Below are 125,222 nucleotides of genomic sequence, written 5' to 3'. Positions count from 1 at the left end.
CTGAGTCCCAGGGAAGGCATGCACAGGGCTGTGCGGGTCCCACTTCACCTCAGCTCACCTCTCCAGCCTGCAGAGAGATGGCCTCTGCCCTCACAGGGCCAGGAGGACCCCGTGTTTGTGATGACACACTCAGCTTCCATCAGCCCGATGGCTTGTCTGGGCCACAGGACAAGCAAAGCCTCCCCCATCAACCGAAGAGGGGGTGAGGTTGTAGGCCCTTCCCTGAGACCTGCCCACCCCACCAAAGCACCTCGCCACCCAGGCTCTGGCTGGAGACAGAACCCCCAAACTGCGGGCTCCTTCTGTCAGATGTTGCCTGTGGCAGGAAGGACGCATGGGCACCAGTTGCCAGCTGGGGGCCTGGCCAGGCCTGCAGTGACGCCCAGCGCTCAGCCGGCTGCTGGCCCCAGGGACCTAGGCCCCAGCATGGAAGAGCCTGGGCTTAGAGCTGTGGGTGTCCTCACTGGGCCCTGTGCAGCTGCCTGGGCTGGGCTTCCCACCGCGAGCCCAGGGGCGAGGGGAGCAGCAGGGCTGGGCTGGGGCCCCGACGGCCTTTGACGTGTGTGGCGGCAACAGACCTGTGGGAGCTGGGACAAGTCTGGGAGCACACCACCATGGTCATTTCCCTCTTGGCCTCCAGCTGCGCCTCAAGGCTCCCTCCTTCTCCAGGGGCCCCGGCTGCAGCTCCGCCTCCAGTCCGCCCCCCGCCCCACCCCACACACACCATGTGGTTTAGAGCAGCCCTGTTACAGTATTACAACGTGCTGTGGGCTGGAAAGGGCCAAGCCGAGCTGTCGACAGCGTGGTGGAGCCCTCCAGGCTGCGCTGGGCCAAACCGGGGGCCTTGAGGCTCCCAGGAGACCCCCAGTTCCCCAGCCTGATCTGCCACAAAAGGCCTCTGGTGTTCCCATCGGGACGACTGTTTCTCAGCATGGACGTGGGTACTCCATGCATACCAGAACACACTGGTGCCCTCTACACCCGATTCCCTTTCCTCTGCCTCCCAGGCACCCAGCTTTGCGTTCCAGGAACATTCCTTACCCCGGGCGAGGGGGAGGGAGGGGGCACTTCTGTTTTCCGGAGCTGAGCCGGGGAAGGTGCTGGCAGAAGGGAGGCCCGTCCTCCCTTCCCAGAACTGGGGTGAGCCGGTGGCTCTGGGTGGGCTTCTCAGGTCCGAGCAAGCGTCCTCGCCGGGGACCCGTCAGCTTCCTGGAAGGGCCTGAGCGCTCTCCCTGGCTGGTCTTACCCCAGCCACACTCTCGGCCACGTGTGAAGCCCTCGCTGCTTTCCACCCGCAGGTCCGCAGTCACCTGCTCCGTCTGGCCTGCTGCGTCGTGAGCTGGGGTCAGGGCTGCTTTCTTGTCCTGAGGCTGCTTGACGGCTGTCCCATGGGGGTGTCGCTGGGGCCACACTCTCTCCCACCACCACCACGGTCGGGGCCCCCGCCTGCCGCGGGGGTGCACGGGGTGCTGCGTTCTGCTCGGTAGCCTGCTCACAATGAGGACTCGCGCAGTGGCAGTGGGCTTGGACCCCCGTCCTCTCAGGGCATCAGGCCAGACGTCCCTGTAGAGCCAGTGCGATGACGGCTGTGCCCAGCACACCCAGACTCAGGTGGCTCACCCCAGGCCCGAACGCCAGACCTTGCCCTTCTGCCTTATGAACCATTTCTGTCATCCCCCCGCTGTCACCCTAGGGTCACCCGCTAGGACCCACGGCTGCCTTCCCAGGAGAGCCTTCCAGAAAGCGTCCCATCCTCCCCTTCCTCCCTTCCTCCTGCCGCGGTTCGGATCCTCCTCCACGTGAGTCTCTGTCTGCTGCACGGGCTCCAGCTGGCCCATCCCTCTGTCCTCGAGGCCAGAAACTAGGGATGTGAGCCAGGGATTAATGGCACAGAGTAAGCTTCCGAAAGCCACGGGGACTGTTGGAAGGCCTGAGCTTAGAGATAATTTCCCTTCTCTGTGAAGGCCAGGCATTTAGTCCAATGGGCAGAGTCAGGAGACAGTCAGCCTGCGGGGGACAGGCAGCAGCCACAGCCTGGATGGCCACCTGAAACAAGCGAGCAATGGTCCCCAGGCTGAGACGAGAGATGGCCACTGACCTCTCCTCCTAGAGGTAAGAGCTGGGCCCAGGGGGCCTCACACAGAGCCCCTGCGGACCCCGGGAAGGCTTGGGAGCCCCTCTCCATCCTTGCTGTGGAAATCTCCCATCAATGCCCAGCGACACGCCACGCTCTTTCCTGTCCTCTTCTCCTCAGTGGTAAGAACCCCTTCTTATTGCAGCATGCACTCCTGGCTTTTTAATGTGAAAATTTCGGAGGTTTATATGAGTGAAAGACGGGGCTGCTGCTTCTCACTACCACCCCTCACCAAACCAAAGCCCAGCCTGGTTTTGGTCAAATGAGGTATTAAAATTGACACAGGAAAAGCAAGCCCACTTTCTTCTCACCGTCAGTTGGCAGCGCCTGGGGGAAGGAGGATCTTTGCAGCACAAATTTTTCGTGGAGGAGAGCTTGCTGCCAGGAGAGCATTTCATTTCTGAGCATCTCAGGTTCTGTCTTCAGGCTGCGGGGAGGCTGTGACCCCCTCACTACCCTGCCCAGGTAGCCAGGGGTTCCAGGGAGGGGAACTGCTCTCTGGGGCCCCAGGGCAACTCAAAGGAGGATTTGGACTCAAAACTTCCTGTCTGCTCGGACCCCATCCTGTTGAAGATTTTTGTAGCTGGGGGACGTACAGATGGGCCTGCTGGTGGCCAGATCCTCAGTGTGTTTAATAAGCAAATGAAACATGGTGTGCCTAGAGGGTCCCCAAAAGTCAGTAGGGTCACTTTGGTCTTCCAGGTCCATGCCGGGGAGAGGGCTCCGTAACAGGGCTCCGCTGTGGGCCGTCCACAGCCAGGGACCTCCTGCCTCTCCAGGAATCTACCTGGTTCCTAGCGAGTAATTTGGCACCTGCAGCTGTGAAAAATAATTTTCAGTCTCTGGAGGAGGAAAGAGTCAGCACTGGTCAGGCACAGCGAACTAAAGGGGTCAAAGTGCCAGGTCTGAACCCGACATTCCAAGCCCAGCTGTACCACACACTAGCTGGGGATGCTGGAACTTACTCCACTCCTCTGCCTCGGTGTCCTTGTCTGTAAAATGGGGGTGAGGACTCCTGCCCTCTACCTCGTGTCGCTAAGTTGGTTCATTCGTGTCTGGCGAACTTTCACGACCATTCCTGATTAAGAGCTGCTGTTACCAGACGCTGGCCATGAGAAAGTGGCCGCAGTTTCACCCACATCAGTTCAGTGACATGGGTACTATTAGCCCATCTTTCAGGTGTGGGAACTGAAGCATAGAGAAGACGGGTGGCTTTCTCAAGGCTGCTCATTCACTCATTCATCATTTTTAATTCAGAGAGATTTTAATATGAAATATTTCAAGTATGTAAAAGTACGGAGAATCCTTTAACATGCTCTTACGTCCTACCGTTTGCTGTATTTGCTGAATCTTTTAACAGATAAGGTGTTGAGCTAACAGCCCCCTCTGTTATCCTCTCCTATTCCATTTTTTTCTCCCTGCTTCCCGAACCAACCACTCGTCTGAAGCTGGTGCCCCCCGCTAGATAGACGTACAGTGTTACTGTGTACATTTAGGGACGGCTTTCTCTTTTCCAAAACGCTACAGTCAACTTCACGTCATACAGTTTTGCTTTCTGCTACTCGGTATACTTTTGAGTGTTTCCATGCAGTCATGCGCAGACCCGGCTCACCCACAAGAGCTGCTGCACGGCCTCCAGCGGACGAACAGTTCATGATGACACCCCACAGCACATCTATGCCTTCTGACCGGCCATCAGAACCTTTCCAAGTTCGCTGTTTACACAAGATACTACAGGGAACACCCTCTCCACCACCACCACCCGCCCCCGGTGCTCCCTCATGCAGTCGTTCCAGGACCCTTTCGTAGGGTAGCTGGCTAGCTTGGGTGAGCTTCCCTGGATGCTGCCCAGCTGCCCTCCAGTCATCCCACTCCAAGCCCTGAGCAGCTGTCTGTCCAGGACCAGCACTTTTCAAGTGTTCAGTGGGTGTGGAGTGGCACCTCCTTGTGGTTAATTCACTAAGTACTCACCAACAGCTGGAGCTGGCCGGGCGTTGTGGTGCACGGCTACCAAGTGTCACCGCAGGGACCAGGAGCCCAGGGAGGGAACTCTAAACAGCGTCCCTGGTCTCGCGTCCTGTAGCTCTTACCAAGCTCTGATTCAGAGTCGGTCATTTGCAAGTGCACACCCCCTCCCCGTGAGCAGTGATCTCCTCCAGCCGAAGGTCTGGGTGTTCCTGTTTTGGCCTCTCTAGATCCCAGCTGTCCCATATGGCAGCGGGCAGCCGTGCATGGGTCCTGAGGACTTGAAACGGGCCTGCACCAAGTGGAGATGTGCTTCGAGTGTAAGATACACACTACCTTTGGGAGCATTAGCCCAGAAAGAAAGAGCCTGTCTTATTAATAATTTTTATATTGACTGTATGTCAAAGTGATATTTTTGGATAAATCAGGTTAAATGAAATATGCTACTGAAATGAAATTCACCTGTTTCTTTTTACTTTTTAAAAAAAAAACAAGGCCACTAGGCAATCATAAATGGCACCTGTGGCTTGAAGTAGATTTCTTTTGGATAGAAAGAGCCCTAGACTGTACCAGGCTGGAACCTTGTGGCAGGTGCCTGGGGAAGGATTGATGGGTGGATGAGTGAGCGACCCGGCACTGTGAGAACAGAACAACGGGGTGACTGGGCCCCTGTGGCCCAGTCCTGATGTTCTCCAGACGGTGCAGAGCAGCTGGTCCCCTGCTCCAGAGCCCTGACACCCTTCCTTCCTGCCTTCTTCTCCTGTCCCAGGGGAGTGAGCGAGAGGCCGCCTGCGGAGAGGCTGCCTGAGCAGGCCCTCCTGGAAATCCCCACACTAAGCAGGGAAACAGCCCTGCAGAGCAGCTCAGGCCACTTCAGGGTCAGCCCTCTCCCAGCCGCTGCCCCCACCCTGCTGGCACCATCCCCGAATGTTCCTCCAAAGCCCCCGGGAGGCCGGGACCACGCTGAGGGTTCCGGGCCAGCACTCTGGCTGCCCAAGGCCTCCTGGAAGAACACAGAGCTGCTCTTGGCCCCCAGGCATGCCGCCTGGGGCCCTGCTCACCACGGCGCCTGCTTTGATGCCTTGAGAAAGGTTAACTTTGAAGCTGCCTGTCTGGGCGGCCGAGCTGCCCAGGGCTTGATAAAAGAGCCCAAAGGCTCCGGCCCGCAGCCTTCTGTGGAGTTACCCCCAGCAGATGGGGAGCCTGGGCTGAACGGCTGGGGAATCCCACCCCCCTTTCCAAAGATGTGTGGAAACCTGACCGATTTGGAATCTCTGGGAAGAAGCAGAGTTGACTTAAGCTAAGGTTTGGGTAACCTAGTCTGACCCGCAGGCACAACGCTTGGACCTGCTTTAGTGGTTGTAGGTAGGAAATTTCTAACAACAGTGTTGATTCTTCTCTCTGTGACGAAAGGTGACCGTTAGGGCTGAGCCTGGACAGTGACCGGCAGTGCCCTCAGGCTCTGTTGGGCAGGGAGGACTGTTTGACCCTCCACCAGCCTCCCGTCCCCAGCAGCCATACCTCCTGGGCCTTCCTTCCCTTCCTAGTCCCAGGCTCCTTACCAGCTCGTGCTCTGGTGCCATCAGGGCACCGGCCTCGCGCATCCTTTCCCTGACTCACTTCCCCCAGCCCATCTACATCCCCTTCGGACTGCTTCTCCCAAGCTGAGCCAGGAAGGCCCAGCTCATTCAAGTAAGCAGAAGGGCAGCGCTTTGGGCCAGGTCTTGCCTCTGGCCTCTGGATGGACTTTGGCACAGGGCTGTGGGGTGTGCACAGTTGAGGTCCCCAGTGTGTGCATGGGCGTGCTTAGTCGCTCCGTCATGTTTGACTCTGCGACCCTGTGGACTGTAGCCTGCCAGGCTCCTCTGTCCATAGGGTTCTCCAGACAAGAATACTGCAGTGGGTTGAGACTGCCTCCTCCAGGAGCTCTTCCTGACCCAGGGTTCGAACCTTAGTCTCCTGCATTGCAGGTGGATTCTTTACCACTGTGCTACCTGGAAAGCCCAGTGTCCCCAGACATGGCCTCAAATAAATGGTGCTGTTGTTTTTATAAGGACAAATAGGTTTACGAACCGGAATATCTCCCAAAAGCCACAAATTCCCTACCGGTCACAAAGTACAAATCTTTTTTATCTTCAAGATGGTTCCTAGGTCTGCCATTTCCCTGACCTGGCAAGAAAAGAATTCATTCAACAAAGCAATTCATCCACAAGATTCCTTGACTCCTTCTGCCCTTACCACATCCCCCTGGTCTCAGATTGGTGCCTACTCCTCCCCTCTTAAAAACCACCCCATACCCATGACCCCATACCCATGACCTCAATCCCAGCCCAGGTTGCGACTCCACATCTGCCACGGGACGTCCCATCTCAGAGCCTGGAGGACTGATGAGAAATCCCACCCACACCCAACATAAAACACCTCTGGTTCGGAACATTTTTCAAATAATTCTTTCAGTTTGGCATTTGAAGTTGTTTGGCTATAACTAACATATTAAATTTAACAAGCACTGTCAAGCCCACTGAGGAATGCTCCCGAAGCTAAACTTCAGTCTGCCTTCAAAGCACCGGAACTTTTGTGAAGACCGGATTTAGCACCAAAGAACGTTTCCTTGTCTCAAACTTTCCTTAGGCTCTGTTTTGCAGATTTCCCTATACTTTAAAACCCATGGATTTTTTTCCCTTTAACTTTTGAACTGGGTAATCCATTCTCCTGATTCAGGTTTCAAAGGGGCTGAAGGGAAGGGAATAAAAAGCCCCTGGGCCTCTGGCCCCAGCCCACTCCCTCCCTCCAAGGCAGCCCAGCACTGGATTCTGCGGAACCCTCCAGAGTCAGTCCAGCACATGCATGCACCCGTGCTCAGTAAACGAAGTCGTGTCCGACTCTTTAAGACCCCAATAGCCCTCCAGGCTCCTGTGTCCACACAAACAAATCCAAGGCCGTATTCCCCTCCGCAAAGAGGACTAAATGTTTGTACACACTTCTGCCGCTTGCTGTCTTTCACTTGGGGATCTCTCCCCATCAGGACACGAAGGGTTTCGTCATTCTTGCCACTGCAGTCTTGTTTGTTTTCACTGATGGGTTTTTTTCTTCTCACTCTGGGACAATTTGGGGGATCATGGGAGCCCACCGGCCCCAGTACCCCCGCCCCATCCCTCTGATTGCACTCTCTCCCCCGCCCCATCCCCCAGCCACGCTCTCCCACCCCGCAGGAGGCTGGAGCCAGCCATGCAGCCTCTCTGATCCGCCCACTGCCCGGCCACGACGGCACCTCCATGACCAGCTGCTGCCAAACTCTGAGCCCTCCACAGCCCCTGGTCTAGCTGCCTCTAACCCCGCCTTGGCTCCCAGGCACTCACCCCCTGGGCTCCTCTGGCCGGCCTCCCAAGGCAGGGCTGCCCTGCTGTCAGTCCCACCCTGCCACACTGCCTCAGGGACAACTTGATACCTTGCCCCTGGACCCTGCCATCTGCCCCTGCACCCCTGAACTTTGCCCCTGACCCCCATCATGCTTGTCTCTGCACACATTCCCCCCCTCCCTGCCCCTGTGCTGCTGTGTGCTCCCCAAGCTGCTGGCCCCCTTGTGAGATGCTCCATACGTGAGGAGCTGAAGGAAGGAAGGACTGCCCTCCTTCCAGTCCTTCTCCATCGTGAGTGTGGGCTGGAAACCACAGGGGCTTGCTCCCTCACTGCCAGCCGCCTGCCTGCGAGGGCGAGGTGCTCTCCAAGGTGCCTCCCTCCTCCTCCACCTCCCTCTCCAGTAGCTCCTGATTTCTGTCTTCCCTCCTCTTCCCACAGCCTCCCGCCCTTCATTTTTAGGGCACACCCTTTGCTCCTGTGTGCAGGTGCTTCAGCTCCCCCAAGAGGGTCCCAGGCTCCCCTTTCTCTCTGCTGCAGACCCAGCCCCAGGCTGGTGGTGCGGCTTATCCACCTCCACTCTTTCCAAAAGCCCCAGAGCCCAAGAAACCTCTGCCCCTGCAGCAGGCTGTCATCCATCCAAGCATCTGCTCATTCCAGGGCCTGGCCCCTGGGGACACCTGCCTCTTCCTCCCTCGATCTTGTGGCCACGCCTCCCGGGAGGTATAGGAGGTGTTAACGGCAACTGGGGTTGTTGTCGTATTATAGCTTTCACGAGGTGTAACTCACATGCCATAAAACTCACCTGCTTTGCAGGCACAACTCCAGCAGTTTTAGTAAATTTATAGATCCTTGTGACTATTGCAGTCCCTCTTCAGCCCCAGCCCTTGCAACCCAATTTACTTTCTGTATCTGGACACTTCACATACATGGAATCATCCTCTGTGTGGCCTTCTGTGTCTGGCTTGCTGTGGATTGTTGCCACCTTTTGGTTTTGTGACTAGTGCTGCTGCTGTGCACAAATGTGCACAAGTCTTTGTGCACACTTTCATTTCTCTTAGGTTGTTGTTCAGTCACTCAGTTGTGTCCAACCCTTTGCGACCCCCATGGACTGCAGCACGCCAGGCTTCCTTGTCCTTCATCATCTCCTGGAGTTTGCTCAAACTCATGTTCATTGAGTCAGTGACGCCATCCAATCATCTCATCCTCTGTCGACCCCTTCTCCTGCCTTCAATCTTTCCCAGCATCAGGATCTTTCCTAATGAGTCAGCTCTTCGCATGAGGTGGCCAAAGTATTGGAGCTTCAGCTTCAGCATCAGTCCTTCCAGGGAATATTCAGGGTTGATTTCCTTCAGGATTGACTGGTTTTATCTCCTTGCAGTCCAAGGGACTCTCAAGAGTCTTCTCCAGCACCACAGTTTGAAAGCGTCAGTCCTTTGGCACTCAGCCTTCTTTATGATCCAACTCTCACATCCATACATGACTTCTGGAAAAAACATAGCTTTGACTAGACAAACCTTTGTAGGCTAAGTAATGTCCCTGCTTTTTAATCCCCTGTCTAGGTTTGTCATTGCTTCTCTTCTGAGGAGCAAGTGTCTTTTAATTTCATGGCTGCAATTCTCTTGGGTAGAGACCTCAAAGGGGAAGTGATGGGCTGGTGAATGAATGTTCGTCTTTCTAAGAATCTGCCAAGCTGGATTCCAAAGTGGCGGCATCACTTTATACTCCCGGCAATAACTTAAGAGTTTCTCCACATCCTCACCAACATTTGCTGTCTTCTCTTTACCTTATTTTGTTTGATTAGAGCCATCTGAGTACATGAGAAGTGGTATCTCATTGTGGTTTTGACTTGCATTTCCCTTAAGACTAATGAGATTGAGCTTCTCGTCATGTGTGTCTTGGCCATTTTTATATCTTCTTTGGTGAAATATCTATTCTAGTCTTTTTAAAACTTTTTAAAATTTCAATGTCAGTTGTTAATTAGGTTATTTGCCTTCTTGTTGATTTCTGAGAGTCCTTTGTGTATTCAGTCCCATGCAAATGCAAATATGTTCTCCTCACATTCCATTTCCTTGAAGGTGTCTTTTGAAGGTTTGGATTTTAATGAAGTGGCCATCGACTTTTGCGACTCTGCCTCTATTGGTAGACACTGCTCTGGCGCCCGGCACAGTGCAGAAACCAGGCTCTGTCACCAGCCCGAGACCTGGGCGGGCAACAGCACCTCTCTGGGCATCAGTCACCTCGTCTGCACAAAGGGGGCACTTTGGTACCTACCTCAGAAGGCCGCTCAAAGTTGTGCTTGAAACCGTGCCTGGTGCCCAATTACCTCAAAACCAAACTCACTCACAGACTGTGGGTCTTGCGGGGAATTTACATTCATCCTCACTTTGCATTCTTATTGCAGCCATCGGAGCAGGTGCTACTCACCCCATTTGAGGGTGAAAAACAGAGACTCAGGAAAGCTGAGTGGCTTGTTTAAGGTCCCACAGCCTGTGAGGGGCTCACAGAGGCATCGCCCCACTTGAGGGGTCCAGGATTGCTGCCTCGCCACCCGACGGCTGCTCCCAGAGGCAGGCTGAGGCTCCCTCCCCCAACCCAGCAAGTCTAGGCCAACGCTGTCCCCAGGGTCACCAAACCAGCACAGGCCAGGCACTGGCCAGCAGGATGAGGGACTCATCACACTGCCCCAAAGCCAAGCCCTCTGCCCTGGGGGGAATCGAAGCTGCTAAGACACAGTGTGGCCAGCGGGACACTGGGGGACCCCAGGCACTGGGAAGCCCCAAGGATGGCCAGGCTCAGCCTGGGGTGTGGACGGGGGTATCTCAGCCTCTTCCAGGTTGGGGTTAAGCCCCAGGCCCCTTCTGACGACCTCTGGAGCTACAAAGCAAGTCTGTGGGGCTGTGGTGATCTTCTTGGGCAGATAGGCCTGCAGACCAGAGTGACCCCGCCTGCATGGCCCATGTCCTCCTTACCTGGGAGCTGTCTCCCCAGGGCCTGTGTTTCTTTTGAGACTTAGGGAATTTTGAAACACACATGGAGAGAGAATAACACAACCAGTCCCCACTTACCTGTCACCCAGATCCAACAGTGGTCACTGCAGGGCCACTCTCATCTGTTCTCCCATCCATTGAGTACATTCCACATATCCTATCATGCCATTCCCAAATCCCACAGTACAAGTGTGGGCACACGCATGTGCACAGAAGTTTCCCCAGGAAGAAAGGAACCACCCGCTTTGCACTGGGGCTCCTGGTGGGTCCTGGTGAGGAAGGCCCCTTGGCAGCCAGACGTCCTCAGTCCAGGCCATTTCACCTCTCTGAGCCTCGGTTTCCTCATCTGTAAAATGGGACTGCAGTACTTACTACCTGGCAAGATGGCCTTGGAGATTAACCAAGACTGCAGACCGTCTGTGGGTGCACAGGGAGATAGCAGAACAGAAACAGCATGGTGGGGAGGGCCAACCCCAACATCAGGAGGTGGGGGAGAGAATGGGACGGAGGAGTTACATCCAGATCTTCCACTGTCTGAAACAACAAATTCTTAGGGCGGGGGGAGGGTGGTTAAAAACCTCAAGCAAATGTAGCAAGTTATATATGTACATTTCCTCGTGTTCTCTGCTTTTTTGGACACTTGGAGTAGTTTATAAATCTAATTCAGGAAATTAAAGTTGTAATCAGATCGCTTATCTGCTTGACACTTACTAGGAGCCTGGCTCAGTTACCTGCTGCTGCTACTGCTGCTAAGTTGCTTCAGTCGTGTCCGACTCTATGCGACCCCATAGACTGGACTATGCAGCCCCCAGGCTCCGCTGTCCCTGGGATTCTCCAGGCAAGAACACTGGAGTAGGTTGCCATTTCCTTCTCCAATACATGAAAGTGAAAAGTAAAAGTGAAGTCGCTCAGTTCAGTTCAGTTCAGTCGCTCAGTCCAGTTCAGTTCAGTCTCTCAGTCGTGTCCGACTCTTTGCGACCCCATGAATCGCAGCACGTCAGGCCTCCCTGTCCATCACCAACTCCCAGAGTTCACTCAGACTCACATCCATCGAGTCCGTGATGCCATCCAGCCATCTCATCCTCTGTCGTCCCCTTCTCCTCCTGCCCCCAATCCTTCCCAGCATCAGGGTCTTCTCCAATGAGTCAACTCTTCCCATGAGGTGGCCAAAGTACTGGAGTTTCCGCTTTAGCATCATTCCTTCCAAAGAAATCCCAGGGCTGATCTCCTTCAGAATGGACTGGTTGGATCTCCTTGCAGTCCAAGGGACTCTCAAGAGTCTTCTGCAACACCACAGTTCAAAAGCATCAATTCTTCGGCGCTCAGCCTTCTTCACAGTCCAACTCTCACATCCATACACGACCATAGGAAAAACCATAGCCTTGACTAGACGGACCTTAGTCGGCAAAGTAATGTCTCTGCTTTTGAATATACTATCTAGGTTGGTCATAACTTTTCTTCCAAGGAGTAAGCGTCTTTTAATTTCATGGCTGCAATCACCATCTGCAGTGCTTTTGGAGCCCCCAAAAATAAAGTCTGACACTGTTTCCACTGTTTCCCCATCTATTTCCCATGAAGTGATGGGACCGGATGCCATGATCTTTGTTTTCTGAATGTTGAGCTTTACCGTGTCCAACTCTTAGCGACCCCATGGACTGCAGCGCATTAGGCTCCTCTGTCCATGAGATTTTCCAGGCAGGAGTACTGGAGTGGGGTGCCATTGCCTTCTCCACAGTTACCTACTGCTATGTAACTGCCATGTAACAAACATCTCCAGACTTAAAACAGCAGTGGCTTAAGAGAGCCACCTTTGTATATTTTCTCCCAACTCTGTGGGCTGCCAGGGCTCGGCCAAGTGGTTCCTGGGCAGCTCATGACACCAGCTGGGGCTGCTGTGACCAGGTAGGGACTTGACTGGGTTGGATGTCTGGCCTGGCCCACATGGCAGGTATTGGGGGCTGGGCATTGTCTGGGAGCTCAGCTGGAGCTCTGCCAGATGGTCTACACCCAGGCAGTCTACACCAGGGCTGGCCCTGTGGCTTGGGTGTCTCAGCATGGTGGTAGGGTTCAGAGAGGGAGCCTTCCTGAGAGCAAGTCTTCCCAGATGAAGGAAGAAGCCACCCAGGCTGAGTGCCAGGACAGGTATCACGTCGCTTCTCTCGTCCTCCTCTGGCAGCGCAATCTCAGGGCCACAGAGTTAAGGAGGGGGAATCAATGTCACCCTTCAGTGTGTGTGGGGGGTGGGGGCAGGGGGGAGGAAGATCTTGCAGCCGTCTTTAACTTCCCATTGTGATCAACAAACGATTGTTGAATACAAAACTGAATTCCACAGACATGCTTCAAGCAGGGAATTAGCTCCTGGTGAGGACTGGGGGGTTGTGAATGGAACAGTCTCTCCCCTCCCAAAGCAGCACTGCTCCCCCGCCTCCTTGACAGCTTGTGGAGACCCTCTGGGCCCCAAACCCTCCAACACAGCATGTGACTAGTGGTGCTCTAGCAGTGAGGGGAGGTCACACCATGGTGACAAGGAAGGCCTGGCTTCTCAGACCCGCACATGGGCTGCTGGGAGGCCAGTCTGCAGGGTGCCCTCTCTCCCACCTGCTGCCCTGGCTGGAGCCTCCCAAGCACCCTGTCCACAGGTGTCCTGGGCTGAAGACCCCCGCTGAGCCCTGGGCTGCCCCATGTCCTTCCAGGCGTAGGAGGTATCCAGAGCAACCACTGTCGTCTCACCTTGCCTCCTCCTCTGGTCCCCTCCCTGGCGTGGGCCCCATGCCGCCTCCACCATCATTGTCCCCCACACCACCCTTTGCTGACAGCTAGAACGGGCATAGGCGGGTGAGGCTGTGCAGACAGAACCACCCCCACCCTGCTCTGGCAACCTCTCCGAGTCACTCCCTCCCCAGCAGCTCCACGGGCTTGGCATTTGGGCAGATGGCTCCCTTTAGGAATGCGTATGGTCGCCCTTCCCCAGAAATTGTCTGAGGACTTTCGGTTCTTCATCGGTTCTCCCAACTCCTGATGCGTTCCATGAGTGTGTCTGGAGCCCCTGACCTGAGCTGCGCCCTGCCCCAGGCCAAGGAAGTGAGGCTGGCAAGGCAGACTGGTCCCTGCCCTCGGGAGCTTCCCTGCTAGGGCTACCTGGTCATTGCACCCACCAACCCACGGCAGCCCACAGTGCACTTGGCAGACGGACACCTGCTCAGAGCCTTGAGAGTCTGGAAGAGCTAACTGGACAAGGGAGGTGGAAAGACATCTCATGAGGAGGAGCCATTCTACAGAGCTGGCCCCTTTTCCCTGAGCAGAAAACCAGACCAGCTTCCTTGGCACTTTACCTGGTTGCCAAGAAAATGATGTCCAAGTGGGTGCTCTTTCTTTTAAAAACAAAAGCTCACTTTATCTTTGAAAATTTCAAACACATACAAAAGTAGAATAGTATAATAAGCTTTCACGTATGCATCACTTAGCTTCAACAGTTAGCAACATTTTCCATTGTTTTCATCTCCACCAGCCCCTCCCGTCCTCACTCTGCCACCTTTTTATTTTCCTTGTCTTTGTTTTTCTTTTTTTGGCCGTACCTCGAGACTTGTGGTATCTTAGTGCCCAGACCAAGGACCAAACCCACGGTGGAAGTGCAGAGCCCTAACCACTGGACAGCCAGCGAATTCCCGTTATTTCCCTTGTCTTTGAAAAACCTCATCTTTATACTAATTCATTCACAAATACTTTTTCACACAGATCACTAACAGATAAGGGCTTTAAAAACACAATGATACCACTATCACATCTCTTAATATTGGCAGCGATTTCTTAATATTATCTAACACACAGACTGTGTTCAATTTTCTATTATCTTGCAAATATCTTTTTCTAGTTGGCTTGTTCACATCAGGACCCATCCAGGCTTTGCACAGATTTGGAGTAGGTTCATCTCTGTCTGAAGTGTCTGTCCTTCCAAGTGGGCTTGGATGCTCAAGTGGAGATTCTCTACTGCAGGGGCCCCCAACCTCTGGGATCTAATGCCTGATAATCTGAGGTGGGGCTAACGTAATAATAATAATGGAAATAAAGTTGCACAATAAATATCGTGCCCTTGAATCATCCTGAAACCATCCCCACCCCCGTCCGTGGAAAAATTGCCTTCCACAAAACCGGTTCCTGATGCCAAAAAGGTTAGGGACAGCTGCTCTATGGTATCAGTCACCTGGGAGTTTTTACAAAACACCCCCACCTGGGCCCTACCTGGACCAATTAGGTCAGGGTCCCTGGGGTGAACCAGGACCTGAGTGTTTGTTTCATTCATTTGTATTTATTTATGTATCAGTTAAGCTCCACCCACCCCACCCCGCCTTGGGGATCCTGGCCTGCTGCCAGGGTTAGGAATCCCTGGAATACTCTTAGAGGTTCTCACTAGCAGTTGTGCCCCTGGGGTGTCCCCTGGCAATGTCTGGAGATGCTTTTGGTTGTCACCACTTGGGCAGGGGACTATGCTACTAGCATTTAGTGGATGGCAGCCAGGACATCCTGCAGCCCCCATGGCACAGAGTTAACCAGCCCCAAACATCAAAGGGCTGACATTGAGAAACTCTGATACTGGAGCACCAACCTCACTGGTCTCAAGGGGCAGAAGCCTCCTGGGGGAGGAAGAAAATTAAACTGGATTCTTTCCATTCCTCATCTCAGCCCCTTACAGTTGATGAAATGCATCCCCCTGGGCCTCCTTTCATTAGCCCTGCGTCCCCTCCCCCGGTGCTGCGTGAGGCTAAACTCTCCCGGGAGACTGGCCGCTCCCATCTCTGGTTGGGGCAGGAATGCACCTCTCACCTGCTGGGCGACCTCTGTCCTTCCCTCTGCCTCAGGCCTCACTCCTGGGAAATGGAGAGAGCAGGGCTGTCCCGAACCAGTGGAGACCTCCGGCCACCTGCACAGTTACCCCGTTCACTGCAGTACCCAGAGCCCAACACAGAGCCGGTGGTCAAAACGTGTTTGTAGAAATGAATGGATCTCCATTTCTCCTTGTGGAAACCGGGGCACAGAGAAAGTGGGTCTCACAACCAGCTTTTGGCCTCCTCAAGGCTTTTCAGCCTTGTCCTTGCTTCTGTGTGAAGAATGGGGGTCCTGCCTCCCCTAGGGGTTCCCCGCTCCTTTGTTGCCACCGTCTCAGGAGACGATGGGGAGCAGGGCTGTCCCGCAGCTCCCCAGAGAGGAACAAGGGCACAGGACACTCACAGCCCACCTTCCCTCCCGAGGCTGGGGTGGGGGCCATCCTCCCCCACCTTCCTCTGTTTATGGGGAGGCATGATACATGTCCTGTCATTTGGGACTGGATATGGTCCGGGTACCCACCATTTTGCAATATTTTTAGGAATGACTCAAAAGAGAACACAGCTGGAGCGCCGACTCAATGTCCTGCGTCCACTGAAGGCCTGTCATTGTCCTGCTTGGAGGCTCAGTTTCCCTTCCTCTGTTCCCAGAAGGACACAGACCACAGGGCGTGGAGACCTTTCGATCATTAGACAGAGCCGGCCCGACAGGCTGGTGACAATGACATGAAAAACACTTGGTGGGGGTGGCTTTGTCCCTCCTGGCTTTGTTCCTCCTGGTAGGAGCCTGTGGAGGCCTCCTCTCTGTGGGAGGCCTCCGGAGAAACCCATCTGGGTACATCTGCATCCACAGGCGGGGAACTGGGCAATTCCTATCAGCAGGGCATCCTCAAAAAACCTGCCACCCCCAGCCGGCCACACCGCTAGCTCAGTCCCACAAGTGGGGTGCAGAAGCATGTGTGGAGAGCCAGAGGGCCAAACGCTAACAGCGGGGCAGCTGTCCCTTTGATCACGCGGGTCATCCGAAGCCCCGGAGGCCAGCGACTGGATGGGTGGGAGTGGGGGAGGGGCGCGTGGCTAGCAGGTCCCCAGGGCCCGGGGCTGGCGGGGAGATGGTGGAGCCTCCATTCTCCCCCCTCCCCTTCTCCGCGGCTCGGCGGTGGGGCTCACTCAAGCACGGCCATTAGGTGTGGGGGAACCCCAAGGTCCCACTTCCACCACCCAGGGTTGGGGATGCACAGCCGCAGGGGGCCTGGCACCCAGCCTCGGGGAGAGTCCCGCGGCCCGAACTTTCCCTGGGATCCCCCTTCAGCTTCCCCCACCGGTCGGGCGAGAGGCAGCTAAGGAGAGCGGAGTGAGTCCGCGAAGCCGGAGGCGCGGGCGCTGGGCGCGCCCCCGGCTCACTCCCCAGGGAGGCGGCGGGCGGCCCCGCTCCGCCCCAGCGCCGGGCCCGTGCGATCCGGCGCCCGCGGGCGGGGCGGGGCTGCAGTCGGCACCGCCCCCGGGGTCCGGGGAGGGGACGGGGGAGGCGTGCGCGCGGCGGCGGCGGCAGCGGGCGCCGGGATCGCCGGCCGGGGCAGAGCGGGGCCCCAGCGCATTGCCCGGCTCGGGCCATGACCCCCGCTGCTCTCTTTTGTAGACTTGTCGCCGCGGCCCCTCGAGCCCGGCCGTCGCCGCTACGGGCGCCCGGGCGGGCCCCACAGTGAGCCCATCAGGAAGTGGTAAGTGCCCCGCGCCGCGCGCCCCGGTGTGCCCGGCGCTGCCCACCCACTCCACCCCTCCCTTCCCTTCTGGAAGATACAGCTCTTTCCCGAAGCCGCAGCCCCGCCGAGGAGCGTACACGCCCCGCCAGCTCCCGCCGCGGGAGGGCCGTCCCTGAGGAGGACGGGCCCCCACCCCGGGGTGGGGTGCGGTAGGGGACCCTCGCGGGCTCGAGCGTCCCCCCCTCTAGTTCTTGCAGACTTTTCTGCGGAGACGCAGGTTTGGGGAAAGTTGGGCCCCCTCTGGCCATGTTGCAACTTACAGCGGCCGCGTGGGGAGGTGTGTCCCCGCCCGTGGAAGCCGCCGGCCCCCCAGTCTCCACCTGCCACCCCACGCGGTCACGAGTTCCTGGGGAATGGGCCAGACCGCCATTCCTGAAAGCTGGAGAGGAGCCCGGCCGGGGGGTGGGGGCAGGAGGCCTGGAGAGGAACCATTTCCCCTCTATCGAGTATTTCAGAATGTATTATTTATGAACCGCCTCACTTAGGGGCCCCCTTCGCTCCCAGGGCATCAAAGCAGGTTTGCAACCGCAAAGGGCGACCACTGTGAACGCGCTCGCCCCTTGCCTGGCCCGCTGAGCTCAGCGGAACTGGGGGGAGGCACTCCTTACTCAGGTGGACGCACAACCTGGCTCGGCGTCCCCCCTTGGTGGGCGGGGTCAAGGCAGAAGGGACCTCTCTCAGACCTCCCCAGGCTGTTAGGCCGCGGTGGAATCCGAAAAGTCTGTGCTGGCTGAGCCTCCTTAGCCTCGCTGAGAATGAGGAGGAAGAGGCAGGGAAGGCAGCCTGGTGAGGGCCCTCCTGTAATTGGTGCAGCTTTTGTGGAACAAACACCCCATCTTACAGATGAGGAAACTGAGGATCTCCGAGGCGCATCTGGATTGGCAGGCTGGGGGCAGGGGGCTTCCTGCAGAGCCCCCAGGGGTGCTGGGGGGCAGCCGCTGTCCCAGGCTGGGTCAACTGCAGAAAGCAGCCTCTTACCTGTGCAGACCACACCCACCATGGGTTCCCTGTCCCCACCCTGGATAGGAGGGAGTCGGTGTATTTATGGAAAGACTTAATCCCTTTGCAGGCCCCAAGGAGGTGGAAAGCTCCGCCAGCCTAATCTCCTCTCCCTGGAAGCCTTTCCCTTGGCAGGTGGGTTGCCCTGGGTGGGCCCTGAGCCCCAGGTTGAGATCACCTCTGGAACTTCCCCTCAATGGCCCCGGAAGGAGAGCGGCGCCGCTTCGTGTTGACTGAGCCCTGTGTGGTGGTACCCATCACCTGCATTTTCGGTTTTCCTTCTCTCACCTAATACTGTTGTCATCCCTGTTTTACAGATGAGGGCACAGAGGCTCATAAAGATCAAGTGACTGATCCAAGGTCACGCACAGGGGCGGGCGGGTAAGCGGCGAGGCCTAGCCTTGAACCCTAGCCCTCACAGTGTAGAATCAAAGAGTGTAGGCAGACCTTCCCCGGTGAAAATAATGTGTTGTATATTTACAGTAATGTGTGCACCCAGGAGCCCACTCAGCCGACGCAGCCATAGCCTCCCCTCTGAGCCTGTAGGGGATTGTGTGTGTCCCACAGACAGTGCCACACTGTGGTTACTTTTTATTTGGGTGCAGAGAAAGCAGTTTAGTTTTCTGTTTGCGCTGCAAACCTGAAGGGGATGAGCTGGCCAGCAGGAAAGCTAAGGGCTAATAGTTTGCGACTCCTGACTTCAAGGCTGCTGTAAAAAGGATGACTTGTTTTCTAGTTAGCCCCATGATTAGTTAACTGTTAGCCTAACTTCTGTAGAATACCCCTTATTTTTAAACATTTTTACTGATGTGTAACATATGGAAAGTTGCGCAAATTGTACGTGTTGAGTTTGACCTCAGGCTCAGAGGGCCAAGTATCATGCTCACAGTCACATGGCCAGTCACTGGAAGACCACAGCTTGACCCTGGGAAGCCCAAGACCGTGCCCTGTGACAGCAAGACGGGTGCAGGCTTGAGTGGGCACCTTGCCTCCCCCCCCAAGCCCATCGTCTTTCGCTTCCTGTGGGCAAGCAGCTGTGGGCCAGGCAAGTGCCCCCTGCGGGTCTGTGGCCTAAAGCCCAGGAGAGGCTCATGTTTGTATTCTGTGTACCAGAAAGGGAGGCATGTTAACGCTCGTAGCATCTGTTCCCAGCGCAGTCCCTTTGGCTGCTATTGTAGGAATTCTAATCCTGTTGCGAAAGGAAAGTACCATTTTTTTAAAAAAAAAGAAGGAAACCAAGATGTGTCTTAGGCCTGCTGGGAGCCCCCTTGGCCAGTCTGTCAGCAGGCCTTCCCTGTGTTTGCAGTCAGGGGACCGGCCCGAGAGCTGGTCCTGGGCTCCCCCAGCTGGGAAGGGAACCTGATTCCATCTGGTCTGGTGGGTCCACCCACCTAGGCAAACTGTCACATTCTTCAGTTATGAGTCTCCACCCGTGCTCTCTCCTCCGTCCTCCAGCGAGGTCTTGGTTAAGGGAGTGAGGCTCTGTGTCCCTGTCAAGTCACAAGCTCCACGGGGCTCTTCCGATTCCGTCTGGGAGGTGACTCCAGAGACCGTGATCAGGCTGTTAGCCTGACTCTGCCTTTCACTGACTCCCTGTCTAGGCCTCCATGGGCCACGGGCCTCATCTGGGAAGCCCAGGTGGCCACCTCCATGTAGGGTTGCTAGGTTTAGCAAATAAAAATAAAGGCTGCCCCGTTCCATGTGAACTGCAGAAAAATGATGGAGAATGTTCAGCAGGAGTCTGTCCCGTACAGGAGCTGGGCATCCTGTATTTTATTTGGCAGTTTATTTCTCTGACCGCTCCCAGTTCCAGAGATCTGATTCATCCCTGGAGGGGTTTACTTCATCCCCTACAGCCCAACCTCCGTGATCCCCAAAAGCAGAAACCGAAGGGAAGCTAATAGCAGATCCCTTGTGCCCTGAGTGGTTCTGATGTGTTCCACGGGCAGTGCTACGTCTTTATTACTTTACACTTTCTGCAGAGAACACATTAGTTTACTGTTCTCTTTGCATCAGGAACTGCAGGGAGCGGGCTGGCGAGCACTTCCCTGCTGCGGGCTGATAGTTTGGGGCTCTTATCTGCAAGGCAGCTATAAAGATAGTAACAGACATCTTGGCCAAGGGTGTCCTCTGCCCTGGAGCTGCCCAGGCTTCAGAGGGGCCATGAGGGGCCATTTGGTGTGCAAAGTGGCCGACATCCATGTCTCTGGCCACTGCTCAGGGGCAGACCCCTGCAGGAGGAAGTAAGTTTTTATCTCTCACTGCCCATCCGTGTCACCAGAGAGGGTTCTGTCGCGGCCATTTGGCGGTAGGAAGATTCTTATGCCCAAGTGCAAGAAAGGACCTGTTTTAACTCAAGCTGTTGTGCAAATAATTAACAGCCTGATATTTTGAAGGGAACATAAACAGAATCTGATTCGATATGAAAGGGTGGTTTTTCACACTCCTGCAAATGTGTGAAAAGGAGAGTACATTTATACCTAAACGTGCGGTTCTCTTGGGCCTGACGGCTTGCCTACCTTCTTGCCAAGCTAGGGGGCCCCCTCCCATGGAATCTCTTCTTCCCACCCGTTAAACCTTTATTTTCTAATTGCACAAATGTGTGTCTTCCGGGAATAGACCTCAGCGTGTAGAATGATAGACATAGAAGCCATGGGGTGCAACTGACCTGGCTTTGAGCTCTGGCCTCCCAGAGCTGCTGCCGGACCGCCCAGAGCTCCACTCCTTCATCTGTAAGTCACAGATGCGATGATGTTATCTCGCTGGGTGTTGTCAGGTTTAGGAATTTTTGTAATGAACTCAGCCTCTTGAAAGCATTAGCTTGACATCTGTGTCAGTGGTGAGGATGAAGTTTAGGGGGACGTAGCCCACTCCCCACAGTCAGGTGTCTGTATGGCTTCCATTTGGACAGATAAACATCCCGTCTATCAGGACCGTCTCCCGCAAAGGCACCTGCCATCTCTGCTGGGGGCAGCCCCAATCACTGAGGGAGTGGAGTGGATGGGGCGCTGTCCGCGGTCCTACATAAACCACCCTGGGGAGCGCCTCCTCCTTCCGCTGTAACTGGCTACACCTCGGACTTGGGGACCGCATGGCAGGCTCGCACACAGCGTCCCCACAGTCTGCTGAAGGGTGACACCGTGACGTTGACAGATGATGATGATGGTGACGATGGCTCCAGGCCCTGTCCTGGAGGCTGGGTCAGGATGCCTGTTCTATAACTGAGGACTTGGAGCCGGAGGGGCGGGGGTGGGGAAGGAGGGCGGTGAAGCATCAGCGTCTCAGGCTCAGAGAGGAAAAGGACTTGGCCAAAGGTCACACAGCCCGTACAGACTCCTGGTTCCTTTCAGCCCCTCCCAAGGCCACTTCATTCCTCCTGCCCTTGTGGGGCGTTACAGCAACGTGCATGGGGATGAGAAAGGTCGGTTGGTGAAAACTGCGTTTGGAAGTTTTAGAAACCAGAAATAGAATCATTCCACCTAGCCCTGACCTCACCACGTGACATTTGCTTGACCCTCGCACAGCTCCCTGTCCCGTGGTGTCCACTGGATCCAGGCTGCCAGCTCCTCCTCCTTCCTTAACTTCCTTTTTTCCCTGAATGTTTGGAGATAGGTATTTCTCAAGTCACAGGACAGCTTTAGCGACAAAACCTATCCATTCGGGACAGTTTTCTGGGAGGAGCAGGGAACCAGAGCGCCTTCCCCCAGCCAGAGCCGCGGCCCCTGGCCACCCCTCCAGCCACACCGGAGACGGGGTAGGGGAGTTGGATGTGATGTTCCCACTGCATTCTGGCTCTACCGGGGCAGGGGGCGGGGGGTGTTCCGTGGAGTCTGGGTAAATAACTGCTCTCTGCTTTACCTTGCTGAATGCTTCCCTTGAATAGTTTCAAGTTTCAGAAAAGTTCCTAGAACAGTAGGAGCTAACGTATATCCTTCACCGGAAGTGAGCGTGTAGCCACAGTTGCTTCATTGGCGTGGATTTCTGGCCAGACTCTGAGAGTGAAGCTGCAGAAATGATGGCCCGGGACCCTAAACACCCCAGTGTGTGTGTCCTCAGAGCTGGGACCACCTCTTACAAAATGCAGCCCAGCGATCAGAATCACAAAACTCGACCACAGCCCCATGCTGTCACCTCCTGGACAGGTGTCTTTCTTTTGACCATTTTACTACTTTTCAAACTAGAGACAGAAGCATGTCGTGAACGCCCGTGTCCCAGTGTCAGCAGCAGACAAGGCAGCGCCCCGCACCCTCCACGCCTCTGCTGCTGTTTCTCTGTTGGGCTTTACGGCAGCGTCCTGCCGTCGCTTCGTCAGTGTGGACTTCAGTGTGGATCACTGTCGTGTAGCCCTAGGGTGGGATGTGTCGTGTAAGCTGTTGCGTTGGGTGGTGGCCAGCGTGTACCCCAGACAGAACAGAAGAGCGTGGACTGTGAGATCAGAGTTCACTGCATGGCTGTGATGTGCTGTGGCCAGCGGGGGCCCTGGGAGGTTGCTGTGGTCCTGACCTCAGGGCCACAGACCCCTGGGCAAGAGGCCCACGAGAGAGACGGGAGGGGAGCTCTGGGGTTGAAAGCGTAGGCTTGGAATCCCTACCCCACCACCTGCTCCCCATACAACCCTTCTGCAGGTTAACTAACTTCCTGGTGCCTCAGTTTCCCCATTAGCAAAGTGGGGGTCGGAACGGCTCCAGTGTCACCAGGCTGTCGTGAGGCTTAAACAGCCTTGAATGGAGGCACTCTGGAGGGCGCTGGGCACAGAGTGGGTGCTCGAGAGAGGCGCCCATCCCTACCCCACAGGCCTTCTCTGGGGCTCTCCCTTCCTCCAGCACCACACACCCCCACCCAAGGAAGGGTACACACTCCTGGCAGCTCATCCCACCCATTAGAATCGCCCCGCCCCTGCCTCCAGAGCTTTGGATAAGCCCAGTCCAGACTGCAGCCCAGGCCAACGGGGAGCCTTTGGGAGAGGGACCTCCTGCCAGGCTCTGATTCCCAGCTCTGGGCCTGCTCCAAGTAGGAAGTGTCCTTTACACGCAGCCATCCTGACTCTGTGCCCCTCCGTGTCTGACTGTCCCTCTTGCCCTCTTCCTCCCCAGTCAATCCCCTACCCGCCCACAAGTCCAGCCTGGCTAAAATTGAAGCCTTTGCCCTGGCCACTCCTCCAGACTGACCCCTCCTGGGGTCCTACCGTCTCACCAGCTTGTACATCACCCCAGCTTCCAGCAGCTTCTCCCCTGCACCCTGGCTGCCCCGCCTTCTCCAGTGCTCAGACTCCACGGTTTCTGACCCGGAGCTGAGCATCTGAGTCCCATGGGGCCTTGTTACAACATCGATTCCGGCTCAGTGCACCCAGGTGGGGCTGAGAGGATGCACTGTTAATGAGCTCCTGGGGGTGCCGAGGCTGCTATGAGCAAGGCCTGGAGGGGGACTGGCCTGCACAGCCCGCTAGAATGAAGAAGCTACTACATGTGCTCAGGAAAACCCCTCCACTATGTAACCAGCCTCCAGAGACCCCACAGTGCGGCTCAGCCTGGGCTCTTCTGTGGCCTGTTCCTCTGGTCCTCGCATGTCCTCTGGGCCTTTGCACATTCTGTCCCTTCAGCCTGGGGGTTTCCCGCTTGGCTGGCTCCTGTCTTCGGGGCCATGGTCCCCAGGCCTCCCAGGCTGGGACCGGAAACTTCCTCTGGCCTCCTGGCCTCACACGGCACCACTGCACCCTTACTCAGGTGCAGGGTCCCATTCGGCCTTGTATCCACCTGTGTCTGGTCTCCCAAGACCAGATGCCAGGATGGGAAATGTGTAAGAAGTACACTGAGGAAAGTAGGGAAGGGGGCTGGGAGGCCCGGACCCAAGGAATGAGGGAGGAGGAGACAGGAGGGTGGGTGGGGGGCAGCCATGAACAGCTGGCCAAGCCAGAGTCAGCCGTCAGGGTGCCTGTCTCAGATCCCAGCCTCCCATCCAGGCTTGCACCGCAGGGGTGGCAGAGACCTGTAGGGCACTGCTCACGGCCACCCCCCAGCCCCTGGTGTCTCCCTGCGAGTGCCGGAGTCCCCATCCTCAGCCTCTCAGAGCCCCGAGCACGCCCCCTGCAGAGCTTCACAGACCCCTGTGGGGGGGCCCTCGTGGGGGTCAGGGCAGTCCTGGGTTGGAACCCCAACTCCACTCCTAGTAAGCTGTTTAGCCTCAGGGAGCCACCACCACCTTTCTGAGCCTTGATTTTCTCATCCATAAAGCGGCGACAGTGATAGCACCTCCTAGGGTTGTAACAGAGTCAAATGTCAGGAGACTGTGAGCCGCTGCCTTTTTTCTTCCAGCAGCTCCTCAGGACACCCGCCTTGCAGGGAGATGGTGGGAGATTTTAACCCCCACGGACTGGGGACCGGGCTCCTTTCAGCCGTTAGAACGCAAAAGAATTTGCATTTTAGGAGAGGAGGCCTCGTTTGAACAGAAGGCACACCACACCCATCACGGGGCTCAGGGCCACCCTGCAGCCCCACCTGGGGCCCTCTCATCCCTGAAACAGCCACACGGTGGCCCCTCAAAGGCAGGGCAGGTGCTGCGGGTTCCGCCCCATCACCCCGGCCAGACCTCTCCTGCACTCCTCGGCCGCTGCACTGGGCCTCCCTCCAGCGTGTTCAGCTTTGAGATGCCTGAAAGTTTTTTCCACCAGCACACAGCAAATTCAGCCCAGATGTAGCCAGCAGGCGCCGTGACCTCGGCCGCGGTTTCTCTCCGCCGCTGCTTCCTGTTGTGCACCCATCAGGCCGGGTGGGGGCCTGGCCACGCATGGCCGATACAAACAAGCCTCTGCTCTCTCCCCAGGCTGCAGAGGCGCCGACATGGGGCTGAAGCTGACCTGCCTGAAAGGTAAGCGGGTGGCTCTCTCCCTCCAGCTCTTAAGGGGCGGGGGGGCCCCCGGGGGGAGGTGGAGTGAGGGCCGAGACAGGGCAGACCCTGAGACCCCGGCGGTGCTGCCCTGGACTGGGAGGGGGCACTCCACTAAAGGCAGCACCAGGACACAGCAGGCGCCGTGTAAGTGTGTGCTCTGACTCTGAGTGCTCCTCCAGGCCTTTCTTCCCCTGGAGCTGAGTGATGGGGGGGACGTTGTAGTGCCCCCCCGCCACGCCTCGGTTGCGCCTCTCAGAGGGATGCACTCCAGGCCGTGCAGGGTCAGGGGTAAGGGGCCCGGCAGGACGGTGCCAGGCATGCATGGGACGGGGTCGGGGGGTTCGCTCTCCACCCTGAGGGCCTATTACCACAACACAGGTGGTGAGCTAGGTAGTCCCACCTGCTAGGGGCTGGGCAAGGAGGGCTAGGAGAGGGGCAGGGCCAGCAGGGGGATAGTTCCAGGATGCAGAATCACTGAGGGGCATTGTAGGTGTTGGTCGAGGCAGCCCAGACCTCTTTCTTCTGCTCTGGACCTTTCCATTCACCGTCTGGACATCCCAGGGGCCCCTCAGACCGACGGGGCCCACAGGAAGCTCGTTATTGGGGGACAAATGCTCCCCCAGTCTCCCCAGCCTAACATCTGGGAGTCACCCTGACGGCTTCTTGCCCATGTACAACATGCCCGCCAGCCCTGATTCCCCTCCTGCAGGCTCCCGCTCCATCCTTCTGTGACAGGGAATCCTCGGGAGGTACTGGAGGGTCCCCGCAGTGGGGAGGGACCAGACTTCAGGTCCTGGGCTGGGATGTGGCCCTCAGTGGGGGCAGGGTACATCCATCTTGATGAACAGCTCTTCCAAGACCGTGGGCCAGTGGGCAGCAGCGGTCCCCATGGAGGAATCAGGGGAGGTGCTTGCTGAGCAGGTGTCCAGGAGAGTAGGGTCCTATGGTTGGGTCCAGAGACCGAAGCCTTGGGGCTCAAGAACGCTCTTCCCTTAGACCGTGTTGGGCACAGAACAGGTGTTCAGGACAAGCTTTCTGTTCTGGTCGTTAGTTGTGGTAAAATAGACATAGCATAAAGTTCCCCCGTTAACCATCTCTCAGCATACAGCCCAGGGGCATTAAGTGCATTCAAGTTGCTGTACAAGCGTCATCGCTGTCACTGCCAGGGCTCCTCCGTCTTTTCCAGCTGAAACTCGGTCTGCATTAAACACGAACCCTCCCTCCCTCTCTCCAGAGCCCTGACCCCCACCACCTACTTTCTGTCTCTCTGAAAGTGCCCCCTGTGCGCCTCCCGGAAGCGGAATTGTATGGCCTCTGCCCTTTTGTGTCTGGCTTCTTTCAAACTCAGCATGATGGTGAAGCTTCGTCCGTGTTGCAGCAGGTGTATTGGGACTGCCTTCCTTTTCGAGGCTGAATACTATTCCGTGGTGTGTGGGCCACGTTTGGTTTGTTGACCCCTTGATGGACGCTGGGCTGCCTGCAGGTTTGGCTGTTGCACTGTCTTTGACAAACCAAGATGCTGAAGGGGCCTCCGGGAACCAGCTGCCTCCCTGCCTGTGGCGGGGGGTCGGCCAGGGGAGGAGGTCCAGCAGCCTCAGGTGCTGAGAAGCCCTGGGAGGCGCCCCCCATCCCACCCCCACCAGCAGGACTGAAGCCTGCGCGGCAGCCTGAGTGCTCCTGGGCTGGGAGCTTTTAGAAGGGCCCCAGAGGAGCTAAGTGCTGGGAGGAGTGTGGGAGCGGGGGGTGCTCATGCATTTTTCATTGCTGGCTCTCCGGGCCCACCCATCACCCTCTCCCACCCCCAGCCACATCTAGCCTTGGTCTCTGGAGATGACGAGGCCCACACAGGCTTGGGTGTGATGCAGGACATGGGATGGGGGTGGGGCAGGGCATAGGAAGCCCTCTCCCTGGGCTTGACGAAGACAACCCAGGTCCCCCACCAGCCCAGGGGTTTGGACCCTCCCCCTGTCGGAGCCTCATTCTTACAGCAGACTGCTGAGGGCTGGGTCCTGCACCCCTGACATCCATGGTCGTCCACGTGTGTCCTTTGCTGCCCGCAGGGGCGGGTCCATCTGGTTGTCGGTACTAAGATATGTAGTCTGGGCACCGTCTTGTGTTTCAGTTCAGTTCAGTCCAGTCACTCAGTCATGTCTGACTGTTTGGGACCCCAGGGACTGCAGCACGCCAAGCCTCCCTGTCCATTACCAACTCCCAGAGCTTACTCAAACTCATGTCCATTGAGTCGGTGATGCCATCCAACCATCTCATCCTCTGTCGTCCCCCTCTCCTCCCGCTTCAATCCTTCCCAGCATCTCATGTTTATTTTTTATTTCACATTGAGTGCGAGGGCTGTGTTTCTCCAGGCTGTGTCACTTATACGGTGCTTGAATGCCTCTGTCAAGTTCTGGCAAGAATAGGTCTTTGGGTCATTTCCGGCATGCTGCTTTTGTGGATAATGTAATTTTGAATATCTCTGCCCTAAGTACTGATATATTTTGCTGCCCCGGTTCTTCGCTGTGGCACATGTGATCTTTTAGCTGCGGTTTGCGTGATGTAGTTCCCTGACCAGGATGTGAACGCAGGCCCCCTGCATTGGGAGTGTAGACCACCAGGGAAGTTCCCTCTTTGTGAATTTTTTTTTAAAATTATAATTTATTTGGGATAAATTCCAGAAATCAAGATGATCTGGTCAAATAATAAGGGTAAATGGTGGCATCTTCCTGGGGGCTTGGCCCTGGACAAGGCCCTGGTCTGTGCATTCTGAGTGGAACTGTGGCTCAGCCATCCCTCCTCCCACTGTGAAGTGGGCACTTCTGGGATCCCCAGTTTCCAGATGAGAAAGCTGAGAAACGGGGAAGTCACGTACTTGCCCAGGGCCACACAGCATGGACCCAGGTGGGATTTGAACCCAGGCAGGCTGTCCCGGAGGCCTGGCTGTAGCCACCACTGGCATGGCCTCAGAGGAAAGCCTTTTAATTCAACTCTTGAAGTGGCCACACTCACCCAAACCTTTATTCACATGGTCTCTTAACATCTTCACATGAGTCCTAAACTTAGTTCATCTTAACATTAGCTCAGGTGGTAGCTTAAGTTAACTGAAACGGTGTCTTAAGTTTCCACTGTAACAGATCATCACAGACGGGGGCGGGGGTGGGGGTGGGGCGGGGGGCAGTGGTTCAAACCACAGAAGTCTCTTCATGTTCTCTCCCAGTTCTGGAGGCCTGAAGTCTGAAACCAGAGTGGGCCATGTTCCCTCTGGGGGCTCCAGAGGTGGGGTCTTTCCTGCGTCTGCAGCTCCGGGGGGCTCCAGGCGTCCTTGGCTTGTGGCCACTTCCCTCCAGCCTCCTCCCCTGTGTGTCCCTGGGCCCTTTTTCTTAGAAAGACATCCCTCTGCTTTTGTCTTACGAAAACACCAGTCTTTGGACTTAAAGTGAAAGGTGAAAGTGAAGTCGCTCAGTCGTGTTCAACTCTTTGCGACTCCATGGACTGTATCGGACAGAATTTTCCAGGCAAGAGTACTGGAGAGGGATTGCCATTTCCATCTCCAGGGGATCTTCCTGACCCAGGGATCAAACCCAGGTCTCCTGTATTGCAGGCAGAGGCTTTACCTCTGAGCCACCAGGGAAGCCCAGTCTTAAATACAGGATGATTGTATCACAAGGTCCTTCACTAATTACGTCTGCAGAGAACTTATTTCCAAATAAGGTCAGAGTTTGCAGTTCGGGGTGGGCGTGGATTGGGGGGGAGGACTCTCCTCAAACCCACCACATGTCACTTCACCTCTGAGCCTCCTGCATTGGGGACAAGAAGGCAGTTCTCTGTTTTAGTTTTAGAATTTGCTCATTGCCTGTCTGGTGATAAAGACGCGGCTCAAGGTGGGCGATCACAAGAGTGTGACGTCTGAGGGCTGTGCCAAAGTCCTTGTGTTTCTGGTTCCAGTGGAGCGTGGGGACACTTTGAACGGGCTCCGCGTGCTCAAGGCCCAGCCGTATCAGCCGTGACCTGTGGGAATGGTCCATTGTCCCGAGAGCACATCCCTAGCTCCTCATGTAAAGGCTGGTGTGCTCTGGGCATCCCCCAGTCACTCACCTCGTCCTCACTGTATCTGGACAGCGTAGCTAACTTCACAAATGGGAAGACTGAGGCACAGGGACCAGGGCTCAAGGCCCCAGGGCGAGTCGTCAGGGCTTGGCCCAGCAGAAGGCCCATGAGGGTGGTGAGGGGTTTCCCTGATTCGTGAGCAGTTCTGTCCTGGTCAGCCTTGAGGGTGGGGCACCACCAGGAATCAGCATGGTGGGGCCCTGTGGTTTTCAGCGGGGATCCCCAACCTGCAGTCTCAGCATCACCTGGGAACCAAACAGAGGTGAGAATTCTGAGACCCACTTGGACCTGCCGTGTCAGGAGCTCCGGCATTTCTCACACTCTCTCTGAGGGCTGCCAGGATGTGCTCAAGGTGCAGAACCACTGGCGAGGTGACTCTGGAGTCAGAGAGATTGGGTTCAAATCCCAGTCCTGCCTCCAACCACTTCACATGCCCAAGCCTCAGTTTCCCCATCTGTGAAATGGAGTGATGAGTGGCAGCATCTCCTGGGCGAGGTGTCAAGAATGATCTGAGATGAGCGTTAGAGATGGTGCCCCCGGGGTTCCTGGCCCTTCACGCCTTCCTACTTTGGAGGAGCTCCAGCTACAGCTGTGTGGGGATGTTGCTGGGGAGGGGGGGCGGGGGTAGGTAGGGTGGGGGAGTTATCTTCAGGTGTGGCCACTGCAGTGAGCGTGTGGAAGAGAGTGAAAGCCAAGCTAGAGGGCTGAGATGTTGATCCGAATAGGAGGATGTCAGTTGCTGAACAGGTTGACTATGTCATTAAGGAAGCAACTAATCTAGATAACTTGGCTCAGCTGTATGAAGGTTGGACAGCCTGGGTATGAATGGCAAGACAGTAAATGAGTCTGGTTAAGCGAGGTCAGACATCCACCAGAATCAACTCAGCCTCAGGCATCCAAAGCCACACCACAGTCGGTGGTGATGCAACTCCAAACAGAGGTGAGAATTCTGAGACCCACTTGGACCTGCCGTGTCAGGAGCTCCGGCATTTCTCACACTCTCTCTGAGGGCTGCCAGGATGTGCTCAAGGTGCAGAACCACTGGCGAGGTGACTCTGGAGTCAGAGAGATTGGGTTCAAATCCCAGTCCTGCCTCCAACCACTTCACATGCCCAAGCCTCAGTTTCCCCATCTGTGAAATGGAGTGATGAGTGGCAGCATCTCCTGGGCGAGGTGTCAAGAATGATCTGAGATGAGCGTTAGAGATGGTGCCCCCGGGGTTCCTGGCCCTTCACGCCTTCCTACTTTGGAGGAGCTCCAGCTACAGCTGTGTGGGGATGTTGCTGGGGAGGGGGGGCGGGGGTAGGTAGGGTGGGGGAGTTATCTTCAGGTGTGGCCTTTCCCATTGGGGTCTCCTCGGGGGCCTGGTGTGGTCTCTGGGACTCCCCAGAGTTTGCTGGCTCGAGCACCAGCCGACTCCATCATCACCATGGAGACAGGATCCAGAAGATGGGGCTGGTCCCAGGGGACTGTCCTTCTGGGGCAAAAGGGCCAGGGGATGGAGACTTTGTCCAGGTTTGTTGTTTGGTTCATTTGTTATAATAGGCTTTATTTTTTAGAATAGTTTTAGATTTATATTAACGGAAAAATTGTGAAGAGAGTACATGGTTGTCTACACCCCACAGCCAGTTTTTCGTGTAGTCAGCATCTTACATGAGTGTGGTATGTTCTTTATGGCCAGCGAACTGATACTGATCCATTGTTTTAAGTAAAGTGCATACTTTATTCCATTTCCCAGTTTTCACCTGGGTCTGTCCGTGGATCTGATCCGGGACCCACCTTACATTTAGTCATCGTGTGTCCTTAGGCCCCTCTGGGCTGAGCCAGTTTCTCAGAAGCTCCTTCTGTTTGTGACCTTGACCATCCTGAGGAGTATGGTCAGGTGCTGTGCAGGTTGGGTTTGGCTGATGTTGGTAGGTGTTTACAGTCTCTTTTGTGGAGTATGTGGTGATGGTGAGGGTGGAGATGAGACACAGGTGCAGCCCCCAGGCCACTGGGACCCCTGACTGCCCAGACGTCCTTCCTGGCTCCCTGTAGGGGCTCAGAACCTTTGCTCCCAGTAACCCAGGTTTGGGCGGCTGGGAGCTGGCAGTTACAATAACGCCCATTTTTCTGATTGGCATTTAGAGGCCCAAGACTAGCCTCAGATCACAGCAGAGAAAAAAAAGACATCACCCTACAGAGCCCCCTTCCAGTGTGAACATGTGGTTCCAGCTGTCCTGCAGCAGGGTCCAGAGTTGGTGCAGAGAGTCTTCATCTTGCAGTGCACGGAACAGTATTCTGGTCAGAGGGAACAGCAAATGCAAAGCCTCAGAGACAGGAACAGACTTGGTGAGCTGTCAAGTGTGGTTGGAACTGGAGGTAGGGGCAGGGGCCAGGCGGAGAAGCTGAGGCCCTGGAGCAGGCAGGGCCGTGAGAGCGAAGGTATTCATCAAGAATTTCTCTTCAGAATCATAGGAGGCACTGGAATCACTCGAGGGTGGAGACCTCATCCTCTGTGTAACATCAGACTCACTCGAGAGGCTCACGGGAGGGGGTGGCCCTGGGCCGCTGATCAGGGCAGGGAAACTTTTTTTCTTTCCTTTAATAATTGTGTTTATTTATTTTTGGTTGTGCTGGGTCCTCATTGCTGCCTGAGCTTTTTTCTAGCTGTGGAGAGCGGGGCCTACTCTCTAGTTGCGGTGCCCGGGCTGCTCACTGCAGTGGTTTGTCTTGCTGTGGAGCATGGGGCACGTGGGTTTGGTAGTTAAAGCGAGCATGGGGCATGTGGGTTTGGTAGTTACAGTGCACGGTTCAGCAGCTGTGGCCCCCGGGCTCCAGAGCACAGGCTCAGTGGTTGTGGCACACGGGCTTAGTGGCCCCGAGGCATGTGGGATCTTCCCGGACCAGGGATCGAACCCGTGTCCCCTGCATTGGCAGGTGAATTCTTTACTACTGAGCCACCAGGGAAGCCCAGGGATTCAGTTTGGATGAAGCTGTGCAGCCTGGGGTGAGAACCACTGTCCGGGGCCCATGCCCTTGCTATTCAGGGGACCCTGTGGTGTAGACTGACTACCCAGAGGTGACAAGGACCAAGTGAGCTTGGCTGGGCTTCAGGGAGGCAAGCTTCAACCCAGGGCTTCTCCTGGAACCTCCTGTACAGATCTCTGCCCAGGAGACAGGGGCTCGGGGGGCTTGGAGCACCCCCCACCCAACGCCTACTCAGAGGAGGGGTGGGCAGTCGCAGCCGGTTGTGAACGCCGAGGCAGATGGGGCTTAGTCCGTCTCCGCCCCGTCCCAGGGGCAAGCTGGCAGCCCTCTTGGCTCAGAGCAGGGATTTACCCCTGGTCAGGCTTAAGCTAAACCCAGCACCTGCTGTCCTCCCAAAGGAGGGGGCAGAACCCAAGTCTCACGGCAGGTGGGAGTGGAGAGTCGCTGTCTCTAACTGGGGCCCACACAGGATTAATCTGCATCTCCTTCTTGCACCCGGGGCTCCACAGGGGCAGGAATCACGCTGCCTTCTTCATCCCTGGAGCCCTGTTCCCGGCTGTGGGTCAGCACCCAGTAGGGACACAATCGACATTGGTAGAAAGAGCATGCCTTTGAATTTAACTGAGATGCAGAGACCCTCTCAGGACCAGCCCTGACTGGCCAGGGCAGCTGTACCATCTGATCCCCTCGCCCAGGTCAGCGGTCCACTCCTGCCCCGCACTACCCCACCTCTCCTGTTATCTACTCAGTGAGGCTTTGAGGATACTCACTCATGATGCCCTGGTTACAGGTGGGGCTCCTGAGGCCTCAGGTGGGAAAGCTACCTGGCCTGGGTCACACAGTAGCCGTGCGGGGGCCCCAAGGGCCTCTGGATCCTGACCAGGCACCTGGACATGAGCCCCCCGACCCCAGCTCTGTGCCCGTAGTTCCCTCTGGGCCAGGCCTGGGTGAGGTGCTCTAGAAGTGCTTGTGGGCTGACGGAGGCTGGAGAGGGCAGGAGGGAGGGGGTTGGACTCGCTGCCTGGTGCTGGCGGCTCTTGGGGGCTGGGGGCCTTGTGCTGCCCCCAGGGAAGGGAGTGCTCACCAGCTGTCAGCTGCCAGGACATGCATGGCCTGGGAGGCTGACCTCTCTCCATCCTGGGCTGTGGTTCCCAAGCCTCCCAGTAGGGGTAGGATGTGACCCTGGGCCACGTCCACCTCTAACCCATCCTTCCCCACCCACCCCCATCCTTCTGCTTCTGCCTCACAGACCTCACGGTGCCCAAGGCAGGTGAGTGTGAAGCTCAGAGATGGGTCAGTGGGTCCAAGTCTCACGTGACCTGGCTGAAGGTCTTCAATCCCCTGAATCAGTGCTTTTTGTTCTTAACTACAAAGCAGGCACAGGGCCTCCAGGTGGCACTGGCCAACGCAGGAGACATAAGGGATGCTGGTTCAATTCCTGGGTTGGGAAGGTCCCCTGGAGGAGGGCATGGCAACCCACTCCAGTATTCTTGCCTGGAGAATCCCACAGACAGAGGAGCCTGGCGGGCCACAGTCCGTGCGGGTGCAAACAGCCAGACGTGATTGAAGCAACTTAGCACACGCACATGTAGCAGGTGCGGTTAGACCCTGGCTGGGGCGGGCTGTGGCTGGGGCGGAAGGAGGCTTGTGGGGTGCTGTGAGTGTGCATAAGTGGCTGCTGGGGGCTGTTGTTATTACTGAGATGACCCGTGTGCTTTCTTCCCTTCCGAATGTCTTTGGAGTTTTCTTTATGACCGTGGGCCAGGCCCCCGTGGCCAGACCAACAGTGAGTGGTCCTGGTGTCCAGAGCGGTCACTGACTTGCCCAGGAGTCCAGCACACAAAAGGACAGCTGTGTTCTGTCTCTCCCAGGGGGCCACACAGACCTGTGCCCTAGGGAACGCTTGTGGTGTCAGCACCCACCGTGGGCAGCTGGCAGCCGGGCCAGCCAGGGGCAGGTTGCGCTTTCATGCGTCCGTAGCCGAACCTCTGCCAGTTCCGTGGGAGGTCAGGAGCTGAGATGACCATGTGGAGTTGTCCTGGATGGAGGGGAGCAGGCCTTGTATATGGCCATCTACTGGGGGGGGCTGGCCTAAGAGCTGGTGCCTCCCTTGCTTGCCTTCCCCCCCCAAATCCCACCCGACAGTTTTCTTAGGCTGTGGGTAGGTGCTGCATGGGGCTGGGCTGTGAGCCCTCAGTGGGCAGCGCTATGGGCCACTGGGGACCAGCCTGGCCTGCAGGGTGAATCTGGGCTGCACAGCCCAGCATCTGTACTCGGGCCGAAGGCTCAGACCAGGTGCCGTGGGACAGGCGCTGACACCCGTCACAGCCACTGGCCACCGCCAGCCCCTGCTCCTCTAGACATGCCGTGATGGCCCAGCCAAGGGCTGCCCCCGGTGGGTCAGAAGGGTGAGCCGTGAGGGGAGCACTCTGCAGCTGCAGAAGGACCTGCAGCTCTGAGTGGGTAGGGAGCCGTGTCCAGCATGAGCCGTGAAGTGAAAGGAACACTGCCACCACCTGTGTTGTGTGCTTCCTCGCTCAATTGTGTCCGACTCTTGCAACCCTATAGATCGTCACCTGCCAGGCTCCTCTGTCCATGGAATTCTCCAGGCAAGAATGCTGGAGTGGGTTGCCATGAAGGAATATGCCTGTGATCATATGATCTACAGATACATAGACTATTCTGGAAGAAGACAGTAATCATGGCTGTCTCCAGGTGAAGAAGTGAAAGAGAGCTGGGTGGCGGGAGAGCGAGGTGACGGCAGGATTCGGATGGACCTGAGTCTCTCCCAGGAGCCCATGTCCCTGACCTGGGGACACCAGCTCGACCTCATCCCCTGGACGCTGTGAGGTGGACTCCCTGCGACCACACACTGGGCCACGCTCCTGAGTGGCTCAAGGAGAAAGGAGTGTTCCTCGTGGCGGTCCCATCCCCTTCTTACCTCTGCAGGCCTACACTCCTAATCTTCACTGTCTTACTGCGTCACCTTGATCAGACCTCTCCTGAAGCAGGAATGCCTCACCACCCCCACCTTTCTCCCATTCCACCTCCTAAATCTGTATCAATCCCTCAGAAATTTTTTATTTCTCTTTTAATTATTTTATGTTTTTGGATATGTAAAACACCTGCATGGCACAGAATATAAAATGGACAAAAGGATTAACGTAGTAAAAACCAGACTGTTCTCCCTGCTTTCCCAGCCGCCCGCCGGAGGCAGCCTCCCAGTCCTCCGTGGGCTCTGCTGTCTGGCTGCCCATCTGCACCCATCTTAGGCCTCAGCTGCCCACAGCTGGGGGACACCTCCTTGTCCTCAGGACCCAGGCTCCCCCAGGGGCTCCTCAGTTTTCCCTGAGTAACACCGGTCACCTCCTTCCTCTGAGACTAATTGGAATTTTCTTGCTTAATTGCACAGTAATAACCGCAATATTCTATTAATAGCAGTGATGACTATTCATAGCAGCAGTAACAGTATGGCCCCGCTAAGCACCTGCTGTTGGCCAGGCTGCCCCAGACAACTTCCGCCTAACCTCATGTTTCCTTATGAGCATCCTGCAGGTTACGGGCTAGTATCTAGAGCACAAGTTCGAATCTTTATTCTGGCAAGGGGCCGACCACATGTATAGTATCTTTGCAGCTAAGGAAACACAGGCTCAGAGAGGTCAAGAAGCCTTGCTCAGCCCACACAGCTGGCGAAGGGCAGTCTGGGGAGGCCAGTCCCACTGGCTCAGGCCATCCTTAAGCCCCTTCTCATGGCTCCAGCCACACAGATGTGCAGCAGGGCCACTTGAGACAAAGGAGCCAGTCACCCTCAGTGCCCACTCTGTCTGCAATGCACAGATATTGCCTCAGTCAGTAGTGGTGCTGACCATGGTTCTTAGCTCTTGGGTAGAGCTGCCAGATTTAGGAAGAAAAAAACAAAAAATGTGGGATAAATTTGAAATAAACAAGGACTAGTTATCTAGGATAAGTATATCCCTCATATAACATGGGCCGTAACTCTGAAAAACTGGTTTGTCCTGAGTCTTATCTGGCAACCCTACCCCCAGGGGACACTTGGCAGTGTCTGGAGACACCCTTTGTTGCCACAAATTCGGGAGCTACAGCATCTAGGGACCAGGGTGCTGCTCCGCCCTGTCCAGTGCTCAGGACGGCCCCACCACAGAGTGTCCTGGCCCCAGACGTCAGCAGTGCTGAGGCCGGGGACCCCGAGCTGCACCCGTGACATACCACCCACGGCCCAGGCAGGCATCGAGGGCTTTGCAGATTTTCTTTGACCTCAAGTCTCCGTCATGTTCTGAGGGCAGGCCTCCTCTTGAGTCCATTTTAGAGGCCAGTAGACCAAGGGCCAGGCTTCCCTGGTGGCCCAGCGGTAAAGAATCTGCCTGCAATGCAGGAGACGCAGATTCGATCTCTGGGTTGGGAGGATCTCTTGGAGAAGGAAATGGCAACTCACTCCAGTATTCTTGCCTGGAGAATCCCCATGGACAGAGGAGCCTGGCGGGCTACAGTCCATGGGATCACAAAGACTCAGACAGGACTGAGCGGCTCAGCCAAGCGCAGGAAGGCAAACACACTCCCCACTTTGCAGCGCCTTTCTCTGTGGCTCCTCCTCCCTAGTTCTCTCTCCAGGAGCTCATCCCTGACGCAAGCTGGGGCTTTTTCCTTAATTAAAAAGAGATTTAAAGCATCCACTGCCATCTCCACTGGGCCGAGCTGCCGAGAAAAGGTAAAACCCCGCCCGCCTGCCCTGGCCTCATTTGTAATAATGCAAGGCTTTCCCCTTAATTGGAATTAAAAAAAAAAAAAAGATTAAGTGCATCTGGAACCCTCAGAAGCATTTGTCCATTTGTTTTTTGAAAGATCAGCACTAAATCCAGATGCCTGGTCAAGTCTGAGGAATTAGTGCCAGCCCCAGCCTCTGCCTGGCCCCAGGGCCTTTGCGCATGCTGCCGCTGACCCACGAGCCCTCCCCACCATCTCTGTGGCCACCTTGGGGAATCCTTTTCCGATTCCCACCGTCTCTTCCAGCTCTGCTGTCCCCTCCACCCTGCCATCTGTTCTTTCCTCCTCCCATCACTGACCCAGACTCTGCCAAGGTGAACTCGCTTCCCAGCCTCCAGGAGGACAGGCTCTGCATCAAGTCCCCTGTGACTTCGCTGTGCCTCTGTGTGTCCATCTAGAAGGTAGGCTTCATCAGGAGGACCGAATCATGAATCCCCAAAAAGTGCTCACACAGCCCCCAGCCTCCTGTGAGCACCGTCATCACAGCCCAGCCACCTGGGCCCCTCCCGACAATGGCCTGGATCAGAGGGCCCTCCTTATTTTTTCCCGCCTCCTATGAAATCTCTGGGGTCCCAGTTTGCTGCCAGGGGCTGGAGCAAGAGGTGGAGGAAGGCAGTGGAGCAGGGGAGAAGAGCAGAGAAACATCTGTTGAGACTCTCTTGTTCTCTGCCACGTCCCCAGCGCTTGGAACGATGCCCAGCACACAGTAGGTGCACAATAGCTCTGTAGACCGAGCTGGGGGGGTTATTCCTGAGCTGCAGGGGAGGAACATATCCCCTCCCTCTGCGGGTGAGCAGGTCAGACTTGGGGAGTCACAGCGGGAAGCAGGACCTAGAATCAGACTGGGTTTCTCCTCCTTCCCGAGCCTGGGGCCCTGCCAGCCCAATAGGAAAAAGGGTCTTGTTTGAGTGTTCAGCTAGAACCAGGAACATCTTGTCAGAGTCACTCCAAACAGCTGTGTGACTGCAGAGACGAGGCCAGGGCCTTGGCCTGCACTTAGAGGGCGAGGGGTGCTCAGCATTGGCTGAATCAGTGAGTAAGTGCAAAGGTTAGAATCTCGTGCTGTTAGTAACTGCTTGTGCTATTGAGCGTGCACTGCAAAGCTGGCTCTGTGGTTTCCTCACCTGCCGCGTGCACCTTACCGTCAGACCGCTTGGCTAGAGGGAGGGGCTTCCGTGTGGCTCGTCATCCTCTCAGCGCCCCCTGGAGGTGGGGACTGTGAAGTACCCCCATTTCTGCAGGTGGAGCTACTGCCAGGTGGGTTGAAGCCCAGCTGTACGTTCTGGCTTCCAGCTGCACTGTGCGTCCAGCAGAGCCTCTGTGTGAGACAGTGCCTTGGGGAAGCGTGGGTGCAGTAGCAGGGATGTGGTCCCAGGCAGGGTCTGGGAGCTTTCTCTTAGGGTGCTGATCAAGCGCCATTAAAAAAAGAACCAGCAGAGGGCGCCCTTAAGCCACAATACCTTTGTTGGGGCCGCACCTGCTCTTGGATCCTGCCGGGGTCATTCTGGGGCCTCTGGGTGGCCTAGGGACCAGGAACAGTGCTGTGTTCCCCGTGCCTGGGAGGGGGTGGGCATCCTGAACAGAGGATAGGCCTGGCTTAGGATAGGTCTGGAGGATGAGAAGTGGTGGCTGATGACAGAAAGAGTGAGTTGGGTCCTCAGGTCTGGAGCCACCTGGCCTCTGCATGCCCTCAGACATGCCGCCTCCCTTCTCCGAGCCTTGGTTTTCTCTCTGGAGAATGGCCATGGCCCTGGCATCCACGAGGGATGGTGTGCGGATTAATGTGGGCTCGGCCCAGACAGAGCCTAACCTGGGGGCCGCTCAATCGAGGGTTTCGGGGGAGGCAGCAGCAGTCTGCCCCTCCCGCAGTGTTTGTCCCAGGCCGCTGCTCCCGTGCTGGGCAGCCAAATGCCCCACACTCAGCCTTCTGTACCTACAAGATGGGTAGCATATTTCCATTTTTCCAGCCCTGGATTCTAGACTTGGAGAGAAAAAACATGTGTTCGCAGGCACCCTGACTCAGGGGGGCCCTGCTCAGCTCTCAGACTCACACAGGAGCTTTTGAAAGTTCTGGTGGCCCCCCTGCCTTGGATTGTTTTTCAAACCTCCCAGGTGGCTTAGGAAGCCAAGATGGAAAACCACTGCCCAGGAGCGGGTCAGGGGCAACGGCGGAACAGGGTTTCAGAGCTCACTCACAGAGCCCCAGCGTTTCCTCCGCGGAAAGCAGGCAGCTGCCACCAGGAGGCCAGGGAGGTCTGACCTGGCTTGCTCTGTGTCCAGCTTGACTCATGTCCTGGGAAAGTATGTACCCCAGAGCAGAGCCAGGTCATGGTGGGTGACAGTCACCAGCCAGGAAGGCTTCCTGCGCATGCTCCCTGTCACACCCCTAAATCGAAATATCGGACGGCTCTGGGGCCCTGGGATTCCCTCTGCCTTTCCCTCTGGGGGCCTGGGCCCCTGGAATCCCAGCCAGGCCCTTCCCCTCAGGAAATGGGCTCTTAATGACCCGAGACGGGCACATAATTAACAAATAACCATTCTGGCTTTAGCACAAATGAGCTGCTTGTCTGGGGCAGGGTTGGCATTTGTGTTTAATCCCCAAAGTCGGCTTTATCTCCCCAGAGCTGCTCCTGAGAGCTCAGCCACTCCTGCTCTGGACGGCCCAGAGGGCTGAGGGGCTGGAGTCCTGGCCCCCTCCCTCCTTGCCTCCTCTCCCGCCTCCTCCTCCTTCCTCTCACTTTTCCTTCCCTCCTCCTCTCTCTCTCTCCTACTGCCCTCCTCCTCTCCTCCATCCTCTCCCCACTCTCATCCTCTGCCTTTCTTCTTCCCCCCTCCCCTCCCCTCCCCCCTCCTTCTCCTCCTCCCCTCCCCTCCCCTCCCCCTCTCATCCTCTGCCTTTCTTTCTTCTTCCTCCCCCTCCCCTCCTCCCTCCCCTCCCCCCTCCCCTCCCCTCCTCCATCTCTCTCCCTCCTCCTTATCCTCCTCCTCCTCTTCCCCTCCCTCTTCTCTGCCTCCGGCATCTCTCCAGGGCCCACCAAGAGTGACCTGATGCTTCCTGATTAAGAATGTGGGCTTTGTCACCGTGCTCCCAGAACGTGTTAAAATGCAGATGTGGGCCCTGGGAGGAGCGGCTTTCCTCCATTAGCATTTTCTTTTAGAACTTTGGAATACTCACTGAGGAAGGGGCCTTGGAGGCTGAGCAGGGAGGCTCCCTTCAGTTACAGACAGCAGTAATCAGAGCTCAATTTTGTGGCCATGCTCCCTGAGACACCCTTTGGGGATGATTCTGGAGGAAGCTAGAAGGGACCAGCACCCTCTTGGCCCCAGCTCACTGGGCAAGGGCTTCTGAGGAATTCATTCATTCCGTTCATCTCCTCATGCCCACCACCTGTCACTTCCCAGCAGCAGCCAGATTTGGGATTTGGGTTTGGGTTTTGGCATTAATGAGCCTCGGGCTTTTGAGGTTCTGTTGTTGCCTATTAGGACGTCAGGCATGTCCCTGATCCAAACTTCCCAGCTCCTGGATATTACAGAGCTGACAGAGGCAAACCACAGCCCTTGGACCAAAGCTGACTGCTCCTCGTGTTTTTCTCAATAAAAATGTCTTGGCACACAGCCCCACCCACCCATTTACGTATTGTCCGAGGCTGCACTTGCGTTCAATGGCAAACCTGAGAAGCTGCAACAGAGACTTTGTCGCCCCCAAACTAAAACATGTTTACCGTCAGGTCCTTTTCAGATAGTTTTCCTGGCTCTGTTACAGGATCCTGGTTACAAGGAGCAGCAGCTTTTGGAATCAGACTGACTCGGGTCTGGGTTCAGATCCTGCCCCTGCCACCTGCTGGCTGTTCACCACTGTGCAAGCTCCTACGGTCTCTGGCCCTCGGTCTCGCATCCGAGCTCACCCCTCCCGGTGTGGCCTTGAAGACTGTAGGAGGAGGTATCCAGCATGTGGCAGGTGATCCCTAAACGCCACCTGCTGCAGTGATAACAGGAGGGCTTCCTGCAAGTGGCTCCTTTGTATCTGTTTACCATTCTGGGCTTCTGCGCAAGACGGCAGGAAGAAACAGCTCTAAGGTTTTAAGGAAGGTTGGCAGCGGCCTTGGTGGGTGCTCCTGAGGGGCTCGTCGTCTGATGGGGGGGACGTGGCCCCTTTCTACAAACCTAACCAGCCTGGTAGATTTAGCAGGGGGCCACAGGGACTCTCCAGGAAGGAAACAGGACTGGGATTTCAAGGACAGGCAAGCTGTGCTGACTACTGTATCAGTCATCTACTGCTGCATAACAAACGACCCCCCGAACCTAGTGGCTTAAGGATTTATTATCTCACAGTTTCTGTGGGTCGGAGATTCGGGGACAGTTTAGCTGGGAGGTTGTGTCACAGAGGGTCTCAGAGGTTACAGTCAAGCTGTAGGCTGAGCCCTGGTCTCGTCTGAAGGCTTGCCTGGACTGGAGGACCCATGCCCTAAGTGGCTTCTTCCCGTGCCATTGGCCCACCAGCTGGGCTCCCCCTCAGGCCACTTGAGCGTCCTCACACGTGACAGCTGGCTCCATGAGAGCGAGAGCAGGCAAGAGCAGGGTCCTGCCTGACCTGGCCATGGAAATCACATGTCATCCCTTCTGTCTTCATCTCTGCGTTGGAACCCACCCTAGGGTCCATCCCTCACTGGAGAGGAGGGGAATCAGACTCCACCCGTCAGGGCCATCGTTGAGGACCACCACACTGACCCGGCAGGGGTGATTAAGGAGCACTGTCCCAGTGGGGGTCGGGGAAGCCCAACCCACTGCTCGGCTCCTGCTGTTGGCTGGGGGCTCGGTACCTGAGCTAACGCGGTCCAGTCTGGGGCTGTTTGGGGAGGAAAAACAAAGAGGCAGGGCGTGGCGACAAAGATCTGAATACTGAGTTCAGCGGTGCCTGAAGTTGTTTTTGATTTGAAATTGAAAGCACCCCTGTGTGCTCTGTCCCAGGCAGGATGCTAGGTTCTAAGGACGCATGGGCCAGCAAGTAGGGGCTGTCCTTCACACGCTCACAGTAAAGGCAGACGGGACTGATCATTTCGAGATTGGCACCGGAAAGCTGAAGGAGCGCGGTCAGATACCCAGGGCGGCTTCCCCATAGGAGAGCCTGTTATGCTGGGGTTTGAAGGGTCAGGAGGAGCTCACCACCCTCCCAAAGCAACAGAGAGCACTCCAGGCAGGAGCAGCCTGTGTGACGGCGCAAAGTGCTGGGGAGCCCAGGGTGTTTGGGAAACTGTGAGCAGTTCAAGGGGTGTGGGCAGGTGGCAGGGAAAGTGAAAGTCGCTCAGGCGTGTCCAACTCTTTTCGACCCCATGGACTATATGGCTATGACCAACCTAGGCAGCATATTGAAAAACAGAGACATTACTTTACCAACAGCGGTCCATCTAGTCAAAGCTATGGTTTCTCCAGTAGTCATGTATGGATGTGAGAGTTGGACTATAAAGAAAGCTGAGTGCTGAGGAGTTGATGCTTTTGAATTGTAGTTTAGGAGAAGACTCTTGGGAGTCCCTTGGACTTCAAGAAGTCCAGCCAGTCCATCCTAAAAGAAATCAGTCCTGAATATTCATTGGAAGGACTGATGCTGAAGCTGAAACTCCAATACTTTGGCTACCTGATGCGACGAACTGACTCATTGGAAAAGACCCTGATGTTGGGAAAGAGTGAAGGCGGGAGAAGGGGACAGCAGAGGATGAGATGGTTGGATGGCATCATGACTCGATGGACATGAGTTGAGTAAGCTCCAGGAGTTGGTGATGGACAGGGAAGCCTGGCGTGCTGCAGTCCATGGGGTCGCAAAGAGTCGGACACGACTGAGCAGCTGAAGTGAACTGGACTATGCAGTCCATGGGATTCTCCAGGCCAGAACACTGGAGTGGGTGGCCATTCCCTTCTCCAGGGGATCTTCCCAACCCAGGGATCGAACCCAGGTCTCCCACATTGCAGGCGGAATCTTTATGAGCTGAGCTACCAGGGAAGTCCAGGTGGTAGGCTTCAAAACAAGCTTGAGGCAGACTGTGGAGGCTGACTTTAATTTACGATCAGTCTTTCCCAGAAGGTATTTCATGACTCATGGTTTTGTGAGATGTTAACAGGTGTTCCTCCAAAAACAGAATCCAGGGTTATTTAAGTTCAGGAACCCCAGGGTGAAGCACAATGACAGCAGCTTCCTCGGTGCAGGACTTCTCAGAGCCTTTAATGCTCCAACAGGCAGGGGATCTCCACGAGAAGGATAGAGTAGATGGGATTCCCAGACTCACTGGATTGTAGACCCTCCCTCCTGAGGGAGTCTGTGGAGGCAGTGTTCCAGGGAACCCTCTTTGGGAAATGCTGTTTGCAGCTAGTTGCTGAGAGCTAGTGAGTGTTTGGGTATGGTCAGGTTTGCAGCTTCTGGCTGCTGTTTGGAGGGTGGGCTGGTAAGGGATCAGCCAGAAGGTGGAGAGGCTCCCTAGGAGCATGAGAAGGGGGAGGAAGACTGCCGCAGATGTGAAGTAAGTGGGTCTATGGACGCTTTTTTTGTTCAGTTGCTCAGTCGTGTCCAACTCTTGGCAACGCCAGGGACGACCGCATGCCAGGCTTCCCTGTCCTCTGTTATCTCCCAGAGTTTGCTCAAACTCTTGTCTATTGAGTTGGTGATGCTATCCAACCATCTCATCCTCTGTCGCCCTCTTATCCTTTGCCTTCAATCTCTTCCAGCATCAGGGTCTTTTCCATTGAGTCAGCCCTACACATCAGATGGCCAAAATATTGGAACTTCAGCTTCAGCATCAATCCTTCCAATGAATATTCAGGGTTGATTTCCTTTGGGATTGACTGGTTTGATCTTCTTGCAGTCCAAGGGACTCTCAAGAATCTTCTCCAGCACCACAAAAGCATCAGTTCTTTTGCACTCAGCCTTCTTTATGGTCCAACTCTCACATCCATACAGGACTACTGGAGAAACCATAACTTTGACTAGACGGACTTTGTCGGCAAAGTGATGTGTCTGTGGTTGGTTAAATTGGCCAGAGGGTTGGAGGGCGAGGAGATGGGGATAAGGGGGACTGCTGCTGAGGCCCTGGCACAGGGTTGATGGCCTTGACTCAAGACGGGAAGAATGAGGTTGGGATTTGGCAAGAGCACCTTCATGTCAGCTGGGCATGAAGACTGGGCCGGATTACCTGAGATTATGGGAGAAAGAAGACAAGGATTGCAACAATTTAGAAGAAAGAGATTCCTTGACAAATGTAGCTTACTCAAAGGGACAGAAGGAAAGAAAATCTGAATAGCCCCACCTCTTACTAAAGAACCCCAGTTTGTAATCAAAAGTGTTTGCACAAAGACAGTTCCAGGCCCAGACAGTTTCCCCAGTGGATTCAGTCCACCGCGTAAGGAAGAAACAGCACTGACGTCACAGGCTCTCTCAGAAGATACTTTGTGGGGGACACAGCTTCGTGCATGGCGCTGCCTCGTGCAGGCGTGGCTTCCAGCTGAGCCTGTGGCTTTCCTCCACTCGGAGTCGTGCTTTGAGTACCTACTCTGTGTCACACCCCCCAGTGTTAACATGAGTGACCACAGCAGAGAAAACTTATACCCTGGCCAAGTCGCGCCAGCTCGGACGGGTCCTGACATGGGCATGCAGAGCGGTCCCCTGGGCCCTGCGTCACGGGGACCCATGGCAACGGAGAAGGGCGGCGGGCAGTCCCCAGCGGCCACTGACGTCTGTCTCTCTGTCGTGTGTGTGCGTGTGTGTTCCACGGCCTGCCCTCAGGCTTAAAAATGTGCGTCAGCAGTAGTGGCAGCCACGACGAGGCCCCCGTGCTGAGCGACAAGCACCTGGACGTCCCCAACATCATCATCACGCCGCCGACCCCCACGGGCGTGGCCCTGCCCAGGGACCCCCGGAGGGCAGGTGAGGCTGCTGCTGTCAGACTGGGGGGCTGGGGTGGGTGTCTGCTCCTGCGCTTTATTAAAAATTTACACTTGGATCTGCACACACTCCACCATGGGCCTGTGTCCCTGGCACCAGCCTCAGCAAGTTGTGGTGTATGGGATAATTAGCTCCATAGCCTCTGCCGGCAGCTGGGTGAGTCATGGATGGGACTGCGTGGGCCTGCCAAGGTGGTAGACAGAGGTGCCTTCCCCTGTAGCTGAGGAACTGGGGCTCTGTCTTGTGGTTCAGTGGACAGGACAGGCTTGGAAACTTCCCCCTCCCACCCAGGCTAGGGCTGATCTCTGGGCCTTCCAGACACAGCTCACTGCAAGGAGCAGAGAGGGGATGGGGTGGTTCCCAGAGCGATGGTGAGAAGGAGGGGCCCAAACTACTGCCCCCCGCCCCGCAACCCCCAGTCCCTCTGTGAATACAGCTGGAGCTGGCGGAGGGGGGCCGTTTATTCACAAACAGGTTTATTGAGTCAGGCCTGTTGCTGGGTGCGGAGGCTGCTGTTGTGAACAGTCATCATAAGTGATGATGGTGGTTGTTTTTCCTTGAGGCCTCATAGTAACTCTGAGTTAGGTCCAGTTCTTAGAGATACCGCCCTTATCTCTAATTTATAGTTGGGAAAACTGAGGTCCAGACAGGGGCAGTGACTCCCCCAAGGACACACAGCAAGGTGAGAGAAGAGCCGGGTTTCAGAGAGCTTTCCATGGGTAACCGAGCCCCAGGCCCTGCCGTGATACCCCCTTCCCTCTCGGAGCCTCAGTGGCCTCATCATCCCCATTCTACAGGTGGGTAAACTGAGGTTCCGAGAGGTTGTAACACTCGCTGTAGAGCTGATACGTCAGAGTTGGGACTCAGACCCAGGCTGTGAGATCGAGCTTGTTCTCTGCACGCCCTGACTTGACGCCCTCTTGGGGGCTACCATCATGGGCTACAGCTAGCGCTTGGCTCATCCGGGGGACACAGGCCCACAGAGGCTGAGGAGGGGCTCATGAGAGAGTGGGTGGGGGTACTCAGGGAGACTTCTCCAGAAGTTCTCAGTCTGGGTGTCAGCTTGCCCGCCAGGGGGAGTGACCTGGAGAGCCTATCCGGCTGGGGCCAGACCCCACGCTGGTGCTAGGACTGGGCCAGACACAGTAATGATGGCCATGGGTCGCAGCCCCGTGTCACCCTCTCAGGTGCCTGGCCCTGGGCTAAATGCTTGTCACACATCTTAAGTGAATTCTCATCCCAACCCTCTGAGCTGTGAGTACCGCCCTTATCTCTAATTTATCGTTGGGAAAACTGAGGTCCAGAGAGGGGCAGTGATTCCCCCAAGGACACACAGCAAGGTGAGAGAAGAGCTGGGTTTCAGAGAGCTTGCCGTGGGTAACCGAGGCCCAGGCCCTGCTGTGATACCCCCTTCCCTCTCGGAGCCTCAGTGGCCTCATCTGTAAGATGGGATCATAACCGCCTTCCCTGCTCCCAGGGCTAGTGTGAGCACAGGGGAGACTCACAGTTCCTCCTCAAGGTCTGTGGGGTGCAGGCCCAGAGCCCTGAGCGCCCACGGGGTTCCAGTGCAGAGGGACTGCACAGGGGGCCCCTCGCGTCCTGTCTGGTGGCAGAGGTGAGGCCTGGCCTCCGCCTTTCCCCATTTAGAGAGGGAGCTGGAGGAGGAAGGGCGGAGCCCTTGGAGTCACAGAACCCTGCGTGTGGGAACAAGGCCCCAGCTCCCCCGTGTCACAGAGAATGGTCGTGCCTCGTAGGCTGTGAGAGTTGGTGACGAGGAAGGTCAGGGCCCGAGCCCACAGCCCGCATGGTGCCTGTGTGGCCAGTCTCCTCACCAGCGACACGTTTAGGGCAGGGGGACAGCCTGACGGGCCTGGGCGGCACGTCCAGCGGGGCTGCGGGCTCCCAGCGCTAAAAGATCCCCGGGGCTTCCCCCACAGCAAGGGATGGGCGAGAACCCCGCCCTGCCCTGACCACCCTGCTGACTGGGGGTCACATCCCCTCTTGGGGCCTCACTTTCCCACCTGGAACTGGAGGGTGGGTGTGTTGACCTTCTGCCAAGCCTTGGGCATGCAGGCATCTCCAGGCAGGTGCTCAGAAGTGGCTGAGCCATGGGGTGTGTGTGGGGGCGGGGGGTGCAATCCCAGGGGCCTCAGCCTGAGATCTGGAGCAGCTTGAGGCTTGGGGTGGCCAGAGGACAGGGGGAGAGACAGTGAGACCCGCGTCACTGGGGTTCCCTCTTCGAATCGGCTGATACCACCGCCCTGCGTGCGCAGTTTGGGGGGATACAATGAAGCAACATGCCCCGAGGCGCCGGCCCTGGAGCTCCTGGGGAAAGGGGCCTGGTTCGGGGGCCCATCCGGATGTGGACTCCCCCTCTGTCTCCTAGTCTGGCTGGACGAGTCGGGGTCGTGCCCGGAGGATGGAGACCTTGACCCTGAGGCCTGAGACGGCGGCGCAGGTCAGGGGTTTGCCTGCCCCGGCTCCTGCTCTGGCCGCCCCCCTCTCCGCGTGTCCAGGGCCCTGGGATGCTCTGCTGAGGACGCTGGCTGGGAGGACGCAGCGATTCCAGCGCTGGACCAGAGGTGTGGGGAGAGGAGTGAGCAGTCAGCCCCGCCTGCTTCCAGAGCGACACTGCCCAGGCCCCGTGGGGTGGACCGGACCTCCGACGCCTCCGTGTTCTCACCGACCCCGGGCATGGTGACTGGTGCTGTCTGGGAGAGGCTCCCTTCTGGCCAGATGGACTCCCAGCGCCCAGGGCCATGCAGACGGGCACCCTGGAGGTGTACACACACACAAGGACTTCTTGCACAGGACTGGCTCCATTTTTTACAAGTTGTCTTAAAGGCATCAAAACTGTCCAGAAAGTGACTTATAAGTTCTTTTTTGCATTGTAAATAAAGATCCCCTGTAATGAGCTGCAGACTCTGCTCCTTGGGCAGGCAGAGGAGATGGATCACGTTCAGTACAGAGGTAGGTTTAAGAGAATTGCTTATCACGGAGGGGCTGGTCTGGCTGGTTATGGGCTTTCAGGTGGTCTTGGCCCCTCGGTTGGCCCTCCTCATTCTGTGGCCAGTAGTGCCCAGAGTGCATTCTCACTGCAGACGCTCAGAGCACAAGCTAGGCCCCGCAGGAGCATTCTCAGCTTCCACACGTGGAGCAAGCAAGCCACACAGACACACCCCACGTGGCTGAGCTGGGCAGTCACATGGCACAGGAAGGGACAGACACGTCTATAATGGGAGGGAGTGACAGGCTGGGAATAACCATCTAGTCTTCTGGTATAGACACTGTGGTTACCCCCATTTTACAGATGGGGCCCCTGAGAAACTTAGAGCCCAAGGTCATCACAGAGTGAGAACTTGAACCCAGACCCTGCATTCTTACCATCCACACAAAGCTGCCACTCAGCAATATTTCTTGTTGATTGTCTGTTTCTCCCTAGATACTCGGCGCCCCTTATATCCCCCTGGAGGTGATGTGGACACTTTGCCCCAGTCCTTTCCCTCTGGGACCCAGGGGATGCTGGGTCTCAGGGCTGGGTGCTCACCCTGAGAGCTGGCTGTGTGTGCAGGCCAGGGGAGCCCACCCCCCATCTCCTGGGTACTGCTCAGAGGCCTCCAGCCCACTGTGTAACCCGCCATGGCTAATGGGCATTTCACCCCAGGCTTGTAGTGCCCATGGCAACAGCAAGAGGGCTGTGAGGTGGAGAGCAGGTGGAGGGCTGGCCAGAGGCTTTGCAGCCCTGGGGAGCCGGTCTGGCTTTCTCTCAGGGCCAGGTGAGTCCCCCTGGTCTCCTGCAGAAAGGTCTTGCAGTCCAAGGCACCCACACCAGTCCTGGGCTCTGGGCTTCTTGAATCTGAAGGGCTCATTCCTGTTAAAGCCAGCATGGAGCATGCACCCAGCTGAGTGGGGGGGACCCTTCCTGGTGACACCTGCCCCCCAAGCCACAAGAAACCCCGTGCAATGCTCACTGCTCCTGAGGCTCTGCCTTTAAGCTAGCTCTGTCTCCTCATGAGGAAGGGGCGAGGTGGGGGGTGTGATGGCAGGGGGCAGGGCACCCCACTGCAGCCCCCAGCATTCCTTCTTAGGAGTGTGAGAAAGAATAGGGGGAGTGGATGCCAGCAAGGGTGTCGGCCAGACCCTGTGCTGTGCTGTGTGACCTTGGAAAGCTGTTCAACCCCTCTGAATCTTGCTTTCACCTGTGAAGTGAGGAGAGCACAACCTCCCACGTGGCGAGCCCACATGCGTTAAGGAAAACCATCTCCATACAAAGCCCACATAGTACCTGGCGTGGAGCAGACAGTCAGTAAATGGGGGACATGATCACTCAGGGCACCTACCTCCCTGGGCCTCCGTTTGCTCATCTGGGGAGTGGGCACAATGCAGCGGGGACCTGAGGAGTCTGGAGGGGTGAGTGTGGGGTGGGTGGTGGGAGCGGGCCACCTGGGACCACATCCCTGGGTGTGACAGAGCCCCGTGTGTGTGCGTGAGGGCAGGGTTCCACTTCAAAACGCCCGAGGGCCTCCTCTGCTGCGGGAGCTGCTGGTCTGGGGGCTCTCCAGGCCGCCTGGTGGTACCCCTCACCCACTAGGGATGGGAGTTAGCAGATACATTCCCCCCCTCCCTTGCTCCTCCTCCTGGTGCTGGTGAGGGGACTCTGAGACCTGTGCTTTGTGAAGGTGCTGTCAGCTGGGAGCTGGTTCAAAGGCAGATGCCCTTCGTTAGGGGAGGTCTGGGCTGGGCCTACTGTTGTGTCTCTAACCAGCTCCTTGGGGGCAGTGCTGGTATTGTAAGGAGCCAGGCTTCCCTGGGAGCCCCAGGCTGGTGGGGAGTGGGGTGGCGTGGGGGTGGTCTGAGCCCCAAGGGGCCAGCAGTAGAAACCTGCTCCTTAACCTGAACTGGCCCTGGAGATCTCCCGCCTTCCTGGAGCATCCCAGGAGGGCCTTGTGAATAAACTGCTTCCACCTGAAGCCTTCCTTGGGGCCTGGCACCCAGCCTGCCCTGTCCATCCCCATGCTTCCTTTGTCAGATGGGCAACCTGGAGCGAGTTACTTTGCTTCTCTGAGCCTCAGCATCGGACTTCCCTGGTGGACCAGTGGTTACGACTCCCCCTTCCAGTCCAGGGGAGGTGGATTTGACCTCTGGTTGGGGAACTAGGTCCCACATGCTGTGGGGCACAGCCAAAAGTTAAAACAAAGATAAATTATTAACTGATCGACTCTGAGCCTCAGCTTCCTCCATCTTCAAAAGAAGGTGGTAACCAGGTTGTTGGGAAGATGAAGCAGATGACCGTACGTACGGAACCTGGAATGTTAGCGGTTATGCTGATGTTTGCAAAGCTGTGTTCGAGGAGATCCACCAGGCGAAGTCTGTGGTTGCAGCCTTGTGAGGGGGTTGTTGGGTTTTCCGTGGACTTGACCCTTCATGAAAGGTCAGGCATGCTATATTGGTCAGGGAGAGGGGTTACATCTTTGGCGTTGATCTAGAATGACAATTTTTTTCTGAGCCCAAGACATGGCTCCCTGATTCTTATTTCTTGAGTCTGTTCTTCTTTAAATACATTCCCAAGGGAAATGGTTACTAATGCTTGCAGTTTATTTTCCATTTATTTTTAATGCTAAAGCCACACATTCTAATTAAAACCAGCAACAAAATAAGCTTCGTAAGTGGCTTCCCACAAAGTGTGTGTGGAGGGGTTGGTGTGTGGAGGGCAGAGGTCATGGTCAGTCGATCTAGGAGGAGTGAATAGCTCTGGTCGCCCACGAAGCCCATTACCCCTAACCCCATGTGTCCCAGCTATGTTCCTAGGCTCCAAAAGGCGAGGCAGCGATCGCGTCCTCGACGTGGGATTCATGCTGTATGCCTCCGGGAGGGGAGGCTGGGAGGGGAGAAAAGTGTGAAAACAGATGGAAATGTAATTTTTTAATGACAGCAGCAGATGGCAAAAAGACACAAGAGTGTATTCGCACCGTGTCGGAGGCATTTGAGAGCTCCCACCCGGCTCAGCCGTGATGTGCGCCCTGCGGCTTGCGGGCTGGCTCCCCTGCCAGACTCCGGTGGCCTGCAAGCAGCAGGGAGGGACTCGCAGGCCCAACGGTGGCGATTAGGGGGACACTGCTGTGCTGTGCGGAGCCACAGGCAGTTGGGAAAGACCTATGGCCACTGGGTGGGGTCCAGAGGCTTCCTCGGGCCAGGCTTTCTGGAACCCTGCAGGCAGTCCATGGGCTCTGGTTTCAGACCGTCCCTCCTCTTGGTCCCCTGGGCTGTTGCCCTAGGTGCCATCGCCAGCGCTCAGCTAGACATCCGCTCCCAGCCTTCAGGTGATTCTCCTAGTGTTGGACTGGGTCCCATCCCCACTCCGCCCCCCGGAGCTCTCTTTCTGTAAACTGCTCATCCATTCACAGCACTCCCCAACCTGCATCTCTCACCCAGTCCACTCAGGATCTGGTCAGCTTCTGGGGAGCAGCTTACACAGAGGCCCTGGAGAACCGGAGCTGTCTGTCTTTCCTGCTTCACTCACCACTGCACTCAGCAGGGAGAAGGACACCTTAAGGGCTGTCGTGAGCAGAGCCAGCCCTGCCGCCGGGCGTAGGAACCACGGCTGTCTGCACAGCTGGGCCAGACGCATCTGAGAACTTCACCTACATCAGTCATTCCCTCCCCGCCTCCCGAGGGCTCTAGGAGGTGAAGGTCGGAAGAGGCACCAGTTGGAGCAGCTGGGCCCCACCAGTCGAATTCGCCAGTGGCCAGAAACAGCAAGGGAGCCAGGCCTGCAGGGGTCATGCTATCACCCCTGCCTCGAGACCTTAGAGGGGCCCAGGTAGTGAAGCAGTCTTTGTCCGTGGCGGGTACCATCCCAAGGCCCCTTTCAGCTGGGGTGAGGGAAGAGAGAGTTTCAGGAGGAGGTGTTTTTCCGCTCTGCATGTCCCTTCTGCTTCCATGACTGTAATTCTAGCCACCTCCCTAGCTGGGAGATGCCACCCGCCGCAGGTTGCTGCTTCCCCACCATTCCCCGCGGACCACGGGAGAGCGGTGGACATCTGGGTGGTTTCCACCTTTTGGCTGTTGTGAATCCTGCCGCTTTAACAAGGTCCCCCTAAGGACCTTGTCCAATACTTGTTTGTCCAGTATTTGTCCAATACATGTCCAATACTTTGGCCACCAGATGCAAAAAACTGACTCACTTGAAAAGACCCTGATGTTGGGACAGATTGAAGGTGGGAGAAGGGGATGACAGAGGATGAAATGGTTGGATGGCATCACTGACTCAATGGACATGAATTTGAGTAAACTCTGAGAGTTGGTGATGGACAGGGAGGCCTGGCGTGCTGTAGTCCATGGGGTCGCAGAGTCAGTCACTGAGTGACTGAACTGAACTGAAGGATCTTGGTGTCTACTCCAGTTTGAGGCTCCCAGACGCCTCCATCTTGTAGTGTGGAAGGCCGCACCCGCTTTGTCTCGTTCTGCCTACAGCCCTGTGAGATTAGCAGCGGCAAGTCCCCACGCTCCCAGAAAGGACTCCAGGATTCTGGGCTCTGCTAGCACTCATGATCCCCCCAAGGCCTCTTTGAACCTCGGCTCTCCCACCAGCTCTTTCCCTTTGTGCGTTTACAGTCTGCGGAAATCAGGGAGGGAAGCCTCTCCAACTTTGAAACGCAAATATTTGCCAGTCAAGGAAACATTGCCCCATCAATCAAAACCCAGACAAGTTGGCACACACTCTCTGCAGATGCTTGAGGGAGCTTCTATTTTAGGAGGGGCCATGTGGCCTGCCACCCGCCTCTTCTTCAAATACCCTGGGGACTCCTTCCCCTCCTACTTCTTTTGCAGATGAAAATACAGACGTTCAGAGTGGTCACTTGCTCTCGGTTACACAGCATTCCCAGGGGATCTTTTATTTTCTTGGAAAGTATTTGTCTTCGTAAATGACACAATGAAGGAAATCTCCAGGCTAGTCATGGTAATATCCAACGCAGATAAACAACAAACCGCTTTCCAGGCCATGTGAATGGGCAGAACTGGATGATGGCTTTATTTCATCTTCCCAACAACCTGACATGGGGCAGTTTTCTGGATGGTTAGACAGGAAAGTGTGTGGTTTTGTGGGGTGAGGGAGCTTTCCTGAAGGGATCTAGAACCCTGAAATTCTCCTGTCACATATGCTTTTTCTTGGAGCCTGAAGCTAATGCTGTCAAGTTCAGCATCACCCTCCCCCCACCCCAGTCCTCCTCTAGGTGCTTCACCTCAGGCGGAAGCTCTCCTGGCTTATCATCACCCCACTGGAATCCGCCTGACCCTGGTTAGAGGTCAGTCCTCTATCCTCACCCAGACCACTGAATCAGAAGTCTGCGGGAGCGTGCCGTCAACACTGGGCATCTCTGGGGGAAGGGTGAGGGAGGGTAGGGAAGGGATGCTGCCAGAGGAGGGCATGAGAACCACTGCTGCAATGGTTCACTCTATAGAGGGCACCCGGACGGACCAACAGTTAAGAGCCGAACTCACTGATACCTATTTGCAAACTCGCCCCTTCACAGGTTTCACCTGCGGAGACTGTAAAAGTGCAGGTTGTGAGCCTTTCCTTCCGCAGTTTCTGAATTGGAATATGTGGGTGCGATGAAGGAATCTGCATTTTTATAGATGTTACCCCGCGTACAGGGAGGCCAGAAGATTGTGAACTTAAAGGAAATAACGCCTTCCCTCACTCTGCTTGGGTGGGTGGTTGGTGGGGGTACCGCGTTTGTGTAGCCAGGTTTCACCGTTACCAATTACATGCTTTAACTCCTGGCTCCGAAGGGGGCGACGGAGGATGAGACGGTTGGGTGGCATCACCGCCTCGATGGACATGAGTTTGAGCAAGATGGGGGAGATGGTGATGGACAGGGAAGCCTGACGCGATGCAGTCCAAGGGGTTGCAGAGTCGGACACGACTGAGCGACTGAACAACTCCCGGCCCCGAAGCCCACCCAGCCCCAGTTTGACTCGCGGTGTGGGAGGGCAGGCGCCAGGGGCTCGTGAAGGGACACCGAGGGCGGTCCTAGGTGCAGGCGAGCCGGAGGCTGCAGGCGAGCCGGAGGCTGCAGGCGAGCGGCGCACGGGAGGGGCGAGACCGGGACACGGGGGAGGGCGGGGCCTGCCGCCAGGGGGCGGGATCCGCTCCGCAGTCCCGTTCAAGATGGCCAATCCTCGGGCTCGTAACAGTCACTCTCCCCGCCTTCCACCTCCCCACGTAGAGCGCCGTCTTCCTATAGGCCGGCCAGGGCTCCTTCCGGCCAGGGGGCGGGCTCTACGCGGTGGCGGGAAAGCGGCGGACACAGCGGTGTTTTCTCGGAAGCTGAGGGACCTGAGGCGGCGGCGGCGGCGAGTCCTGGGTCGGCCGGTGGCTACGCCATGGACGCAGCGGAGGTGGAGTTTCTGGCCGAGAAGGAGCTGGTCACCATCATCCCAAACTTCAGCCTGGACAAGATCTACCTCATCGGGGTGAGAACCGCCGGGCCCCCGGCTCGCTCTGGTGGGCTCCCGCTCCCGGCAGGCTGGGTTGTCGGGGCCCAGGGCCCGCAGGTGTAGTCGGGCTGAGCTGGGCAGCCGGTGCAGGGGGGTGGCGGGGCGCGGGGCCGGCCGAGACCGCGCAGGGCGTCAGCTCGCGGACTGCGGAGGTCCAAGCCCTGCATTTGTGAGTGACGGGGTGTGCGTGTTTGCAGGGCGACCTGGGGCCTTTCAACCCCGGCCTACCGGTGCAGGTACCTCTGTGGCTGGCAGTCAACCTGAAGCAGAGACAGAAGTGTCGGCTGCTCCCGCCCGAGTGGATGGACGTGGGTGAGGACGCGGAGCGGGCCCCGCGAGTGGTTGGGAGGCGGGGTGCCGTTTGGGGCGTGTGTACCAACGGTAGTTCAGGTTTTCACTGTAATATTATTTCCACTCTCTTTATTTAAAAACTTTTTAAAATTTCCTTTTTATTTGTTTAGCTGCGCCAGGTCTTAGTTGCAGGCATTCAGGTCTTTTAGTTGTGATTTGGGAGACCTAGTTCCTCGACCAGGGATTGAACCTGGGCCCCTTTCAATGCGGGGAGGGGCGAGTCTTAGCCACTAGACCACCAGGGAGGTCCCTGATTTTTCTTTTATATTGGAGTATTAGTTGAATAACAACGTTGGGTTAGTTCTTGGTGTGCAGCAAGGTGATTCAGGTGTATGTGCACGTGTCCACTCTTTTTTGAAATTCTACATCTTGGTTATTAGAGAATATTGAGCAGAGTTCCATGTGCTATACAGTAGGTGCTTGTTGGTTATCCATTTTAAATCTAGCAGGACACATTCCTGTAGCACCCAGAACTGTGCTTCAGGTTATGCGGCATCCTGAATGGGAGCGGAGTTTGGGGGAGAGTGGGTATACGTATGTGGATGGATGAGTCCCTTTGCTGTTCACCTGAAACTGTCACAACATTGTTTGTTAATTGGCTATACCTCAGTACAAAACGGGGCTTCCCAGGTGGCTCAGCATGTGAGAATCCACCTGCAGTGCAGGAGTCTCAGGGGATGTGGGTTTGATCCCTGGGTGGGAAAGATCTCTGGAGGAGGGCATGGCCACCCACTCCAGTATTCGTGCCTGGAGAATCCCCTTGGACAGAGCAGCCTGTCGGCCTATTGTCCATAGGGTCGCAAAGAGTTGGACACGACTGAAGCAACTGAGCACACACACATGCAATGCAAAATAATAAATAAATGTAATAGTGTGTGTATCTCAGTCCCAAACTCCCAAGGTATCCCTCCCCTCCACTTTTCCCCTTTCCTAACTCAAGGTTTATTTTCTAAGCCTGAGTCTGTTTCTGTTTTGTAAATAAGTTCATTTGTATCATTTTTTTTTAGATCCCCATATAAGGCATATCTTAGGGGGAACCTAAAAACTATGTATCACCTATATGATACAGATATTTTCTCCTATATTGTATGGGTGGTTTTTTCACATTCTTCCTAGTGTCCTTTGACACGCAGTGATTAAAATTTTAATGAGGCGCTGTTTATCAACTCTTGCTTGTGCTTTTAGTATTTGTCTTTTTCTGTCTGGTTTACGTCACTTAGCATGATGATAGCCAGGTCCACCCGTGTTGCTGCAAGGGACATTATTTCATTCTTGTTAATGGCTGGGTGATACTCCAGTGTGTGTGTGTGTGTGTGTGTGTGTGTGTGTGTGTATACACACCACATCTGTTTATTCATCTGTCGGTGGACATTTGCATTGCTTCCATGTCTGGGCTATTGTAAACAGGGCTGCAGTGAACATTGGGGTGCATGTGTTTATTTATTTTTGGCTGCACTGTGCAGTATATGGGATCTTAGTTCCCTGACTAGGGATAGAACCCAAGCCCCCTGCACTGAAAGCTCTGAGTCTTAGCCACTGGCCTTCCAGGGAAGTGCCACTTGTATCTTTTTTTTTTTTTAATTTCAGATAACTCTCTTTTTTTTGTTTGTTTTTAACATATTTAGTTTTTTATGTATTTATTTTTGGCTGTGTCAGGGGCTTTTCTGATAGCTCAGTTGTTAAGGAATCCGCCTACAATGCAGGAGACCCTGGTTCGATTCCCAGGTTAGGAAGATCCACTGGAGAAAGTAAAGGTTACCCACTCCAGTATTTTGGGGCTTCCCTTGTGGCTCAGCTGGTAAAGAATCAGCCTGCATTGTGGGGGACCTGGGTTCTATTCCTGGGTTGGGAAGGTCCCCTGGAGAATGGAAAGGCTAGCCACTGCAGTATTCTGGCCTGGAGCATTCCGTGGATAGTCCATGGAGTTGCAAAGAGAAACGACTGAGCGACACTCACTCACTCACTCACTCTTCTGGCTGTGCTGGGTCTTCACTGCTGCACAGGCCTCTGTCTGGTCGTGGTGAGCGGGGGCTGCTCTCTAGTTTCGGTGCCCCGGCTTCTCACTGCAGCGGCTTCTCCTGTTGCTGAGATCAGCCGCTGTGGTTCACGAGCTCTAGAGCGCAGGCTCAGCAGTTGTGGCGCACAGGCTTAGTTGCTCTGCAGCATGTGGGATATTCCCAGACCAGGAATTGAACCCACGTCTCCCGCCTTGGCAGGCAGATTCTCTACCACTGAGTCACCAGGGAAGCCCTCAGCTTGTACCTTTTTTTTTTTTTAGTTTGCATTTTTTTCCTCTTATATTTTTAAATTATTTTATTTTTAATTGAAAGATAATTGCTTCACAATATTGGTTTGATTTCTGCCATACATCAACATAATTTAGCCAGAGTGATTTAAGTCAGAGAGAGAAAAACAAATCTCTTAACCACATGTATATGGAATCTAGAAAGAAGGTATTGATAAACCGATTGCAGGGCAGCAGTGGAGATGCAGACATAGAAAACAGCTTGTATCTTTTTGAACTGGGTGTTTTTCCAGGTAGAGGCCACGTGGTGGGATTGCAGAATCATGGTAATTCTTTTTCAGTTTTCTGAGGACCCTCTATACTGTTCTTCGTAGTGGCTCCACCAGTTTACGTTCCCACCCTCAGCATTTATTGTTTGCAGTTTTTTAAAAAAACATTTTATTGTAACTTCTGTTTCAGGAAAGTATGTGAGTGGCTTCTTGGCCAAGTCTTGTCTACCTCTTGCAACCCCATGGCCTGTAGCCCGCCAGGCTCTTCTGTCCATGGGATTTCCCAGACAAGAATACCGGAGTGGGTTGCCATTTACTTCTCCAGGGGATCTGCCTGACCCAGGGATGGAACTCAGGTCTCCTGCATTGCAGGCAGATTCTTTACTGACTGAGGCACCGGGAAGCCCCTATTTGTAGATTTTTTTTTTTTTTTAATGTATTTTCTTGTCCGTGCTGCATGTCATGTGGGATCTTAGTTCCCTGACCAACCAGGGATCTAACCCATGCCACTTGCCTTGGAAACCTGGAGTCTTAACCACTGGACCTCTAGGAAAGTCCTTATTTTTTGTAGAATTTTTGATGATCACCATTCTAATTGGTGTGGGGTGATATCTGATTGTAGGTTTTTTGTTTTTTTTTTTAAGAACTTTATTTTTTCATTGTATTTATATTTTGACTGTCCCGGATCTTCTTTGCTGCGCGGCTTTTCTCTAGTTGCGGCAAGCTGGGTCTCTTCTTTCATTCTGGTGTGCAGGCTTCTCTTGTTGCAGAGCATAGACTCTAGGGCACTTGGGCTTCAGTGGTTGAGTCTCGTGGGCTCAGTAGTCGTGATTTTCAGGCTCTAGAGCGCAGGCTCAATATTGTGAAGCACGGGCTTAGTTACTCCAAGGCACGTGGAAGTCTTCTTGGACCAGGAATCAAACTGGTGTCTCCTGCATTGGCAGGCAGATTCTTTTCCACTGAGCCACCAGGGAAGCCCTCATTGTAGTTTTGATTGGATTTCTCTAATAACTAGTGGTATTGACATGTACCTCTTAGTAGACATCTGTATGTCGTCTTTGGAGAAAAGTCTTCTTAGGTCTCCTGCCTGTGTTTTGATTGGGTGTTTTTTTTTTTTCTTCATATTGAGATACATGAGCTCTTTGCAAAATTTGGAGATTGATCTTTTAACATGTCCCATTCTGTGGGTTGTCTTTTGTTTATGGTTTACTTTGCCATGCAAAAGCTTTTGAGTTTAATGAGGTCCTTTTTGTTTTTGACTTTGTGTTAGAGTATAGTTGATTAGCAGTGTTGTGTAGTTTCAGGTGAACAGCAAAGTGATTCAGTTATACATATACGTGTATCTACCCTTTTTAAATTTCTTTTCTCATTTAGGCTATTAGACTATTGAGCAGAGTTCATTGTTGGTTAGGTCATGTTGGTTATCTATTTTATTTATTTTTAACTTTTTCTTTGGTATTGGGGTGTAATTGATTAATAACGTTATGATGTTACAGGTAGACAGCAAAGTGACTTAGCCATCCGTATATATGTATCCATTCTCCCCCAGATGCCCCTCTCATTCAGAATACCACATAACATTGAGTGGAGTTCCATAAACTATAGAGTAGGTCCTTGTTGGTTATCCGTTTTGAATGTACCAGAGTGTACATGTCTATTCCAAACTACTATTCTTTCCCCCTGGCAACCATAAGTTCTTTCTCTGTGAGTCTCTTTCTGTTTTGTAGGTTGGTTTGTATCATTTCTTTTTAGAGACCACGTATATGGAATGTCATACGATATTTCTCTTCTGACTTACTTCACTCACTATGACAATTTCTAGGTCCATCCATGTTGCTACATATGACATGATTTCACTCTTTTTAATGGCAGAGTAATATTCCTAGGATATATGTAACATTTCTTTATCCATTCCTCTCTCTGGACATTTAGGTTGCTTCCGTGTCTTGACTGCTGGAAACAATGCTGCGATGAACATTGGGATGCATGCATCCTTTAGGATCATGTTTTTCTCTGGATATATGCCCAGGAGTGGAATTGCAGGGTCATATTAAGATAGCTCTGTTTTTTAAGGAACCTCCATACTGTTCTCCAGAGTGGCTGCACCAATTTACATTCCCACCAACAGTGTTGGAGAGTTCCCTTCTCTCCACACCCTCTACGGCGTTTATTGTGTGTGCACTTTTCGATGGTAGCTGTTCTGGCTGCTGTGAGGTGATATTTCATTGTAGTTTTGATTTGCATTTCTCTAATAATCAGCGATGTTAAACATTTTTTAAGTGCCTTTTGGCCATCTGTCTTCTTTGGAGAAATGTCTATTTAGGTCTTCTGCCCATTAGTTGATTGGGTTGTTTTAATGCTGTTAAGCATCCTGAGCTTTTGTAAATTTGGAGACTAATCCCGTGTTGGTCACATCATTTGCAGACATCTCCCATTCTGTAGGTTGTCTTTTTTTGTTTTTATTTTACATTGAAGTGTAGTTGATTAACAGTGTTGTATTATTTTCAGGTGTACAGAAAAGTAATTCAGTTATACATATACATGTATTTTCTCTCTTTCAAATTCTTTTTTCATTTAAGCTATTGGAGATTGTTGAGAGTTCCCTGTGCTCTACAGTAGGTCCTTGTTGGTTATCTGTTTTAAACATTTTAGTGTGTATATGTCAATCCCAAGCTCTCAATTCATCCCTTCCCTCTACCTTTTTCCACTGGTAATGCTAAGTTTGTTTTTAAGTCTGTGACTGTTTCTGTTTTGTAAATAAGTGTATTTGCATATTTTTCAATTCTGCATATAAGTGACATTATGTGATACTTGCCTTTCTCTGTGTGGCTTACCTCACTTAGTATGATAATCTTCAGGCGTATCCATGTTACTGCAAGTGGCATTATTTCATTCTTTTTCACGGCTGAGTAATATTCCAGTGTATATATGTAGCATATCTTTTTTATGAATTTATCTGTTGATAGACATTTAGGTTTCTTCCTTGTCTCAGCTATTGTAAGCAGCACTGCTGTGAACATAGGTGTGCATGTATCTTTTTAAATTATAGCTTTGTCCAAATATATGCCCAGGAGTGGGATTGCTGGATCATATGGTAACTCTGTTTTTAGTTTTTTAAGGAACCTCCATACTGTTCTCCATAGTGACTGTTGTTCAGTAGCTAAGTCGTGTCTGACTCTTTGCGACCCCATGGACTGCAGCACACCAGGCTGCTCTGTCCTCCACTATCTCCCAGAGTTTATTCAACTTCATGTACATTGGGTTGATATGCTATCTAACCATCTCATCTTCTTCTGCCCCTTCTTTTGCCTTCAGTCTTTCCCAGCATCAGGGTCTTTTCCAAGGGGTCAACTCTTTGCATCAGGTGGCCAAAGTATTGGAAATTCAGCATCAGGACTTTGAGTGAAAGTTCAGGGTTGATTTCCTCTGGAATTGGCTGGTCTGGTCTGGTGGTCCAATGAACTCTCGAGTCTCAGCACCATGGTTTGTCCCCACCAGCGGTGTAGGAGGGTTCCCTTTTCTCCACAGCCTCTCCAGCATTTACTGTTTGTAAACTTTTTGATGATGGCCATTCTGACCAGTGTGAGGTGATATCTCATTGTAGTTTTGATTTGCATTTCTCCAATAATTAGTGATGTTGGCATCTTCTCATGTGCCTGTGGTCGTCTGTGTGTCTTCTTTGGACAGAAGTCTGTTTAGGTCTCCTTCCTTTTTTTTGATGGGTTGTTTATGTTTTTGAAATTGAGCTACATGAGCTCTTTGTCAGTTTTGGAGATTGATCCCTTGTTGGTCTCATCATTTGCAAATGTTTCTCCCATTTTGTGGACTGGCTTATCATTTTCCTTACGGTTTCCTCTGCTGTGCAAAAGCTTTTCAGTTTCATTTGATACCATTTATTTTTGGTTTTAATTTTTATTTTCTGTCAGAGTATAGTTGAATAACAGTGTTCTTAGTTCCAAGTGTACAGCATAGTAGCTCAGTGATACATATACATATGTCTCTTTCTCAAATTCTTTTCCTATTTGATTATTAAAGAATAATGAGCAGAGTTATGTTTGGTATTCTGTAGATCCTTGTTGGTTATTTATTGTAAATATAGTAGTGCGTTTATGTCAATCCCAAACTCCCAATTTATTTTTCCCCTCCACTTTTCGTGAGTCTGTTTCTGTCTCGTAAATAAGTTCATTTGTGTCTTTGTCTGGCTTACTTCACTTATTTTGATAATCTCCAGGTCCATCCATGTGGCTGCAAATGGAATTATATCATTGTTTTTTTTTAATTGAAGTATATATGATTTATAATGTTGTGCCATCTCAGCTACACAGCAGACTGACTCAGTTATATATATGTTTTTTAATATTCCTTTCCATTATGGTTTATCCCAGGAGGTTGGATATAGTTCCAGTGTTAACAATAGGACCTTGTTGTTTATCCAGTCTAACAGTTTGCATCTACCAACCCAAAACTCCCAGGCCACTCCCTCTCCCCCTCCACCCCTCCCCTTACCAATCAAAAGTCTGATCTCTGTGTGAGTCTGTTTCTGTTTTGTAGATAGGTTCATTTGTGCCATATTTCATTTTTTTAGGTGTTTATAACTCTTTATTTGACATAGTTTCAAACTTAGAGAAACACTGTAAGGATACTGTAAACAAAATCCATATACCCTCTACACAGATTCACCAGTTTCCATCTGCCAATCTGTGTAGAGGCATATTAATTTTTTCCTGAATCATTGAGAATAAGTTGGAGACAATGTATACCTTTAGCAGTACACCATGTGTACTTCCTAAGAGCAAGAATATTTTCTTATATTACTTTAGTATAATTCTCAAAATTATGAAATTTAACATTGATACAATATTATCTAATCCACAGTCCATATTCACATTTTAAAAGTGTCCCACTAGTGTCCTTTACAGCTATTATTTCTCCATTTCGGGATCCAGTTCACAGTCCCGCAAAGGATTTAGTGTTCTTTTTCTATAGACTCTTTTAATCTGGAACCTCTCCTCAATCTTTGTCTTTACTGGTCTTAAAATTTTTAAGGGTACAGCAGTTATTTTATAGACTGTCTGTCAGCTTGGATTTGCCTCACATTTCCTCAAAATTAGATTCAAGTTATACATTTTTAGCAGGGATGCCTGGGAAGTGATGTTGGGGCCTTCTCACTGCCTTATACCAAAAGGCACATAACGGGAAGGAAATAAAAAAAAAAGAGGCGGTATATGTATATTTATAGCTGATTTGGGCTTCTCTGGTTGCTCAATTGGTAAAGAATCCGCTTGCAATGCAGGAAACCCCAGTTCGATTCCTGGGTCGGGAAGATCCCTAGAGAAGGGATAGGCTATCCTCTCCGGTATTCTTGGGCTTCCCTGGTGGCTCACATGGTAATGAATCTGCCTGCAGTGTGAGCTACCTGAGTTCGATCCCTGGGCTGGGAAGATCCCCTGGAGGAGGGCATGGCAACCCACTCCAGTATTCCTGCCTGGAGAATCCCGTGGACAGAGTGGCCTGGCGGGCTGCAGTCCATGGGGTGGCAAAGAGCTGGACACGACTGAAAGACTAAGCACAGCATAGCTGATTCACTTCGCTGCACAGTAGAAACTAACACAGCATTGTAAAGCAACTGTACTCCAAAAAAGAAAAAAGAGACACATCACATCAGATTGCCCTGAAATTGATGAACTTGACTTTGATCCATTTTCTTATCATTTTCTTACCCAGCAGTTTTTGCATCCATTGATTTACTTCTATACTTATTTGCTGTCATTTTATTGTAAAAGAGAGCCCATCACATCTATTTATGTATGTATGTATGCATTTATTTATATTAAAAGAAACTCATGGATTTTTATTTTATACAATTGGTTAAAACCAACTATTTTACTATATACTGTAATATTAAAGTTATTTCAAATTTGGCCAGTGGGAGCCCCTTTGGGCTGGCTGCTCTGTCCTTTTATTATGTCGCTATCATTCTTTGAGCACATTTTTATTTCTGGGACAAGATGTTTCAGGCTTAGTTAAGCTCTCCCTACCCCAAACTCAGATTGGTCTTCTCAGCTTGTTTCATCTTAATGGAGAACAGCATTGAGAAACCACATACCATGGACTCCCCTGGTGACGCAGTGGTTAATACTTTATCATCTGATGCAGAGGGTGGGAGTTTAGTCCCTGGTCAGGAAACTAAGATCCCACGTGCTTTGCAGCCAAAAATCCAAAAATAGTGTTACAAACACTATTGCAACAACTTCAAATAAAGAGTTTAAAAAATTGGTACACATCAAAAAAAATCTTCGAAAAAAAAAAAGAAACCTTGTGCCAAGCATACCGTTGCTTCTACCCTCTCCTCAGACAAGCCAGGGGAAAATTTAAATATACAGTATATATGCACATGCACTGGGTTTTTTTTTTATCATATATTTCAAGTTCTCACAATATAATTGGACTTGCAGGTTTAAAGGTATGGGTGATTATCACTAATACTTCCATCTCCTCCCACCTTTTTCTACATTTTAATTGCATATAAATATGGAAAAATTAAGAATGATGCTGTATCTATTTTCTGTTCTGTAACCCTATGTTTGTGTGTACATGTGTGCGCTCAGTAGGTAAATTGTGTCAGACTCTTTGCGACCCCATGGACTGTAGCCCGCCAGGCTCCTCTGTCCATGGGATTTTAGGCAAGAATACGGAGTGGGTTGCCATTTCCTTCTCCAGGATATGCCATATTTTAGATTCCACATATAACTGATATATGATTTGTCCTGACTTACTTCACTTAGTTTGGTGATGTCTAGTTCCATCCATGTTGCTGCAAATGGCATCATACTGTTCTTTTTTATGGATAAGTAGTATTTCATTGTGTGTATTTACCATATAAATATATATGAATTCATCTTTATGAATTCATCTGTTGATGGACATTTGGGTTTCTTCCATGTCTCAGCTATTGTAAGGAGGGCTGCTATGAACATAGGGTGCATGTAACTTTTTGAATTCTAGTTTTGTCCAAGAAAGGCAATGCCAAAGAATGCTCAAACTACTGCACAATTGCACTCATCTCACATCCTAGTAAAGTAACGCTCAAAATTCTCCAAGCAAGGCTTTAGGAATACGTGAACTGTGAACTTCCAAATGTTCAAGCTGGTTTTAGAAAAGGCAGAGGACCCAGAGATCAAATTGCCAACATCTGCTGGATCATAGAAAAAGCAAGAAAGTTCCAGAAAAACATCTATTTCTGCTTTATTGACTATGCCAAAGCCTTCAACTGTGTGGATCGCAGCAAACTGGAAAATTCTGAAAGAGATAGGAATACCAGACCACCTGACCTGCCTTTTGAGAAACCTGTATGCAGGTCAGGAAGCAACAGTTAGAACTGGACATGGAACAACAGACTGGTTCCAAATAGGAAAAGGAGTATGTCAAGGCTGTATATTGTCACCCTGCTTATTTAACTTCTATGCAGAGTACATCATGAGAAACTCTGGGCTGGATGAAGCACCAGCTGGAATCAAGATTGCCAGGAGAAATATCAACAACCTCAGATATGCAGATGACACCACCCTATGGCAGAAAGTGAAGAGGAGCTTTAAAGCCTCTTGATGAAAGTGAAAGAGGAGAGTGAAAAAGTTGGCTTAAAGCTCAACATTCAGAAAACAAAGATCATGGCATCCGGTCCCATCACTTCACAGCAAATAGATGGGGAAACAGTGGAAACAGTGACAGACTTTATTTTGAGGGGCTCCAAAATCACTGCAGATGGTGACTGGAGCCATGAAATTAAAAGACACTTACTCCTTGTAAGGAAAGTTATGACCAACCTAGACAGGATATTAAAAAGCAGAGACACTACTTTGCCAACAAAGGTCCGTCTAGTCAAGGCTATGGTTTTTCTAGTGGTCATGTATGGATGTGAGAGTTGGACTGTGAAGAAAGCTGAGAGCTCAAGAATTGATGCTTTTGAACTGTGGTGTTGGAGAAGACTCTTGAGAGCCCCTTGGACTTCAAGGAGATCCAAGCAGTCCATCCTAAAGGAGATCAGTCCTGGATGGTCATTGGAGGGACTGATGCTGAAGCTGAAACTCCAATAGTTTGGCCACCTCATGCAAAGAGTTGACTCATTGGAAAAGACCCTGATGCTGGGAGGGACTGGGGGCAGGAGGAGAAGGGATGACAGAGGATGAGATGGCTAGATGGCATCACCAACTCGATGGACATGAGTGTGAGTGAACTCCGGGAGTTGGTGATGGACAGGGAGGCCTGGTGTGCTGTGATTCATGGGGTCGCAAAGAGTCGGACACGACTGAGCGACTGAACTGAACTGAATAATTAAAGAGTCGAGCATCTTTTTCATGTGCTTTTTGCCATCTGTCTGTGCCATCTTTGGAGAAATGTCTATTTACATCTTCTGCCCATTTTTTAAAAAAGTGATTATTTATTCTGGCTGTGTTGGGTCTTCACTGCTGCACAGGCCTTTGTCTGTTTGTGGGTAGCGGGGGCTACTTCGCAGTTGCGGTTCACAGGCTGCTTGTTGCAGTGGCCACTCTGGTTGTGGAGTGCAGGCTGTAGGGTGCTCGGGCTTCAGTAGTTGCAGTGCGTGGGCTCAGGCATTGCTGTTCCCAGGCTCTGGAGCACAGATGCGGTGCACAGGCTTAGTTGCTATGCAGCAAGTGGCATCTTCCCGGATCAGGGATCAAACCCACGTCTCCTGCATTGGAAGGTGGATTCTTTGGCACTGAGCCGCCAGAGAAACTGTCTGCCCGTTTTTAGATTGGATTGTTCAAGCTTTTTTGTTGTTCAATTGTATGAGTTGTTTGTAAATTTTGGAGATTAAGCCCTTGTAGTGGAGAAGGCAATGGCACCCCACTCCAGTACTCTTGCCTGGAAAATCCTATGAGCAAAGGAGCCTGGTAGGCTGCAAGTCCATGGGGTTGCTAAGAGTCGGATACGACTGAGCAACTTTCCTTTCACTTTTCACTTTCATGCATTGGAGAAGGAAATGGCAACCCACTCCAATGTTCTTGCCTGGAGAATCCCAGGGACGGGGGAGCCTGGTGGGCTGCTGTCTGTGGGGTCGCACAGAGTCGGACACGACTGAAGTGACTTAGCAGTAGCAGTAGCAAGCCCTTGTAGGTCACCTCATTTGCAAATATTTTCTCCCATTCTCGGGATTGTCTTGTCATTTTCCATATGGTTTTCTCTGCTGTGCAAAACCTTTTTTGAGTTTTATTTGGTCGTATTTGTTTATTTGGGGTTTTAGTTTTTATATTGAAATATATAGTTGAGCAACAATGTTGTCTTAGTTTCAGATTTACAGCATAGTATTTCAGTTATACATATACATATTGGGCTTCTTAGGTGGCTCTAATGGTAAAGAACCCACCTGCCAATGCAAGAGACGTGGGTTTGATTTCTGGTTGAGGAAGACCCCCTGGAGGAGGACATAGTAACCCACCCCAGTGTTCTTGCCTGGGGAATCCCGTACACCAGGAGCCTGGTGGGCTATGATCCCTAGGGTTGCAGAGTCGGACACGATTGAAGCAACTTAGCATGCACACGCATATGTGTATCTCTTTCCCAAATTCTTTTTCCATTACGGTTTTTACAGAATACTGAGCAGAGTTCCCTGTGTTATACTGTGTGTCCTTGTTGGTTATCTGTTTTAAATATTGTAGTGTGTACATGTCAGTCTCGTACTCCCAATTTTTCTCTCCCTTCCACTTTTTCCCTTTGCTAACCATAAATTTGTGAGTCTGTTTCTGTTTTGTAAATAAGTTCCTTTTTATCTTTTTTGTTTTTAAAGTTTTACAGTGTTGTTTCCGGGGTCCAGCCCGGGTGGATCCAGGGTAATTCAAAGCGGGGACGGAGTCAGCGTCCTAGGAATTAATTGCTTAATTAAAGATATGGAGGGAGATTAGAAACAGTGTAGTAGGAAAATACTAGTGGAGAAAAAGAGGCTGAATAACTTGGTTTACGTGGGATACCAATAAAACTTCGAGACAAGAAGCTTGCACCACCTACGTAGGCCACCGGTGCCCACTTGAATAGCGGAGAGTGCCCCTCCTTGGGCTCTCTCTCACATGGATCTTAGAAGCTGGGGCAAAATTAGCAGGCTTGGCAACTACCCACGCTCCAGATGGGAATTCAGCCAGAAAAACGGAGAACAAGAAAGAAAGACATGGGGGAATCAGTCTTTCCAGAAACTGATCCGTTTTCTTTTTTTTCAGGTTTGCTTATATACCTTTTGTTACACATAGAGACAAATGGAAATTTTAAAGTCACGTGGGGGTCAGCAGTCCTGACCTTTATCAAAATCAGGTGCTTCATATAAATGTATACAAAAAGGCCTTAGGGGTTTTACATCATCTTCTGACCATGAGGCCTGCTGACATTTTATGATCCTTTCTTTTCTGATAACGGTCAGTCAACCAGAAACTTATTTTCCAGGGGTGATTTTTCTTAAACCAGGCACCACCCTCCGAAGGTACCAGATAAAGTTGCATTCCTATAGGGTGAAGGTGTAGTGGGTTACAATTAAGAAATGAATTTACTTAGTCTAAGGTTTAACATGATTAATCTTAAAGGTTAATACTTATTTCTCCTATACGTTAGTTATATTCATTATAAGGGCATGGAATATGGAGATTTAGCAGCAAATATTGGCTCAACAAATGAAAAACCCTTCACCAACATGATTTTTATCTTTAGAAAAACCCAGTGCTAACTAAGACTTTCAAAATACTCCAAACTCTCTGTGTTGTTTATGGTTGAGAGGTTGTAAACAATCATGTACATAGTAGCAAGAGTGTGGATAATCCTGTCACACAAGCTAGTCTGCCAGTAGAGAGGTTTGACCTGAGACACCCTTGTCACGCCCAGGAATTCTTATTAACTGGAGCTGTAGGTTAACTCCTTCTCCGAGAGAGGTGGGGGACGGCCCCCCGTAAAGTCAGAGGTGTAGGTGAGAGCATGAAGCAGTAAAGTAGGCAGACTCTGGTTTTGGGGTAGATGCTCAGGAACAGGGGGTTTCCTGAGGCTCGATCCCGCCTTTGCGTATGCCGAAGCCTCCTTCCTCATGACCTTTGCCACGGGCGGAGTTCCTCACGCTGGCTCCGGCAGTTGTGTTGGTTTCTGCTGTACAACAGTGCAAATCAGCCATCATTATACATATAGCCCCTCCTTCGTGAGCCTCCCTCCCCTCCGCCACCCCACCCCTCTAGGTCATCCCAGAGTACCAGCCTGGGCTCCCTGCGTCACACAGCTGCTGCTTCCCAGTTACCCACTTTATCCACAACAGCGTGTGTATGCCGATGCTCTCCTGCCCCCTGTCTCCCCCGGCCCTGCTGTGTCCACAAGCCCGTTCTGTGCATCTGCGTCTCCTTTCCATTCCCGCAAATAGGTTCATCAGTACCATCTTTCTAGATCCGTATATATGCTTTCATATACAGTGTTTGTTTTTCTCTTTCTGACTGACTTCACAAGTAAGTAAGTGACGAGAACAGGATCTAGGTTTATCTAATTCTCTAGAACTGACTCAAATCCATTCTTTTTATGGCTGAGTAGTACTGAATTGCATGTGTGTACCACATCTTCTTTATCCATCCATCTGCTGTTGGACATCTAGGTTGCTTCCATGTCCTGGCCGTTGTAAATAGTGTTGCGGTGAACACTGGGGTACATGTGTCTTTGAGAATTGTGGTTTTCTCAGAGTATGTGTTTCGTAGTGTGATTGGTGGGTCAGACGGTAGATTTATTGTCCACAATGGCTGTGTCCATTTACATTCCCACCGACAGTATAGGAGGGTTCCCTTTTCTCCACATCTTCTCCAGCATTTATTGTTTACACACTTTTTAATGTTGGCCATTCTGTCTAGTGTGAGGTGAGAATCTCGTTGCGGTTTTTATTCACATTTCTGTCATAATTAGCGATGTTGAACATCCCATGTGCCTGTGGCCATCGGCGTGCTGGACGAAAGCCTTTAGGCCCCCGTCCATATGTTGATGGGGTTCTTTGTGTTTTGATATTGAGCTGCTTGAGCTCTTTGTCAGTTTTGGAGATTGTCTCATGATTTGCAAGTGTTTTCTCCAATTCTGTGGGCTTTGTCATTTTCCTTATGGTTTTTTCTGCTGTGCAGAGGCTTTTGAGTTTCATTTGGTCGTATTTGTTTATTTTTTGTTGGAGTGTATAGTTGAGTCACAGTGTTGCCTTAGTTTCAGGTATGCAGCATAGTGATTCAGTGATACACATGCATGTATCTCGTCTCAGATTCTTCTCCCATTTTGGTTATTACAGAATAGTGAGCAGACCTACCTGTGTTTTACTGTAGGTCCTTGTTGGTTATTTATGTTAAATACAGTAATGTGTATATATCAATCCCAAACTCCCAACTTATCTTTCCCCTCCACTTTTCCCCTGTGCTGACCATAAGTTTGTGAGTCTGTTTCTGTTTTGTAGATCAGTTCCTTTCTATAACTTTTTATAGAATCCACATATAGGCAGTATCACATGATGTATATCTTTCTCTCTCTGATTTACTACACTTAGTATGATAATCTCCGTGTCCATGCATAATTGCTGCAAGTGGAATTATTTCATTCATTTTTTAAATGGAAGTATAGATGATTTACAGTGCTGTGCTCATCTCTGCTGTACAGCAAAGTGACTTAATTATTCATGCGTGTGTGTGTGTGTGTGTGTGTACATTTTTAAAAATATTCTTTTCCATTATGGTTTCTCCCAGGAGGTTGGATGTAGTTCCCAATGTGAGTCAGTTGGACCTTATTATTTATCCATTCTAAATTAACAGTTTGCATCCACCAGTGCAGAATTCCTAGTGCACCCCTGTAGCTGTCCACCCCTCCGCCCCGGCAGCCAGGAGTCTGGCTTCTGTGTGAGTCTGCTCCTGTCCTGTAGACAGGCTCGTTTGTGCCGAGCTCTGGATTAACCTGTAACTGATGCGCGTGCTGTGGGTCCTTCTCTTCCTGACTGCCTTAGTACGGTTATCTCTAATTGCATCCATGTTGCTGCACATGGCATCATGTCTTTTTTACTGGCTAAATAGTCTTTCCTTGTGTGTATTTACCGCTTTATGGGTTCTTCTGTTGATGGAGATTTGGGTTTCTTCCATGCCTCAGCTGTCGTAAGCAGTGCTGCTCTGAGCGTAGGGTGCACGTGTCTTTTTCGATTTAGGCTGGGTGTATGCCCAGGAGTGGGGCTTCTGGATCATATGATGCCTCTGTTTTTAGATTCCTGAGAAACCTCCATGCTGCTCTCCAGAAGTTCGCCAGTGTGTATTAACACCCCAGTGCAGTGGGACTCCCTTTTCTCCGTGCCCGCTCCAGCATTTATTGTTTGTAGACCTTTTGATGATGGCCATTCTGACCAGCGTGAGATGATATCCCATTATAGTTTTGATGTGCATGTCTCTAATTAGCAATATTAGGCATCTTTTCATGTCTCCTGGCCATGGGTATGTCTTCTTTAGAGAAAGTCTGTTTAAGTTTCCTGACCATTTTTTTAATTGGATTGTTTTTTTTAGCTACATGAGCTCTTTGTCAAGTTTGGAGATGGGTCTCTTGTTAGTCTCATTGTTTGCAAACATTTTCTCCCATTCTGTGGGTTGTCTGGTTGTTTTGTTTATGGTTTCCTTTGCTGTGCAAAACCTTTTGAATGTAATGAGGTTTCATTTGTTTATTTTTAGTTTTTATTTTTCATTGGAGTGTAGTTGATTAACAATGTTGTGTTATTTTTAGGTGTATAGGAAAGGGATTCAGTTATAAACACATTACATGTATTTTCTCTTTCTCAAATTCTTTTTGCATTTAAATAATTAGAGATTATTAATCAGAGTTCCCTGTGCTATACAGTAGGTCCTTGTTGGTTATACATTTTAACTATTTCAGTGCATATATGTCACCAGCATATATGCTACCAGTTTATCCCTTCACTCCACGTTTTTCCTTTGGTAATGGTATGCTTTTGTCTAAGTCTGAGTCTATTTCTGTTTTGTAAATAAGTTCATTTGTATATTTTTAGATTCTGCATATAAGCCATATCATGTGATGTTTGCCTTTGTGTGGCTTACTTCACTTGCTATGATAATCTCCAGGTCTACTGATGTTACTGCAAGTGGCATTATTTCATTCTTTTTAATGGCTGATTAACACTCCAGTGTATAGCTGTAGCACATCTTCTTTATGAATTTATCTGTTGAGGGACATTTAGATATCTTCGTGTCTCAGCTATTGTAAGCAGCACTGCTATGAACATAGGGGTGCATGTATCTTTTTGAAGTATATATTTGCCCTGTTAGGTGCTGGCGGGGGGTGGTAGCTCTAATTTTAATTTCTGAGCACCTCTTACTGGTTTCCATAGTGGCTGCACCAACTTACATTGCCACTAACAGTTTAGGAGGGTTCTCTCTTCCCCACACCCTCTCCAGCATTTATTGTTTGTACACTTGTTGATGTTGGCCTTTCTGACAGATGGGAGGTGATATCTCATTGTAGTTTTGATCTGCATTCCTCTAATAATTAGTGATGGTGAGCTCTTCTCATGTGCTTCTTTCACAGCTATATGTGTTCTTTGGAGAAAAGTCTTTTGGAGTCTTCTTCCCATTATGTGATTGGATTGGGTTTATATCAAGTTGCATGATTTTATAAATTTTGGAGATGGATCCCTTGTAGCTCTAATTGTTTGAAAAATTTTGTACCGTTCTGAGGGTTGTCTTTTCATTTTTTTTATAGTTTCCTTTGCTGTGCAAAAGCTTTTGAGTTTAATTATGTCCCCTTTGATTATTTTTAATTTTGTTTTATATTGTAGTTTAGTTGATTAATAAAGAAATGCAAAAAGCAAAATGGCTGTCTGAGGAGGCCTTACAAATAGCTGTGAAAAGAAGTGAAAAACAAAGGAAAAAAGGAAAGATATTACCCATTTGAATGCAGAGTTCCAAAGAATAACAAGGAGAGATAAGAAAGCCTTCCTCAGTGATTAGTGCAAAGAAATAGAGGAAAACAATAGAATGGGAAAGACTAGAGATCTCCTTAAGAATATTAGAGATATGAAGGGAACATTTCATGCAAAGATGGGTTCAATAAAGGACAGAAATGGTATGGACCTAACAGAAGCAGAAGATATTAAGAGGTGGCAAGAATACACTGAAGAACGGTACAAGAAAGATCTTCACGACCCAGATAATCTCACAATGGTGTGATCGCTCACCTAGAGCCAGGCATCCTGGAATGTGAAGTCAAGTTGGCCTTTCTAGGAAGCATCACTATGAACAAAGCTAGTAGAGATGATGGAATTTCAGTTGAGCTATTTCAAATCCTAAAAGATGATGCTGTGAAAGTGCTGCATTCAATATGTCAGCAAATTTGGAAAACTCAGCAGTGGCCACAGGACTGGAAAAGGTCAGTTTTCATTCTAATCCCAAAGAAAGGCAATGCCAAAGAATGCCCAAACTACTGCAAAATTGCATTCATCTCACACATTAGTACAGTAATGCCCAAAATTCTCCAAGCCAGACTTCAAGAATACATGAACCGTGAACTTCCAGATGTTCAAACTGGATTTAGAAAAGGCAGAGGAACCAGAGATCAAATTGCCAACATCTGCTGGATCATAGAAAAAGCAAGAGAGTTCCAGAAAAACATCTATTTCTGCTTTATTGACTATGCCAAAGCCTTCAACTGTGTGGATCACAACAAACTGTGGGAAATTCCTCAAGAGATGAGAATACCAGACCACCTGACCTGCCTCCTGAGAAACCTATATGCAGGTCAGGAAGCAACAGTTAGAACTGGACATGGAAAAACAGACTGGTTCCAAATAGGAAATGGAGTACGCCAAGGCTGTATATTGTCACCCTGCTTATTTAACTTCTATGCAGAGTACATCATGAGAAACGCTGGGCTGGATGAAGCACAGGCTGGAATCAAGATTGCCGAGAAAAAAAAAAAGATTGCCGAGAGAAATACCAATAACCTCAGATATGCAGATGACACCACCCTTATGGCAAAAAGTGAAGAAGAACTGAAGAGCCTCTTGATGAAAGTGAAAGAGGAGAGTGAAAAAGTTGGCTTAAAGCTCAACATTCAGAAAACTAATATCATGGCATCTGGTCCCATCACTTCACGGCAAATAGATGGGGAAACAGTGAAAACAGTGACAGACTTTTTTTTTTTGGGCTCCAAAATCCCTGCAGATGGTGACTGCAGCCATGAAATTAAAAGACACTTACTCCTTGGAAGGAAAGTTATGACCAACCTAGATAGCATATTAAAAAGCAGAGACATTACTTTGCCACCAAAGTCCGTCTAGTCAGAGCTATGGTTTTTCCAGTGGTCATGTATGGATGTGAGAGTTAGACTATAAAGAAAGCTGAGCCCTGAAGAATTGATGCTTTTGAACTGTGGTGTTGGAGAAGACTCTTGAGAGTCCCTTGGACTGCAAGATCATCAACCTGTCCATCCTAAAGGAAATCAGTCCTGAGTGTTCATTGGAAGGACCGATGTTGAAGCTGAAACTCCAATACTTTGGCCACTTTGGGCTGGGGTACAAGTTTTTAAGGCAGGGTCATTTGCACAATTGAGGAGGGTGACTGGCAACCTTGATTGACAGCAGCAGGTTATATAACAAGCTCTTCTCATATAATTAGACATATGTATTCATGGAATGTTTATGAGCAGCTAATGAGTCCAGTGGCCACCACAGGTTAGTGGTGAGTGTGTCCATGTGCTGCAATAGGGAAAGTCCCGCCAGTTGGCTGATGCGAAGAACTGACTCATTTGAAAAGACTCTGATGCTGGGAAAGATTGAAGGTGGGAGGAGAAGGGGACGACAGAGGATGCGATGGTTGGACACATCACTGACTCAATGGACATGAGTTTCAGTAAACTCCGGGAGTTGGTGATGGTCAGGGAGGCCTGGGATGCTGTGATCCATGGGGTCGCAAAGAGTCGAACACAACTGAGTGACTGAACTGAACTGAAAGTTATGTTAGTTTCAGGTATATAGTGTAGTGATTCAGTTGTATATATACATGTATCCACTCTCTTCAAATTCTTTTCCCATTTTGGTTATTACAGAATAGTGAGCAGAGAGTTCTGTTAGTGGAAAGAGAGTCTGGAGATCCTTCCTCCTGTGGACCTTGGTTCTCAGTAAGGACCCAAAGAAGAATATAAGATCCTTCCATTACAAGACAGTTAATTAACAATTAAGAACAGGTAACCAGGAGTCAGACACAAGTGAGCGACTGAGAAAGAAAGAACAGAGAGAACACCTCAAGAGAGAGGTGGGGCACTCCAAGGGAGGCAAATGGCCCTAGAGGGCTGGGGTACAAGTTTTTAAGGCAGGGTCATTTGCACAGTTGAGGAGGGTGACTGATTGGCAACCTTGATTGACAGCAGCAGGTTATATAACAAGAAGCTCTTCTCATATAATTAGACATATGTATTCATGGAATGTTTATGAGCAGCTAATGAGTCCAGTGGCCACCACAGGTTAGTGGTGAGTGTGTCCATGTGCTGCAATAGGGAAAGTCCCGCCAGTTGGCTGGTGGGGAGTTATTTCCCAGCCCCTTGACCATTTTGGAGTGCTGGTAGGGGGTGTATTGGGGGGGCGGAGCTTGTATATTGTTCAGTGAGATTAGGCAGCTATTGGGCGGCTAGCTGAAGGGGCCGCTTCTCTTGCTCTCAGCACCCTGCCTGTCAGTCCCTTGTGTTATACAGTTGGTCCTTGTGGGTTGTTGATTTTCAGTATGGTAGTGTGTGTATGTCAGTCCCAACCTCCAGTGTATCTCTCTCCTCCACTTTTCCTTTATGCTCAGGATAAGATTGGTTTCTAAATCTGTGAGTCTGTTTCTATTTTGTAAATATATCCATTTGTATCATTTTGTTTTAGAATTTACATATAAGCCATTTCGTATATTTGTGTTTCTCTGGTTTAGTTTACTTAGTATGATAATCTACATGTTAATCCAGGTTCATCCACGTAGCTGCAGATGGTATTATTTTATTTGTTTTAACGGCTGAGTAATGCTCCATTGTACGAATGTACCACACCTTCTTTATCCATGCGTCTTTCCATGAACACTTGGGTTCCTTCCATGTCTTGGGTATGTAAGCAGTGCTGTAGGGAACATTAGGGTGCATGTGTCCACTGGAACCATGCTTTTCTTTGTGCCCATAGAATAGAAATGCTGGATCATATGGTTGCTCCAATTTTGGTTTTTTAAGGAATCTTCAAACTGTTCTCCAGAGTGACTGTTGTTGAGTCGCTAAGTCATGTCTGACTCTTTGCCACCCCATGGACTGCAGCACACCAGGCTCCTCTGTCTTCCACTATCTCCCAGAATTTGCTCAAATGCTTGTCCATTGAGTCGGTGATGCTATCTAACCATCTCATCCTCTGCCACCCCTTCTTCTCCTGCCCTCATTCTCTTCCAGCCTCAGGGTCTTTTCCAATGACTTGGCTTTTCACATTGATTGGCCAAAGTATTGGAACTTCAGCATCAGGCCTTCCAAGGAATATTTAGGGTTGATTTCATTTAGGATTGACTGGTTTGATCTTGCAGTCCATGGGACTCTCAAGTCGTCTCAGCACCACTATGCCTTGATAATAATAGTGTGGGAGTGTTCCCTTTTCTCTACACCCTCTCCACATTTATTTTTTGTAGACTTTTTGGTGATGGCCATTCTGACCAGTGTGAAGTGGTATTTTATTGTAGTTTGATTTGTATTTCTCTAACAATTGAAAATGTGGAGCATGTTCTCAAGAGCCTTTTGCCATCTGTGTATCTGCTTTGGAGACACGTCGATGTAGGACTCTTATCCATTTTCTGATGGGGCTTGCTTTTTGATATTGAGCCGCCTGAGCTCTTGGTCAGTTTTGGATACTAATCCCTTATCTGTCTCATCATTTGCATATATTTCCTCCTGGTCTGTTGGTTGTCTTTTCATTTTCTTTATGATTTCCTCTGCTGTGCAAAAGCTTTTGACTTTTGTTTGGTCCTATTTGCTTTTTTTTAAAAAAATTTATCTTCTTTTGAAATATAGTTGAATAACAATGATTTTTAGTTTCATATGCACAGCATAATGAATCAGTGATTGGATGTGACTGGTGATAGAAGCAAGATCTGATGCTGTAAAGAGCAATACTGCATAGGAACCTGGAATGTCAGGTCCATGAATCAAGGCAAATTGGAAGTGGTCAAACAAGAGATGGCAAGGGTGAACGTCGACATTTTAGGAATCAGCGAACTAAAATGGACTGGAATGGGTGAATTTAACTCAGATGACCATTATATCTACTACTGCGGGTAGGAATCCCTCAGAAGAAATGGAGTAGCCACCATGGTCAACAAAAGAGTCTGAAATGCAGTACTTGGATGCAAATCTCAAAAACGACAGAATGATCTCTGTTCGTCTCCAAGGCAAACCATTCAATATCACAGTTATCCAAGTCTATGCCCCAACCAGTAATGCTGAAGAAACTGAAGTTGAACGGTTTTATGAAGACCTACAAGACCTTTTAGAACTAACAACCAAAAAAGATGTCCTTTTCATTACAGGGGACTGGAATGCAAAAGTAGGAAGTCAAGAAACACCTGGAGTAACAGGCAAATTTGGCCTTGGAATGCAGAATGAAGCAGGGCAAAGACTAATAGAGTTTTGCCAAGAAAATGCACTGGTCATAGCAAACACCCTCTTCCAACAACACAAGAGAAGACTCTACACATGGATATTACCAGATGGTCAAGACCAAAATCAGATTGATTATATTCTTTGCAGCCAAAGATGGAGAAGCTCTATACAGTCAACAAAAACAAGACCAGGAGCCGACTGTGGCTCAGATCATGAACTCCTTATTATCAAATTCAGACTCAAATTGAAGAAAGTAGGGAAAACTGCTAGACCATTCAGGTATGACCTAAATCAAATCCTTTATGATTATACAGTGGAAGTGAGAAATAGATTTAAGGGCCTAGACCTGATAGATAGAGTGCCTGATGAACTATGGAATGAGGTTCGTGATATTGTACAGGAGACAGGGATCAAGACCATCCCCATGGAAAAGAAATGCAAAAAAGCAAAATGGCTGTCTGGGGAGGCCTTACAAATAGCTGTGAAAATAAGAGAAGCAAAAAGCAAAGGAGAAAAGGAAAGATATAAGCATCTGAATGCAGAGTTCCAAAGAATAGCAAGAAGAGATAAGAAAGCCTTCTTCAGCGATCAATGCAAAGAAATAGAGGAAAACAACAGAATGGGAAAGACTAGAGATCTCTTCAAGAAAATTAGACATACGAGGGGAACATTTCATGCAAAGATGGGCTTGATAAAGAACAGAAATGGTATGGACCTAACAGAAGCAGAAGATACTAAGAAGAGGTGGCAAGAATACATGGAAGAACTGTACAAAAAAGATCTTCACAACCCAGATAATCATGATGATGTGATCACTAATCTAGAGCCAGACATCTTAGAATGTGAAGTCAAGTGGGCCTTAGAAAGCATCACTATGAACAAAGCTAGTGGAGGTGATGGAATTCCAGTTGAGCTGTTTCAAATCCTGAAAGATGATGCTGTGAAAGTGCTGCACTCAATATGCCAGCAAATTTGGAAAACTCAGCAGTGGCCACAGGACTGGAAAAGGTCAGTTTTCATTCCAATCCCAAAGAAAGGCAATGCCAAAGAATGCTCAAACTACCGCACAGTTGCACTCATCTTACACGCTAGTAAAGTAATGCTCAAAATTCTCCAAGCCAGGCTTCAGCAATACGTGAACCGTGAGCTCCCTGATGTTCAAGCTAGTTTTAGAAAAGGCAGAGGAACTAGAGATCAAATTGCCACCATCCGCTGGATCATGGAAAAAGCAAGAGAGTTCCAGAAAAACATCTACTTCTGCTTTATTGACTATGCCAAAGCCTTTGACTGTGTGGATCACAACAAACTGTGGAAAATGCTGAAAGAGATGAGAATACCAGACCACCTGACCTGCCTCTTGAGAAATCTGTATGCAGGTCAGGAAGCAACAGTTAGAACTGGACATGGAACAACAGACTGGTTCCAAATAGGAAAAGGAGTACGTCAAGGCTGTATATTGTCACCCTGCTTATTTAACTTATATGCAGAGTACATCATGAGAAACGCTGGGCTGGAAGAAGCACAAGCTGGTATCAAGATTGCTGGGAGAAATATCAATAACCTCAGATATGCAGATGACACCACTCTTATGGCAGAAAGTGAAGAGGAGCTAAAAAGCCTCTTGATGAAAGTGAAAGAGGAGAGCGAAAAAGTTGGCTTAAAGCTCAGCATTCAGAAAACGAAGATCATGGCATCTGGTCCCATCACTTCATGGGAAATAGATGAGAAAACAGTAGAAACAGTGTCAGACTTTATTTTTTGGGGCTCCAAAAGCACTGCAGATGGTGACTCTAGCCATGAAATTAAAAGACGCTTACTCCTTGGAAGAAAAGTTATGACCAACCTAGAAAGTATATTCAAAAGCAAAGACATTACTTTTCCGACTAAGGTCCGTCTAGTCAAGGCTATAGTTTTTCTAGTGGTCATGTATGGGTATGAGAGTTGGACTGTGAAGAAGGCTGAGCACCGAAGAATTGATGCTTTTGAACTGTGGTGTTGGAGAAGACTCCTGAGAGTCCCTTGGACTGCAAGGAGATCCAACCAGTCCATTCTGAAGGAGATCACCCCTGGGATTTCTTTGGAAGGAATGATGCTAAAGCTGAAACTCCCATACTTTGGCCACCTCATGCGAAGAGTTGACTCATTGGAAAAGACTCTGATGCTGGGAGGGATTGAGGTCAGCAGGAGAAGGGGACGACAGAGGATGAGATGGCTGGATGGCATCACTGACTCAGTGGACGTGAGTCTGAGTGAACTCTGGGAGATGGTGATGGACAGGGAGGCCTGGCGTGCTGCGATTCATGGGGTTGCAAAGAGTCGGACGCGACTGAACTGAACTGAACTGATACGTATTCTATGTATCTTTCTCAAATCTTTTCCCATTTTGGTTTACAGAACAGTGAGCAGAGTTACCTGTGTTATGCTGTAGGTCCTTGTTGGTTATTTATTTTAAATATAGTAGTGTGTATATGTCAGTCTCCCAAATCATCTTTCCTCTCCACGTTTTTCTTTTGCTAAGCATAAATTTGTTTACTGAGTCTGCTTCTGTTTTGTAAATACATTTAGTTGTATCATTTTCTTTTTAGAATCCACATGTGATATCATATGATATTTGTCTTTGTTTTCTTCCTCTGTCTGTCTTGCTTCACTTAATATGATAACCTCAAGGTCTATGCCTGTTGCTGCATATGGAAGTTGTCTCGTTCTCTTTTTTAAAAATGGAGGTATAGGTGATGTACAGTGTTGTGCCCATCTCTGCTGTACAGGTAGTGACAGTTGTATACATACATTCTTTTTTTTTCCTTCAATATTCTTTTCCATTATGGTTCATCCCAGGAGGATGGATGTAGTTCTCCGTGCTAAACAGTAGGAACTTGCTGCCCATCCGTCCTGAGTAGAGTAGCCTGCATCTGCTCCCCAGCTGCAGTGCCCTGGCTTCTCATTTCCCTGGCTTTGTTTGCTGCGGAGCGTGGCCTCTCGGTGCTCGGGCTTCAGTAGTTGTGGTTGTGGGCCCCTTTGCTGCATCTAGAGCACAGCTTATCGTTGTGGTGCATGGCTGCGGATGTGGGGATCAGAGATCATACCTGTGTTTCCTGCGTTGGCAGGCAGATTCTTTACCACTGAGCCACCAGGGAAGCCCTGGGTTTTGTTGATACTGAGCTCCACGAGCTCTTTGTCAGTTTTGGTGATGGATCCCTTTTTGGTCTCGTTGTTTGCAGACTTTTATTCTATAGGTTGTCTTGTTTAGTTTTTGGTTCCCATTGCTGTGTGAAAGCGTTTCAGTTTAATTCGGTACTGTATGCTTATTTTTGGTTTTAAGTTTTATTTCATATTGTAGTGTAGTGGGTCTGTCTAGTCAAAGCTTTGGTTTTTCCAGTAGTCATGTATGGATGAGAGAGTTGGATCATAAAGAAGATTGAGTGCCAAAGAACTGATACTTCTGAACTGTGGTGCTGGAGAGGACTCTTGAGAGTCCCTCGGACTGCAAGGAGATCCAACCAGTCCATCCTAAAGGAAATCAGTCCAGAATATTCATTGGAGGGACTGATGCTGAAGCTGAAGCTCTAATACTTTGGCCAGTTCAGTTCAGTCACTCAGTTGTGTCCGACTGTCTGCGACCCCTTGGACTGCAGGACGCCAGGCTTCCCTGTCCATCACCAACTCCCAGAGGTTACTGAAACTCATATCCATTGAGTCCGTGATCTCATCCAACCATCTCATCCTCTGTTTTCCCCTTCTCCTCCCACCTTCAGTCTTTCCCAGCATCAAGGTCTTTTCAGATGAATCAGTTCTTCACATCAGGTGGTCAAAGCATTGGAGTTTCAGCTTCAGCATCAGTCCTTCCAATGAATATTCTTGAGAGTCTTTTCAAACACCACAGTTCAAAAGCATCAATTCTTCAGCGCTCAGCTTTCTATTAGGAAAGACACGTCCAACTCTCACATCCATACATGACCACTGGAAAAACCATAGCTTTGACTAGACGGATCTTTGTTGGCAAAATAATGTCTCTGCTTTGTAATATGCTCTCTAGGTTGGTCATAACTTTTCTTCTAAGCAGCAAGCGTCTTTTAATTTCATGGCTGCAGTCACCATCTGCAGTGATTTTGGAGCCCCCCAAAATAGTTTTTCTCTGTTTTACCATCCATTTGCCATGAAGTGACGAGACCAGATGTCATGAATTAGTTTTCGGAATGTTGCGCTTTAAGCCAGCTTTTCACTCTCCTCTTACGTTACCACCAGTAGTGTAGCCGGGTTCCCTCCCCTCGCCCCCAGCATTTATTGTTTGTACACTTGATGATGGCCTTCCTGACTGATGTCAAGTAATATCTCATAGTAGTTTTGATTTGTATTCGGCTAATAAATAGTGAGATTGAGCATCTTCCCATGTGTTTCTTGCACAACTGTATGTGTTCTTTGGAAAACTTCTGTTGAATCTTCTCCCCGTTAATTGATTGGATTGTTTATTTTTGTATTGAATTGCCTGAGCTGTTTGTACGTTTGGGGATTGATCCCTCATTGGTCTAATCATTTACAAGTATTTTCTCCCATTCCGTGGGTCTTTTCATTTTTTTAAATCGTTTCCTTTGCTGTGTAAAAGCTTTTGAATTTAATTAGGTCCCATTTGTTTATTTTAATTTTTAATTTTTCTTTATATTACAGTTTAGTTGATTAATAAAGTTGTGTTTCAGTTCAGTTCAGTCGCTCAGTCGTGCCCGACTCTTTGCGACCCCATGAATCGCAGCACGCCAGGCCTCCCTGTCCATCACCAACTCCCCGAGTTCACTCAAACGCATGTCCAAGTCAGTGATGCCATCCAGCCATCTCATCCTCTGTCGTCCCCTTCTCCTCCTGCCCCCAATCCCTCCCAGCATCAGAGTCTTTTCCAATGAGTCAACTCTTCGCATGAGGTGGCCAAAGTACGGGAGTTTCAGCTTTAGCATCATTCCTTCCAAAGAAATCCCAGGGCTGATCTCCTTCAGAATGGACTGGTTGGATCTCCTTGCAGTCCAAGGGACTCTCAAGAGTCTTCTCCAACACCACAGGTCAAAAGCATCAATTCTTCGGTGCTCAGCATTCTTCACAGTTCAACTCTCACATCCATACATGACCACAGGAAAAACCATAGCCTTGACTAGACGGACCTTAGTCGGCAAAGTAATGTCTCTGCTTTTGAATATGCTATCTAGGTTGGTCATAACTTTCCTTCCAAGGAGTAAGTGTCTTTTAATTTCATGGCTGCAGTCACCATCTTCAGTGCTTTTGGAGCCCCCCAAAAATAAAGTCTGACACTGTTTCCACTGTTTCCCCATCTATTTCCCATGAAGTGATGGGACCAGATGCCATGATCTTAGTTTTCTGAATGAATTGCCAACATCTGCTGAATCATGGAAAAAGCAAGAGAGTTCCAGAAAAACATCTACTTCTGCTTTATTGACTATGCCAAAGCCTTTGACTGTGTGGATCACAACAAACTATGGAAAATTCCTCAAGAGATGAGGATACCAGACCACCTGACCTGCCTCTTGAGAAACCTGTATGGAGGTCAGGAAGCAACAGTTAGAACTGGACATGGAACAACAGACTGGTTCCAGACAGGAAAAGGAGTACATCAAGGCTGTATATTGTCACCCTGCTTATTTAACATCTATGCAGAGTACATCATGAGAAACACTGGGCTGGATGAAGCACAGGCTGGAATCAAGATTGCTGGGAGAAATATCAATAACCTCAGATATGCAGATGACACCACCCTATGGCAGAAAGTGAAGAGGAGCTAAAAAGCCTCTTGATGAAAGTGAAAGAGGAGAGTGAAAAAGTTGGCTGTCAGTTGTATATATACCTGTATCTACCTTTTTCGCATTCCTTTCCCATTTCAGTTATTGCAGAATAGTGAGCAGAGTTCCCTGTGTTATACAGTTGGTCCTTGTTGGTTATTTATTTTATATATAGTTGTGTGTGTGTGTGTGTGTCATTTTCCCCACTCTCAATTTATCCCTCCCGTCCTCTGTTCCTTTTTGCTAATCATTGTTTTTTGTGAGTCTGTTTCAATTTTGTAAATAAATTCACTGGTATTGTTTCGTTTTAGACTTCACATATAAACCATATCATATGGTATTCGTCTGTCTCTGTGTGGTTAGCTTACATAGTATGATAATCCCAAGGTTCGTCCGCGTTGCTGCAGATGTTGTTCTTTTTAAGGGCTGAGGATACTCTGCTGTGTGTATGCACCTTGTCTTCTTTATCCACTGGTCTGTCGATGCACACTTGGCTTGCTTCCATGTCCTGGGGGCTGTAAGCAGTGCTGCAGTGAACGTTGGCCTGCATGTAACCCTTGGAACCATGGTTTTCTCCAGATACATGACCAGGATTGGGATTCCTGGATCATATGCTAGCTCTAGTTTTAATTTTTTAACTAATCTCCATGCTGTTCCCGTTCACAGTGGCTACACTAATTTATTGTTTGTAGGCTTTTTGATGATGGCTATTCTGACTGGCTGAGTGCCGAAGAATTGATGCTTTTGAACTGTGGTGTTGGAGACGACTCTTGAGAGTCCCTTGGACTGCAGGAGGTCCAACCAGTCCATTCTAAAGATCAGCCCTGAGATTTCTTTGGAAGGAATGATGCTAAAGCTGAAACTCCAGTACTTTGGCCACCTCATGAGAAGAGTTGACTCATTGGAAAAGACTCTGATGCTCGGAGGGATTGGAGGCAGGAGGAGAAGGGGTCGACCGAGGATGAGATGGCTGGATGGCATCACCGACTTGATGGACATGAGTTTGAGTGAATTCCGGGAGTTGGTGATGGACAGGGAGGCCTGGCGTGCTGCGATTCATGGGGTCGCAAAGAGTCGGACACGACTGAGCGACTGAACTGAACTGATTCTGACTGGTGTGAGGTGATGTCTCATTGTAGGTTTGACTCGCATTTCTGCGGTCCATGGGTTTGCAGAGAGTTGGACACGACTGAGCGACTGAACAACAGCAACAATAATTAAGCATCTTTTCATGTGCTTTTTGCCCTCTGTGTCATGTTTGGAGAAATACCTGCTTAGGTCTTCTGCCCATTTTTTAAAAATAGCTTACTTATGTTGGCTGTGCTGGGTCTTCTCTGCTGCTCGGGCTCTTCTCTACTTGGAGGCAGCCGGGGCTGCTGCCCGGTGGTGGCGATGGGCTCCTCCTTGCAGTGACTCCTTATTGTGGAGCCCGGGCTCGGGAGCGTGCGGCTTCATGGTTGCAGCACATGGGCTCAGCCATCGCCGTTCCCAGGCTCTGGAGCACAGGCTCAGTAGTTGCTGTGCACGCCTGAGCTTCAGGGCGTGTGTGTTCTTCCCAGACCAGGTATCAGTCCTGTGTCTCCTGCTTTGGCAGGTGTTTTTTTTTTTTTTTTTTTTACCACCGAGCCAGTGGGGAAGCACTCTGCCCATTTTGATTGGATTGTTTTGTTGTTGTTGAGTTGTATGATTTGTTTGTAAATTTTGGAGATGAAGCCCTTGTAGGTCACTTCATTTGCAGTTATTTTCTCCCATCCGTGGCTTTTCTTTTTCTTTATGGTTTCCTTGCGGTGCAACAACTTTTGAGTATAATGAGGGCCCCAGCCTCCAGTATCAGCAGGTAGTCTGGTCCAAGTTTCTACGAGGTCACTGCTTTTCCCCCTCGTTCCTGGTGTGCACCCTCCAAGAGTGGAGTTTCAGTTTCCCCCCGTTCTGTCGAGTTCCTGCGATCAGTTCCTGCTTGCCTTGAAAACCAGATGCTCTAGGGGCTCCTCCTCTAGTTGCTAGACCCCCAGGAAGGGGAGTATGACGTGGGGCTCAGGACTTTCTCTCCTATGGAAGAACCTCTGGGATGTGATTACTTTCCAGTTCGTAGGCTGCCCACCTGACGGATGTGGTAGTAGGTTTCATGTCAGTTGCAGCCCACCTGCCACCTCATGTGGCTCCTACTTCGTCTTTGGATGCAGGGTACCTGTTTTGGTAGGTCCCAGCATTTTTTTTGTCGATGGTTGTTCAGCACTTAGCTGTGATTTTGCTGTCTTCATATGAAGAGGTGAGCTCACGTCTCTCTACTCCGCCATCTTGTCTCCACCATCAGCTGCACAGACACAAAGACTAAATATTGTATTATTCTACTTATATGATAATTGTCCTGAGCAGGCAGATCCATAAAGACAAGGGAAATTAGTGGTTGCCTAGGGATGGAGGTGTGAGTGGGTGATGGAAAGATTATGGGGTTCCTTTTGAGGTGGTGAAGATATTGTAAAGTCGATTGAAGTGATGGGTGCACAACTCTGACTATGTCAGAAACCACTGAATGGGTGAATTGCATGATATGTTGATTATGCCTCAGTATAAAGGTGTTGGAAAAAATAAAAAAGGGAAATACTGAGTCAAAGAGGCTGTCTGTCTTTATCCCACACTTTTGCAGGCTTTTCCTCACCTTGGAGATATGAATGGCTCATTACAGAGAAGAATCTCAAATTTATTTAGGGTTGGGTTTGGGGGAGTATAGAATCTGAAAAGCCTCTGAATGAGTTCAACTGTCCCTTTCCCTTTGGGAATCACCCAGGGGCCCCTGCCTCCTAGAAGCTTGGACACTTGGAGCCAGGTGTGACTCAAATATAGGTTAAGAAAGACTGTGTGAGCATTTTGTCTTTAGTCCATATCCCGAAGGGGTGTGTGAAGCTGGTGGTCCAGAAGCATGACAGGAAACTCAAGTTCGTTAGGCTTTGAGGGCTTGTTGTTGTTGTTTTATTCAAGCAGGGACCCCCCACCTCACCCCGACGGCTCCCCACACACCAAGGTCCTGGTTCTATTGGCACTTCCCTTTCCAGCCTATTCCAGCCCCAGGTGATGTGGGGCAGGAACCTGTCTGGTGGGAGCCCCGAGTCAGCGGGAATGTGTGGGGAGAGTTACTCTGGGCCTTCTCACGGGCCTGGGCCATCCTGTGGGGACAGGAGTGGGCATCACTCATCAGTCCACGAGGGGCCCGCTGCTGCTTCTGCCACTGTGGATTGGTTCTGCCTGTTCTTGGACAGCGTACAAATGGAATCATCTAGCAAGTCAGTTTTTGCTCTCGCTTCTTTTAAGTGTTTATTTGGCCGCACTGGGTCTCAGCCGTGGTGTGTGAACTCTTTAGCTCTGGCATGTGGGATCTAACCTAGGACCCCGGCACTGGGAGTGTGGCATCTTTGTCACCAGACCCCCAGGGAAGTCCTTGCTCTGACTTCTTTAATTCAGCGTAATGTTCTTGAGATTCATTGCCCCTGTTGTTGCCTGTGTTGTTACCTTATTCTTTTATCCTGAATAATGTTTCACTCATTGTGTGAGTATTCCACAGCTTCTCCGCATTCTTCTGTTGGTGGATGTTTGGGTTGTTCCCCGTTTTAGGCTATTGTGACCAAGGCTGCTTTGTGAACAGTCGTGTCTGAGTCTTTTGTACGTCTTTGTTTTTATTTCTCTTGGGTAAATAAATGCCTAGAGCCCTGGAACTGCCAGCTCACAGGGCAGACTGCTCACTCTCGGAGGAGCCGCTCAGCAGCCCTGCAGCATGGTTGAGCCGCTCTTGTGACCCAGCAGAGATGCACGAGCTGCTGCTATTCCACCCCGGGCCACACTGGTTGTTGTCGGTCTCTGCTTCAGACATCAGACAGAGGTGTTTTATCCTCTGAGGTAGATGTAAAAAGGGAGAGTTGGTCTGTGGTGTGGGGAAGACGAGTATGGAGAGAGGGCATGCGGGGGTCACAAACAGGAGCTCAGGGTGGCCTGACCACTGGGTTGATGGAGGTGGGCAGACATGGTTATGGTCCAGGTGTGTTTTGAAGACAGGATGGGCAGGGTTTGCTGCGGGACAGGCCATGGGATCAGAGAGAAGTCAGGGTGCCCACCGGAGCTGCTGGCGGAGCTGGGGGTGCTGTTTCCCCGAGACTGGGGCCAGCCTGGGCTAGACTGGGAGGAGGGCGTTGACTTTGGGGAGTCAGAGGAGAGTTTTCTTTTTAAGGTGCTGCGTGGAGGTTGACGGACTGGAGAGTGAGGAGGGCTCACTCAGCAGTGAGGACAGCTGCCATGCCGCGATCCGTGCAGTGAGAGAGGTTCCAGCACACCCCTCGGGGTGTGGGAGTGTGCGGGGAGAAGGCTGGAGAGGGTGGGCAAGGATGGCAGGGGGTGGGCCACAGGGGCCCTGGGGATGGGTGGGCAGTCATTTCAGAGGAGACCCCACGGCAGAGTGGCGTGTGCGTGCCTTCGCCACAGTGGCAGCCTGGTTCAGGACTGGGGCTTCTCAGCCAGGGGGAAGGACGGGGGAGGCCGGTGTGCGACGTTCCTGCTGGATGGGGTCGGACTCAGCACTTTGTTTCCACACTTGAGGCTTTCAAGCCGCTCCTGGTTGCAGGTTGTCTCGCTCTCTTCTGAGCAGTGTTTGTGTTTTAATATCTGGCTATGCGGGGTCTTCACTGCCGTGCAGGCTTCCTCTCTAGTTGCAGCCAGCAGGCACTCCTCTTGGCGGCAGTGCTCGGCCTTCTCCCTGTGGTGGCTTCTCTTGCTGCAGAGCGCAGGCTCTCAGCTTAGCTCCAGGGCACGTGGGATCTCCCGGGACCAGGGACCAAACCCACGTCCGCTGCATTGGCGGTTGTGTCCTTATCCACTGTGCCAGCAGGGAAGTCCTAAACAAGGTTTGATGTGAAGAAGGAAACTTCGCCAGTCACTAGTTACTATCATGTCCACTTGCATAGAAGGTAGAATACTTCACTCTCCCCAGGAAAAGACCTGGCTCTGACTGTTCTCAGCCATGTGCTCTGCAGGCCCAGCAACAACTATAACCCAGATCAACTACCTTCTCTAAGTGAAACTTAGAGGTTTGAGGAAATCAACCCTGTAATATCTAGTGATAATAAATGATATTTCAAAACGTGTTTTTTTTTTTTTTTTTCTGTTAGTTGATCGACTAGGTAACGTAAGTACTTGGGCAGGTGTGCTCTTTACCACTGTGCCACCTGGGAAACCCACTTGGTAAATTTGGAAGGTTTTAAACATATATTTTGCTTGTGGTCATAATAAAATATATTCACTTCTAAATTTCAGAAAAGTTGGAGAAGATTCGAGATCATGAACGAAAGGAAGGAACTTTCACGCCTATGCCCAGCCCTTACTACATGGAGCTCACCAAACTGCTGTTAAATCAGTGAGTAGCTCCGCGGAGCCCACAGCCCGAGCCGCCCGCGTTGGTGCTCCCCGCGCGTTCCTGGGGGAGCCGGCGGGCCTGGACCCCGCTGCGCCCCAGCCCTCAGCCTGGAGGCATCAGGCGCACACGCTGACTGAGCTCCGGCTCTCCTGCTTCCCCTTTTCCTTTCCCCCGTCCTTCCCTCTCCTGGTGAACCCCTTGTTCTTTCTGTTCTGCATCCTAACCGCCGCTTGTTACTGGACTCCATTTCAGTCCCTCCCTCCCTAACAGTGGCTTTTCCTGCACGGCAATCAATGTTAGTCAGCCTGTACCCCTTTTCTTCTTGGGGCCTGGGTGTCTGAGAGCTTCCATCTCCTGCACAGGGAAGGGCCCCTGAGCTGGACGGGAAGGCCCCTGGGCAGGCTCCCTGTCGGCTTCTCCTTCAGCCAGAGGGTGCTTCTGCAGAGAAGGCTGCGTGGGCCTCCCCTGCCCTCTGGAGCCTCTCCAGGCTTGCAGTGCCACTCGTGGCGTTCATGCCGCATGGCCTGGCTCCCCTCTTCCTTGTCTCACAGCTCTGCAGGACTTCCTCTCTCTCCTGGGTCACGCTGGCCTCTCTCACTTCTGCACGTAAGTAGAAGGTCCAAGTCCTCAGAGCACACGTGTGCATGTCCACTGCCCCGTCCCTCTGCCCAGCGAGTCCCCTGTCCCCGCCTCCTCCTGGGTTTAGCACAGGTCCTCCCCCCAGGTAAGCAAGCCTGTCCTCATCCCCGTCTCCAGGGCAGCTCTCGTCAGCTGCTCTCCTCTCACCGCCGTCTGCCTGGGCTGCTCCTCTGCCCCCGTGCCCTGTTCTCATGGGCGGGGGCCGTCTAGTGCCTCAGCAGTGCCTGGTGCTCACATGTTTGTCAATAAATGAATGAATCAGCAGAGAAAGCAGGCAAGCACAGTGTTGCTTAGGAGCAGCTTAGAATGTAGTCTGCACAATGCCAAGCCTTTCAAACGCTGAGCACCTTTTAATTGGTGAATTCAAGGGCAGGTCCAGAACAGAAGTTGGAAGCGGCCTGCTGCCTGCTGTAGAACAGCGAGGGCTGGGACCCCGTGCATGGCACTGCGGATTCAAGTGGAGACTTACGTCACGTGGGCTTGTCTTTGAGTTGACCTGAGGCAGCAGTTGTGCAGTTCACAACACTCTCCTTGTACAACCTGCTAAGTGACCCACTAGGCAGTGGCATTGCCCCTGTAGGCCCGAGTTCCGGTTCTGTGGGGCAGAGACGTGGTCCTGTTACCGGTGTGGTATGACAATTTGTTAGGAGAACAGCCTGATGCAGCCCTCACGCCTGGTGCTGCCCGAGGAGGGCTCTGTGGCTTGGAGGATGGAGGGACACGTATTAGGGGAGAGGGTGTAGGCAGGACAGAAGGTGAAGAGCCCAGGGCTGTGGAGCAGGGCTGGTGGGACCTGTATGCCTGCTGAGGGCAGGGGAGTGGAAGCTGTGTCCCCAGGAGGGTGTCATTCGGAGGACCCAGAGGGCTGCCTTGGAGGGGAGTGACTTCAGAAAGGAGAATACAGAAGCGGAGGGAAGGTCTGCACATCTTTAGGTTTTGAAGTTCAGGGTATCATGTACACAGTTCCTATCAAAAGCCCGTTTCCTTAGAGTCAGTCATTCAGAGAAGGGGCCTTTGTTCTGCAGTGCAGTTCACAAGGAGCTGCGGGCCTTTGTTCCATCACCTGCTGTTCAGACCGTAAGATCCAAAAGTTTGGGTCTTAAATCTCCTACATCAGTTTTATGCCACTGACTCTTTGTCTCCACTCGTGAGCTCATTGTAGCCTGTGGAGGCTCATCCAGCCTGTAGTCCCTGGAGTTCATCCCAGGATGCCTGGTGAAGGACGTTGGCCTCTGCTTTTGTCTTAGTTTGTCCCTTCCTTTAGAGGCTAAGGCCAGTTTAAAAATGTGTCACAGGAAGGCTCTCAGTGCCCTGCGTGGACTCCAGGCCAGACTTTTACCCCAAATTTGCCGTGTATGGGTGTGCTACTTATGCTTATTTGCTTTTTGTTTTGTAATTTTTGCAAATGTGTCTTTGTTGTCTCTGTAGAGCAGCACGGTCTCTGTCCTTCACGGGCTTCTGAGAGGATAGAAGTGCTGTGCAGTGCAGAGGACTGCGCCTGGCACACACACCTCGTCTGCTTTCCCTGGTGGGCTGGAGCTCTGGGGTATTAGCGTTAGAGGCATGACCTTTGAGCCGGCCTTCGAAAGATGCGTTCTAGCTGGGAATTGTACAGAACACAGCACAGAGCACCCAGTTACCCCTAGACAGAGGAGGGCCAGCTCAGAGCTGCCACTCCGATACCTCAATTTTTTCGGTGAATAAACAGAAGTCCTTGTACTGCAGGACGCCCGGGACAGTTAATTTGAGCACAGCTGACTCGGTGAGCTTCCTGGCTGAATTTTCCTGGCACCAAGGTTAACTGCTAGAAATCCTTACATTTTAAAACTGAAAAGTGAAACAGACTTTGAGCCTCGAACAGCTTGTGCATTTCTGTCTAAATCTAAGCAGTGTTTAGGAAGAAGCCACTTTTCCCCGGATGTTGGCTTAATTTGCTGCGTGCTTCCCTGTGCGACTTATCTCCCCTTTCCTTCCTTTAGTGCTTCGGACAACATCCCGAAAGCAGATGAGATCCGGACCCTGATCAAGGACGTGTGGGACACTCGCATAGCCAAGTTCCGTGTGTCTGCTGACAGCTTCGTGAGGCAGCAGGAGGCACACGCCAAGGTGTGCACAACGGGCAGGGAGGCTCAGGAGCGGATGCCCTAGTTGGCTTTCAGAAAATCACTGCTCACTGGTTCTTTATCCAGTAGGTTTAACCTTTCTTGAAATCAAAAACTAAACCAGCTGTTTTCTCTCACGTTTAGCTGGATAACTTGACCCTGATGGAGATCAACACCAGCGGGGCTTTCCTCACACAAGCGCTCAACCACATGTACAAACTTCGCACAAACCTGCAGCCTTCGGACAGCACCCAGTCTCAGGACTTCTAGGCAGGGACCGCTTTGTCCAGGCCTGCGTCTGCCGGCAGGAGGCTCCTCAGGCAGCGTGAGCGATTGGGACATGACAGAGATACTCACGTTTCTGGAATCCTAGACCACTTCTGAATCTACAAAAAAAGTGCAGTTAAGGAAGGAATGGGTTTATAATCTGGTTGGAAAGCAACAGGCTTATGCTCAGTTGAGACATTCTGTAATTCCTTGTCTGTGTCTGGGAGTCAGCTGCCTTTTATGGGGAAGAAAAAGCACTGGCAGAACGAGTGCATTTCCCAGCAGAGCCCCGGCCTCCTGCACGGGACGGTCGCGTGCAGGCGAGTGTTCGGTGATGTCGGGTGTTGCTTTAAGATAAGATACGGCAGGACGGTGATGTGGCCACGGCCTTTCTCCTGGGCTACATTCAGAGCCTTCCACAGAGACTGCACACTGTGCAGGGCAGCCCACAAGCACTCAGCTAGTGACGGTGACTCATCATTAAGCCCCAATACACAGTAAAGGCGGAATCACCCGATTCTCTTTGGGTTTTTCCCGCATCACTCCCACATGGAGGGAGCAGGCTCAGCAGCTAAAGGGTCTGACAGAGCAGACTGAGAGGCTTAGCAGACAGCGTGCCCTTCCGAGCCCCACTCTGCGTGTTTCTTGTTTGCTTGGCTGCTTCTGGGAAAGGGCTAAAAGGTTGTTTATCAGCAAGAAAGTAGGGGAAATTAATTCCATGTGTGTGTAAGTGAAGCTGAAGATGCGACGCCAGGGGAAAATGGGGCCTGTGCTGTGTTTCTTGGTGGACTGAGGGGACAGCCTGCTTGAGGCAGCTGTGGCTCAGGCCAGAGGCCTGTTTTTCCCTGGGAGGAGCATCTTCAGCTGTACCACCGCTCGATTCCTTACAGAAAGTACTTTCCCTCAAGTTGGGGGTCGGGGGCGATGACTGTCCAGTCCTGTAACGAGAGGGTTCAATCACCAGCTGGTTCTTGAGGGTTTCTGAAGGGGCGTATGTGTGTGATCATGTGACCAACTGGGCCCTGCTGGTGTTTTTACCCTTCAGTGTTTAAAACTCAGCTTACTTCAAGTTACCTGGGCGCTATTTGCCATCCCAGGTGGGTCCCCAGATGTCCCTCTAAACAGCAGCTTGTGTTTAAACACTGAAGGGCCACACACAGAGGGACTATGACCCAGAACACGTGGTCTCCATAGTTTCATCCCTTCTCCTAAAACCGGGCTGAGGTCCAGTTGATTCTGTCTTGACACTTTACTTGTAAAGCTGTAGAATCATTGACTTATTTTTTCCCCTTACTATAACATAAAAAAGATTTTTCTCTTAACATGATTTAGGAAGATTTTATTTTCTGGATGTTGTCAGAAATTACAGCAATATATTCATAAATACCTAATTACTACATTCAACAAATAATATTACAATACAGTTAATTCAAACAAGTACACTTAGAACAGGTTTAATTTCACAGCATCTAAACTGCCCCCAGAGTGACCGAGGCACCGTTCCTCCTCCCCCCGAGTCCTGGTTGGCTGTCCTAGCAGTTAGCACAGGCGCAGCAGAGCAGCACCGTGGGCTGGTAGCATGGGCCTCCTCAGCTCAGGCAGAGTTAAGGAGCCTAGTTCAGCACTGGATCGGAAGCTGGGGACAGGCTACTCCAAGCAGTGACTTCAATAGCTTGGTTACTAGAAGAGTAGGGGCTGCTGCTAAGTGGCTAATCTACACTGTGAGAGGAGCAGCTTCCTGGGCTAGCCATCCCCATCTGGTGGTGGGTCCCTGGAACTGTCTACACTTTTAAACCGCGGCTCAGAGGGAAACGGGCTATGTGGCTTAGATTTAGAGGTGGGGCAGCATCGTGAGCTACTCAATGGAATGCCACCCCACACACAGACTCAGATTACCTGTTATTATTTGCTAGTTTGCTGAAGGTGTGGGTTCCTTTTAATAGTCTTTGAATTTCCCTGAGGGTATAATCTTTTTTAGCACTTTGCATGCTGCCAATTGTTGCACTTCTTTTAGAATATAGACTAAACTATCGGTCACTTATGTGAGATAATGGATGCTGATACTTTATGCCAGTTTGCCTGTTTCTGTGAAACACAGACCCATTTTCCAACAGTCAGGTCCTGCAGTGCCAAGTGTGGGGAAGCTCTAGTTTGTACTGATCTGATTAAATGCACCAAGCCACATGACTCAGCTTTGGCAGGCACCCTCAAATTGAGCAAAACGCCTTCAGGTCACAAAAATACTGACACAAAAGTTCCAGAGTCAGTTCTAGAGCAAATTTGCTATATTTCTGAACTTTGTCTTTCAAAAAACTCAATATGAAATAGCTGAACAAAAACTTTAGGGATTCCATATTTGTCAGCTTTTAAGCCTAAACTGAAAAAAGACTGATGCTACTATGTTCTTAAGAAGAGTTTTCAGGTTATAAACTGTTCAGTGGGGGGCATGATTGGGTATGCTGTCTCCCAGAGAGGCGCACTTCTGTTTTCACAAGACCCTCTGTTACCTTTTTCTTTCTTCCTGTTGCCTTACTGGTCTGTATTTATATTCTGATTGTCATATTACTTCTTGAGCCCTAGAATATTCAGAGATCCTCACAGGTAGGTGGGGGCGGGGCGGGGGGTGCCACTCGGAAGGGGAAAGCTGTTGATACTAGCTCAGGGACAGAGCTGCCACCCCTGGTTAGCTGTCCTTTTTAACCTGTATACCGCGAACTCCTCCCCAACCAACGCACAGCAGCCAAGGGCGCCCCCCACCAGGCAGTGAGGGGTCGGGGCTGTGTCCATCAGGTCTGTTCTTCCCTTTGCTTCTAGCCAAGGCCCTTGACCAGCGCCCGGGAGTAAAGGCATCCAGACATGTTCTACGATGGAGGAGGATGACTGGGGGGAAGTGCCAAGATGTAACCCTTAGGCCTTCAGAAACAGCAAGCAGGTTTTAAATAGAGAAATTCAGTGATGTTTTGCCCTGTTGGCGGCGGGGCTCCCTCTAAACACCTGTCCCCACCTGTGGCACATGGTGCTTTCCGTGTCTCTGCCAGGGAAGAGGCCCCCAGAACAGCTCTTAGTTCTCAAGTCGTTTCTGTAGAGAGAAAAGCACTTGCTGACTGCTGATAATACTGGCAGCACTTTTTGTCTGAGTTTGCTAATAACTGGAAGATTCTTGGCAGGCATACAAAGCAAACTGCGTGGGAACAGATAAAGTGACACCATGCCATCTGCCAGCAAGCTGTTCCGCACAGTTAAGGTCTAGGCTGAGGGCGTGGCCACTGGTCATAGCGCCTGGCCTTCCTGAAGGTCAGCCAGCCCGTCCCCAGGCCGGGGCAGAGGGGCGCGCGGCCTGATGTGTGGGTCTTCTCCCCTCCCCCAGGCACACCAACCACTGGCTGCTTTGGCCTCTGGTTTAGGCCCACTGGGGCAAGAGCTGCCTTTTTGATCTAGATGCAACCCAGCCTGAACCAGCAACCAGGGCAAGGAAGGCGGGCTCCCCCGGCCCCGCACTTTGTGCTGATACGATTATCCCTGTTTCCAGCGGCTCCTGTGCTCATCACAGTGAGCCCACGAGGAGAGGTTCTGTCGCACGTAGCTCACCGTGCCTTTAGGCTGTTACAAAGCTCTGCATCTGAACCAAGCCCCTACTGAGTTTCTGCTTTGCTCCTGCTCACACCGCTGTGAGACACCTTGGCACCCTGTCACAGAAACTGCTCCCACCTCAAAGGTTCTCCTCACGGAGTGTGCGTGTGAAGGTGCGCGTGCAGCGCCTGCCTGGTTCCTGCTGGAGACCAGCAGCGCCTCGCTGGCCTGGGGAGCCGGGGAGGGCCCGGGGGAGAGGGAAGGAGGAACCATGGCTTTCGACCTCACTCCGGTGCAACTCAAGAATGAAGTGCTCGCGTAGGCGCCAGTGGTAAGCTCTTTTTACTTTTCTTCTTCTTTAATTTTTAAAAACACTTCAATAATGTCCTGACCAGCAGCAGTACAAACACTAAAAGCAAGGGTTGGTTTTTTTTTTTGCCCAGAAAAACAAAACAAAAACAAAACCCCCAAACAAGAAAACAAACAACAAAAAATCCCCCCAAACCACATATTAAAAATGGCAGGCTTTTTATAACAATAATTAAAGTAATAAAAACATACAAAACTTTGTTTTTTAATATATATACACAGTACAAGGCTGAAGCACCTTTGACTTTTCTCTCAAAATTGACATTTGTATGAAAACACCCCCGCCCCCCCTGCCCCCCCCCCCCCGCAGTAACAATAGGGTGGGTGTGGATAAATGTACATAGAGCTCTGGACATTTTCCCCCACGAAGGAATAAAAAGGTACCTTCAGTCTGTCGATTCACTTTATCTTTAGGTAAGAGCTTTTCTGGGGAAAAGCCTTTGGGTGAGGCTTCAGTACTGTTGCTTTGTGTGCTCCTAGGACCTGTTGCTTTCAGGGAAACTTTGCAGAAAAATAACTGAAACAAATAAGCCCTTTACTTAGAATGCACCCCACCTTCCTTCTGCTGGAGTGGTTCTCCATCCTGGGGAGGAGCGAGACCGGCCACCCCACGGCCAGAGCAGCCCGGGTTCCTGAGGCCACAGGGCCTGGCAGCACACGACACGCACACCGGAGGCCCGCTCCACCTCACGCACCCAGGGGCCAAGAGATGGGCACAGCTTAGTGTTGGTAATGGAGCCTTCATCTTGAGACTAAAGCATGACGACGTGGGAAAGGGAAAAACCGCCTTTAAAAAGGAAGAAACTATGGGCGTCTTACACGGGTTGCTTGCTGAGTTACAAAGGTGATCCAACTGCACTGAAGTCGAGGCGAGTTCGTTCTTTTTTTCTGGAGCCTGGAATCCTTTGCTTCATGCATGGCACATTCTCTCTCTTTTTTTTTTTTTTTAAGCGTCAAACCTCCCAGTGAAAAATATTAAATATTCAAGGTAATAAAATAGATAATATTTCTATACTATAGGTTCAGCCTAGTGCAAGGGAAACCGTCACCTCGGGAAACCCTTGAAGTAGCCTCTAGGCCAATGCATTGCAGGCAACGCAAGGCACTTCCGTAAGTGGTCCAGTTCCGCCTGGAGCCGCTCCCGTTCTGAAACGATCTTCTGCTTCTGGCTCCTCAGCTCCTGGAGGGAGACTGGTGTCAGACCCGCAGTTCACACAGTTAGGAAGGCTGTGGGATGCGCTCTAGCTGCCCCCGGCGTCTCCCAGTGGCAGCATCTGCCGCTCTCGCAGCTTCGCCCCTGGCACTGCCAAGCTTCTGCTGCGTCGGGAGTGGCCAAGGTGTCCAAGCCCCAAACACACGACAGCAGAAGCTGGCGGGGCTCTCGCTGTCACGGCTGTGTGTGCGGGGTCCGTCCTGTCCCAAGAGCTTGGCCCCCTCCCTCCATCCTCCTGAGCGCAGCACGGGGGAAGACTGACACGGGCAGTACACCCGCCCCCGACCCTTCCAGACCCATGTTCTGCGAACAGACGACACCCCCTCCTCAGGTGACTGCTGAATTTAACCCCTCTCAAGAGCACAACTTCCCTTCAAAACTTGTCTGTATGGGTGCCTCTGAACCCAGACTCGAAAGGCTGAATGAGAATAACCACTGTGGGGTCAAGAAAGCCCCCCCGGAGCCAGTCTGATCCCTGAGACTCACCGCCATGCTGTGGGAGAGCTGCTCGGCCGTGAGGCTGAGACTGTAATGCTGTGCCTCCAGCCGCCTGCACTGCGCCTGCAGCACCTGCCGCTCCAGATCTTGCTCTGAAAAGACAAGCCAGGGTGACATCTTCTGTACGCAGGGCCCCAGGCCTGGCGTGTGGCCTCTTCTCTCCAGAGCAGCTGGTCAAAGCTCTCTCATTTGGACCACATGGCTCCCTGCCCTATAGATCGTGCTGGTGACTAGATGTTACTAAAGTAACCCAACCCAGGGGAATAAAGACCGAGGACACAGCATTGAAAGGCAATTTAAGGGACGCAGCTTAGGAAACAGCACCAACTTACAGCCTTAAGATGCATTTTTCAAGAAAGATAAAAGGCTTAGACACAAAAACTTTTAAGCTGTTAGAAATTTATCGTTTTAACAAGTAAAACCTCTGCCTTTCCGAAAGATACTGAGCTTCACATCTTCAGGAATAAATCTGTTTTAACAGTCTCTTCAATAAGTGGTGCTGAGGAAACTAGACAACTGTATATAAAAGAATGAAACAGAGCACTAACGCCATACACAAAGGCACATTCAAAATGGACTAAAGACCTAAATGTAAGGCTGGTTATTATAAAAAGCCCTTAGAGAAAAACAGAGGCAGAAGAATCTTTGACATAGATTGCAACAAGCTCTTTTGATCCACCTCCTAAAATAATGAAAACAAAAACAAATGGTGGGACCGAATTAAAGGCTTTTGCATGGCAAAGGAAACCATAAAACAAGAAGATAACCCATAGTATAGGAGAAAGTATTTATAAAAGATGCAACCAGTAAGGAATTTAATCTCCAAGATATACAAACAGCTCATGTAGCTCAATATTTTTAAAAACCAACCTAATCAAAAAATGGGTGCAGATCCCCCCCTTATTTTTCTTAATCTTGGGTTCCCTGACTAGGGACTGAACCCACACTTTCCTCACTGGAAAGTGGATTCTTAGCCACTGGACCACCACTTCACCATCTGGGTGAACATCTAGATAGATCTTTTTCCAAAGAAGACATACGAATGGCTGAAGAGATGCTCAACATCACTAATTATCAGAGATGCAAATCAAACCACCACCTCACCCCATTCAGAACGACCATCATCAAAAAATCTACAGTAAATGCTGGAGAGGGTATGGAGAAAAGGAACCCTCCTACTCTTGTCGGTGGGAATATAAATTGGTGCAGCCACTATGAAGAGGACTATGGCGGTTCCTTTAAAAACTAACAAGGGACCTACCATATGATTCAGCAGTCCCAATCCTGGGGCTATATATCTGGAGAAAACAATAATTTGAACAGATACATGCAATCTTATGTTCACAGCAGCACTGCTAAACAGCCAAAACATGGAAGCAACCTAACTGTCCACCGACAGAGGAACGGATAAAGAAGGCGTGGTGTGTATGCGCAGTGGACTACTACTCGGCCACAGGAAAACGAAATGCCGCTCACAGCAACACGGACAGACCCACAGATGGTCATACGAGTGAAGCAAGTTGGAGGAAAACATGTATCACAAATGTATGATTCCACATATATGTGGAATCTAAAAAAATGGTACAAACGAACTTATTTACAACACAAAGTCAGAGATGCAGAAAACAGTCTTCTGATTATGGGGGTGGGGGATAAATTGGGAGATTGGTATTAACACAGAGAACTCTGCTCAAAATTCTAATGGCCTATACGGGAAAAGAATGTAAAAGAGTGGATATATGTGCGACAGACTGATTTTGCTGGAACTAACAAATCAACTATATATACATACTTCAATAAAAAAAACAGATACTCCTGTTGTGGCTACGAGGGCATCCTTTTTAACTGTGTTGAATACTTAGCTGGTTTTACGATGCTTATTTCAAAATATCTGAAATGATCGTGATATTCATGATAAAAACTTCTCTACAGTACAGCAATGAGTAGAATCTGGAGGTGGCAACGGCCAGGGTTCTGACGTTCTGGAGGCCGACGAGGGCTGGCCTCCTGGGCTGAGTGCTGCACCAGGAGGCGCGGAGCCTGTGGGCACGTCCTGAGACACAGAGCCCGCGAGGCATGCCAGAGAGGGAGACGCGGGCTCGGCTGAGTGAAACACTGCCTTTTCTCGGACCTGTGTGCGTAGCCACAGGGCGGGGACGGACAGAACGCTCAGAAGTGCAATAGGACTCGGTGGGCGAGCAGGCCCAGGTCCACGGTCACGCCGGGTGGGGCAGGCGCTTGGCGCCTAGGTTCCTCCAGGGAGGATGTCTGTCCGTGAGGAATGGCTGTTGCAAGCTAGCGCAGGCACCCCAGAAGCCCGAGGAGCGGTTCTGAGGCTCCTGTCTGCTTGTGGCCCAGGAGCTCTGGGCCTTGTGACTCAAACAGTCCCCAGTCTGGCGATGGAAACCGGCATGCATCATGAGCCCGCTGAGCCTCCTGGCACACTCTTCCCGGGACCCTGGCCTGCCTCCCCGGCCCTCCGTACCTTCCACGTGTTCCTGGTAAGCTTCCAGAATGGCCTCAATCCCCTGCCACTTGCGCCGGGGGGGGTCCTCGTCGTCGTCCTCTCCGTCCTCCTCCTCCTCCGAGTCCGGGTCCATCTCCTGCACCAGGGGGCCCTTCCTGCTGGCGGGGGGTTCCTGCTGCCCGTTGTGCTGGGGCGCAGGCAGGCGGCTGGAGGACTGCAACTCGGGGAGGTTGTAGTGGACGGACGCGTCAACCTTATGGTTCTGCTCCGCCGACAGCATGGCTGCGCTTCCTGAGGAGGGGAGATGGCTGTCACAGGGCCCCCCAGGACACGCCCTGGGGGCAGGCGACGCGTCAACAGGTCCCGGCAGACACAACGGAGCGGAGCGAGGCCTATGCCCTTCGGAGACCAGAGACGGCTCCGTCAGAAAGGCTGGAGCGCGCTGCCGCAATGGCAGCGGAACTGGGTCCAGGTCACCGCGGTGTGCCAATGTGCTCGGCGGGGTTAGGCTATGAGCCGCGCCGCCCTGGTCTGTAAAGCGTCTGCACCTCTCCCAGGACACACAGGCACTCCGGTCCCCGAGCACACCCCGTGCTGCCAAGAGTCTGAACAGGCTGGGCCTGTCTAGACCGGGTCTGCTCTGCCTCCCTGTGTGGACAGCAGCCTTGGGCAGTCAGTGGACCCATGAGGCCCAAACTGGCAGGGGCTGGACGGTGCTAAAGTCCTGAGGAAACAGTCAAGTGTAAAGTCAGGGAAGGGCTGAGATCAGGCAGGAAAAGTTAAGTCCTTAAGCTGCCGAAAAACCTCTGTGGGTGTGTCTTAGAGGGAGCACAGGGGTTTAATCTAGCCAAAACATCTCCCCTCTTGAAAAGTCTGAACTCACAACAAACATCCAACAGAGGAGAGTTTTGTTTTGCTTTTTTTAAAATCCACATCAAAAACCACTACCCTTCGCTTTTCATTTCATCCCTGCTGACAGCATTATTTTACCTGAAGGATACTGACACCGTCAGACCTGTTTATCTAAAAATGCTTCTCTGTCTATTCAGTTTTTCACAGGTCGTAGGAGGAAAATTTTTAAAATCGTTTTGGCAAAATAATGTGAAAATAATCATATAATTTTCTCTCGGCTGTTGCTCCCTGGGCATTCTTTTCTAGTCAGTTTCAGCCTTTGATTCAGTGGGAATGAAACGTACTGACCCCTGTACTCTGAGTGTAGTGACTCCCACACAGAGAGGTCCAAGGCGCATCTCGACTCCGGGGGCTCAGGCACGGACCAGAGCAACCAGAATGTCCCACCAAGTGCCGCTGGGTCTGGTGATCAAGGGACAGTGGTGTTCCCAGGTGAGTCTGTGGGCAGGCTAGGAGATCCTTGCACCATGAAAGGCATGGATCCTATTTTTGCTAAAAAGGCTCCTCCCCTGTCATTACTGAAAGGAAGGGCTTTACAAAAAAGTCAAATGACTTCTGCTGGGAGGCAGAGCCTGCCTCTAACACCAGGTGCCGTGCGCCCCAGTCCTAGCGGCCTCCTCACCTTTGTGCTTCTGCAGGGCCTTCTGGGTAGACTGCAGGACGGACTCATGGAACTGGTGCGCGAACTCTTCCGCCACAAAGGGCTCCCACGGCTTGCTCTTTCCGTTGATGCTGTGCGACAGCGGCACGGGGATGTCCTTGGGTGCGGGGCCCCGGACGTGGTGGAGCATGCTCAGGTTCTTCTTGCCCCCGGGGGCCTCACTCGGCCTGGCCTTCTCAGCGCCGGCGGGGGCTGGCTCCTGGACGCGCTCCGGGGGCCGGAGCTGTCCTAGCCTCCCAGGTTCTGTGGCCTTTGGGATGTCGGACAAGGAGGCGGCAATGCCCACAGGCTTCTCCGTGTCCAGGCAGGCTTGCTGCGTGGTGGGTTCTTAAGAGACAAAAAGCGAGGGACACTGTCAGAACCACACGTGAACAGGCCGACCCTGATCTCTAACCTAGGACGGAGGACCCAGACTCTGGAACCATTTAATTAAAGGTCAGCGTGCAGTGTTTGGTCTGAGACGGGGTGTGTTTAAGCTGCGAGGCCATCCTTGAAAGGTGCCCCAGGAAGGTGTCTGGGAAGAAGAATGTGAAGGAAGGAGCAAGTTGCTTCTGGTCATCCGAGAGGCAGGAAGTTACACAGCCAGATCCAGAGAGAAAGACTGAATCAGGGGCCAAGGACAGGGCCAGACCACCACCATTTCCTGCTTTGTCAGCAGGACAGCAGAGTCAGAGCCGTGAGAGGGAGAGAGAGAGAGAAAGCAGGTATCACAGGGCCTCTGAGACACACGCCAGGAGCACACAGCCCAGGCGGCAAGTGCTGAAACTGAAACCTGGGCCACGGCAGGACGAACGGATGGCGGCCACACCTGCCACCAGGCCAAGTCCGCCGGAGGAGCCAGGACCCCACACCCCTGAAAGCGTGACTGCTGGCACCGTGTTCCGCTGAGATCGTCTCACGCGCAGGAAGCTTGAGAGAGAGAAAGGAGAGGGAGAAAGAAGCCCGCCGTGTCCGGGAGGAAGACGACCTGGGGTGGTCGGTGGCCTGCGGCCCTGGGCACCCCCGGGACAGTCCCGGGGGTGGCGGATGGGGCTGGCCTTACCGCTCAGGGACACGGCAGGACTGTCCCTCGGAGAGCTCCTGAGCGGGTCTGCCACTGCGGCGGACAGCGCCTTCTGCTTCATGGCCTGGAGCAGCTCAACAAGCCTCTCTTTGTCTGTGAGAAAAGCAGCCCGAGATTACTGGGGGGGGATCGCACCACTCCTGAGCGGGCAGAGGAGCAGGAGTGTAGCTCAGGCTGCAGCCGGCAGGCGCGAGTCCTTCGGAACGAGACACGAAGCCGCGGGCACAGGCTGGCTTTAGAGGAAGAACGTTCACTTTAGAGCCCGGACTCCTAGGCTGCCACCCCCTGACGTTTCAGGTGTTCCAAGAACAACGGTGCGTGCATGTGGCGAGTCACAGGTACCTGCGGGCCTCTGTGGGAGAATTCTCATTTTAAAAAGTTGGCCTCAACATAGGAAGCAACCCCAAAAAGCCACACCGCGCCTCGGGGCAGGCAGGCTCTCTCCCGGGGCAGTCAGCTCCCCGCTGCTCCCGCTGCAAGCGAGGCTCCTGTGTCAGCTGCCACCAGGGAAGAGGGACACACACACACACACCCCGTGTGACCCCGCAGTTCAGGGGCTCCTCGCCCAACCTCCTTAGGATTTGAGTCAGGCCGAGAGACGCGCTTCTCAAACAAAACCCTTCACGTTCTCAGGGATGTGTCCTGGTCCCATCACTGCCTCTTTAAGGGAGAGCAGGAATCCAGGCCCACCGGTGCGGCCCAAAACGAACGAAATGAGTGGAAGCAACTAAAATGACCGACAAGCACTCTTGCTTTCCTCAACTTCCTTCCAGAAAGAGGTGACCAGGCCTCAGCAAGCGGGGACAGTGTGGGCGTGAGGCCCAGAAAGGTCGAGTTTTCCCACGGCGCTGAGCAAGCATGAGGCGCAGACCAGGGAAGGGGTGCCCCAGAAGGCGAGTTCAGATTCCAGCCCAGTCACCCCTCGTGGCCAGACCGGGCCGAAGGGTGAGCCGTCCATGTGGGGTGGGTGTCGGCCCGGCCCCGCCCCGTGGCCTCGGACCACCCACACCTCCTGCCATCAGGAGCAACGGCGGCCACCGCCCGCACAGCGGAGACCCAGCGACCGCAGGCACTGCGAGACCCAGCCGGGGACAAGAGCAGGTGGGAGTCCACGGCTGACTACACAGGACACCAGCCCCCTTCAGTGTCCCAGGACAACACAGGAGAAAGCATGCTCTGGAGGGAGGGGCCGTGTGAGTTTCCCACAGAGAGAGGCGTGGTGGCGAAGAGACAGGGGACGAGTCCGTGAGAGCCGAGGGCCGACTTCAATCCCGAGAGCCCACGGCCCCGCCTGCTTCCTCAGAGACCCCCGGCCGCCCTGGCGAGCCTGTCCTGAGGCCCAGCCCGGCCCCGCCTCACCTTTCCTCTTCTCGGCGCTGATATGGGTCAGGTTGAAGATGGTCAGGAACTTTTTCTTCTCCTCGAAGTTGGGGCTGCTGTTCATGTCGTCGGGGCTGTAGCGGGTGGACAGCGCCAGTCTGGGCGAAGGCGTCCGCCGTTTGCTCCGCGCCGTCGGGGGCGACGGGCTGCGCTCTCTCAGCATCCGCCGGCGTTTCCTCCGCTTCTGGGTCAGCAAGTCCTCCTTCTGCTGTTGGGTGGTCAAGCCAAAAAGTTGCAAAAACTCTAGCTTCTAGATTGGGAAAGAAAACAAATGAGGTTGAAACCACGGGCAGAGGCTCCCGCTGACCCCGGGGCCTCCTGGGCCTCGAAGGCTGCGCTGAGGACGCTCCGGGCTGGCCCGGGGAGGGGGAGGAGGGCACCCGGAAGGCATCTCAGCCGGCGCGGGGAAGCCGAGAGGGGTGCCCACAGCCCAGCCCAGGGCCCAACAGCGGTGAGACCCCAGATACCTCGGAGGATGTGTCCAGTTTGAGGGGCGGCTGCTCGGCCACGCAGCGGAGGTGGGCCCTGACCTCCTCTTCATCGCTCTCGTCGTAGGAGTCGTCCAGGTCGTAGTAGTATCCTGGAGGCAGGAACGGAGCTCTTCAGCCAGGCAAGGGGGCTCACCTTTCCAGGGGATGCACACGGGGCACCCCTCGGACCTGAGAGCCCCCCCACAGGCCAGGCCCTGCTGCCCCTGACCACCCCCTGGCCCCAGGCCTCCTCAGGGCTGGCGGTGGGGGCACGAGGTGCGCACCAGAGCTGACACAGCCCCCTGGCAGGGGACTGTCCTTCACTCCGGCCCGGGGCCAGGGTAGCCCAGGTCTGTCTGCACATCTGCTCCCCTCCTGCTCAGGAGGGCCAGGGCACTCAGGGGCCCTGTCCTCGCAAAGGCGCAGAGTCTGCGCGCAGAGTTCCGTGCACAACAGCAGAGCCCGAGGGCCCAGGGCCAGACCCGCCACCTCACAGGTGAGTGGAAGGGTGGCCCTTCCAGGACCAAACACGTGCTCCTCACGTGACCTGGGGCCCCGCTTCTGGCTGTGAGGCTGGGCTTGGCACCCGGCAGGAGCTAGGCTGGGACCCCTGGTCCCACCTGGCTGTTGAGGGGCTGTGTGGGTGGAAGGCGCCACGCTTGACCCGGGCCTGCTCTCCTGTTCTCTGTGGCTTTCCGGGGAACCCCAGGGCGCTGCTGGCCGAGTCCTGGGCCAGCAGTCTGGGGGAAAGCGCAGGAGCGAGGAGGGGAGACCAGACCTTTTTCCTGGGCCTCCCGCCGCCGGCGCTCCTCCAGGTCCAGCTTGCTGACCAGCCTCCGGCGCTGCTGCAGGAACTCATCGTAGACGTAGGCCGGGTCGGGGCCCCGAGGCGGCGGGGGCCGGTAGGGTGAGCCCGGCTTCAGGGGTCCAGGGGGCTCCCCGAAGGTGGCTGGCGGAGCGAGCGAGGCCCGGGGCTGGCCCAAGACAGTTGGGGTGGCTGGCTCAAGCTCCGCCAGGAAGGGCCCGGGCCCCGGGGGGAAGGCCTGCGGTTCTAGGGCCCCTGGCTCCCGGGGCGGCGGCGGGTACTTGTCCAGGGGGACGGCCTCGCGCTTGCGGGGCCCCTCCTCCGCCTTCTCCGGGCAGTAGACTCTCTCCACCTTCACCAGCGGGACGGCGGCCGGGCGGCTGGGCTCAAACGGGGTGGGGTGGCCATGTTGGGGGTGGCTCTCGGGGGCACGCCGTGGCTCCAGCGAGCTGTCCATCAGGGACACGGGGTTCCAGAGGGCCGTGGGCATCGAGTGGTGCTGGGGCTTGGGCGAGATGAGGGGCGGGGGCCCGCCAAAGTGCTGTGGGGGCTCGCGGCTGCCCGGCTCGTGGCGGTTCAGTCCCGGCCTAGGGGGGTGGGGGCAGGAGCAGCCGTCAGCCAAGGGCCCGGGCTGGGAGCCCCAGCCAGCACTGGAGGGGGTGAGAAGGCCTCCTGTAGGCCCCTTCCCCAGGGCTGGAGGAAGGACGTGCCTTCCGCTCTGCAGTGGAGAGACCCACGTCCTCTGCTAGCCAGCGCAGACCAGCTTCCGAGAGGACCCAAGGCCCAAGGCATGCCACCCGTGGGAGACGGTGGGGATGGGCTGGCCTCCTCTCCCCACACCGTGCTCACAGACAGCGGCAAGAGATCAGCCTGAGGGGTCTGCCTGGCCAAGTGGACTGGGGGAGACCCTCCGAGGAGACCCTCATGGCTAGCTGCTCCCCCCTGGTGGTTCCCATCAGGACTGAAGCGACCCCACGTGCCTGGGGAGCAGCAGCTACACCCAGAGGGTCTCTGACAACCAGACCGGGGCCTGTCCTGAGAGCCAGGTCACCAGCAGAGCGCATGACCCTCCCACTGGCCTCAGACCAGCAGCTCTGCCTCAAGGCCGAACCAAGTGCCTCTCTCCCTGGTGCATTTAAAACAAAATTCAAATTCAACCTTCAAAAGACTATTTGGCTGCTGTTTTTTCCAAAGTTTACCTACTACTTTTTAAGGGAAGCCCCATGCTGCCAAGGTGATCGAGGGCAAGATCTAAGGGAACTGGAGGGAAAAGGACACAGCCCACGGCAGGCACACGAGGCACGTGCCCAGGGCTCCTCCTGCCTGAGGAGGGGGCTGGCTCACCACAGCCCCCGAGGCTGCTGCACTGCTGCTGGGCAGATACCAAAGGGGACCAGCCACATCAAAAAGCTGTGAATCCCCAAGTAAACGGCAAAGGCATAAAACTTCGTACCAGAATAAATAACTTCCTGCACTGGAGCCAAACACAGACTGGTTTTCTAGCTCTGATCACAGGGCCTCAAAAGAATGTCACGGTGCCTTGGGGACCACCTGGCCAGGGGGCAGAGGCCACGCCTGCTGGGGCAGCAGCCCACAGGCCCTGACAGCTGCATTGGGATCCTGGTGCCCCAGGCCGAGGGAGGCAGCGTGTCCTGAACTCATCAGGAGCTGGTGGACGTGTACCACTGGCTCACCCGGTCCCCTAGGGGCTCACGGGAGCCAGGGGCAGCTCAGAAGTAGAGGAGACAGCCCTTGTGTGGCTCCGAGTGGGCCCAGAGTAGCAGAGGGACCGTGTGCAGCAGACGGTCCAGCCTGGCTCACTGTGGCCAGACTGACCGAGCAGGAAGGAGACCCAGCCAGGGGCCCCAGCGTGGTTCACTCCTGGCCACACCCAGCTAGCCAGGTGAATCCTCCCCGGGTGCCCTGATCAGTGGATGCCGAGGCAGGGGCTTGGATGGGTCAGCCGCGCCCAGGATACAGAAACCCACTGGCCAACAGGAGCTGGAGCAAAGAGGGAGGGAGCCAAGTGGACACTCACACCTCTGTCCCAGACACCTTGAGTGTTTCTCATCCTGAGAAGGCGGCACCATGGACGCCGAGGGCTGGGAAGAGGCTCAGAAGCCCTCCCGCCTGAACTCCGTGCACAGCAGAGGAGACGGGGGCAGGGCCCAGTGTCCCCCAGGCCTAGACCTGCTCCTGCCACCAACTCTGGCTGAGGGTCTCCACCTGGGTCTACAGAAGGAGCCCTGGAGGGATGGTGGGGTGGGGCAGGGGGTACACGGGGTGACAGCCAGATAAGCAGGTGGGGGCAGCGAGGCCCAGGGTCAGCTCCGAGTAGGGGCCCAGCTCACAAAGTGAGTGTCAGCAGCCAGGGTCCCAAAAACAGGCTTAAAAGCCTCTCGGAAAAATTTTTTTTTACAATAGGGCAGGAAAAAATGGGTTATTTTTTTTTTAATTATAAAAGCAATAAAATTAACTTTTTGTATGGTTAAAAATCAAAGGGAGTCCCCTTCTCATTCCAGTTTGGACAGAGAGAGATGCTAGCACAGAGATTAAGTATCCATGGAAGCTTCTCGGTCGCCCCCCTCAGGCACCAAGCCTGCCCGGAGGGGCCGGGCCGGCTGTGGACAGTTCCTGGCAGATGAAGCCCCTGAAGCGAGCACCTTCCTCCTCCCCGGTCTCCCTCCTCCCGGCTCTGACGGGGGTCTTAGAAGGTGACACAGAACCCAAGTGACAGCACTCCACAGGCAGCCAGACCAGAGGCACTCGCTAAACGCAGGCTCCCCCAGCTCCCCGCCCCGGGCCCCACCTGGCGCTCTCCGGCCGGTGCTCCGGGTCCGCGGGCGCCGGCGGCCGGCCCAGGTCCAGCTGCTGCTCCAGCACCTGCTGCCGGAACTCAGACACCTGCGACTGGCGGTCCTCCTTCTCCTGCCGCAGGCGACGCTGCCGCGCCAGCCACTTCTCCTCCTCATTGGTGCGCTGCAGGAGCAGGGCTGTGGCCGCGCTGCTGCCCGGCAGCGAGAAGAGCCCGTGGCCGGCGAGGAGGCCGGGAGCCGTGTGGGGCGGGGCGGCTGCCGGGTGCAGGGGGTGCTGCACGGGCTTGGGCACCTGCAGGCCCGCGTCCTTCAGCTTCTCTGTGGGAGGGGGAGGCCGTCAGGGCGGGGCGGGGCGGGGTCCTGGTGCAGCCCCGCCCCTCCCGCCCCGCCTCCTTGGAGAAGCCCGCCCCCTTTCTGTGGGGCCGGGCCAGGAACGGCGGGATGGCGGGATGGCTGCTCCCTGGGGGTCCCGCCTGTCTGAGGGTCACCTTGGGCGGGCTCACACTCGCAGCAGAGCGGACTTGAGCTCTGGGGGGGATCCCCAGACAGTGGTTAGACAACCATGCGAACTAAGGTTGTACGCAGTATAGTGAGATAAGGTACGCTAAGAATGAAGGTTAGATAGGCTGCTGTGCAAATTCACTGTTTTAGTAAAATAAAGTACGCTAACAACTAAGCTTAAAAAATACTCCAAACTATCATCTCTAAGAATTTGGTTGTACTATGGCGCACAGTCTCAGTACAGTGCACAATCTCAGTTATCCACCGGCCTTCACACCAAGTCTGAATCCTGCCAGCGGACATCCCTGTCCTCGGCTCCCAGCCCGGGGCCGCCCCTCGCCCCCTCGCCCCCTCGCCCCCTCGCCCCCTCGCCCCCGTCCCCAGACCGAAGCCGCCAGGCTTGATCACACAGCGTGCGGCCGCCCCGGGGGCCCGACCCTCCCCGGGTACCTGCGCGGGTTGGGGTGAGCTGCTCCGAGGGCTTGGCCCGCTCCTCGGCGGCGTGGCTCCGCAGCGCGTGCAGCTCGGCCACGGGCAGGAAGGCCGGCTCCAGTGCCTTGGCGGCCAGCAGCTCCTTCTCGCGGGCGCGCTGTTCCCGCTGGCGCTCCAGTTCACGCTCCTTCTCGCGCTCCAGCTCCTTTTCGCGCTCGCGCTCCTTCTCGCGTTCACGCTCCCGCTCCTTCTCGCGCTCACGGTCGGCCTCCCGCTCGCGCTCGCGCTCCCTCTCCCGCCTCAGCTCCTCGTCCACCTGCAGCCTGGAAGTAAGGACAGGGATGTGACCTCCGTGGCGGGGAGAACCCCCAGAAGCGAGGCGCTCACACGTGAGCCCGGGGTTCTCCCCCTCCCAACGGGAACGGGCCGCGGGCCAGGTTCTGCTTTGGCTAACGCGCCAAGAAAAAACTCAGCGTCCACTGGAGACCGAAAGTCGTGGACAGACTCTCCAGGAGCCTGGAAGGCTCCCAGCCGCAGCCAGCGATTGTGAGGACGTGACCTCCAGACAGCAGCTGGGAGCTCCCGGCAGCGCCCCTTCTGCAGACAAGCAGGCCGAGGGCAGGGGTAGCCTGTCCAAGCACAGCTGGCCCAGCCGGGCTCTCGAACGGGGCTGGCTTACCTCTCGGCGCTCAGGCTGGACATCCGCTCTGAGTGCAGCGCCGCCAGGGACGAGTGGGAGAGCTCGGGCGGGTAGCGGACACCCGAGAGGTGGAGGTGCATGGCCGATGGGTGCAGCGGGGGCAGGGAGCCAGGGGCAGGGATGGGGTAGAAGGGGGACCGCAGGGCTGACAGGCAGTAGGAGTCGTCCATCCTGTGGGGGCAGAGGGGGCCGGTGAGCGGCTACGGTGGAGAGGAAGGCAGGACCCAGCTCCCCGCCAGGCACAGGTACTAATGCGGGAGCGGCGGACAGGGCCTCCACAAAGGTCCCGGAGAGCCCCCTTCCACAGCCAGCCCCCAAGCCCTGCACTCCCAGAGGCCACAAGGCCCCGCCGGCCACCCCTCAGCTCAGCTGGGCCAGGCCCAGTGGGGCCCCTCCAGGTCTGACCGTCTGACCTGGGAAGCTCCTACACAGAGTGGAGGCACAGCGCCGTCTGCTCCGGGTACTAACAGTCACGCGTGCCTGGGGAATTCTGAGTGGAAGTGGAGGAGCCAGGGAGGCCAGCTGGCGCGAGGAGAGTCTCCCTCTAGGGGTAAGCTCTGGACGGCTCATCCAGAGGCTGGGGGAGCGGCCCGCCCCACAGTCCCCCCCTCGGGGAACCTGGTCTCAGACCAGGGTCTGCCCGCAGGCGGCTGGGGACGTCCGGATGCCTCACCTGAAGGCCGGGTGCGGGAAGGGGTGCGGGGCCAGGTAGCTGGGGTGATAGTAGGCTGCGGCGGTGGCCGGGTCCAGGCCGAGCGGAGGCAGGGAGGACACGCGGAGGTCCTCGGCCGTGTGGTAGGGCCGGAAGCTCCTCAGGTAGTCCTCGGTCACCGTGCTGGGGGGTACCACGTGGTGCACAGGCCGCTGCAGGCTGCGGGCGGGAGGGGGTGGTGGAGGTGAGCTCCGGGCCCCTGGGCCACCGCCCAGCCCCCCGCCACCACCTCCCTCCTCGAAATGGCAGTCCCTGCCGGAGGCCCAGGGCCCAGACGTGGGCAGCTGCTGCTCCTCGGGCCGCCTTGGCCCCTCACCAGAGGGCACGGGTCTGTTACCTGCAGCGTGGAGAGACCACACCCCCACCTCCAGCCCTAGGAGCCAGGCTGGGGGTTTAGGGTCAGGCAGGCAGAGAGCCCGCCGTGGGCACAAGTGGCAACGGCCAGCAGGGCTGCCAGCCCAGGGCGCGGCCACCACCAGGCAGCTCTCGGGCTCAGCTGGTATGGACTCACGGCAGCCAGAACCTTGGGAGTCCCACCCCACACCGTGACCAACCCCTAGCCGACACTTACTTCAGTGGTGGGAAGCGGGAGTCCTGCACCACCGAGCTGGGCGAGATGCCGAAGGGGTAGGGGGTGCTGAGCAGGTGCGAGGGGATGGCCGGGCCCCCCGCCTTCTCCTGGGGCAGCGGGGGCTCCACGATGAGGCGCTCGCGGCCACTGCTGCCGCCCCGGGAGCTAGCATCCTGCTGGAGAAGAGAGTGCGGGTCAGGGCCGAGGGGCAGCTTGTAGCTCGGCCACCGGCAGCAGGCCAGGCCTTCCTCCGGACACACAGGAGCGGTCAAGCTTCAGGGAGAAATTCTTGCAACAGTCTCCACGCCACGGTGGGGGTGACAGCCGCTGAGTCCCTGCCCACCGCCCACCCGATCACCTGATCACGCCAGCGTCCCAGGGGCCCAGGTGGCAGCTGCCGGCCTGCCTCACAGATCACTAGGCCTCAGTGCCCCCGGAAGACATGGCTGAGCAGCTGGCGCTGCCTTGGGCCAAACAGGCCAGCCTGTTCCCCCCAGACAGACCCTGGTCAGCCCTGGCTCTGGCCAGAGCAGGCAGCTGTGGGGCCAGACCTGTCGGGGGACCTCTGCTCACTGGTGGGGGCTGTGGGCCCGCCTGCCAAGACTCCTGTTCAAGAGAGGGACCTGGGGCCTGGAAGGTTCAGTGGTGGGGAGACCCCAGGAAACCAGAAGGGGCTCATGCAAGGCAGGAAGGGAAAGGCAGTAGCCCCACCAAGCCCCGACCACACAGAGGGACATCCTGCAGGCCCACCCGCAGGAATGTCCGGCTCCAGGTTGGCAGGCCATGGAGAGGCTCTGTCACTCTGGTCGCTGACACGGCCGGAAGGGAGCAAGCGGCAGGCATGGAGCATTAACAGCCACTGGCCCAGGGTCCCGTCGCCACGCGGCCAAGGAGGACGCGGCTGCCTGGCCTCCCTGACCCGAGAGCTCCACGCGCCAGGCCCTCCCTCGCCAGGCCGCACGGTGCCCTGCTCACCTGGCGTCAAGCCTGGCCCAGCTACCCCGGTTAGCAACAGAAGAGCAGGACGCAGCGGCTCAGGGAGACACTCTCCGCTGTCTGCCTGGCGTCTCCCCCACTGGAGTTAGAAGATGGGGGCGGCAGAGCCTCCGGTCACCTCGCTCCCCACGCGGGGGGCACAGGAGGGACCACACAGCCCCCGCAGAGAGGAGGGGGCCACCCACCCACCACCGTGTCTACGAAACACCCGGGCAGGCAGCTGTGGCACCTCCTGGGCCCCAGAAGACGGCAGCGGCGTTCACTGCAGGAGATGGGCCTCGGGCTGCGCCGTGGCCAGGCCGGCCATGCTCCCACCCCGCATGGCAGGCCGCCCCTCGCAGGGCGTGGACTCCGACTCCCTCTTTCCCAGGCGGGCTTCACCAGGCTTGGGGGGGTCGAGGGCGAGCCCCTCACGCAAGTCAGGGCAGGAAGCCAGCACTCCCCTCCAGTCCCCAAGGCCCTGGATGGGTCCCCATGACTGACCCCGCCCAGGGGCCCCCGCCTGTTGGACGTGCACAGGACGCGGGTCCTGCACATACAGCTGCACCCCCTCACACCCCCGCCACTGGTGCGGGGCGCAGCCAGCACAAGAGGGGTGAGGCCTTGAACCCTGTGCCCGGGGTCTGGGCTAGACTGACCGGGGACGGGGCGGTGGAGGCGGGGGTGTTGCTGCCTGGGTGGGGACGCAGTGGCTAGAGCCTGAGGCCCCAAGGTACAGGGCGGCCCCCAGGAAACGCTGGGCCCCGCAGTGAGGGGACCCAGGCACTGCTTCCAGGCTGGCAGCCCCAGATGGCGGAGGCCTCGCAGGGGACCTGTGCGCACGGCCTGGGGAGGAGCTAAGGCCACTCCTGGCCCCGTTTGCTGGACCAGACGCGAGTGAGGGCCCCGTGCACCATCTCTGGGTGGGGCGGCCCCCATCAGCCCGCGGCAGGACAAAGCCCAGCTTGAAGACAGCAGGGCCAGATGGCACCTTCTCAGGTGGGAAAGGCTGGGGGAGGGGCAGCCGGCGGGCAGGGGGTCCCGCCCACCTGCCTGGAGCCCCGAGCCCCATCAAGTTCGCAACGGGCACCTGGGAACAAGGTCAGGGGCCGTGCCCGGGAGCCCCAGCTGCCTCCCCGGGAGCACCTGTGGGCTCTCCCTGCTGAGCGGCGGCTGCGGGCGCAGCTGCAGACAGAGGGAGCATGGGGAGGGGGGACCCTCCATTCTCTGGTGATTAGAGAGGCTTCCACCAGGCAGACGGGCAGACATGCCCTGTTAGCTCTAAAACAGACTATCTGTCATCTCATCTGTCCCCACGTTGCTCCCACCACCTGGGAAATGCCGGCAACCCCCACGCAGGGCGCCCCTCAAGCCTCCCCACCAGGAAGCGACTCCCCCTCCTGTCCCCCGCCCCCCCCAGGAGGATCACACCCTCCGCTGAGCCTCTGTGCCAGCCAGCCATCCCTCGCCACCCCCCAGCCCCCAGCCTGCCTCCCTGGGGCGCCTGTGTCCTGCTCACCGGCTTCCGCACGCTAAGCAGTTGGAGCGCGGCCCCCATGGCCCTTTCTCAGGGTCACTCGGTGCTTCCGAGACCGTGAGGACCCTTGGAGGAGGGCCGAGCTCGGGGGAAGGGGCCCATGGCCAGGAGCAGGGGCGTTGAGGAGGCTTCTGGGCCTAGAAGGGCAGCAGCTGGGTGCAGGGCAGGATGAGCAACCGCCGGGCCCCAGGGGTGAGGGGAGAGGCAGGTGGTTGGGCCCAGAGGTCAGGGCTGACTGTCGGGGGCAGTGGGGCCCTGGAGGCAAGGGACTGTGGTTCAGACCCTGGTCCTCTCTCAAACCGGGCTGGGGGACGGCTGGGCACCTGCACCCCGCTCTGGCTGGGATCAGCCCTGCTGAGCCCTGCCCGGCGCAGGGATGAGACAGGAGGGTCCGGCACCTCGCAGATCAAGGTAGGGCTACCCCCAGCTGGGTCCTCACCTCCTTCCAGGAATTCAGGGACTCCCCTCCCTGCTCTGTGGACGGAGGCTGCCCCCCCACCTCCAGGGCAGAGAACGGACAGACCCCGAGTGACGCCTAACCCCACCCGACCCAGCAGGGCAGAGACCTGGGGGCCAAGCCGAAGACCCACTGTCCCTCCACCCGCCTCCTGCTTTCTCCGGGTTTAATTAGTGCTTCCAAGTGGCGCTGGCCCTCTGGGGACTCGGCAGAAACATCCAGAGCTCGGTGCAGTGACCACGTTCTTAATTAGGAAGGCCCTCCAGGCTGGGGGTGCGGGGGTGGGTCCCCCGAGGAGTCACATGCCCTGGGTGCACACCCAGGGGGCCCCGCCAAGTGTGGGGAAGGCCTCCTGGGGCAGGCAGGCCTCGACAGTTAAGACAGGTGTCAATGAAGGCGACCTGTGAAAACGTGGGCACGACAGACAGGAATAGCAACAGCTCAAGTTTACGAGAAGCGCTCACGATGCGCAAACACCATTCTGTTCCCCCAGATTCCTTTGTGGGAGTCCCAACCCCAGGACCTCGCAAAGCAACCACGTGCGGGAGACGGGGGGTGTGTTCAGGGGTGACTGAGGCGACGTGCGGTCACGAGGGCGGGCCCTGGTGTCCTTGGAAGAAGGGGAGACCGGGGCACAGGCACGCACAGAAGGAAGAGCCCGTGAGGACACAGGGACAGGACGGCCGTCCACACGCTGAGGTGAGAGGCCTCGGGAGGGCCTGGCCCTGCCACGGCCGGGACGCGAGCCTCCAGCCCCACAGCAAACCTGCCCCGAGTCCCGCTCTGAGACCACGAGCTCCGGGAGTGCTCTCGAGACACACAGACCCTCCAGGCAGCTGCTGTTCGGCCCCTGCTCCCTCGGGGAGGAAACGGATCTCAACATGAGATAAGCCCGTCAGCCCCCACTCACCTGGCGGCTCTCACTCCTCCAGACGCCATTGACAGTCTTGGTGGGGGCGATGGTCACCACAGGGGGCGTGCTGGGGACGCTGTGTCCCCCCGGGGGGACGATGATGGGGCCCATGGGCACGCGCTTGGGCGTGCTGGCCGGGGAGCTGTGGTTGGTGGCCGGAGAGGAGACAGGGGACGACTCGCTGCTCAGTGAAGACCCTGCGGGAGAAGGACACAGCGCCTGAGCAGGTGGCCGGGCTCCGCAGACGCCCCAGCCCAGCCTGGGGTCTGGGCGGGAACTGGGGACACGACCAACCAACCAGGCGGGCATGCTCGCCCCTCCCCGGGGCTGCTTACCCCAACTCTACCCTGGGTGGGGGGAAGAGCCAGGGGAGTAAGCAGGTCCCCCCAACATGGATAGGGACTGAGCCCCAGGAGAGCAAGTGTGGGGCTTACAGGATGCTATGGGGGGAAGGGGAGAAGTGGGCCCGCTGCTGGCCTGGCCGGGGGTGGGGCTGAGGGAGTTCATTTTATCTTGAGAACTGAACCATAATGTGGGGTTTACGGCCCACAGGTTGGTCAGCACGTTCACAGAGTTGTGCAACCATCGCCGTGACCTGCTGCTTTCCATCCGCTCCCGGCCCTCAGCCTGCCCTCCTGGGCTTCTCCCCGAGAGGGGTGGCGAGGACGGGGAGCCGGCATGGCCGGAGGCTTCCAGGCCTGCAGGTCAGTTTGGTCTCCGGGCGCTGCAGAGGCAGTAGGCAAGGAGAGCACAGGGCGCGGGGGGCCGGGGGGATGCTCGGTGCCCTGACAGGAAGGCGCCCACCTGCAGCAGCTCCCTCAAGGGGCGGCAGTGTGTCCAGTGCCCCTGTCCTCAGCCCCCGATGCCCCCGCCCCCAGGCGGGTCTCTAGTCTGAGGCCTAGCCTGGCAGCGTGGCCCCTGGAGGGTTGGAGTCGGAGGTTTGGGGGACCCCCAGAGGCCTGCCCAGGCTCCGTGAAGCCCAGCTGGGTGCATACCCACACCTCGCGCTGCTCTGGGCTGCAGTCAGCAGTCAGAGGCCCCTCAGATGCCCACATGGTGCCCCATCAAACACAGACCCCCCCAAACCTGTGAGCCACGAAGAGCTTCCGGGCACCGGGTCTAGGGTGGGCCCAGGAGGGTCCCCCTGATTCTGTCACAGCAGCACTTCAGCTGCGGCCCTGCTCGGGCACCTGGAGGCGGCAGACCTGGCCCAGGAGATGCCCCGTCCTGCAAAGCGCCCCTCAGAGGGGCCTGAACCAGGGGGGCATGGAAACCGGGCCAGGAGACTGCCCCCGCTGCAAGCGGGACCCCACGGCTTCCATACCTCCCCCGGGTCCTCTGCAGAACCTGCCTGGTCCCGGGAACCAAGACCCTGGTCCCCTCTCATCTCTTCAAGCGACCACACTCCTGCTGCAAAGTGACCCCCCCCCCCGCCCCACGGGAGGAGGTGGCCTACGGCCCAGGGCACTTGGCTGGGAGCCCTTCTCTCTGCCCCAAGGACCCCCCAGCCAGGTGTGGGCTTAGCAGGGACTGGGAGACAGGGCGGCCGGACCCCAAGGCCCACAGACGCTGGCACAGGGCTCTGCCCCAAGAAGGTGCGTCATGGCGGCTGACTCAGTGACTTCCTAGGCTTGTGCACGACCTGCACGACTGTACAGGACAACCCCGCGGGGCACACCGGTCCAGAGAGAGCCAGGCCCATCCAGCCCCGGGAACAACGCTGGGGCAGGCGGCCCCTGCTCCCAGCCCCTACCCGTCAGGGCCTGGCTAGCGGGTGGTCGCCTGAAGGCTGTTGCCCCTGAGGTGTGACCGGATTCTCCAAATGGACCCACCAACCACGCACGGCCCACACACCAGCAATTCTGTGACCCCGAGTCACCCAAGCCAACACCAAGCCCAGCCCTGGATCAGGGGCCCCCCTCCCCCAGCTGCGCCACCCACTGGCCGGGCCAGCTCTAGCCTCCGCCAGCTGTCACGGCTGCTGGGTGGCCAATGCCAGGGGCTGTCAGCTGCCTTCCCACCCTCCGCAGGTCAGCCTCCCAGGTTCTGAAACTAACTGTGTCTGTTGGATTGGGGGTCCGCCCGTGACACCAGCTTCAAGGTGGCAGCAGTGGGAGGCGGGCTGACCCAGCCGCCCCGGGGCGCAGAGAGCTGACGAAGGGAAGGCCCGCACCCTGAACCCCTGCCAGGTGGGGCAGCTTGCAGAGGCCAGGAAACAGCGTCTCCACCCCGCCTTGCCCTGGGGACCCACACAGTGGGCAGTGGGCCCCAGTCCACCCAGACACAGGTCAGCAGCGCCGACCCGAGCCTCCCGCCATGCCCGCTGCTGCTGGAAGGACACGGAGCCACCGGGCAGGTGGGGGGACCGCCTGTGTGCCCGGGGCTGCCCTATGGGTGGAGGGACATGGGGCCATGCGCTCTGGAGGCAAAAAAGAAAGAAAATGGCCCCGCCGAGCACCCCGAGCAGTTGCGGGAGAGGCTGCACTGCCCAGGGGGGAAGTGGGGTCAGCCCTCCAGAGCTGGGCAGACGGAGGGGGAGCCCCAACGGCCCCGCCACCTGCCCGCGGGGACTCAGGGCCGCCTGCTGCCGGCCCCCTACTCCGTCTCTGTGCCCCACGCCACCAGCAGATCTCTGTGGACCGGTGTCATTTCCAAGTGCCGGGCAGTGAGTGAGGAGGCCCCATTTCCAGGGGGCGGGTGGGACTTGGAGAGTGGGGACGGGCACCGGAGGCCACGGGCAGTTCGCAGCCTGGCCCCTGGGGGATGGGCCACCACTCAGCAGCCGGATCGATGCCCAACCACACACCGGCCAATTAGTGAGCGGCGCCCCCGACCCCGGGCTCAGGGCAGCCGTGATTAACCGCTGTGGGCGGCAGGCGTCAGCAGGCCGGGGGCAGCTGGGGTGGCAGCGTGCAGCGCTCTGCGTCCCCTCCATCTCTGACCTGGCAGGTGAGCGCCCAGGGCTGCCCAGGCTCCCGTCATTGACAGCTGAGACCCCAGAGTCGCCTCCACGGGGGCAGGAGTGCGGCCTGAAAGCACGACACAGCGGCAGCACAGAGGCCGTCAGCTCCCAGATGCGCCCCCACCCACCACCCGGACAATCGCTAAGCACCAACTGGGTGCCCCAAACCAGGGCTCCTGTGCCAGGGCCTGCCCTAAGCGGGGAGGCCGGGCCCGGCCTCAGCCTCACAGCTGGTCCCCTTTCCCTCCTCCCCGGGGGGAGGGCCAGCAGCCCCTGATGCGTCCCTGAAACAGGACCCTTGGGCCGCCTTCGGCGCCCTGAGCTTCTCAGGGCCGAGGGCACCAGTGTCTGGGCAGCATCGTGGGGACAGGGCGGGAGGCGCTGTGATGGGCGCGGGGTTGAGGACCAGCATCCGTGTGGAGGGCCCCCCCACAGCTGAGCCCCGCCCAGACCTCACCCAGGACTGGCAGGGACCCCCCCCAACCCATAGCCACACGGCCACCCCGCGGTGGGCTCGGTAGACCCTGCTGAGGGAGCTGCAGGGGCTGCCGGCCCCCCCGCAGCGGGGACAGCTGGAGCCTCGCCCCCCACGCCTTCAAGGAGCCCTCTCCGCCTCACCAGGGGGCAACGCACGCCTGCTCCCAGGACCGCCAGCCGCATCACCAAACCCCAACCAGCAAAGGTGTTTCTTCTCACAAGACGCGTTTCCCGGGGCTGAGCGGGAAGGCCGGTGGGCGTACGTGCTGCTTCCCATGGGGGCTCAGGGCGGGTGCTGAGGGGGCTTCACGGGGTGACACTGTCGCCCTGTCACAGCCTGGGAAGGCCTCTGGTTCCAATGGCCCAGGGCCGGGCACCCCTCCAGAGTGGACTCAGTCCCCTTCCCTGGGCCTTGCTCTCCCCAGAATCGCGGCCCAGACACAGAGGAGGGGCGGGGCGCTGAGGAAGACCCCCTCACGCTCACACCTGTAAATGAGACAGACGGGGCTGCAGGCCAAGCCCTGCTGGTCCCCACACCCCCACCCCATTTTGCTGTTTTCCTGGAAAGAGGCGGATTTCAGGCGGCAGACCACAAGCGCCCACCTCGCTCCTGGCTCAGGCAGCTGCACTGCTGGTGGGCAGAGTCCCACCTCCAACCTCGCCAGCGAGGGTGCCCACTCCCCTCACCTGTGCAAGGCAGCCCCTGCCCGTCACTGCCAAGAGCCCCACAGGAACACGCAGACCAAGGTGACGGTTAGGCCCAAGCCTGCAGCCCGAGGTTCCTTCCTGAGCATGCTGTGTGGGCCTGGTCGCGCCCTGGCCGTCGGCACACGCAGGAGCAGCTCGCCCCGACAGGACAGGGTCTCCCCGCAAAGGATGCGTGGGGGGCACCCACGCCAGCCCTCAGCGGTGGACGCACCCACCTCGCTCAGCCCCTGGAGCCCCCGGCTGCGCGCGTTGGGGGTGGGGTGATGGAGTGGGTGGCCCTGTGCCGTCACCTGCAGGCACCGTGCCTGGAGCGAGCGTGGGTCTCCTGAACCCTCAGGATCGACACGGCAGGCCCCACCCTCATCCTGAGAAAGAACAGGGAGCAGCTCAGAGGTCGCGCACCAGGCCCGGGTCATACAACAAGGACACAGAAACCCACTGACGTCCGTGTCCCCTCTGTAGTGGGGCACCCCCCTCTGTAGTGGGTTACAGACCTGAGCATGTCAGGACCCCCCCAGGGACAGACCCCTGGCCCCTCACCAGCCGACAGGGACCATGCAGGGCCCCAGGAAAGACACCTCCCGCGGGGCGCGCCGTCTCCCGCTCGAGAGCTCTCTGGGGGCAGAGCAAACGAGGCAGGCGGATCACTTGCTCTACATTGAATTTTTAAACTGCACCTTGGAGACGCGACGTGAGCAAAGACATTAGCCCGGGAGCAGATGGGAGAGTTGGGCCGCAGCTTTCAGAATGAGATGCTCTGGAGGAGCAGAGGAGAGGGTCGCAGGGAGTGGGGGCACCCAGGGCGGCGGCCAGCACCCGGGGTGCACGAGGTGACCGGGACGAGCCTGGTGGCAAGCGGGGAGGCCAAAACCTCAACTGTCTTCTCTCAGCTGTCAGCCCTCCCTGTGCGGGGGTTGCTGAACCCTTGGGGGCGGGACGGTCCCCCCAGGGGCACCCTGCGGGCACGGGGCCCTTGAAAGGATGGCCGAGGCGGAGGCCGTGTCGGGCCGTCTCTGGGAATGCAGACACGGACGCAGCAGTTGGGGGAGGACTGTGGCTTCCATCTCTGCTCCACGGCCTGTGAGTCGGGATGCCAGCCAAGCCTGAAGTGCAGCCGCGTCTGCCAGAGAGGTGGACGCAGAACAGAGACCAGGGCTCTTGTAGCTAGAGGCCGCCAGCACAGAGCGGGTGCTCGACGAACAGTCACCGCCCCAGTTCAGGATGGGAGAGCCCTCACCGGCTGCACCCCTCACACCCAAGAGTGTGGTGCCAACTGGCCATGGGAAGCCACGAGACCTGGGGGGTGCCCATGCAGACAGCCAGTGGCAGGGCCATGTGTGCCCACAGGTGGCAGGTGGCCAGGCTGCATATCGGGGCTGCCAGGGCTGGGGGAGGGCATGGGAGGGGGCGAGCTTCTTTTGGGGAGACAAAGCATTCTATACATAAGAGTGACGGCTGGGACTTCCCTGGTAGTCCAGAGGTTAAGATTCCGCCTGCCAGTGCAGGGGACCCAGGCTCGATCCCTGGCCTAGGAAGACCCCACAAGCTGGGGAGTGACTAAGGCCACGCCCCAGAGCCCCTGCTCTGCAGCTGGAGACACCACGGCAGTGGGAAGCCCACACACAGCAACCGAGAGTAGCTCCCGCTCGCCACAGCTAGAGAAAGCCCGCACACAGCAACCGAGAGTAGCTCCCGCTCGCCACAGCTAGAGAAACCCTGCAGACAGCAACGGAGACCCAGGGCAGCCAGAGACTTGCACAGATTAATAATTTTAGAAAGTGATGGTCGCACAACTCTGAACGCGTGACAACCCGCTGAACTGTGTCCTGTTAGAAATGAATTTTATAGGAAACTTACAAGGAGAAAAATTGAGTCCCCCCCTGCTCCAAATCACCAAGCCCAGCAAGTGGTCCCCCTTGACGGTTCCGGTTTCTAGCGGAGAGACGGGGAGCCGGGGCAGCTGGCCCTCCCCTCATGCCCCCAGAAGCCCCTGGGCTCCCAGAAGCTGACAGCCAAGACCCCCACGTGCTCCCCGCACAGCTGCAGGTGGTGCTGGGGCGGGAGGGGTGCAGGACGCCCGTCCCTCCCTGCCAGGGCTGTGCTCAGGCTTTTGCCATCCTAAGCCTGGCTCCTCCAGGTCCATGGGGAAAGGTCCAGGTGGCAGCGGCGAGGGACACCAGGCACGTCCTCAGCAGCTCTGTGACCCCAGGCTCCTTACGTGACCTCGTGGGGCCTCAGCCTTCCGCCCCCTGCACACTGGGCCACCGCCAGGCTGCCAGCCCATTCTAGACAGGGGAACGGCACAGCAGAGCTGGGGTGACTCCATGAGAAAAAAAACGGGGACGTGGCCTGGAGGAGGCTCCAGAGAGTGACGAGGCTCAGCTCTTCAAAGCAAAATCCCCACTGGAGTTGCCCAGATGGAGCGTCGCATGTCGAGCTCATCACCATAGCTTTAAACGCACAGGCTTGGCTTGTGGCCCCACGAGCCAGAAACGAGGGTGCGGTGCCCAGCACGCACAGCGGAACTACACCGACCCCGAGCTCCCCAGGCCCCAGGATTCCTCATCTGGGTGATGGGGACACCTCAGCCCAGCCAGCAGCGGATGCTGTGCTCCGGAGACAGCCTGAGCATGGACCCGTGTGGCCCACCCAGCCCCGCCCCGTCCCTCCGTCACAAAGTCCTCGGGCACGCTTCCCAGGGCGTCACGCAAACACCTGGACCACAGCAGAGGGCAGCGGGCCCCCCACAGCACAGTGTTCCCGGCCAGCGAGGCCCAACAGCCTCTGGCATGTTGGCTACCCACTGGCCCACCATCCAAGCTGGACGCTGGGGCCAGCAGAGAGGAGACAAAGGCCACTGAGGCCAGGCTTGCCCCGCATCCAGGGCCCCCGCAGGAGCCTCATCCTCTGCAGACGGCGGGGTGTGGGGGGGTAGTGTCACCCCAGGACGGGCCCAGCTGCCCAGGCGTGGACACAGATGTTGGCTTAAGCCCTGACACCCGGTCGGGGGTGACTCAGCCAGAGGGACCTGGCGTCCCCTGCTGACAGCTGTCCGTGGAGGCCGTGCCGGCCCCGTCTCTCTGCCTCCCGGAACGTGATGGAAGATGATACCAGAGCACGGAGCCGCCATGCAAACTCTGCCTGGGGGGCCTCCTCGTCCACTCAGAAGAGATCCCAGTTCAGGACTGGAGCCACTGTCCCCACTCCTCGCCCGGGTGGACACCAGCCGCGAGGTGATCCCCTGGCAAAGCAGAAACCTACCCAAAGGCCTGGGCTCCTGGGCCCACAGCCACCTGCCCCGGGATCCAGTCTACCCCACTCCCTCCTCTGCCCAGCGACCACGTGAGCAGAAAAGGGGTGCAGACAAGTCGGAGTCAGATAGCAGCAGGCCCCCGCCGCACCCCGTCACAGCAAGCGTCCACCCTGCTGAGCTGGAGACCCCCAGAGGGCCTTGGAACACACAACACCAAGCCCTGGACATTCCGGGCGAGGCAGACGGCAGGCAGAAGCACCCAGGGTCCCTGCTTCGTCTGCCCGGGAGGTGGAATCCCTGCCCCACCCAGCAGGGTACCTACAGGGTATGGAATCCGTAGAGGCCCAGGCCTCCCAGCAGCTCTGAGGCAAACTGCCTGCCACCCACTTGTGTAGCTGGCGGCCCCTGACCTGGACTAACACAGGCTGACAGTCATCCTGGAAGGGCCTGGAGCCAGGGCTGTATGCACGGGAAGGCTGACACTCAGAGAGGGCCAGCGTTTGCCAAAAGCCACACAGCACGTCATTGCCCCAGTGACAGGAGGAGCCAGGGCTCCAGACCCCTGGGGGATGCCTGTCACACTACAAGACCGCTGCCTAGGGGCCGGGGGTCGGGGGATGGCACTGGTGGGTGAGCCATGCCAACTTGGGAACACATTGGGACACACGCCTCCTGGGAAGAGGCCCTGGAGCAGGCCGGGGGGCTCTAAAAGGAGCATCGCGCCTGCAAACCCCAACCCCAGGCCCACTACTGTTGGCGGAGGGCCCCCTCGGCGGCTCCTGGAGCAAAGAAGTCAGCAGATAGCGCAGAGAGCGGGGTTCAGCAGCCAGGAAAGCGTGTCCCTGCTGCGAAGCAGCAGGAGGAGGAAGACCAGGCAGTGTGGACGCTCGGTGTGCGAGCCCGTGGGCAGGCGGCCGGCCGGAAGGCCCTGCGCCCAGAGCCCCGGGGACCGGGCAGGACCGTGCTCTCCCCGCCCTCTGCCGGCTGCCCGGGGCGGGCGCGCCTCTTACCTCTGGGCTCCTCCGCCTGTTTGGCGAGCTTGCGCAGGGCGGCGGCGAAGCTGGAGGAAGGCGCGGCCTGGGCCGACAGCGCACTGCTGGTGGCGGGGCTGCCGCTGGGCACCAGGGCGCCATTGAGCGGCGAGGGGGTGAGGGGGTTGACGGTGGCGGTGGTCCTGGTCGCGGTGGAGAGCATCCCTAGCGAAGGGGACTTGGGCTCATGGCTCATGCCTGAAACAGGAAGAGAAGAACCAGTCACCCGAGAGCAGAGGGCCCAGCACCAGAGCGGGCGCCGCCGGGCGTGCAGGCGGGGGGCGGGCGCCGGCCGGGCGTGCGGGGCGGGGCGGGCGCGGCCCGGGGGGCGGGTGAAGCAGGGCAGAGCCAGCTCTGTGGAGCGTGGGGGGCCGCCACCCCGGCGTCCCTCTGCGCTCCACACCCAGAGAACCACGGGGCCCAGGACCCCGGGCCAGTGTTCTCGCAAGAAAGAGAGGAAGGCCAGCGGAAAGGAAAGCGCCAGAGCAGGGACCCCCTGGAGGACAGGCAGGGCCTCCCGCAAGTCCTGCAGACAAGACCAGCGTCCACCCAGAGGAGGAGCCGGGCTTGCGCTCGGGCAGGCCGCGGGGACTCAGGACCATCCCAGGCAAGCCGGCTGGGCCCTCACGTGTGGCTGCCATCGTCCTTTGAACCCCAAAGCCCCTGGGGGACAAAGCGGGCCTGCACCGAGAAGGCTCCCTGCAGGTGAGAAGCGGGCAGAGGACACAGCCAGCTGAGGCCCCCGCGGCAGTCCAGCCGGGCACAGAGCCCCCCAGACACATGGCGGCAGGTCTAGACGGCTCCCCCCGAGGCGGGAGGGTCCAGGCTTGGCCACGCTGGCCAAGGAGCTGACCAAAGGGACACCGCAAGCCTTCACTGGCCCCTAGGATGCTCGCCCTCCTGCGGGCCCCACGGGCCCCATCAACAAAGGCCGCACTCCTCACGGGCTGGCGGGGGTGTCTCTTGCGTTCTGGATGGACACCTTGCCCGTGCCCGCTCCCAACCTGCGGGTACATTCAAGGAGTGCAAATGAGGCCTATGGCCTCACAGGCGGCGGGCCACGGGCTGAGTGCAGGGGGAGGTGCAGAGAGCTGGGAGGACCGCTCCAGGGAACGCCGGCCACCTGCGGTGCTCCGGGAGGGGTGGCAAGGCGCAGCCAGAGGGTGCTCACGAGGGCAGCGTGGCGGGGACGTGCGCCTCTCCCCAGGCCCCCAGCCCTCCGCAGGCAGCCAGGAGAGGCTGCAGTCCCCAACAACACAGTCTGCACCCCGAGTCCTGGAGAACTGGCCTGCGGCCCCCACCGCCCCCCATGCAGGGCGGGTGGGCAAAGAGATCTCGGGGGCGCAAAAGGTAAACGGCCATGACTGTGAGAGGGGCGTTCAAGAAGCCAGTGCGTGCTCGGAGGGAGAAGGCTTCTCTCAGGAGAGGGCTCACACCTTGGGGACAAAGGACCCCACAAGAGCCCTGGCGCCCGCGGCCAGCAGCCCGGCCGGCCTCCCAGCTGCCGGCGGGTGACGGGGCCTGACCCTGTGCGTCCGCCTCTCTGGGGGAGCGGGGGAGAGGGCAGAGTACAGGCGACTCCATAGGCCCCGCAGCCCAGCAAGCTCTGAATGAGAGTGCTCTCTCAGCAACCCCAGCACTCAGCCAGCTGCTAGGGCAGTTGAGCAGGAGGCCCACCATGTCCTGGAAGCTCAGTCCCAGGCCCTCCCCAGCACCCCATCCTCCCCAACCTCTCCTCCTCGGAATGAGGGAACAGGACCGTGTGGACCAGCCTCGGAGCAAGGAGGAAGAGGGCACCTGGAGGTCAGGCTTTGCAAGGACTACGCTGCCACACACAGTGGGCACCTGGATCCCAGCTCTGGGGCCTCTAGTTGTGCGACCCTGGGCAAGTCCCTTTGCCTCTCTGGGCCTCAGTTGCATCTATAACCTGAGGACAAAGACAAAGTCCGCCTCATGAAGTTAATCCCACGAGGGAGCCAGGAGGCGATTCACAGCAGGCCTGGCATATCTCAAGGACCCCTCCTGGTGTCATCACGCCAACGGTCAGTGGACGGGGCAGAAACCCAGGCCTGGATAGGCAGGGGCTAGGCCAAGGCCGCGCGGGTCAGTCTGGGCAGACTGGACCCGAGTTGCCCGATCTGTGCCACCATCGCCCCTGAAAGCCCTCCCCATCACCATCCCGTCCCGGGTGGGCCGGGCGCCCACAGACCAGCTTTGCCCGCCCCTGGGCGGCACTGGCTGCTGAAAGTGAACACGGAGGACGCCGGGGACAGAGGGGCCCGGGGCTCTGGTCCTGCTGCCTGCGGGGTGGCCCAGGGACGGAGCCCACACAGGACCCGACCAGGGTGGTCCAGAAGCCTGCCAGGTCCTGCTCTGGACCAAAGCGCCCTCAGCAACCACTCGGCGAGCTGACGGTGTTTTTTTTTGGGGGGGGGTGGGTATGGCATATGATGGAGTGCCGTCCTTGCAGGGCCCCCAGCCCGGGCACAGCATGTGGGGTTCTCACCCAGGGCCACATGACTCAGCAGCACATCAGGACTTGAACCCCATTTCCTGGGCCCAGAGGCAGTGTTCTCACCAGGAAGAAGTGGGGTAGGGGGGAAGGGCAGGACACCCTCCCGTGACCCCACCTGCCCAGTCCAAGGCCGAACTGCCGTGCGGGACCAAGAGGCACAGATGCACTCAGAGCTCAAGGTCACTTGGCCACGGTGGTTCTGAAGTGGGTCCAAGTCTGTCCCTCATTTCCGCGACGGGCAGGGACTAACCCTCTCCTTGCGCGTGGGCCAGACTCACTCGCAGGGGACAGGAAACGGCAGAAGATTGGCGACTGCCAGCGTGAGGTCGTCGAAGCGCCTGGCCACCCCTCCCCGGGCTCCCCGG

At 54.4% G+C, this 125,222-nt stretch overlaps 3 protein-coding genes across 3 annotated transcripts; 2 read left to right on the top strand and 1 right to left on the bottom strand.

Annotated features, from left to right (window-relative positions):
- The first annotated feature begins 24,852 nt into the window (after positions 1-24,852).
- On the top strand, positions 24,853-47,178 carry C20H16orf74 (chromosome 20 C16orf74 homolog). Its single transcript, XM_068993269.1, has 3 exons — positions 24,853-24,892; positions 44,535-44,675; positions 47,080-47,178. Exons 1-3 carry the CDS (start codon positions 24,865-24,867, stop codon positions 47,136-47,138), a joined length of 228 nt encoding a protein of 75 aa, XP_068849370.1. The 5' UTR covers positions 24,853-24,864; the 3' UTR covers positions 47,139-47,178.
- Positions 47,179-54,080: 6,902 nt separating this feature from the next.
- Positions 54,081-90,892, top strand: GINS2 (GINS complex subunit 2). Its single transcript, XM_068993268.1, has 5 exons — positions 54,081-54,170; positions 54,392-54,506; positions 87,782-87,881; positions 90,500-90,626; positions 90,767-90,892. The coding sequence occupies exons 1-5, from the start codon at positions 54,081-54,083 to the stop codon at positions 90,890-90,892; spliced, it is 558 nt and encodes a 185-aa protein (XP_068849369.1).
- A 4,936-nt stretch (positions 90,893-95,828) lies between these two features.
- GSE1 (Gse1 coiled-coil protein) lies at positions 95,829-114,037 on the bottom strand. Its single transcript, XM_068992345.1, has 14 exons — positions 113,909-114,037; positions 110,030-110,202; positions 109,420-109,617; positions 108,726-108,917; positions 108,065-108,369; positions 107,107-107,431; positions 104,271-104,884; positions 103,490-103,602; positions 103,002-103,272; positions 101,622-101,735; positions 100,541-100,906; positions 99,025-99,297; positions 96,528-96,631; positions 95,829-96,008 (listed from the first exon to the last, which is right to left on the bottom strand). The coding sequence occupies exons 1-14, from the start codon at positions 114,020-114,022 to the stop codon at positions 95,874-95,876; spliced, it is 3,297 nt and encodes a 1,098-aa protein (XP_068848446.1). The 5' UTR covers positions 114,023-114,037; the 3' UTR covers positions 95,829-95,873.
- Between the last annotated feature and the right edge of the window lie 11,185 nt (positions 114,038-125,222).

The sequence above is a fragment of the Capricornis sumatraensis genome, chromosome 20 (assembly GCF_032405125.1).
Source record: "Capricornis sumatraensis isolate serow.1 chromosome 20, serow.2, whole genome shotgun sequence".
NCBI lineage: Eukaryota > Metazoa > Chordata > Mammalia > Artiodactyla > Bovidae > Capricornis > Capricornis sumatraensis.
This window is presented reverse-complemented; position numbering and strand designations above follow the sequence as displayed.

Bases quoted from the DNA above. Each gene is read 5' to 3' on its own strand.
- C20H16orf74 (XM_068993269.1), top strand. From the start codon at position 24,865: ATGGGGCTGAAGCTGACCTGCCTGAAAG. The intron at 24,893-44,534 runs GTAAGCGGGTGG...GCCTGCCCTCAG, and splicing joins GAAGCTGACCTGCCTGAAAG to GCTTAAAAATGTGCGTCAGC. The intron at 44,676-47,079 runs GTGAGGCTGCTG...TCTGTCTCCTAG, and splicing joins CAGGGACCCCCGGAGGGCAG to TCTGGCTGGACGAGTCGGGG.
- GSE1 (XM_068992345.1), bottom strand. From the start codon at position 114,022: ATGGGCCCCATCATCGTCCCCCCGGGGGGACACAGCGTCCCCAGCACG. The intron at 110,203-113,908 runs GTGAGTGGGGGC...CTTCTCCAGCAG, and splicing joins GGAGGAGTGAGAGCCGCCAG to GATGCTAGCTCCCGGGGCGG. The intron at 109,618-110,029 runs GTAAGTGTCGGC...TCCCGCCCGCAG, and splicing joins TCCCGCTTCCCACCACTGAA to CCTGCAGCGGCCTGTGCACC.
- GINS2 (XM_068993268.1), top strand. From the start codon at position 54,081: ATGGACGCAGCGGAGGTGGAGTTTCTGGCCGAGAAGGAGCTGGTCACC. The intron at 87,882-90,499 runs GTGAGTAGCTCC...TCCTTCCTTTAG, and splicing joins ACCAAACTGCTGTTAAATCA to TGCTTCGGACAACATCCCGA. The intron at 90,627-90,766 runs GTGTGCACAACG...TCTCACGTTTAG, and splicing joins AGCAGGAGGCACACGCCAAG to CTGGATAACTTGACCCTGAT.